Source organism: Grampus griseus (assembly GCF_964374135.1).
Source record: "Grampus griseus genome assembly, chromosome: 14".
Lineage (NCBI taxonomy): Eukaryota > Metazoa > Chordata > Mammalia > Artiodactyla > Delphinidae > Grampus > Grampus griseus.
In genome coordinates this window covers 3,714,733-3,854,010 of record NC_139008.1, presented here as the reverse complement: position 1 = coordinate 3,854,010, position 139,278 = coordinate 3,714,733, and the positions used below count along the sequence as shown (strand labels likewise).

Here is a 139,278-nt window from a genome sequence, read left to right as displayed (position 1 = left end):
CTGGGTTGTTTGCAGCCTCAGTTTTAGGCAGATACTTCCTCCACCAGACCTGGGTTCTGGGAAGGGGCTCTGCCCGCAGCCAGAGGGGGATGGAAGGTGGCAGTTGAGGCGGGGATGCCCAGGGCAGGCGTCTGGGGAGGAGTGGGTACCTGGACTTGGGAGGCGCCGTGGACAGAGGTGGGCCCCAGGGATGCTGCAGGACAGAGTGACAAGGGCAGGGACCGTCAGGTAGGCCGAGGAGGGCTCACTGATGCCTCCCGAGCCCCCGGTTGGTCCTCGAGGCCAGAGTCGCCTGAGCTGCAGCGGCAGCGTGGAGAGAGGAGCCTCCGTCCCTCCCGGTCCTGCCTGAGCTGGTCCCCCAAGCCTGGTGCACACCCACGGGACTCCCCATCATGGTTCACTTCCGCCCGGGAGCCGGGGAGAAAGCTGAGGGGACAGTCCTTCAAGGGGTCAGCAGTGACCTTCCCAAGAGGGGCAGGACCGACCCTCTGCCCTGCTGTGTCCAAAGGCAGCAGCAAGGGGAGATCAGATGGGCGTGCGGGTAGGAGAAATCCCGGGGGCTCTGTTTCACACACGCGTGAGACGCGATCATTAGGGTGACAGGTAAGTGGGGAGGGGGAGAAGCAAGGCTGAGGGGGCCCCATGACAGACCGCCCCGACTCCAGGCTGTAGGGAGCCTTTTGGAGATGCTCGCAGCGTCCGTGGGGCAGGGACAGGTCCCAGCGACGTGGTCCACCTCTGTCCCACCATGTCCGGAGCCTCTTGCAGGGGCTGGATCTTCTGGAAGCACCTTCACTCACGTGGGGCGGTTGGTGCTGGCTGTTGGCCGGGATGCCCACCTGAGCTGCGTTCCCGGCCGTGGTAAGCGCCACCCAGGAGGGTACGGCGGGGAAGGGGCCGCAGTCTGGGTTGGGGGTCAGGGAGGCCTCTGCGGAAGGGTGGGCTCTTCCGTGTCCTCAGAGCAGGCCTCTCTCTCAGCAAGGACCCGGTGTCCCTTGTTTGGCGTCTCTCCTTGGTCCTCCCCGTGCGATGGGCACCCTCTGGGTTTCAAGCCTGGCTGGGCCCCGCCCCAGGGTCTCCTCCGCGAGGTCCACATCACGCTTGTCACGCGGCCGCTGGCTCTTATGTTGAGCTGAAGCCCCGGCTCCCGGGCTGGGGGAGTCGATGGGGAAGGTCTAGGAGCAGCACGGCCACTCTGGGCCCTCACCGGGCGCTCCTCCCTGCTGGGGGCAGGTTGGTGGACAGATGCGAGGGGCACAGCCTGTGCAGAGGGGCCGCCGGGGCTGGGCTGTCCACCGGCGGCTGGCGAGGCCCAGGGTGTTGGGGGCTCCTGCAGCCCCCTGTGCAGCATGTGCAGAGCCAGGCAGGTGCTGGGGGGTGCGGGGCACCCGTTTCCAGGGCTGGTGGGGCCTCTCCCGGGTGGGCAGTTTTGCGGGGAGTCCTCTCCCCGCCGCAGGGCGGGCAGGGGGGCTGCCCCTCCAGAGACGCGCCATCAGTCACGGGCCTTCACGTGTGTGCACACACCCAGCGTTCACACACACTCATGATTACGCTCACATGCATTCACAACTGCACACAGATTCACAGACGCACTCCAACACACACACTCCCGGCCATACCCTCCTGCGCACACCTGACATTCACACACTCACGCTTACAGTCACACCCACTCTCGCAGGTCCACAAACAGCCCCATATTCGTATTCATATCACACACTTAAACCCCACCCATCGCACACATTCACACGAGCACTTGCATGATTTACACGGGCATGTGATCACACACTCGGTCCCACACCCACACTGATGCCCCCCCACATTCACACCCATGTGTACACACGCGTCCACTCAATACATACATTTGCACACACACGTTGATACCTGTAGCATTTGTCCTCACACCCACCCACGCATTCACGTTCATGCCCAGTCACGCTCAACGTTCAGACGCACACTCCAGTTCCCTGTCGCTTGCACTCTCACACATGCACTCACACTCATGTGTAACACGCACACGTTCACACACCCACACAAAGGACTGGATTAATTTTATACACCAGTCAGTTAACACAACCACTTCACTCGAAGGTAGACTCTTCTGTTATGTTCATCCAGGGAACTTGAAAAATTCCGAGAGGTAGAACAAAGGGGAAGAGAAGTCGCCGCCGTCCTCCGCAGCCGGAGAGAACGTCTGCTGACGTTCTTGTTAATGTCCTTCAAGCCTTTGTTCCCTGCTTTAAAAACCATCTGTAGCTGTGATCATCCGATTCCCGGTGCAGCGTTACGCTCGCCACGATGAAAGCATCTTGCCTGTGTTCTCCCGGACTCATCCTTTTAATGATGAGGCTTTGCTGTCACAGGCCCGCTGGTCCCCCACTGTCGGACAATTAGGTTGTTTCTAATTAGTCAGTCTTCCAAGGAAAGCGGCCCTGGACAGCCTTGTGCTGGAGCGTTTTTCTATATTTAGAATTATTTCCTTAGGAGAGACTCTCGTTAGTGAAATTTCTGGGTCTAAGTGGGAATTTTTTAGGGCTGGGAGGAGCTTAGAGTTGTATTTAGGGAGTGGGTTTAGCATCTTTGCACAGGGTGACAGCCCCCGTCTCAGTCCCTGGCTTCCGAACGTGGAGGTCAGCTCCCAGCTGCTCCCAACCACGGGTGTTTTTATTTGCTACATTCCCTGATTTCGAAAGTACTAATCCCCCAGGACATAAATGACTTCTAAGGCATACAAATGAGCAATGCAGATAAACTAAAATTAATACATTGAAGATGACGTAAATCCTACCAAACGGTGATTCCCCGCCATTTGCATTTGTGTCCAGGGAGGGCAGTGACCTCCAGCCGGGTATTCCAGGATTGAGGAGTGTGGTCCCAGCCAGAGCCCTGGTTCCTCCCTCCCACTCACTTCGTACATGGGCTCTGGGCCTGGGTCCTGGCAGCATCAGGCCCGGGCATCTGCAGAGGTAGAATCTGGTCCCCAAAGACGTCCACACCCTAATCCCCAGATCCTGTGACTATGCTAGGTCACTGGCAAAGTGGAAGTACGTTTGCTAGTCAGCAGGCTTTGAGATGGGGAGGTTATCCTGATGGGCCCAATGGGGTCACAGGGGTCCTTGGAAGTCCAGGAGGGAAGCTTAAGAAGGATTCAGCCCTACACTGCTGAACACCATTCAAGGAATGCAGGTGGCCTTGAGAAGCTGGAAAAAGCCAGGACGTGGATTCTCCCATGGAGCCGCCAGAGGGAACACGGCCCTGGTGACACCTTGATTTTAGCCCAGTGAGACCTGTGTCAGACTCCTGACTTCCAGAGCTGTGGTAATTGACACCATATCAGCAACTAGAAAGGGATACAGCGTCGGGGGCTTCTCTCACTCCCTCTCCCATCTGTCCTGCGCTCAGCCCACCAGCAAATGAGGGAGGAAAACAGGTGACTGAAAGAATGACTGGAAGGAAATGCAGGCACGTTTCCTGTGGGGGGAGGATTTCTCCTTGTGTGTGTTATTAATTCTCTTCTTTTTCCAGACTTTCTACGATGGGCACAGATGAAACTAATTCTGAGATGTAAACAGAAAAACACACACATAAAAACATAATTTCATTCAAAAACATATTCTAGGATGAAGCTCTCAACGAGAACAGATCGTCTCCGGATCTATTAAAACAAAAAATGTTCACGGTATATTAGTCCCAAAGGCAAGTAGCGAGATCTTGTATATATGTATGTATCTATTTTGGTTGGAAAAAAAGTCCTTACCAGGATAAGTTTGTGCAGAGCAAAATGTGGACCAGCGCAAGGATGCACCAGCCATTAGTGGAGGGGTCTTTGGGGGAGTGGGCTACCCCAAATGAGGCTGGGGGATTCCCTGGCAGTGCAGTGGTTAGGGCTCTGCACGTCCACTGCTGGGGGCAGGGGTTTGATCCCTGGTCGGGGAACTGAGATCCTGCATGCTGTGTGGCATGGCCCAAAAAAACAAAACCAAAAACAAACCCAAAAAACACATATATTTCTTTAAAAAAAAAGAGTCTGAGTCCCGTGAGAAGGAAAGTTTGGGCAGTTCAGACCATCGCTGGGGGTGGTGAGGGGCCCTCCTTAAATCAAGGTGGGGTGAGGAGAGCCCAGAGCCAGCCCTGGGAGGGAGGGCCAGGTGCTCCTGCCTAGGTCTGGGGGTGAGAGCGTTTCGCAAAGCCTCGGTGGTCTGAGGGAATTCTTCAAAGACACAGCCTGGTTTTCAGCAGAGAAGCCATAAGCTTTGTGCATGGTTACCTTGCTCTCCAGAAGAAACCAGGGGGCTCAGCTCCCTCCCCACCAGCCGTGGCCTGCCCGCCAGCCACCTGCTCCAGGCCCTATGCTAGAGGACACTCAGTTTCAAGCCACAAAGCAGTGCTACCCTGCTCGGCGGGGACGGCGTGGAAGGCCTGCGTTCCTTTTAACATTTTCTTAAAAAAAGAAAAAAAAAAAGTACAGAAAATCAGAGAAAACAAACAGCTTGATGAGTTGGCATAAATGTACCGAGAAGCAGAGTTCCAACACTCCAGCCATGACCACCTCCCTTGCACACCAGTCCGAGCGTCGCCTCTGACACCGCAGCTCCGTCTCGCAGTTTCGTTGCTGGGTCTAAACGTCCTGTCCAGAGGGTCCCATCCATCCCTTTCTTTCCTGAACAATTGATATTTCGGAGAGCCTAGGCCGGCTGACCTGGTGAACTTCCCACGTTCTGGCTTTTGCTGACTGCATCCCAAGGTGCCATTGTACCCGGTCTGTGTTTCCTCCAGGTGGGCAGCTGGATCCAGAGGTTTGATCAGACTCGCGTTCATTTCTTCATCGTTCACAGTTATTCTTCTTCACTGGTTTTGATTTTAAGTGTAATTTTTGAAATAAGAATGTATTCATGTGGTTCAACAATGAATAAAGGGACTTCCCTGGCGGTCCAGTGGTCAGGACTCCGCGCTTTCATTGCCGTGGCCCGGGTTCAATCCCTGGTCGGGGAACTGAGATCCTGGGAGCCGCATGGTAGGGCAAAAGCAAACCAACCAATGAATAAATATGAGAAGATTCCCAGTGAGAAGTCCTTTCTTACTCCTGTCCCTCAGCCACCTAGTTCACACCACGCATTCCTCTCTCGCCCTCAGGGAACCACTGCCTTAGTTTTCTATGTCTCTTTCTAAAGTTTCCTTATATACAAGCAAATATGGATATATACTCCGTCCCTCCCCCACTTTATTAAACTACCGTAACCCTTTTTAATTGTACAGTTTCGTGGCATTAAGTGCATTCACGTTGTTGTGCAGCCGTCACCGCAGCCCATCCACAGAAGTCTCTTCATCTTCCCAAACTGCAGCTCTGTCCCCATTAAACACTGACTGCCCATCCCCCTCCCACAGCCCCTGGCACCCACCTTCTACTTTTCTTCTCTATAGTTGACTGCTCTAGGTCGTTCCTGTAAGTGCAATCATATAGTGCTATGGTCTGAATATTTGTGTCCCCCCAAATTTATATATTGAAATCCTGACCCCCACGGGGATGGTATTAGGAGGTGGGGCGTTTGGGAGGTGATTAGGTCATGAGGGCAGAGCCCTCACAAATGAGATTAGTGCCCCAGAGAGATCCCTTGCCCACCAAAGATGTTAAGATCCAAGTATGTCAGAGCTTTTCAAAGCCCTCCGTAGACATCTCATTCCTCAGCTATTTGGTCAGTCTGTTACCTATTTATTACTTATTTATTTATCTTTTATTCTGGTTAGTCTGTTACTTGCTCCAACTGTTATTCATTGCCTCAGGCAGCTGCAGAATTAAAACATTTGCTTGGGACTTCCCTGGTGGCGCAGTGGTTAAGAATCCGTCTTCCAAAGCAGGGGACACGGGTTCGAGCCCTGGTCCAGGAAGATCCCACATGCCGTGGAGCAACTAAGCCCCTGCGCCACAACTACTGAGCCCGTGTGCTACAGCTACTGAAGCGCACGTGCTGCAACCATTGAAGCCCACGCGCCTAGAGCCCGTGCTCCACAACAAGAGAAGCCACCGCAATGAGAAGCCTGTGCACCACCACGAAGAGTAGCCCCTGCTCTCCACAACTGGACAAAGACCCAGCGCAGCAACGAAGACCCAACACAGCCAAGAATGAATGAATGAATGAATGAATGAATGAATGGGAGTATTTCTTAAAAAAAAAAAACGCTTGTAATTGTTTTAGATAAATGCCCCTCTGTGAAAGGCTTTTTAGCACTGAGTGAGCTCAGAGTTAGGTTAAATAAAGGTAATTTTTTCCAATGGGGTCTTCCATGGAACCACCAGACATGTCCAATAATGCCAGTTTTGGGGGAATAAGGGTTTGGAAGAGCCTCAGATCAGTTCTGCTACTTCTGGGGCTGGGAATGTGGGCTGTTAGTTTTCAAAGCTGAGAAAGGGAGGTGGGATAAGACAAATTAAAAATCCACCAAGCTTGCTCTTCCTACTGAGATTCAGTCAGTTTTCTTAAATAAACACACTCCAGGTTGCTGCAAGCCTCTGGTTAATTTCCAGAGCTCTGAAGAAGTTGATTCTGATTTCTGCCCGTTTTTTTCCATTGATTTTATGAGGAGTGAATTTTTTTTTTTTTTTTTTTGCGGTATGCGGGCCTCTTACTGTTGTGGCCTCTCCCGTTGCAGAGCACAGGCTCCGGACCCAGCCGCTCCGCGGCATGTGGGATCTTCCCGGACCGGGGCACAAACCCGTGTCTCCTGCATCAGCAGGCGGACTCTCAACCACTGCACCACCAGGGAAGCCCGAGGAGTGAATTTTTGAAGGTTCTTACTCAGTCATTTTTGTTCCCATCACCTCCTCATTCAGTTTTGACAGCTGCGTAGTATTCCACTGGATGGTGTAATATCATGTATTTAACCCATCTCCTGTGGTTGGACATTTAGATGGTTTTCAGTCTTTTGTGATTACATGAAATGCTACAAATTAATCACTTGAGTATCTGTTATTTTACACATGTGCATGTATCTATAAAGTAAATTCCTTGAAGCAGAATAGCTGCATCAAAGAGTATATACATTTGTAATTTTGGTAGATACTGCTCAAATTGTCTTCCACAGGGATTGGTTGAACCAATTTACATTCCCACTAACAATATACGAGAGTATCTGTTTCCCATAGTCTTGCCAGTAGAGGGTGTTCTCTAACTTTTGGATTTTGCAAACTTGGTGGGTGAAAAACAGTAACTCAGTGTAATTTTACTGAGCATTTCTTTTATGATCAAAGTTGAACATCTTTTCAGGTATTTTATTTTATTTATTTACTTTAGTTGGCCACACCGTGCGGCTTGTGGGATCTCAGTTCCCCGACCAGCGAATGAACCCGTTCCTTTGGCAGTGAAAGGGCAGGGTCCTAACTACTGGACTGCCAGGGAATTCCCATCTTTTCAGGTATTTTAAAGGCCACTGGGACTTTCATTTTTCTGTTATTTTTTCTTACTGATTTATAGATACTCTCTGTATTAGAGAGATGAGGACCTTTTCTTTTTTTTTTTTTTTCTTTTTTTTTGGTCTGTGCCGTGCGGCTTTCAGGATCTTAGTTCCCCGACCAGGGATTGAACCCGGGCCACGGCAGGGAAAGCACTGAATCCTAACCACTGGACCGCCAGGGAATTCCCGAGTACCTTTATTTTTATATAAATAAACGTGTGCTTCCCAACACTTTTCACTGCTCGCACGTCTTGCTCTCAGCAGACCCAGAGACAGTTCAACCCAGATGCTTTAAGCTCCCACACTGGCTGCTTCTGCCCTCTAGGGGCAAGGCCGGGAACCTGCGTCTTCCTTGGGGACTTGGCTGTCTGAAGAGCCAGGCCCAGGGACACACATGGGTACCAGTTGTCTCCTGTTGGTTGCACTTTTTCCTCTGCTGGGGTTTGACTTTAGCGAACATTGACATGTCCCTCAAAATCCAGAGGGCTTTGACATTGGTCTAGGAGGGTTTCTCCCTGGTCCTGGCCCTGCCAAACAGAATGAACCACTTCTTTTCCTACACTACTTCTGTACCTGTTCAGACTTTCCCTGTTAATTGCCATCATCCTACTTAATTCGTTTTTTGTTTGTTTGTTTGTTTGTTTTTGCGGTATGTGGGCCTCTCACTGCTGTGGCCTCTCCCGTTGCGGAGCACAGGCTCCAGACGCGCAGGCTCAGCGGCCATGGCTCATGGGCCCAGCCGCTCCGCGGCATGTGGGATCTTCCCGAACCGGGGCACGAACCCGCGTCCCCTGCATCGGCAGGCGGGCTCTCAACCACTGCGCCACCAGGGAAGCCCGGTTTGTTCGTTTTTTTTGAATTTGGTTTTTAAATGTCTTTTTTTTTTTTCCTAATAAAATAATGTTCATTTAGGACTTCCCTGGAAGTCCAGTGGTTAGAACGCGGCACTTTCGCTGCTGTTGCCTGAGTTCAGTTCCTGGTCGGGGAACTGAGATCCTGCAAGCTGTGCGGTGTGGCCAAAAAAAATAAAATAAAATAAAATAAATAAATAAATAAATAATGTTCATTTGGAAAATCTAGTGTGGGTAAACAAAAGGAAAAATAATTCAAGTCCCAATATTAATAGTTTGGAGTACAACTTTCTAGCCTTTCTCTTTGGAGTAATAGTGTATGTATATATTGAAAAAATTAAAATGGGATTATACCCTACAAACAACTTTGCCCAATGTTCTTTTTTTTTTTGTGGCTGCGTTGGGTCTTCGTTGCTGTGTGTGGGCTTTGTCTAGTGGAAGCGAGCGGGGGCGACTCTTCGTTGCGGTGCGCGGGCTTCTCATTGCAGTGGCTTCTCTTGTTGCGGAGCACGGGCTCTAGGCGCGTGGGCTTCAGTAGTTGTGACTCGCGGGCTCCAGAGCGCAGGCTCAGTAGTTGTGGCGCACGGGCTTAGTTGCTCCATGGCATGTGGGATTTTCCTGAACCAGGGATCGAACCCGTGTCCCCTGCTTTGGAAGGTGGATTCTTAGCCACTGCGTCACGAGGGAAGTCCCCAATGTTCTTTTTGATTGTTTGTTTACGTGGTGCACATGTTTCTGCCTCACATAATCTTCTGTGCCGTGATTTGTGACAACTTTAATTATTTACTCGAGTTATTAACTGATCCCCAATGTTTGGACATCTAGATTGTTTCTAGCTTTTTGCTTTTGTAAACAGTGCTGCAGTGAGCGTTCTTATAAACTTAATATTTGTGCATAATTTTTTCTTCAGGACAGAAAGCAATTTTAGAAATAAAATGTCAGGGTCTAAATATGTTTAGAATTTGAGATGTCAGTACACACTGCTTTTGTTCACCCCCAGAAAAAACAGACACCATCTCCCCGGTAGTATGGCTTCGTATCTCGTGGCCCCCTTGGCTTCTCTGTTCCTCCGGGAATGGTAAGACCCCCCCTCCACCCAATGGGAAGATGCTGCTTAGTCCTCCCTGTCTGAGCGCCCAGGCTGGGCACGGGGTGGGACTGTTTGTCGCAAGTCAGGCTTTGGGAACCCTCGTGTCTGTAAAAACAAAATCTGACGCTAGGGATTTTTGTTCCTAAAATGTGTTTAAAGTTCTAAATGTTAAAACAAACCAACAAGCAACCACAGCAAACCCTGGATGCAGCAATGCCGTCATCCTCACGTACATCAGCCTGTCTTTGCGTGGGTGTGGGTTGTACAAGGACCGAGAGGCCGCTCCCGAGGGTCAGTGACACACACCATGGGGTGCAAGAGAAAAGAAGTGGTCCAGCCCCAACACTGCTGCCGTCCCGTTCTCCCCCCACCCCTACCTAGCAAGGGCAAGGCTGGCGCAGGGCCGCTCTATACCGCTTGCAGTCTGAGCCCCTTGTGTTCTGCATCTCCCCAGGCCCAGCGCACAGTAGGTCCCGAGTAATTGTGTGGGGTTTGGGGGCCTGGCTGCGGGCCCCCAGAATACGCTGAGACGCGAGCTGCCAGCCCCGCTGGAGGTGAGGGAACTGGGCCCAGACCAGGCCCCGGGGCGTGGGGTGAGGGGAGGGCAGCCGGAGCCCCCCGGCCCGCCGCCCCCTGCAAAGGCCCCCATGGCCCTGGAGCATTTGTTCTGCGGCTGCAAAGCTGTTTTTCTTCTCCCTCTACCCCTTGCCCGTTATTTTTTTCTTTCTTTTTGGAAGCAGTGCTCTTTGGAGATAATAGTGCTTCTGGGAAACAAGGCTGAGAGTCTTGTTTGTTCAAAGAAAATATTTTTCTTCCACACACAAGTGCTATGTTTATGCCATAAATCGCCCTCCTCCGCTTCTGTCCTCCCGCCCACCTTTCTTCTGGCATCTGTCCCCTCTTTGCGTTGGGCCCAGGCAGGGGGAGAGCACAGTCACTACTGCCCCCGCTGTAGGGGGGCTGGGGGCCCGGCGATGCTCTGCTTGAAAGGGGCTGTACACCCTAGAGGCCCTCCCTGATGGATCGCAGCCGGGTCCCCCGCCTGCGTGGGGGGGGTTCTCCCCAACCCCAGGGCTGCCCGTCAGAGGCTTTGCGTATGTTTGAGATACTTGAGACGTGATAGGGAGGGGTGTGAGGGGGCCTTGAGGCGGGGGACCCTCTGGCCTCCACCCTCTGCCTGGGCTTGGGGGCGCCGTGGTAGCGGATCCCAGCAGTGCCACAGCCCCTTCCTGGCTCCACTCAAGGGGGGAGGGGCGAGGGCACCATCCTTGAGGAGCAGCTGCCGCTTCTTCCCCCTGAACGCGAGCTTGGGGGCGGGGGTGTGGGCAGGGCTCTTGCCTGCTCCAGGCCCTGTGCCTGCCGGGCGCGTGGTGTGCAGCCTGCGTCTCTCCTGACCTCTCGGAGCCCACAGGCGGTCACCGTGCGTCCCTGCCTGCTCGCTGCCCAAGGGGCTTGCCTGCCCCAGGCACTTGGACAGGCCTGGGGCCTCGCTGGCCGTGGCCCCTGTGCCCTCCCGTGCGCCCCTGGGCCACACGCCCCGTCACCCACGCACACTTGTTTCTCTGTTCACCTGCTTGTTTCCAGGACTTGGCTGTTACAAATAAAACCACTCGGAGCGTTCACGTGCCAGATTCTGTGCGGACGTTTGCTTTCATTTCTCTTGGGTAAATAAATAACCCTGGAGGAGAATGACCATATCATGGTAGGTGCCTGTCTAACTTTGTAAGAAACCGCTGAACTGTTTTCCAAAGTGACTGCAGCATTTACGCGCCGCCCAGCTGAGTGTGAGCGTTCCCACTGTTCCACATCCTCCACAAAACTTGGTGTAGTGACTCTTTCATTTTAGCCATTCTGGTGGGTGTGCGTATCCCCTTGTGGGTTTTGGTTTTTTAATTTTTACTGGAGTGTAGTTGATTTAAAATGTTGTGTTAGGGACTTCCCTGGTGGTTCAGTGGTTAAGGATCCGCCTTCCAGTGCAAGGGGACGCAGGTTGCATCCCTGGTCGGGGAACCAAGATCCCACATGCCGCAGAGCAACTAAGCCCGCGCCGCAATGAGAGAGAAGCCCACGAGCCCCAGTGAAGATCCTGTGAGCCGCAACTAAGACCCGACGATAAATAAATAATAAAAAAAGACAAATGTTGTGCTAGTTTCAGGTGTAGAGCAGAGTGGTTCAGTTATACATACACATATATCTACTCTCTTTTAGATTCTTTTCCCGTATAGGTCATTACAGAGTATCGAGTAGAGTTCCCTGTGCAGTAGGTCCTTATTAGTTACCTGTTTTATATAGAGTAGCATGTACATGTCAATCCCAGTCTCCCAGTTTCTCTCTCCCCCCTCTGCTTGTGGTTTTCGTTTGCATTTCCCTAGTGACTAAGGTTGCAGAGCATCTTTTCATGTGCTTATTTGCCGTCAGTGTATCTTCTCTGGTGAAGTGTCTGTTCAAATCTTCTGCCCATTTTTTACAATTGGGTCATTTGCCTTGCTATTGAATTGTAAAGTTTTTTTGTTTTTTAATAGCTGAACAAATCATTTGTCACATATTACTTTTCTCCTGCGCAGTGACTTGCCATTTTGGCTTTTTAACATAATGTCGTTTTAAGAGCAAACTTTAAAAATTTCTTTTAAATTGAGGTCCAATTTACTGATTTTTTTTTTCTTTTATAACTTGGCTTTTTGTGTTGTTGTTTTTCAGAAATCTTTGCCAAACCTGAGGCCACAAAGATTTTTCTCTTATGCTTTCTTAAGAAGTTGTGTGGTTTCAGTGCTTCCATGTAGTCCTATGATCCAGTCTTTTTATTAAGTACATTCACATTGCTGTGCAGCGATCACCACCCTCATCTCCAGAACTTTCTCATCTTCCCAAACTGAAACTCTGTCCCCATTAATAACTCCCCCTCCCCCTCCCCCAGCTCCTGGCAACCACCGTTCTACTTTCTGTCTCTATGAATGTGATACTCTGGGGACCTGACATAAGTGGAATCACACCGTATTTATCCTTTTGTGACTGACCTAGTTCACTCAGCATAATGTCCTCAAGGTTCATCCATGTTGTAGCATGTGTCAGAAGATCCTTCCTTTTTTAAGGCTGAAAAAAACATTCTATTGTATGAATGGACCACGTTTTGTTTATCCGTTAATCCATTGCTTCTACCTTTTGGCTACTGTGAATAGTGCTGCTGTGAACAACTATCTCTTCAAGTCCCAGCTTTCAGTTCTCTTAAGTGTATACCCAGAAGTAGAATTGCTGGATCACGTGATAGCTCTGTATTTAATTTTTGAGGAAACTCCATTGTTTTCCACAGTGGCCACACCGTTCTACATTCCCACCAACAGCGCACAAGGGTTCCAATTTCTTCACATCCTTGCCAACACTTGTTATTTTCTGTTTTTGTTCTTGTTTTTGCTAGTCGCCGTCCTCGTGGGTGTGAAGCGGTATCTCTTTGTGGCCTTGATTTGTGTTTCTGTGATGTTTAGTGATGTCGAGCATCTTTTCATTTCCTTACTGGCCATTTTTCTGTCTTCTTTGGGAAAATGTCTATCCAAATCCTTGCCCGTTTAACAATTTTTTTTTAGTTTTTATTTTTTTTCCTTTGCCCATTTTTGAATGTTTTTGTTGTTGTTGAGTTGACAATCTCTTCCTAATCCTATGCTTGACCACCCTTGGCAGTCCACCCCCCGAAAATCGTCACCTCACCGCTGGGCTTCCCTCCCTCCTTCCTTCCGAGGTTGCTGGCTCCGCAGACCTCTATTCCTGCCACCTTGTTCACACGCAGGAGTCACCTCCTCCTCTTTCCCTGGTCCACGCAGGCCTGGGGGACTTCACTCTATGCACCCGTGGAGGCCAGGTGGGGTTTAGCTGAACAAAACACAATCAGCCAGTGAGTGGGAATCTCCACCTTCGTGTTTTTCCATCTAACACGTTTATTTAACGTCAGCTAGGTGTGAGACGTTGAGCTCGGATATTCAGTTGTGGGCTAAGGCCTATGTTCCAGAAGGAGCAAGAAGATGCTGTGCTGGCCGGCTTCCAAAATGGCGTCCAATGTTCACTCCCGTGGGGTCCCCTCCTGTGCTGAGTAGGCCTGACCTGAGTTCCAGGATATTGCAGAAACGATGGAGGCTAAGTCAACACAGGCATTACGGGGGACTTCCCTGTTGGTCCAGTGGTGGAGGCTCAGGGCTTTCACTGCCAAGGGCCCGGGTTCAATCCCTGGTCGGGGAGCTAGGATCCCGCAAGCCGCGCTGTGGGGCCAAAAACAAACAAACAAAAAAGACATTACAGCTCAGCCTCCCTCCCTTGGGTCACTTGCCCTGGGGGAAGCCAGCTGCCATGTTGTCAGGGTGCTCAAGAAGCCGTGTAGAGAGGTCCACATGGTGAAGAACTGAGATCTCCCGCCAGCAGCCATGAGGGTGACCCATCTTGGACGTGGAGTCTCCAGCCCAGTCAAGCCTTTTGATGACTGAAGTCCCAGCCGACAGCTTGACTGCAGCCTCGAGAGAGAGCCTGGGCCAAGGCACCCAGCTAAATGCTCCTGGAGGTCTTCCGCACGGAAACTGTGTGAGGTGATAAACGCTTATTGTTTTAAGCTGCTATGTTTTGGGGTCATTTATTGTCCAGCAGCAAATAACGCCGGCAGATGTCTATATAAATAACTATTCCAGGGAATTCACTGGTGGTCCAGTGGTTAGGACTCTGCGCTTTCACTACCGGGGCCCCAGCAAACTAAGATCCCACAGGCTGCACGGTGCGGCCAAAAAAAAAAAAGAAAAACACTATTCCAAGGTAGGGGGTGATAAAGGTGTCACCTGAGAGGGACAAATAAACCCTTATAGGATTTGAGTGGTGGGAGAGGTGTTTTCCACATATAGGAATCAGGACAGGCTTCATGGAAGAGGTGAAAATGACTACTGCTACAGCTTGGAAGCTGTGAATTCAGGACTTCCCTGGTGGTGCAATGGTTAGGAATCCGACTGCCAGCGTAGGGGACACAGGTTCGAGCCCTAGTCTGGGAAGATCCCACATGCCGCGGAGCAACTAAGATCGTGCGCCACAACTGCTGAGCCCGTGTGCCACAACTACGGAAGCCCGTGTGCCTAGAGCCTGTGCTCCACAACCACAACAAAAGCCACCGCAATGAGAAGTCTGCACACAGCAGCGAAGAGGAGCCCCCGCTGGCCGCAACTAGAGAAAAAAGCCAGCACACAGCAACGAAGACCCAACGCAGACAAAAAAAAAAAAAAAAAAAGCTATGATTGTCAGGGTGCTCAAGAAGGAGGAGGGTTGAGGATGAAAGGAGAGAGAAGTGGGCAGGAGGCAAGTGACAGGTATCACCCCATGTGTCTTCAGCTATTGGCCTTTTCGTTTTAGGAGTGTTCTTATGATCATATTACATTTAAATAGCTTACAAGTATAATAATAGTGGCTTATATGTATGGGCTACTCACTACGGATCAGGTGTCCTTTTAAACCTCCTCTCGCTATTAACTCATTTAACTCTCACAGCCTGTGAAGTGGATGCCATCATCTCCCCCATTTTTAACCAGCTGACCACCAGCTCTCACAGTAACATAGGCCCCCCGGGACACTGAGTGCCCTGAAGGTTTTGCTTTTGTTTTTTGTCTTTCGGCTCTTTGGATCAGCTGTACATTTGATCCGGCAACTTCTGTGCCCTGGTGCCAATTATGTAGTGGACCGGAGCTGGGCCAAGGTAGAGCCCTGTGGCCCATCTCTGCAGACCTGTCTGCAGAAGCAGCCCCTAGTAAAATCCTAGCCCCAGCCTGAGTCTCCAAATCAGACGTGCATTTGCTTGTGAATGCTTTCAGAGCGCCCTCCCCCATCCCCGGGGACAGTCAGCGTCGGCATTTCTGCTCTGTTAAGACAGTTCATTATTTCTGCACAGGTGGGTTCCTCTCTTCTGCTCCCCGCCCCTCTTGACCCCCAGATACTTAGGGGTGCAAGCTCTCTGGAATGAGAATGGCCTTGGGGAGCCCTGGGCCTGCTTGTGCCCAGCTGTGTTCTGGGGGGCAGTGGGGGCGCCCCGGAAACACTGGGCGCTTCTCCCCGTTGGCTCACCATCGGCTGCTGTGTCGCCCGGCAACTGGCTGCCCCTTATCAGCTCCCAGACGCGCTCCAGCCAAATCCCGAAACGGCCCCACCTGTTTTTCAGTTTGTGGTTTAGGTTTTTTATTTTATTTTAGGAAGTGAAATGAACAACACTCATTCTGGAAGGGGAAGATAAGGCTCGGATCCGCCAGAGCGATGTCTGCTGGAAAGAAATCTCTTTTAACTTGTGGGCAGTTTTCCAGTGCGGCTCGGGTGGTGCGGAAGTTGGCGGCGCGCTCGCTGAGAGAATTGGACGGCGGGCCGTGGGCGCGGGCCAGCCAGGCGCAGCGGCCGGGGTGGCATTCCACTGGGCCGTGGCCTGGAGATCTGGTGAGGGAGGGGCCAGCCCCCATCCCCAGGCCAGCCCCCCGCCCCACCGCCCCCTGCTCCCAGCCACGTGGGACATTTGTGGGGCATCGCAGGGCTTTGCTCTCCGAGGGCTACTTTTCCTAGACCTTCTGTTGCTTTTTAGAATATAGCTTGATCCCCCCTGACACTGGAAAGTCATTTTTTGCTTTATTGCCATCTGGAAACTGTTCTGCTGTCTGGCTTCTGAGGTGTTCTCATCGCTATGTTGAGTCTCTGGGGGAACTCATTCCCACTCCCTGCATCAGGATGTGTGTGGGAGCAAATAATAGAAAACCAAGCTCAAAACAGCTTAACAATAAAGGGAATTTATTGTAATAAAGAAATGGTATGTAGACTTCAGGTCAGGATTGATCCAGCAGCTCAGATAAGGACTCAGTTAACAGCTTAAGGACTCAGTTTGGGATAGCTACTGGCCAACTGGGCCGTGGGATTCCCTATCTATTCCTCCTCCTGCACCAGTCGCTATGACCAGGGGGATGAGAACACCCTGGTTTGCTTAGACCAGTCAGGGCCCACCCGAACCACGGGGCTACTACAGAATGGGGGTAGGACAGATTGCATTTGAGGAGCACACAGAGTTCCCTAAATCCTTTTCTGATACACAAGTGTAATGACTCAGTAGTGGATCTGACTGGAATGGAGCTGATCTGAGCTGTTCTCTGACTGTCAACCTACAAGTCTGTGTGTTCTCAGAAGGGACAACCCTGCTCTGAACCTCAGCACCCAGTGCCACCTTCCCCACCTCAGGCATCCACCCCTGCAACCCACCCCCCGCCGCCCGGATGCTCTCCTCTGCCATGGCTGTTTCCTTTCAGATCTTCCAATACTTGACCCACCACAGGGCCTTTGCACAGACTGCTCCCTCTGCCTGGAGTGTCAGAGACACACAGAGAGGGAGGGAAACAGAGAGAGACAAGGAGGCAGAGATAAGTCAGATTAACAGGTTAACAGAGGTGGAGAGAGGAGGAAAGAGGCCAATAGCGAAACAGAAGGTGAGAAGTGGAGCCCGGGAGCCCAGGTTGGGCTTCTGACCAGTCCGTGGAGCATCTCCGAGCCTGATGTGTGGCCACTGTTTATATGGCTGTGGCTGTGGCTAGACGTGGCCAAGTTCCCCTGACATTCGGCTGCCTCCCTGAGCGGAGAGGGTGGGGAGGGCCTGGAGATGCTCAGGGCCGCCATTTGAGTGATGATTGGGGTGGGTCTGTGCTGTGCGGGGGGACGAGAGAAGAGGGTTGGTTCCAGCCCCTCCTCCCCCACCACTGTGGGACCAGCCTCCTTTTGGGGCCCACTGAAGTCTCAGGGACTTTCTGGGCACCATTGCAGGGACCACCGCCAGGCTGCTGGGGGCAGGCGTTGGACCAGACCCCCAGGGCAGCTGGGCTTCCCCGGCACTGAGTGGTACCCAGGGCTCGGTGGGTGTCAGAGGAAGGGCTGGTCCTCCCTCTGCCACCAGGGTGTGGCATCACCAAGTTGTCATTCAGATGGGCCCGACCTGACAAGTGCAGATGGGGGACCAGCCCAAGACCCTCGGGAACCTTGGGGCAGGACCAGGGCACCAGCTCCTGAGTGCTGCCCCTTCCTTTCAGCCCCTCTGGCCCACGGCCCCATCCCGAGGGAGAAGGTGGCCCAACGTCTGTAACCAGACCCTGCCACTCTGAGGAACCACCTCAGGGGTCTCCAGACCGCCCCTTAGTCTCCTCCTTTCTGTGTATTGAGGTCCAATGCAAGGCCCTGGGGACAGTGGACCGTGGTCAGTATTGCGCATGGCGTGTGGGGTCAGGCTTATGCCAGGATTCGCCTGGGTCTCCCTGTCATCCCACAGGGCGGGGCAGCAGGCCCAGGGAGACCCCCGGAGCGGGGGGAGGGGGCCAGCGAAGGTGAAAGTGGGCCTGGGGGAGGCAGCCTCATGAGAGAAGGGCTGAAAGGGCACCAGGTCAGCATGCACCTCCCAGTGCCGGCCTGGGTTCAGCTCAGACATGGCGGGGACCCCTAACCCTCACCCTAATATTTTTTCGGGCCATGGCAGTGCCAGGGGGCACCTGGCAGGGGGCAGGACAGTCCTTTAGGTGATGCAGGGCCCAGGGAGGTCACAGCTGGTGGAATGTTCTGGAAGGCTTGGCTGATGGGACAGAGGAAGCTGGGAAAGCGTTCTGGAGAGGGGGCTCAGAGCCCCAGGTGGGACCAGCAGGTCTGTGTGGCCCAGCCTGAGGGAGAGTCTGGGCCATGACAGGACACGTGTGGCTGCAGGGCCGCGGAAGAGCTGGGGTCCAGGGCTGGGCTGCGACAGAGGCCCGGGTGAGGGGTGATGGGGCCCAGGTGAGGGGTGACAGCTGCCTAGGTAAGGGGTGCTGGGGTCCAGGTGAGGGGTGACAGCTGCCCAGGTGAGGGGTGCTGGGGTCCAGGTGAGGGGTGCTGGCGTCCAGGTGAGGGGTGACAGCTGCCCAGGTGAGGGGTGCTGGCGTCCAGGTGAGGGGTGACAGCTGCCCAGGTGAGGGGTGCTGGGGCCCAGGTGAGGGGTGATGGGGTCCAGGGCTGGGCTGCGACAGCGGCCCGGGTGAGGGGTGGCGGGGCCCGGGTGAGGGGTGATGGGGCCCGGGTGAGGGGTGACAGCTGCCCAGGTGAGGGGTGCTGGGGCCCAGGTGAGGGGTGATGGGGTCCAGGGCTGGGCTGTGACAGCGGCCCGGGTGAGGGGTGATGGGGCCTGGGTGAGGGGTGACAGCTGCCCAGGTGAGGGGTGCTGGGGCCCAGGTGAGGGTGTTGGGGCCCGGGTGAGGGGTGACAGCTGCTCAGGAGAAGGTGACAGGGGTGACAGGGTGAGGACGTAGAAGAGGCTATGGAGTGAGGTGGGCAAAGACCAGAGCTACCGAGGAGGGGAGACCCAGAGGAGCTGGGGGAGGTGGGAGCCACCCCCCGGCTTCTGGGGGTCCAAGTGGGGTGGGAGGGGCCACTGTGCCTGAGAGGAAACCCAGACGTCTGGGGGGAGATGATGATTCAGTTGGGGGTCCCAGTTGGGGCCTGGGTGCAGACACCTTGAGCTCTGGGGAGCATCAGGTGAGAGAGGTAGGAGTGGGGGGGGCAGGGGGCACAGCGTTTAGTGCGAGGAATGGAAGCTGTCCCTGGGAGAGGAAGCCCGCTGCTGGGGGGCCGCTCGGGCCTCCACAGCCCCCACCATGCCGCTGGGCAGCCGCCACCCATCCGCCCCTTGCTGGAGGGCTGGGAAACACAGCTGGGGTTGCTATGGTGACGGGATAAGTGGCCAGCAGGTGTCAGCACAGCCTGTAGAATCAGGAGAAGCAGGTGTGTGTGGGGGGCACCCATGGCCTCTCCCAGGGGCCTCCTCTGACTGCCATGAGGGACCCCTCCAGCCCTGCCAGTCCCAGAGGGGCCCTCAGAGCCGCCTCTGCGTGAGCTTGGGAGAGCCGCCCTGCCACCACCATGGGGGTGCATAGCTGGGGACAGCAGGAAGCTGGGGTGGGGCGCTGAGGGGGCCCTGGGAGAAGGTTCTCCCCTCCACAGGCTGGTGAGCACCGAGGCTCCGTCACCGTGGGATCCTGGGCGGGCATCGCGCTCCGGTTTCCCCATCTGTAAAACTGCGCCGAGGAGGGCGGTCGAGGGTTTGCCTGGGTCAAGTGCCCAGTAAGAGGGGCCGCCCTCGCTGCCCCTCGGGGCGTGGAGGCGCGTCTGGGTCAGAAGCCGCTTTGCCCCAGGAAGCGAGGTGCCTGTGGTGCGCACACAGGGCACACGCCCTGTGCACACACGTGTGGACGGCCACGTGGGCATGGTCTGCAGTTCACTTTCAAGGTTCCCTGTTGTGCAGCAGCGTCACTGAGGGGGGCCGGGGAGGCCGGGGGCGGCGGCGGCCTGGCTTTGCTTCCCCCTGCTGCGCCCCTCTCTGAGCCACGGATGGGTCTCTGGCCCCAGGGCTCTGTGGGAGGCCCCCCAGAAACCCCTTCGCTCCTTCCCCCAGCCGCGCCACAGGACCAAGGCCATGTGACGGCTTGATGGGGAAACTGAGGCCGGGCCTCTGGCGAGTGGAGGCCAGAGCAGCCATTGCACGCTTCCCGCTGTAACTGGACGGACCCGCGGGGTCAGCTCACTGCCGCTCTTCTCTCTCCCCTCCCCCAGCCCTCCCAGGAACGCTGCCAACGCGGCAGGGCTGAGGCCGGCTCTTTCCTAGACAAAGTCTCAGCTGCCTGCCTCCATTCGCTTACTTTATGCAGAAGCGAGTTAAAGAGGCTGTGGAGGGAGTCGGGTGGGTGAGGGCTGCTTCCCCCAGACTCTGCCTCTCGGGGGCGGGGGTGCTTCTGGCCTGCGGGCCTCTGTGTTCCCTGGGGCCCATCTGGGACCCGGCTCAGGTGGGAGGCCCGGCTTTCGGCCGTGTGGACCAACCTCTAGATCCCCAGCCAGAGTCCCGGAGGACAGAGGACCATGTCTTCCCCTCCCCGGCCACGGAGGGGGGCTGACCTCCTGGGGGTCCCAGGCCTCCCACTGTCACCTTCCTGGAGCACCGTCCCCTACCCACCCGCCCTGCCCGTGCCCCTCCAGGCCCTGCTTTCTTCCCAAGGCCTCCCGGCCCGGGCCAAGCCCTACACTGCTCTGCGCCCAGACACAACACCCGAAGAGCTGTGAGCCTGTCGCTCGGCTGTGGGCCTCTCCAGGGCGCTGACCTTGTCTCCAAGACTATATTTTTCTGATTATAACAGCGACTGCTTTCACTATAGAAATGTTGGAAAACACAGAAACATGTAAATAGGAAAGTGGACAAGGCTGGGTCCAGCCCTGTCCCGGCTTGCGCTGTGAAACCTGGTGAGGGGGGCAGGGCAGCCAGAGGCTTCTGGTGGGGTCTGCTCCCCGCTTTCCCAACTCCTTCAGCTGCCTGAGGCCCCTGCAGAGCACGTTGGAAGCAGCAGGGAGAAGGTTTCCCTTCCCCCTACCCTCAGCAGATTGAAACACACGGCGTTTGGAGGGAGGCCTCCCTGTAAAACTCCAGATCATGGCAGACGTGTCCCAGACAGGCTGCGAGGGAGACAGAAGACTCAGGGGGGCTCTCAGCCATCTCCGGCCAGCGAGGGGGCCCTGAGGTGCGTTTCTTAGGGCCCTACGGCTCCACCCACCTCTCTCCCCATCCCCCATCCGCTCACCCACCCTCTACCCATCCACCCACCCATCCACCCACCCATTCACCATTCATCTTCCTCCTTCCCTCCCTCCCTTCCTTCCTTCCCTCTTTCCTTCCCCCCATTCGCCTATCCAAGGCTGACTTCTACTGTTTTAGATCAGAGCCCAAGATAAGGAATTTTGTGCAAGGGCTCCAGCGAGGGAGGGCTCTCAGGGAAAGCCTTGAAGGCAGTGCGGGAGACAGGAAAGGGCAGGGGGAGATGCCCAGCAAGAATGTCCATCTTTGCCGGGGAGCTATGGACCTTGAACGGCCTCATGCTCAGAGTTGGCACCACCTTGAGGCTGGAAGTCAGCCGTTTGAAACCACATATGAGTCCATCATTGGCTGTAGGAGTTTCCTGGGGCTGCCGTAACAAGGGACCGCAAGCCGGGTGACTTAAGACAACAGAAACTGGTCTCGCAGTTCTGGAGCTACAAGTCTGAAATCAAGGTGTTGGCAGCCCACGCTCCCTTTGTAACTGTAGGGGAGAATCGCTCCTGCCTCTGCCAGCTTCGGGGGGTGGCCGGCCATCCTCAGCATTACTTGGCTTGTGGACCCATCACCCCGGCTTCTGTCTCCGTCACCACCAGTCATACTGCCTTAGGCCACCCCTAAGACCTCACCTTAATGTTCTGCAAAGATCCCCTAGTTCCAAATAAGGTCACATTCGCAGGTACTGGGGCTGGTTCAACATATCTTTTTTTTGTGGGGAGACACAAGTAATCCCACAACACTGACTACAGGCTGCCTCAGCTCGGGCCGGGGGCTGAGCAGGGCTGTGTAACTTCTCAGGAAAGTCAGGGCTCCTTGCTGGGCAGGCAGTGCAGGGCTGGTTCTCTTGAAAGGTGTTTTGTTTTTGGAAACTGCCAGGGAAATGGGGCTCATTCCCAGAGCACCTTCTGGGGGGGGTGAGGGGTGCCTAGGGCAGCCCTGCATGCCCCCGCCCGGCCAGGCCCCGGGGAACCTGCCGCCTTCCTTCTGTGCTCCCTGATCCCCCCATCTCAGAGCCCCCTGGGGGGCAGGAACCCACTTTCAGAGGCCATCACCCGCATATTTATTAGAGGAAAATCAGAAAGGACAGATAGTGCCAGAAAAAGGGGAAAAACCTTCAACAGACCACAAAGCTTTCCTCCTCCCCTGACACGCTGCAGCCTGAGCGTCTGTCTGGGCATTCTCTTCCCGGCTCCTTCCTTGGGTGAGAAAAATGAAATTGAGTTCAAAAAACTGTTTATGGGAAACAGATCCTGTGCCCAGAGCTGGCTGAGCAGTGGGACCTCAGTCCCCAGGAAACCTCGGGCTGGGGTGGGAGGTGGCATTGAGACCTCTGCCCCCCACCCCCTGTGGGGTCATCCTGGGCAGGTGGGGCGCACGGGGCCCCTGGAGTTTCCTGGAGCTGTTGTAACACGGGACCACAAAGCGGGTGGCTTAAAACCACAAAAATGTGTTCTCTTGCACCGTGGAGGCCCAGAGTCCAAGATCCAGGTGTCGGCAGGGTCTGTTCCTTCTAGAGGCTCGAGGGAGAATCTGGTCCAGGCCTCTTCCCAGCCTTGGTGGTGGCCGGCAGCCCTTGGCGTTCCTTGGCCTGTGGATGTATCAGTCTAGTCTCTGCCTCTGTCTTTACACACCCCGTGTGTGTGTGTGTGTGTGTGTGTGTGTATGTGTGTCTTTTCTGTCTTTTGTAAAGACACTTGTCGTTGAATTTATTATTTAAAATTATTATTTTGTTTTTGTTTTTTTTTGTTGTTGCGGTACGCGGGCCTCTCACTGCTGTGGCCTCTCCCGTTGCAGAGCACAGGCTCCGGACGCGCAGGCTCAGCAGCCATGGCTCATGGGCCCAGCCGCTCCGCGGCACGTGGGATCTTCCCAGACCAGGGCACGAACCCGCGTCCCACTGCGCCACCAGGGAAGCCCTAAAATTATTATTTTAAATTAATTTTTATTGGAGTGTAGTTGATTTACAATGTTGTGTTAGTTTCTGCTGTATTATCATGGAATTTAAAGCCAGCCCTAAGCAGGACAATCTCATCTTGGTATCCTCATCTTAATTATATCTGCAAAGACCCTCTTTCCAAATAAGGTCACATTCTGAGGCTCCAGGTGGGCATCTCTTCTGGGGGGACACCGCTCAACCTGCTCTACTGCTTGGCCGTGGGCGGCAGGGTGACCGAGTGGCCCAAGATGAGAGGTTGCCTGGATGCAAGATATCCAGAGATAAAAGTGGGGTGGTCTCGGCAGACTGGACAGGTAGATCCCACTGGCCTTGAGTGGCGACTGGGTTTTGGATTTGATATAATCAGTGGTGGCCGACGCTTCAGGCTGGGCTCTGGGTGGGAGGAGGGGCCCCCGTGTGCCCAGCAGCCCCTCCAGGAGGGACGCATGGTGGGTGCTCACCTGCTGGGGTCCAGGGCACCCCACGCCCTGCCTGTAGAACAGGCAGCCAGTGGGGACGTTGGGGATCAAAGATGGGGGACGGGAGCCCCAGGCACAGGGCAGGCACAGTCCGTTGTTCCTGTGGGCACCGCGGGAGATACCGGGACGCTTGGGAGCCTCCCCCTTGGGGCTTAAAATGGTCCCAATTAAAGTGGGAAGCTGGCATCGCCTCGGGCCAGGAGCTGGCCTCTTCCTTGGCAACTTGGATGTTTTTAAAGCCCCAGAAGAGATTAGGTCTCCAGGGACAACCTGGTTCCAGGGGGAAAAGAACCAAATCATACTCCCCATGCTGCCCTTGCCAGGCAGCCGGCTTCCCGCAGGAGCTAAACCTGCCCCTACATCTTAGCCCTGTGAGGCCAGACCAGGGGAGAGGGTCAGTCTGTGCTCCGGGGGCTGCTGGGGACAGAGACAGGGTTGGGGGAGCACAGCCGGCTTTATCTCCAGCCCCTGGAGGCTGCCACAGTGCAGACATCGATGGGGTCGAGTGTGTTCGGGCCGCTGGCCGTGGGTCCTGGTGATTTTGCATGGGGTAGGTATTATGGGATGCTGGTGGGGTGTGGGGAGGCGGCATCACTGAGGCCATCAGGCAAAGTGCCCGTCGTGGACGTTGTCAGTGCTCACCCAGACTCTCCCAGCCTTTTCAAAATTAATTAATTAATTAATTATTGGCTGTGTTGGGTCTCCGTTGCGGTGCGTGGGCTTCTCATTGCGGTGGCTTCTCTTGTTGCGGAGCACGGGCTCTAGGCGCTCAGGCTTCAGTAGTTGTGGCACGTGGGCTCAGTAGTTGTGGTTCACGGGCTCTAGAGAGCAGCCTCAGTAGCTGTGGTGCACAGGCTTAGTTGCTCCACGGCATGTGGGATCTTCCCCGACCAGGGCTCGAGCCCGTGTCCCCTGTATTGGCAGGCGGGTTCTTAACCACTGCGCCACCAGGGAAGTCCCTCTCCCCACCTTTTTTTACATTTTTAAAAATTGTGGGACTTCGCTGCTGGTCCAGTGGTTAAGACCCTGCGCTTCCACTGCAGGGGGCCCTGGTTTGATCCCTGGTCAGGGAAGTTCCACAAGCTGCGTGGTGCGGCCAAAAAATAAATAAAAGTGATAAAATCTATGTAACATAGAACTTACCGTTTTAACTCTCATAAAGTGTCCAGTTCAGGGCATGAAGCACATCCCCACCGTGGTGCAGCCGTCACCACCGTCACCTCCAGAACGTTCATCTTCCCAAACTGAAACTCTGTCCCCATTAAACCATGACTCCCCGTCCTCTCCCCGAAGCCCCAGGTGACCTCCATCCTACTTCCCGTCTCTGAGTTTAACCTGAGATCCCTGACACCTGCGTTTTTCTCGAAGGCCTGCCGGTGGATTACTGCAGCTGCTTTGACCAGGGGCAGAGCCGGGTCCCTGAAAAGGTCCCCCCACCTCCCGGGCAGCCTGAGCCAGTGACTGGCTGGGCTGGGGCAGGGGGCGGCCCTCCCTCGGGGCGCAGACAAGGCAGGCTTTTGCCTGCAGCCTCGCCATGGCTTGTCTTCTCCCTCTGTCCGGGGACTGGCCGGTGAGCCGAGGGCACCTGAGTGTACACAGGTCAGGGACCAGGGCTGCACGCCCGCTGGGTGGCCTCGCGTGCACGGGCCTCATTCGGGGAAAGGTCGGTTGGTCTGGACATTCTACGTCTCAGGGCCTTGCCCGGCCCCTCCCTCTCACCAGGTTGGGCCTGCTCACTTCCTGGGCAGTGAGTGGCCTCCTCGAGGCCTGGGGGTGGTGGTGGGGTGGTCAGGCCTCTGCAGACACACCTGCCCCGTGACCCTTAGTGTCCCGTGGCCCTTCCCTGCCAACCACGGTCCCTTGGCCGAGGGACGTTGGGGTCCTGCTCACCGCTTTGCACCCCCTCCCCGTCAGAACAGGAGCTGGACACACATTTGCTGAGGGCCGGACTGACTGTGGAATTTCCTGTACTCCTGGGTGCTCCCACTTTACAGACGGGTACGCCGAGGCCCAGAGATGTGGGGTGGCTGCAGGAGAATCAGTGAACTCAGAGTTGTGCAGCCCCGGCCTGGGCACCAGAGCTTTAGGCCCCAGGGTGGAGCTGAGGTGGAATTTCGGGCACAGGGCCGAAGCTGGAAGGCATTTTTAGGGGGGGAGGTACTGTGGTGCCCCCCAGGTAACTGGACCCCTACCTGCCCCAGCCCCGCCATCAGGCCTCTGGGACCGCTGTAACTTCAGCACAGCTCCCGCTCCCCTCCCTTGCTGTCTGCTCAGCGGGAGGCCTGTCTCCCAAAGCTGAGGAAGGCCTTTGAATTCCCTGGTTTCAGATCTGGGAGGCTGTGTTTTAAGTCACAGGATTCCGGCCCTTTAATAAGCATGTTGGGGTCCTTGTCTCTGCTCCTGGGTGGAGGGGGAGCGGGGCTGAGGCCACACAGACCTGGGTCTGGCCCAGCCAAGCAAGGGCTCCCCTCTGCCCGCCAGCCTCTGTCCCTCGTCTTAGGACTGACTGGCCTCTGGGCCTGTGGGGGCCTGGGGGGCCTTGGTAGGGGGAATCTGATGAGCTCCCAGGGCACACGCCCTGCCTGCCGTAGGCTGCGTGCAGGAGGTGCTCAATGGGCTGACGGCTCCTGCCTCCTCCCTGGCTCCTGCCACCCTCTTAAATCCTTGCTGCTCCCCAGTTCCCAGTAAGCTCTCAGTCAGGAGAGTGGGCAGGCAGGAGGGAAGAAAGACAGAAGCAACAAAGTTGTTACAAGCGTGCATTCCATTCATTAATTCCTGCTGCTGCAGTCTCAGTGACAGCAGAGCGGAGGAGGGGACTGCAAGGGGCTGAGAGGGAAGGGAGGGCCAGCAGTGCCCCGCTCCCCTGAATCCCCGTGTTTCAGCATCATGTCCTGCACTCCAGGGAGAGGACATCACCTCTGAAAGGTGGTATATTCAGCCCATTTTACAGTTGAGGAAGCCTGGCCCCCGGGAAGCGGAGGCCCGGGGCTCCCTCCCTCCGCAGCCTGGCTGGCCTTCGCAGGGACAGCTCGCAGACTGTGGCAGATTGAATTGTCCAAAGGCAGCCGCCGCAGTTCTTCAGGCCAGGGGCTGAGCCCTGACTGGATGGAGACGTTCATGAAATTCACCTGCTCTGACCAGCGAGCCGTGTAAGTGTAGTCACGTGACCCCCTTCTGGCAAATGGGACGTGCGGCAAAGTCGAGCAGGGGTGAGGGGGAGGTTTTCCTGCCCTGGTGAGAAGAGGGAGAAGCAGTGCGAGTAGTTTTGCTCCTTCCTTCCTGTCTTAGGACATTGTCTTAGCTTGGGTTCCCCAGAGGCGGACCCTGAGACAAGGGTTTGAGGGCAAGTGAGGGAACCCCTGTAGGGAAGTGGGAGGTGAAGCAGGAATAAAAAAGGGCCAATGAAAGGAGTGTTAGGTGACCGCCGTGGGCAACCAGAGCTCAAGCCCCCTGGGAGACAGCGAAGAGCGCACACCTCTGAGCTCTGCCACCCAAGGGCGAGGGAGCAGGACGCTGACCTGATCTACTGACTCCCATCCGTCAAGGTGTTAATCCCCACCCAGTCAAGCTGTGGGCGCTGAGAAGGCCCTCAGATGTGCTGATGCTGGCAGCTGGAAGTTCAACCGGTCCGACATACACCGAAATGGTAAGGATAACGAGACGTGGGATAGAATGTCTGGAACTTCAGCAGCCGTCTTTTGATTCTGAGGCAGTGGCCAAGAGAATAGCGTTAAAGTCGGAGGTGAATAAGCTGCTGATCTAACCTACCTCCGTTCCCCTGACCCAGGCTGCTGCCGCTTTTTTTTTTTTTTTTTTTGTGGTACGCAGGCCTCTCACTGTTGCGGCCTCTCCCGTTGCGGAGCACAGGCTCCGGACGCGCAGGCTCAGCGGCCATGGCCCACGGGCCCATCCGCTCCGCGGCATGTGGGATCCTCCCGGACCGGGGCACGAACCCGCGTCCCCTGCATCGGCAGGCGGACTCTCAACCACTGCGCCACCAGGGAAGCCCCAGGCTTCTTGTTATGTGAGAGCGTCAGTGCCTTTTTTGCTTAAGTTGTTGTTTTTTTCAGTAACGTAGACTTTATTTATTTATTATTTTTAACATCTTTATTGGAGTATAATTGCTTTACAATGGTGTGTTAGGCTTAAGTTGTTGTTAGTCGAGTTTTCCGTTACTTGTAGCTGAAAGCATCCCGAAGAATAAAGAGGGGCTCCGAAAGGGTAGAGGCCTCCCAGGAGGGTTCTCTTGCCCCAGATCTCCGTAAGCTTCTCACCCCCTGGGAGCCCTCGGAGGACTTCCTTTCGTTGTCCAACTCTGATTCCCCACCATGGTCACCCCACGGGGGCTGGGGGCATGGAAGATGCCTTCCAGATGAGGACAAGCTTCTTCGCTCTCTGTGGCTTCCTTCTTTTCCTGAGCCGGCTGCCTACAGCTGCTCAGCATGGACATGACCTCCATGGGGTCACACCTGCGAGGCACCTGCCACGGGCCCCACATGCCTGTTCCCACGCACACCCTGTTTCGGTACAGGTTTGGGCCGCATCCCGAGGACCCCTCCTGCTTGGCCGAGCCCAGCCCCCAGCTTGGGACAGGCTTGTCTGGGTCAGGGTGACATTCACAGGATTTACACACGGCAGAAGTCAGTCAGAGGAGACAGAGCCTAGGCTGGTGCCCCCGGGGCCCGTGCGGGGCCAGGTGTCCATCCTTCAGCTACTGGGAAGTCCGGAGGTCCCGGGGAGGGCCAAGGTACTGGCAGGTCAAAGGGACTCGGGCAGTAGCTCTCCAAAACCTGGCTCAGGAGTATTTTATCTTATTTATTTATTTTTGGCTGCGTTGGGTCTTCGTTGCTGCACGCAGGCTTTCTCTAGTTGTGTCGACGGGCTTCTCGTTGCGGTGGCTTCTCTTGTTGCAGAGCACGGACTCTAGGCGCGCAGGCTTCAGTAGTTGTGGTGCATGGGCTCGGTAGCTGTGGCTTGTGGGCCCTAGAGCGCAGGCTCAGTAGTTGTAGCGCCCGGGCTTAGTTGCTCCGTGGCATGTGGGATCTTCCTGGACCAGGGCTCGAACCCGTGTCCCCTGCATTGGCAGGCGGATTCTTAACGGCTGCGCCACCAGGGAAGCCCCAACTTAGGGGTATTTTAAAAATTTAACCATTGGTTTGCTTGGACCCCATGAGCTGCCTGTGGTCAAGGGCAGAGGCTGGGGTCATCTCGTGTAGGAGCAAGCTTGGTCCTTCCTGTGTATGGCAGGTGCGCCCACCTGTGTGCCTGAGAGCCTCCCCCTCCCCCCACAGGAGGACTTCTGGGTACCATGTGGCACCTGGAGGCCAAGTGGAATATGGCCATTCCTGCCCCAAGACACCCACAGTTGTCGGGCAGGGGACACAGGCGTCCCGGCTGGGATGGGGCAGTGAGGGGCCCTGGGAGGCCAGAGGAGGCGCCCACAGAGGAGGGGGAGCCTGAACTCAGAACCATCCGAAGAATGCTTTTGTGGGTTGAATTATGTCTCCCCCAAAAAGGTATGTTGAAGTCCTAACCCCCCACCCCTGTTATCGGTGAGTATGACCTTATTTGGGAGTAGGGTCTTTGCAGAGGCCATGGAGTTAAGATGAGGTCATTAGGGTGGGCCCTGATTTGGTGTGACTGGTGTCCTTGTAGGAAGAGGAAGAGGCAGAAACACGGAAAGACCGTGTGATGGGCGAGGCCGAGGTTGAAGCGATGCAGGCCTAAGCCCAGGAGCACCAGGGGGCGTCGGGCATGCCCAGAAGTGGGGGGAGAGGCAGGAAAGGGCCCCTTGCAGGTTTCAGAGGGAGCAGGACCTGCTGACCCCTTGATCTCGGACCCCTGGCCTCCAGACTGTGAGCGAGCGCACCCCTGGGGCTGGAAGCCCCCCCAGCGCGTGGGACTAAGTTACGGCAGCCCCTGGACGCTGACCCAGATGTGCAGGGCGGGCTGGGCAGAGGTGGGGCCCGCTCTGGAGTGACCTCCACTGGCTTCTCTGGGGAGCAGGTGTGTGAGCACGCACGTGTGTGCATGTGGGTCTCGGCTGTGCTCTGGGAAGGCTCAGGTTCTCCGCGTGATGTTTAAATACCAACATCAAAGCAGCTGAGAGGAGCCAGGCGGTCAGGGCTGCAGACAAAATAAAGGCCTCGTGGCTGCTACTGAAGCCAGGCCCCTGAGCAGCCTGTCCTGGCCCCAGCACCCTGCGTGTGAGACGCTGTGGGCTGGGCAGGTCGTGGTGGGCGTGGCCGTGGAGAGAGCGGCGGATGGGGGCGTGTCTCTGCCAGGAGCGCAGCCACTGAGGCCGGTGAGAGACCCCCGACCCCTTATGGCTGGCTTTCTCTCCAGGATGCTGGCACGTCAGACTGGCGTGCATTTGCCCAGCCAGGGAGTGGGTGGAAGGCACTCGGCCTGGCCTGCCCACCGGCCACCCATGTTCAGCATTAGCTCACACTGGGCCCAGAGGCTGTTCTGGTTACGATGGCTATGCTACCAATTGGTACAAGACGTAGCAGCTCAGTACTTTTATTTTTTTTAATTTATTTTAAAAAATTTTTGGCTGTGTTGGGTCTTCGTTGCCGTGCGCAGGCTTCTCACTGCGGTGGCTTCTCTTGTTGCGGAGCACAGGCTCAGTAGTTGTGGCTCGCGGGCTCCAGAGTGCAGGCTCAGTAGTCGTGGCGCACGGGCTTAGCTGCTCCACAGCATGTGAGATCTTCCCAGACCAGGGCTCGAACCCGTGTCCCCTACATTGGCAGGTGGATTCTTAACCACTGCACCACCAGGGAAGTCCCTCAGCACTGTTTTTATTTAGCTGAGGATTTTGCGAGTCAGGAAATCAGGAAGATGCTCACCTGGGCAGCTCCTGGCCTGGGGTCTCTCGTGCGGTCGCAAGGTGTGGGTCATCTCAGAGCTTGGCAGGCCCGGATCCAGGAAGGCCTGTGGGGCCGGCAGGTGATGCTGGCAGAGGCCTGTGACTGCTTCCGGTCCAAGCACTCACAGGCCTATCTTGGTTCGGAGTGGGGACTCACATTCCACCTTCTGATGGGGTCGTGTTTTAAAACTGACACTGGCCACAAAGAACTTCCCTGCGTGGGGACGGCCGTTTGCATTGGCCCTCATTCTTGGGTTGGCTGGGTCCCTGCCTACCTTCCCGGCCACACTCCAAGCTCCTCTGGGTGGAGAGTCCGGTGAACGTGAGCTGGGAAGAGCAGGTCTCAGGAGGCTGGTCCAGCTGGAATTGTGCTGGACCAGTTTCCTGTGGCGCCCAAACAAGTTATCACAGAGTGAGTGGCTTAAAACAGGAGACATTGGGCTTCCCTGGTGGCGCAGTGGTTGAGAGTCCGCCTGCCGATGCAGCGGACACGGGTTCGTGCCCCGGTCCGGGAAGATCCCACGTGCCGCGGAGCGGCTGGGCCCGTGAGCCATGGCTGCTGAACCTGTGCGTCCGGAGCCTGTGCTCCGCAACGGGAGAGGCCACAACAGTGAGAGGCCCACATACCGCAAAAAAAAAAAAACAAAAAAAAAATGGGAGATATTTATCCTCTCATAATCCTAGAGGCCAGAAGTCCTAAATCAAGAAGTTGGCAGGGAGACTTCCCTGGTGGTGCAGTGGATGAGAATCCGTGCTCCCGATGCAGAGGACCGGGGTTCGATCCCGGTCGGGGAACTAGATCCCACATGCATGTTGTAACCAAGAGTTCACATGTCACAACTAAGGAGCCCGTGTGCCGCAACAAAGGAGCCTGCCTGCTGCAACTAAGACCCAGTGCAACTAACTAAATAAATATTAAAAAAAAAAAGAAGGGCTTCCCTGGTGGCGCAGTGGTTGAGAGTCTGCCTGCCGATGCAGGGGACGCGGGTTCGTGCCCTTGTCTGGGAAGATCCCACATGCCACGGAGCGGCTGGGCCCGTGAGCCATGGCCGCTGGGCCTGCGTGTCCGGAGCCTGTGCTCCGCAACGGGAGAGGCCACAACAGTGAGAGGCCCGCGTACCGCAAAAAAAAAAAAAAAAAAAAAAAAAGAAGTTGGCAGGGCTGTGCTCCCCCTGAAGGCTCTCCCAGCTTCTGGCGGTGGCTGCAGCCCCTTGGCTGGTGGGTGCATCACAGTGGGGGGACGCTCTTCAACCTAAGAAGTTGCTGAGGTGCCTCCTGCCTTCTACCCACTGGCCCCCGGGGAGGTAACTGACTTGCTTCTCGACTATAGGTGTTTCAGGGACCCCACCTCAGTGCCTGCCAAGTAATTTCCCTGGAGAATCGTCTGGTTCCTAGCTCTTCGGCTGGGGCCAAGTGAGATAAGCTGGGAGCGGGTGAGATAATGATAAAGGCCTCTGGGCCTTTGCCCAGGCTGCGTCCTCCGCCTGGAGAGCCCTTTCCCTGTTCGTTTTCTGCAACCACCTTCTAGGGCCACTCAGACCTTGGTTCAGGGGGTGTTACAGGCTGAGTTGTGTCCCCCCAGAATGCAAAGGTTGGAGTCCTAACCTCCGGTACCTCAATAATATGACCATACTTGGAAAGGGGACCTTAAATGGGGTAATGAAGGTACAGTGAGGTCCTTAGGGTGGACCCGAATCCAGTATGACTGGTATCCTTTTAAGAAGAGATTAGGACCCAGATGCACACAGAAGGCCGACCACGTAAAGACACAGAGAGAAGACAGCCATCTACGAGCCAAGGAGAGAGGCCTCAGAAGACACTAGCCCCGCCGACACCTTCGTCTTGGACTGTCAGCCTCCAGGCTGTGAGAAGGAAGTTTCTGTTGTTTAAGCTGCCCAGTGTGTGGTATTTGTTACAGCAGCCTGAGCAAACCCATGCAAGAGTGTTGGGAAAAAGTGAGATGGATCCGGACACACAGACAAGTAAAGACATTCTTCGTCTCCTTTGGAGGTCTGGCAGGTGCAGAACAAACCCCCAGAACCCGTCTGTAGGTCTAGGCCAAGGGAAAGATCAGGAAGGGCCCACACTGTGACCAGCAGAGACCCCGGGGTCCCTCCCTTATTCTACATACTCCTGTTGGAAGTTTTTTTTTTTTTTTTTTGGCTGCGTTGGGTCTTTGTAGCTGCATGCGGGCTTTCTCTAGTTGCGGCGAGCGGGGGCGACTCTTCGCTGCGGTGCGCGGGCTTCTCATTGCGGTGGCTTCTCTTGTTGCAGCGCACGGGCTTCAGTAGTTGTGGCTCATGGGCTTAGTTGCTCCGTGGCACGTGGGATCTTCCCGGACCGGGGCTTGAACCCATGTCCCCTGCATTGGCAGGCGGATTCTTAACCACTGTGCCGCCAGGGAAGCCCTCCTGTTGGAAGTTTTTACGGAAGCGTGTATGACATTGTAATTGAAAATGAGCACAATTTAAAATGCTGCATTCTGGCGGTCTAGTGCTCAGGATTCTGGGCTTTCACTGCCGTGGCCTGGGTTCAATCCCTGGTCAAGGAGCCGCCCCACTAGCCATGCGGCACAGCCAAAAAAAAAAGCTCGATTCTGCATTCCCTGCCTCTGGGACGATGCCCTTGTTGTTGGCACCCCAGGCTATGTCTGGGGCTTTCCCTGCAGACCCCACAGACTGAGTGGCTGTTTCATTTTGGAAACACCTACTTAGTTAGTACTGCTACGTGACAAATGACCCCCACACCTAGTGCTGCAAACAATCATTTTATTCCGCTCGTGGATTCTCTGGGCCAAGGATTTGGGAAAGGCGCAGTGGAGATGGCTTGTTTCTGGTCCATGATGATTGGGGTCTCAGCTGGGAAGACTCAAAGGCTATGGTGATGGGAATCATCGGAAGACATCTGTCCGGTGGCTAGTGATGGCAGGTGGCTGGGACCACGCCTGGAGCTGTTGGCTAGAACACCTCCTCACGGTCTCTCTGTATGGCCTGGGCTTCCTCACAATGTGGCGGCCACAGGGTATGGGACATCTTACATGGCAGCTCAGGGCTCAACAGGTAGTGTCCCAGTGAACAAGGCAGCAGCTGCCACTCAGTGTTACCTCTGCCACAGTCTGGTTACAAGCAAGTCACAAATCCAGATTCAAGGGGGGGCATAGGTCCCACCTTTTGATTGGAGACATGGCCAAGTTCTAGAAGAGCATGGAGGGAGATATTTTTTGATGTTTATAGAAGCATCATTCTGATCTTTGCCGTCCTCTCCACATTCTCCTTTTGTGTGTGTTTGTCTGTGTGTCCAAATTTCTCCTTTTTGTAAGAATGCCAGTCTTCCCGGGCTAGGGGCCCACCCTACTCCAGTGGGACGCTGGAACTAATGACGTCTGCAGTGACCCTATTTCCACATAAGGTTGTATTCTGAGGTATGGGGGTTGGGTCTTCAACCTATGATTTTATTTGTTTTGTTTGGCCACACTGGGTGGCCTGCAGGATCTTAGTTCCCTGACCAGATTTTGAACCCGGGCCCCGGCACGGAAAGCAACCAAGTCCTAAGCACTGGACTGCCAGGGAGTTCCCGACATATGAACTTTTGTGGACAGAACTCAGCCCATAACACGAGGCCAGGTTGTCGGAAAAGGTGACACACCTTTGTTCTCTGAGACGCTTGCTTTTGGAACCTTGAGCCACCACGGGAGAACTCCTGAGACGTCCACGTTGCGGGGAAGCTCCCACCACCTGGAGAGGCTGCGTAGGTGGGTTCCCGCCCACGGCTCTGGCTGGGGTCCCAGCTGACGGTCGGCATCTACCTTCAGGTGGTTCCAGCCCCCTGGCCTCCAGTTATTCCAGCTCTCAGCTCTTAGCAGCTAAGCTTCAGACCTGATGGAACCTTCTGGTTCCTCTTCTCCTGTTCCACTGGGTCTCCACTGACCTCACTGTGCAGGGGGCTGTGGAGGCCTGGTCCTTGGGGCTGCCCTTGGGGAAGGGGCTTTCCTAGAACAGAGTGGGGGCCTGGGGCAGGGAGGATGGAACCAAGGGCAAGTTTCATCTCCCACTCCCCGCCCTCTGTCTAGGGCAAGTTGAGTTTAGTGAAACTCACGATGCCTCAGTAATCTGTGACCTCGGAAGACGGGGGCTGTGTCTGTCCTGCGTGTGACTGAGCACCCTTCCCGCACCCCTCCCACCTCCGGGCCCCTGCTGAGGCTCCCACCAGCTAGGGAGGGCTCACTGAAGTTGGTAGGAATCTTGTAAACTAGTTGCTAAACACAGCTACGACTAAAAGTTAGGTGATAAAAACTTACAACTAAATAAACCGTATGGAAAACAAAGATGGTGAGGACTCAAAACTCATCATTTCCTAATTATTTTCCCACAGTTTACTCTTTTCTATGCTTTTGAGACGGTTTCCATTTGCTGCATCTGTAAATACACCACATAAACGTGGGTCACTGCTCATCTCTGCCCAACTTCTGCGTTCAGTGGCAGCTCAAAGTTGGGAGTATTTACACCACGGAGATTGGCAGATGCTACAAATCAGGGCTCCCCTCCTGTCCACCCCTGAGAACCATCCAACACTGAACGTTTACCAGTACTTACCAGCCACTGCGGTGGTACCCACAGGGCGAGCCTGGGCGGTGGGTGGCCTGGGGTAGAGGCCTCCTGTGGGCTTATGAAGCGTAGCCTCAGAAACGCTTTTCAGCTTGAACCCCACGTTTCAGTCATCTGTTGCCACGTGAGAAGCCATCCCAATCCTAGTGGCTTTACCGCGACGACAGTCATTTATTTCGCTTGTGAATCTGTGGCTTGGCGTCTCTTGGCAGGATCAGCTCGCCCCTGCCCTGCGTGGTGTCTGCTGGGACAGGTACTGGGGCTGGACACTCACCTCCAAGGTGGCTCACGTGGATCCAGGCTGGTGACCGGAGGTCGCCTTCCACGTGGGCGCTCCTCGGGACTGCTCGGGTTTCCTCACAGGGTGGTGGCTGAGTTCCAAGAGTGTCACCCCAAGAGGCAAAGAACGGAGGCTGCCAGCTTTGGAAGGCCTGGCCCAGACCCGGAACGCTGCCCATTCTGTCGAGCAGTCAAGGAGGCCACAGCCTCAAGGGGAGGAGATGGGAACCCCACCTTCCGACAGGGGTGTCAAAGGACCTTAGGGCCACGTTCTCACATCGCCACCCCCCTGGCCCTTCTGTTCTCGCTTCTCATTTCCTTTGGCACTGCTGCCTCCTTCCTTGGAGGTCTACAGATGGCCCCCAGCATGCCAGGCCCGGCCAGGCAGTGGGCGACAACACCTTGGGTAGCGATATGCATGGTTCCCAGGGCCAAGCACTCACGTCAGAGTCCACTTTACAGATGAGAAGACTGATCCGGCCCAAGATCACAGAGGTGGGATGTGTTCCCCCATCGCCCCCCTTTGTACCCCGTCCACGTCCCCTGTCCCCAGTGCCTTTGGGGACTGTGACCCTTCAGGCTTCCACTGCCTCCAGCCAGACTTAGCTTCCAGAACATTCCGAGCCTCCTTTGCCTGATGCTTGGGGGCAGCTCCCGACTGACAATGAACTGAGCTGACACGTAATTTGTACCTTGTGTATGAAGATGCAGTTGTTGCCAGAAGAGCACTGAAACTCTCCGAGAAGGATTTCTATGCCTTCAACACAGCACCAATAAAATGAGTTTGAATAAATACCACTCAACCCACCCAGGCATGAAGGGGAAAACATATACCTAAAATCATGGGAGGGACCTCCCTGGTGGCACAGTGCTTAAGGATCCTCCTGCCAATGCAGGGGACACAGGTTCGAGCCCTGGTCCGGGAAGATCCCACATGCCATGGAGCAACTAAGCCCGTGTGCCACAACTACTGAGCCCACATGCCACAACTACTGAAGCCTGCGTGCCTAGAACCCGTGCTCTGCAACAAGAGCAGCCACTGCAATGAGAAGCCCGCGCACCACAACGAAGAGTAACCCCTGCTCGCCGCAACTAGAGAAAGCCTGCACGCAGCAACAAAGACCCAACGCAGCCAAAAATAAATAAACAAAAAAATAAAAAATACATCTACACATGGAACAGTTCTCACAGAACACCTACTAAACGCTAGCAGAAGACCTCAGATACCTGAAAGAACAAGAAAGCTCTCCATGGGACTTCCCTGGTGGTGCAGTGGTTAAGAATTTGCCTGCCAATGGACAGGGGACATGGGTTCGAGCCCCAGTCCAGGAAGATCCCCCCCATGCCATGGAGCAGCTAAGCCCGTGTGCCACAACTACTGAGCCCCTGCACCCTAGAGCCCATGCTCTGCAACTACTGAAGCCTGTGTGCTCTGGGACCTGCGTACTGCCACTGCTGCAGCTTGCGTGCTCAGAGCCCGTGCTCAGCAACAAGAGCAGCCACCGCAACGAGAAGCTCGTGCACCGCAATGAAGAGTAGCCCCCGCTCGCCGCAACTAGAGAAAGCCCGCGCGCAGCAACGAAGACCCAATGGAGCCAAAAATAAATTTTAAAAAAATAATAAAAATAAAAATTTTAAAAAATTAAAAAAAACACCAAAATAAAAAAAAAAAGTCTTAAAAAATAAATAAAATAAAATCACTGGAGCTGGGCTCCTGTGGGCTGAGGTGATAGGGCCCCGCTCCTTGTGGACAAGCCCAGCTCATGGGCAGGAGGTCAGCAGGGCCGCAATGTGCATCCCAGGGCCACTGTCATCTGTGCTGACCCAGGATAGCCAGTTGCCTGGGATGGGAGGCCTTGCCTGACTCTCTCCCCTCCCACAGGCCCAGCATGCTCTCTGTGAGCCAGGCAGACCCTGCTGGGGGCCCTCTAAACCTTAGCAAGGCTGTTCTTCCAGTGCCTGTCTCTGCTTTCCCTGCCTAGTAAACTTCTATTCATCCTTGAAAACCCTACCAAAATGACGTCATTCCACTCATTCATTGAGTGGACATTCACTGAGGTCTACTGGGCTGGGCATGGGGGAGAGAGTGATAAGAAAGCAAAGGGCCCCTGGCATGGGCTGTATTATGGACTGAATGTCTCTGCCCCCAAAATCTGTATGTTGAGCTCCTAACGCCCCAAAGTGATAGTATTAGGAGGTGGGGGCTTTAGGGAGGTGATTAAGTTTTGATGGTAGAGCCCTCGTGAATGGGGTTAGTGGTCTTGTAAGAGAGACCCCAGAGACCCTCTGTCCTTTCTCTCATGTGTGGACACAGTGAAAAACAGCTGTCTGTGAACCAGGAAGCGGGTCCTCACCAGACACCAAACCTGCCAGTTCCTTGATCTTGGACTTCCCAGCCTCCAGAACTGGGAGAAATAAATTCCTGTTGTTTAAGTCAATCTATGGTATTTTTGTTACAGCAGCCCAAGTGCACTAAGACAGGCTGAATTTCCCCCCCATAATTCATATGTTGAAGTCCTAGCCCTGGTACCTCAGAATGTATTTGGAGAAGGGACCTTTAAAGAGGTAATTAAGTTAAAATGAGGACATTAGGGTGGGCCCTAATCCTACAGGACTGGTGTCCTTATAAGAACAGGAGATCAGGGCACAAGCAGGCACAGAGGGATGACCATGTGGGGACACAGGGAGAAGACGGCCGTCTGTAAGCCAAGGAGAGAGGCCTCAGAGGAAACCAACCCTGCTGACACCTTGCTCTTGGATGGCCAGCCTCCAGAACTGTGAGAAATATATTTCTGCGGTTTAAGCTGCCCTGTCTTTGTTCTGGCAGCGCAAGTGGGCTGATACAGCCTCTTAGGCTTGTAGGGATGACAAACACGTAGGAGATGATTGTAAGAGGGGTGATAGGGGCCTTTGGGAGGGAACAAGATGGTCAGAGGTCTGTTTTTCATCTCCCTCCCAGGAGCACCGGTCCCATCCTGTTTCCTTTTTTTTTTTTTTTTTTTGCGGTACGCGGTCCTCTCACTGTTGTGGCCTCTCCCGTTGCGGAGCACAGGCCCCGGACGCGCAGGCTCAGTGTCCATGGCTCACGGGCCCAGCTGCTCTGCGGCATGTGGGATCTACCCGGACCGGGGCACAAACCCGTGTCCCCTGCATCGGCAGGCAGACTCTCAACCACTGTGCCACCAGGGAAGCCCGTTTCCTCTTTTTTTTTTCCCTTTCATCCTACCCAGTTATGTGGAGATCTTTCTTAATTTATTTATTTTTGGCTGCACTGGGTTTTCATTGCTGTGTGCGGGCTTCCTCTAGCTGCAGCGAGCAGGGGCCACTCTTTGTTGCGGTGCGTGGGCTTCTCATTGCGGTGGCTTCTCTTGTTGCGGAGCACAGGCTCTAGGCACGCGGGCTTCAGTAGTTGTGGCACGTGGGCTCAGTAGTTGTGGCTCGCGGGCTCCAGACGCGCAGGCTCAGTAGCTGTGGCTCACGGGCCTAGTTGCTCCGCGGCATGTGGGATCCTCCCAGACCAGGGTTCGAACCCGTGCCCCCTGCATTGGCAGGCAGATTCTCAACCACTGCGCCACCAGGGAAGCCCTGTAGATGTATTTTTGATGTATTTGTTTGATGTATTTGTGGGAGGAGGTGAGTTCTACGTCCTCCTACTCCACCATCTTGACAGGAGCTCCCAAGAGATCCGGGTTCAAATCCCTTCTCCATCACCATTCAGCCCCATGACCTTGGCCGCGTCCCTTCCCCCACCTGGGCCTCTGTTGCCACATCATAACAAGATCCCAAGACATAGCAGTGCTGTTGCCCACACCGCACCTGAGCAGACCAGCAAAGGCTGTGCAGTAGGACCTCTGGGCCTGCCAGCTGCAGCCTGGGTGACCCAGGCACAGGCGACCTTTTCTGAGCCGCTGTTGGCCTCTCGGGGGTGGAGATGACGTGGCTGGAGCAGGGTCAGCAGGAGGTGGCTGTAGGAGGGGCCCCTCAGAGGCAGATCCCTGCCATCAGGATGTAAGTGCAGGTAGTCTACTTGGCGGGGGGGCAGCCCAAGGAAGGCAGGGGAGTGACATAGGCAAGGAAACACAGCCAGAACAGGGTGTGTTATTAGTTTTTTTTTAAAAATTAATTAATTAATTAATTTTTGGCTGCGTTGGGTCTTCATTGCTGCGCGCGGGCTTTCTCTAGTTGCGGCGAGCAGGACACTCTTCATTGTGGTGCGAGGGCTTCTCATTGCGGTGGCTTCCCCTGTTGTGGAGCACAGGCTTTAGGCACGTGGGCTTCAGTAGTTGTGGCACGCGGGCTTCAGTAGTTGTGGCACATGGGCTCAGTAGTTGTGGCGCACGGGCTTAGTTGCTCCGTGGCATGTGGGATCTTCCTGGACCAGGGCTCGAACCCATGTCCCCTGCATTGGCAGGCGGATTCTTAACCACTGCGCCACGAGGGAAGCCCCGTTTTTTTTTTTTTATATAATTTTTTACAAATTGAAGTATAGTTGATTTACAATGTTGTGCCCGTCTCTGCTGTACAGATATAGACATCCTGTTTTTAATATTCTCTTTCATTATGGTTTATCCCAGGAAATTGGATATAGTTCCCTGTGCTATACAGTAGGACCTTGTTGTTTACTCATTCTAAATGTAACAGTTTGCATCTATGAACCCCAAACTCCCAGTCCATCCCCCTCTCTCCCCCCATCTCAGGGTGTGTTACTGGGCTCAGCCTGCCAGGGACCCCAGAGATGGTGCAGAAGCCGGCAGGGGAAGCGGTTGACCTCACTCTAGCGTCTGTCAAGCGTTGCTGTGTGGGCAACTTCACTTCCCGCTCCTCCCAGCCTGCCCTGCGTCTGACCAGGGGAAGCCCCCCAGGTCACAGCAGGTTCTGATTGCAGGCCCTCCGATTGGGGGATGTGAGCACTGCCCCTGCACCCCGAGACATCTCCCCTTCTGCATCATGGCTGGCTGGAGGACCCCAGTCCTTCTGCAGGAGAGGCTTTGAGTTGTGTCCTGGAGCTGAGATAAGGCAGAGGGGCAAGGGCCCAAGGTCAGTGCTGTAGGGGTTATTGTGTGTTGCTCAAAGATAGGGTGAAGTCCTACCCTCTGGAACCTCAGTATGTGGCCTTATTTAGAAATAGGGTCATTGCTGATGTAATTAGTTAAGATGGGGTCACGCTGGAGTAGGGTGGACACTTAATCCAATATGACTGGTGTCCTTATAAGAAGAGGAGAAGAAGCACAAGAGACAGACACACACAGAGAGGAGACGCCACATGAAGACACACAGCCTTGTGACAATGGAGGCAGAGATCGTAGTGACGTAGCTTCAAGCCAAGAAATGCTGAGGACGCTGGCCGCCACCAGAAGCCGGGAGCGAGGCCTGGAGCAGACGCTCCATCACAGCCCCCGAGAAGGAACCAAGTCTGCTGACACCTTGATTTTGAACTTCGGGTCTAAACTGTGAGAGAATAAATTTCTGTTGTCTGCAGCCACCTAGTTTATGGCCATTGTCATGGTAGCTCCGGACAAGCAACAGAGTTGGCTTCGGTCCTGTCCTGGTCAAGAAGCGCTAGGGCAGTGGCCTGGGGACAGGGCTGACCACAGTCCATGCAGTGCCAGTTGGGAAACCGTCCTTTCTTGAGCACCTGCCTGGTACCCAGCCCTCACTAGCAGAGGGTGAGGCGCTGGTCACCTGGGGCACGGGGCTTCCAGGCCCCCTTGGCTACCTGAGCGCCTGCTAGCGTTCAGAATGAGCATCTCGGGGCCATCTGCATGGTCAGTGTAGGCACACACACTCTCACCTGATCCCAGGAAAGGAGGTTCATTCAGCTCTGCTTTACAGACAGGTAAACTGAGGCTCAGAGGGGAAATGGCATGTGAATGTCACACACCAAGTGAATGGCAGAATCAGAACTTGAACCCGGGTAGGCTGACTCCACAGTTCCCTCCTGTTTCCTCCCGTGGTCATTCAGTCACCACCCCCCAGCAAGGACAGCCCGGCCAGGGACGGACAGAACTGAGTTCAAACCCCAGCTTGGAAGGGGCAACATTGTGTCTCCTTTTCTGACCTTGCTTTGGAAGTCACAGTGTCACTTCACGTGTCTGGTTAGAGACACAAGGTTCTACCTCCACTGGGAGGAATGTCAAGGTCACAGATTAGAAGGGACACATTGTGTGGCCATCCTCATAGATACGATGTGTCATGACAGCCACTCCCACTCGGGGAGCCAGGCCCCATGCCCCACAGTGTGGCATTTAATCATCTGGAACTTGAATTGTGACCAGTGTGGGCAGGGTGCTGAGAGAGACAGAGAGACAACAAGAGAGAAGGAGGAGAAAGAGGAGGCGGGGGAATGGAAGGTGGAGGAGCAATTGGAGAAGCTGCAGAGTTTGTGGCCAGTACAATCACCCTGGTGAAATTCTGCCTTTCGGGCAAGGCTGTGTGATAAATTTCATTCATCAGTCATTCCTCAGTTCTGATTAGATCTTGCCCTTAGAGAAGAGTGTGACGGGTAGACAGCTCATCTGCAGTCTGTTTTCTGTCCAGCATTACCATCTCTCCCCATAGACTCCTGGGGCATTGCCTCTTTCTTGCTGCAGATGTGAGGTTGGCCATATCCTACCACATAGAGAAAATGGATGTTTGTAGGAGAGAATGGGTCCAATGGAGAGGGAATTATAATTGAGAGGGAGGGGGCAGTGTGTGTCCTTGATCCATCCATACCTGAAGGTGTTATACTTCTGGGCTTCCTAGTTGTGGGACCCACTGAAAACATATCTTTCTTGCTTTAGGTTGAGGCCCTGCATGGTCTGGCTCTTCCCCCTGCTCCTGGGCCTTCTCCTTGGCAGTGCTCACCACCCTTAAGAGTTCTTTGTTAACCAACTGTCCCTCTCACTGGACTGTAAGCTCCACGAAGACAAGACTCTGGTTCACTGTGTTTACCAGTTTATCGTCAGGGCCTAGCACAGAGCCTGACCAGTGAGTATTTGTTAAACATAAGTGGATAAATATAAGGAACGATAAATGCTCTGGCAGTGAATGTCCTCTGTGCAGTGATCCTCTCTTCCCTGTGATGGCCTCACACTGAGGTGGTCAACTCAGGAAATTTAAGCGGCCTGGGCTGCTGAGTCACCGCATGGAGTTCAGCTGCCCTGGAGAGTTGCCCAGGCTCAGAGCAGACGATGTGTCAGGGAGAATACATTTTATGTGTTGCGATAAGCCACTGAGATGGGGATTTTTGTCACTGCAGCATAACCTAGCGCATTCTGACTGATGCACCAGCTGCCCACGAACAACAGCAGACCTAGCCCCCTGGGGACTGCCGTCTGGGGTATGACCAGTCATCCCCTCTGGATGCTGTCCCACTTCTGCTCATCTGCGTTTCCTGCCTGACTCTTGTGGGCACTTAAATCTGGGATGGTATGGGAATTCCCTGGCGGTCCAGTGGCTAGGACTCTGTGCTTTCACTGCCGAGGGCGTGGGTTCGATCCCTGGTTGGGGAACCAAGGTCCTGCGAGCCATGTGGCTCGACCAAAAAAAAAAAAAAAAAAATTAGGATGGTGTGTTAGTTTGCTAAGGCGGGTGCAACAAAAGGTCACAGACTGGGCGGCTTAAACAACAGAAATGTATTCACTCTCAGCTCTGAAGGTTGGAGACCCAAGATCAAGGTGTGGGCAGTGCTGGTTTCTTCTGAGGGCTGTGAGGGAGGATGTGCTCCAGGCCTCTGCCTCTGTCTGCCTCCTGTTTTTATAAGGACACACGTCATATTGGATTGGGGCCCACCGTATTCCAATATGACCTCATCACAACTACAGTTGCAGCGACCTCCTATTTCCAAATAGCATTACACTTTGAGGTATTGGGGGTCAGGACTTGAACATCTGAATTTTGGGGGGTATTCAACACACAACAGATGGCCTCCCAGAGGAAGGTCCAGGGGAGCTGGGCCAGGTGAGCCGGGCTGGACAGGGGAGGGTGGGGAAGAACCCACGTATTTCCAGCAGAAGGAACCATGTAAGCAGGACTTTCTGGCAGGGTGGTTCTAGAAGGTTCTTAAGAGACTCCCTGTGGGCACAGAAAGTATGCGAGTGCGTGTGTGCGTGTATAGTGGGGGGCCCACCTCCCGCTCCTTTCCAGGGTGGAGACAGCCGGAGACATGCAGAGAAAGTGGAGGGGCGCGGGAAGGGGGGCCTGTCGGGTTTGATCTTTTTGGGTTTGTTTTTGACTTTCTGCTGACTCTGGAAATGGACTGACATGGGGGTGGGGGTGAGGGAGAGAGGCAGGAAGGCAAGGGAAGCTTTCAAAGCTGCAGCCATGGGAAATATTTTTATTTTCTGTTTGAAAGAAAATGCCAAAGAAGGATTAAAAAAAAAAAAAAAGGAGGGAGGTGGGTGAAGAGATTAGCGCTCTCGTGCGAGCATGCGTGCGTGCGTGCGTGCGTGTGTGTGTATGTGTGTGTGTCTGTCTGTATGTGTGAGAGAGAGAGATCCTGGGAGACTGTGGGGATGGGAGACTCCTGGGAGACCTCGGAAGAAGGGTTAGGCCCTGCTGCCCCTTCGCTGGAGATGCCAGCACGGGCCACAGAGCACCGGCGGGGAGCACGGGAGGTGCAGAGCTGGGCCAAAACCTGGCTGGCTTGCTTGTTGCCACCCAGGCTCGGTGACTTTGGGAAGTCCCCCCACTTCTGTTGCTCACACGGACCCTTCTGACGAGTGTGTCTCTAACAGGGGCACAGATGTGTGGGACACAACACATATGCAAGGAGCAGACACCCAGAGGAATGCCCAGAGACTGGGGTGTGTGTGTCAGAAACCGGGAGACCCAGAGCGGGAGGGGAGATGGGATTCTCCGGGTGCGTGCTGAGCCCAGAACTGGGAGCCCCGGCCCCCTGAACTCCCGACCGCAGCCCCCTCCCAGCTGGGAGTGTGGGCCAGGCTCCCTGGGTCAGCCTGACCTCGCCCTGCCCTTACTGGGCCCAGGCCAAATGGGCTCCCATTAACCTCTGACCTCTGTTGCCTCCCCCCCAGGCGAGGGCAGGAGAGAGGCCCCAGGAGAAGGTGGAGAGGATGGACGGGGTAGGACAGGAAAGGGAACGGCAGGCTGGGGGCTCCCAGGGATGCAGGGGCTCCACATTCGTGTCCCCAGCGCCCTGCCTGGCTTAGCTGAGGAAGCCCGCCACGTCTTAGCTGTGTGGGCCTGTTGCTTCTCTTCCTGAACCTCTGGTTTCTGGCCTGTTAAATGGGCGTGACAATACCCATGTCAGAGGGCTGTCCAAGCCTGCGCGAAGCAGGGGTTTGCATCGGAAGGAATTTTCCGACCGAAAGAGAGGAAGCCGGAGGGTTCTGCTGTGGAAGGATTTGCCGGGGCCACGTGGGTCAGGCCGGTGGGAAGGGATGGAGGCGCCTGTGGGGGCCAGGCTGGCGGAGGAATTTGCTGCAGAACTCTCAGCGCGCACAGGCCTGCCACGCAGGGGTTCAGAGGCCCAAACAAAGCTGCGAACCAGCGGCAGGAGACGGGGACCTCGAGGAGGGGACCGGGGAGCCCCCTCCGCCCCCCCAGGTACAGTGACGCCCCCCCGCCCCCCGGCAGGCACACCCCTCCCCAAACACACGTGCTGCCGGGCCCTCCATTAGTCACCCTGGTGCTGACATACATAAATCCCATTAGTCACACCGCACAGACTGGCTGGGAACACACCCAGGCACACCCGGACAAAGAAGGCCCCCAAAGAGGCCTTTTCTGTCCCTCATGTCTCTTTCCCAGCGCCTAGAACAGGGCGGGGACCCTGGGCGCTCAGTGAACACGCAGTCGGCGTTCCCCAGAGCGACCATCTCCCACGGTAACATCCCCACAAGCCGGCACTGCCGCCCCGTCCCCTCCGGGCACACTAGTACCACCTAAACCCCCACGAATGTCCTTGGCCAGTGCCTCTTCCGCTTCTCTCTGGAGGGGGCACGGCTGGCATGGTGTCCCTCTCCCCACGCCTGTCCTCTTGACGGGTCTAGCAGGAAATCCATTCCCCAAGGTCAGCAGAGCTCCTCAGCAGGCGGCCCAGTGCTGATTTATTGGTGGTTTATTTGGAGAAACACAATCGCTCTTGGATTCTGGGGGAAGAAAATGCTCACGGTGGACTTTAACCTTGGGCTGAAACCGCAGAGCTTTGTTTTCGGAGGCGCTTCCTGGGGCGCCGCGGGGCTGGGGCCCAGGGGGGAGGCGCGGCTGGAATGTGGCTCAGCCGCCTCTCCACTCCCAGGCGGCGTTTCCGCCGCGAGGCGAGTGCTCAAATTCTCCTGGGCTCGGCCAGAGGGCCTCGGTCCCTCCTCATGTGCTTTTAGAAATTCTAGGAAGGAGCTCCCCGGGTGAGTGTTTCCCAGCAAGGTTTCCAAACCCTCCGCCTCCGGCATCTGCCACGTGCCAGTTTGCCGTCGTGTCACTGGCACAGTGAGGCTCTCGGGAGGCACCCAGAAGGGGTGAATGCCTCCCCCTTGCGCGGTTGTCCCCACCCGAAGTCCCGAGCAAGAGGTGGTGGTTCGGAGGTGGCCGTCCCCATCAATAGAGCAAACCGCCTGATGCAGGTCGCCAGCACGAAGGCCTGTTCCCCGCCCCTCTGGTAAAGAGACAAAGTTGGTGACATTAAGCGTTATTGTTGCAAATACACCCTGTGTGGATCTGCACCCCTGTATCCCCCCACGCCCCTCCCCCCACCCGGAGTAGAAAGACTGCCGCGCCTACCAGGCTGCTACCAGCGCCGGACCAATCCCTGCTCTCCCGGTGGTTTGCCTATTTGCGCCAAAGCGGGTGGCCGACCAGGGTGCCGAACTGGGGCCAGACGGGGAAAAGCCGGAGGTGTCCCCGGCAAGGAGGAGAAGGTGGGCTGGTACCGGGTGGGGAGCCAGATGAGCCCCTACCTACAGGCACGGCGCCTGCAGACACCCTGCCTGGTCCTCCGTGCACACACAAAAAAGTCCCCCTCCCCGCATGGTGCGCCCTCAGAGGGCTCCAAGGGCAGAACAATGGCCCAGGATTAAAGCACGGTCTGCAGAGAGGGGTGGCAGGCTGAGTTCTGAGAAGCCACTGTGACCCTGATGTCGCCCCTCGATGGCACAGGTAGAGCCAGAGTTGGGCTCAGGTGGGTAGTCGCGCGCCCATCCCAGCCTCACGTAGCCTTCCTAGGAGTAAGCACCCCGTCCGGGCGCCCCTACCCTAGGCAGCGATGCGGTGAGGCCCAGGCCACCTCAGGGTCCGGTGACCGCGGGGATGGAAGATGGTGGCACGGAGTGGACAGGACCGCTCCCTCTCTCTGGTGAAAGGGGAAGCTTCTGGCTGGATTCCCTGCGCAGTCTCGGGGCCCCCAGGCCCTGACCTGGAGAGCGGGGCATCTGGTGCGGTAGGGACGCGGGGTCGACGACCGGGAGTACCCGTGCGTGCAGCGGGAAGGAGGGCCCTGCGCCGAGATTTATGGCCGCAGCCAGCCCCCTGCGCACGGAGAGTGTCTCGCTTAGAGCCAAACAGTAGAGTGGAAGACCCGACCCGGCCGGGGAAGAGGCCAGGGCCGGAGGCGGAGCCGAGAGCCGCCGGGATCTGCCGGGGCCGGGCCTCGCACTTCGGTCCAGGCTCTGCCCGCCGTGCCCCCTGGTCCCTGCGGCTTTCGTGGCTCTGGCGCCGCGTCCTGGGTCTTTCTGGCGGGTCGGGACGCATCTCGGCTGCGCTGGCCGAACCTCGGCTCGGCGCTGAGTCGTGACTGGGCCCGTCCCAGCAAGGGGATGGCGAGCCTGGCTTTCCCGGGCGGGGCCTCTCCGGGTTTTAGCGGCACCCGGGCCAGGAGCTCCCTGGTTGTCGGACCTGGAACCTGGAAACTGGCGCTTAAAAGACAGCGTCACGGCTTCCCGAGCGGGCAGCCGAGGCCGGCGAATACCCTGGGCTCCCTTCACCGAGAGGCTGGTGGAGGCGCGGGGATTTCGGTCCCCACCGCGAAGGGCCGTTCGGGGCGACGGGTGGAGGTGGCTCGGGTGTCCTCGCCTAGGAAAGGATGCGGGTTTCTTTTCTGGGGAAGGGGGTGGGGGAGAACGCGTCCAAGCGGTCGGCCACACCAGGATTCCGGGGAGCGCCGTGTTCGGCCCTGAATAGGACAGGATTGACCGAGGCGCTGGGGACCGAGCCCGCGAGTGACAAAGGCGTAGTCAGGGAGAGCTGAATCCAAGGTTGGCCTGTCCTTGGGTTTTAAAACAAAGCGAAATAATTTTGTCAGTCAGGCCGCGTCCACGGAGCTGGAGGCCTAGGAATATACAAAAGGCCTCGTTTCTGGCGGCCCAGGATGGCCGCGGACAAAAGCGCTGGCTTGGGCGGGTTCTCTGGGAACTGAGGTTTGGGGTTGCAAGGAGGTTCCCCCCTTCAGCCGATTTTCCACCCAGCTAGTACAAAACACACACACACACACACACACACACACACACACACACACTGCGTCAACACACTCTTTTTGGCTCCGGATCTTGCCGAGTAAACACAAATACGTGGGGGGAGGGAGTGGAAGATGGCGGCGGGACCCGGGAGGACTGCGGGCTGCGCGTCGTTATCCGCTCCGCGCAGGGCGCCCCGGCCTGGTTTTTACGTTTCTGTGGCCGCCAAAGCGGGGAGGGTGTTTCTTTCCCCAGACACTGAAGCCCAGCCAGGGGTGTCCCCGATGCCCTCTACGAATGGCGAGGGTCTTGGAAGAAGCCTGGGCTGCGCCCACCACTCGGCTTGGGATCCGTCCCCCGCCCTAAAGATGGCTCCCGGCCGCTGCTTGCCCAGTGACTGCGGGCACCCGGGCAGCGGGGCGCGGGCCGGGAGGGGGCAAAGATCGGGACGCGCGTAGGTCGTCCGAGGCGGGTGGCTCCTCGGAGTAGCCGGCTCGCGCCCCCACCCGAGCTGCCGCTCGAAGAACCGGCACTGCCGGGCAGGGTCTGTCCGGGGAGCCCCGCTGCGCGGCTGGGAACCGGGAGCCGCCGCCGCCACCTACGCGTTCCCAGGCCCTGCACCCGGGCGAGCTCTGGCGGGAGGGCCGCGCAGCGGCTCGCGCGGGTGCGGGTATGTGCAGGGAGGGGAGCGCAAGGGGGCTGCAGCCCACAAAGACCCGGGGTATGGGTGGGGGAGGGGGCCTCGCCTGCCCCGAACCTCGGCCCTAATGAAATGCAGGCTTGCTTCGCCACTCCATCCAGGCGCACACTTGGAAAATGCAAACGCCATTGGCAAATCCAGGGCAAACAGGCAGAATTTTTATTAGCAACTAAATGATTTATGGCACACATACCCCGCCGTCAAAATTACGGCGTCTTGAGCATCCAGGAGTGAAAACATTAAACATTTATAAAAATAGGCTTTTGGTTTTTTCCACCCTTCAAGTCCTTTGTATTCCCCACCCCAACTCTCTCAACATACATATTTTTTTCTTGAGCTCTATTAAAACAAAGAAAAACATTCCAGATCCCGGGACAGGGGATAATGGAATGGAGGTTCAGTGTCTGGGGTCTGAATACTGAGCGATGGGGGCTCGGGAGTGGGAGGGCTTACTAGGAACCCACAGAGGCCTCTGGATAAGACTGGAGGACACTCTGCGCCCACCCGGGGTGCGACCCCACGCACGGCCCCTTCCCCAGTCTTGGCTTTCAGCAGCCTCGTGCAGCTCAACTGCATTTACTTTATTTTCTGCCGTCACCCCCCTCCCCCAAGGCACATAGACACAATACCTCCTTTCTCTAACCCCCCTCTCCTCTCCGTCTTTGCTCTGGCCGTCCCGGGGCTGCAACGGGAGCCTCCCGCCGCCCCGGCCGCTACTGAGACCTGCGTGCCCTGCTCCGCCGCTTGTTCCCCTCGGCTCCGGCTATTTTCGTGGCTTTCTTTCCTTCTCACTCCTCCCTCCCCCCCACCCCCGCCCCGCAGAGCTCCAGCTTCCAAAAGAGGGCAGCCTAGAAACCAGCGCAGGAGGCTCCAGGAAGGGCAACTTGAAACTGCCCTCAAGAGGCTGAACTTTTTTCCTCAAATTTATACTGGAATTAAATTAGACACCCCCAGTTCGCTCTCCAAGCCTACCCCCCTTCTTTTTCTAAAAGTGGCGAAAAGAAAATAGAACGAATGGGCGCTAACTAGCTCATTTTTCCCCCCTCCAGAAAAGTTGCCTTAAAAATGGATTGAAAAAAAAAAAAAAAGAATAAACGATGCGAAAACGCTGAGTCCGCAGCGCAGGGCGAAAGAGCGGGCTTCTCTAGTTTTAATTAAAATCTAATCACCGCGGTTGCTCTCTGAGGCAGGATCGCCAAGGATTTCTGCCCCTCCAAGCTTCCTTTTGAGGGTACGTAATGCCTAGCCGGGCACGGGTCCCTGCGGGGCTGCGGAGGGAGCGGGCCCCTAGGGCTGCCCCTCCGACCGCATCCGCACTCCTCGTGCCCGCAGCCAAGTAGGTTGCCGCGGGCAGCTCCCGGCTACTCAACCCAGAAAGGATTTTGCTGAAAGCGCAAAATAAAAGTACAAAGTCTGGGGGATTGGGGCTCCCCTCCCCCTCCGGCTGCCGCGGCCAGCCAAGCACTTTTTGGGCTTGGCTGCTGCTTCCTCTGAGCTCAACAGATTTTTTTTTCCCCCGGTCTCGCCCTCCCTGGAGGGGGCACGGCGGATGGAAGGCGAGAGAGGCCCCCAGCCAAGAGGTTTTTAATATTACACTTTAATAGGTTTCAGAAGGCCCCGTGGAGAAATGCTAATAGGCTGAAATGTCAGAATCGAGAGGGAGTCAGTTCGCGCTCAGCCGATCTAATCCTTTTTTCTGCTCTGATTTTTTTTTTGTGGGGGGAGAAAGGGAGGGGAGCGCCCACGCAAAGAGAGCCTTTGGGGAGGGGCGCGGTGCAAAGCGCCGCAGCCCGGGCCGGGGCCGAGCGGGGGGCGCGCCCTGGCCCGCGTTTCTATAGGAACCCCTTTTAGGAGATTAGAGACTCACCCGCTGCCCGCCGCCGCGGCCTCTCCAAAATATTAATCAGTAACCATCTGACACCGCGTTTCAGGGAGGAACCCGCAGACCGGGGCAAGGAAAACCGTCTTCTCGCCTGCCCATCCCACCCAACCGCGCAGTTCGGGGAGGGAATGAATCGCTGCTTTGTTTTAAAGTGGGGTGGGGGGAGGAGGGAAAAAGCAGCCCTTGTCCGTTTTGGCGTCTCCACCGCACGTTGTAGAAGGCGCGCCCCAGGGGAGGTGGGGAGCCGGGGGCCCGGGCCCGGGGTGCAGCCCGCCGGGCCTCTGGCTCTTCCCGGCTCGCTCGGCTTGTCACCTCCTCCTGCGAGCAGGAAGCTGACAGGCGGCCCATTAAACTGCGCCTTGCAAAGCCCTGGATTGCGGCGACAACCATCTTCCTCTATTTTGATCACTCAGCCCAGACGCTGGGGGAGGGGGGAGGAAAAAGGAGGAGGAGGAAGGGGGGGGTCCGAGCTGGTGGAGGGGGAGGGCTGCCTAGAAACGGCCCGGAAAAATTCTCACCACCAGTTTTGATCATTCAGCCCCACCGAGGGGAGCCTAGAAACTGCTGGAGCCCCTAGGTCCGTAATTGGTTTTATAGGGATGGCTGAGGGCCAAGGTGTTTACATGCGCGTGATTGGCGGCGCGCGCGGCCAATGGGTGGCGGCCGGGGGCAGGCCTGGGGGGGAGGCGGGCACCCGGGAACAATGCGTGTTTCTTCGCCGTAGAGTGTTCCCCTCCCCCACCCTCCCCTTTCCCGCCCCCCCGCGGCTTTTTTTTTTTTTTTTTTAGATCCAGCGAGAGGAACTTGAAAGGGGGGTTGTGTAATGTACCTTTTCCAATCCCGGGCTGTATATGGAGATTTGGGATTCTTTAAACCGGCGCTACCTGGATTTTATTAAAAAGCGGGGAGCTCGGCGGGAGGAAAGCTGGCTTTTCCGGGGGCTGCGGGAGCCCGGCCGCGGGAGGGCGGAGGAGTTGGCGCGCCGAGCGCTCGGCCCGGGGAGCGGTTTTCTACCAAAAAAAGGAAAGGCGGGCAAAAAGTGTGAGGCGGCTGCGGGTGGCGAAGGGGAGCAGCGGCCGCGGGATGGCGGGCAGCACGGGCGCCTAGCCGCGCCGGGAGCCGGGGCCGCCACCGGAGTCGCCGTCGCCTGGAGCCGGGAGCCCTGCCGCGCCAGGTACGCCGCTGGGCCACCCGCCTGCCCCTGGCCGGGCGCGATGGTCTCCAAACTTCTCCAGATGGCCCCCCACCCCGCCTCCCCCCTCGGGGTGCGCCGGGGATACCCTCAGCTCTCCAGCTCCCGAGGACAGAATCGGGGGACCAGGGCCGGCATGGTGGGGTGCCCCGGGAGGGGTGGGGGCAAGTCCCTGCGCCCCGGGCGCCCACCTGAGCCCCCAGCCCTGCTCTAGCCCGCCCAACCGGGCCGAGGGGCGTCGGTTCCCTTCTCGGTTCCCGGCAGGCGGTGGGGGAGCCAGGGACGCCTAGACGTTTTCGATTATAGGCTGTTTTTAATTAAAAGCCGGAATTCAGCCATTTTAACTGCATTTAAGAGGGGAAGAAAAGTAGGGAGAACGCAGCAGAGCCCGCAGATGACCGAGCCAGCTTCTCTACCAGAGCAAGGGTGTTCCGGGGGGCTTCACCCCGACTTCCCCAAAGTGGGGCGCTGGGGCATGACCCGAAGCGCTGGCTTTTAAAAGAAAGCTACACAAAGAATTTTTTTTTTTTAAATCACGGAAAGCTCATCGCCTGACATGTATCTTCGGATGTGGCGATCTTAGATTTTTCTAAAGTAAACGCGGATCTGGTAACCAGAGCCTGATGGGAGGCAGCGAGGGAGGGAGGGGGTGTTTGTAACCAAAACCGGGTTAAAATAAGCATCCTTAGCAAAGTTGGGGAGGGAGGCTGGAGGACGCCGGGGGGTTGCGGCTGAGAGGGTCTGCAGCTCCGGGGCCTGGCCGCCGGTCGCGGGGAGCAGGGCGGGCACCCGGGAGCCGGTGGCTTTGGCTTGACCGGTGGCTCTAGGAGCGCCCGGGCCTCTTGGAATCAGGAATCCGAGCTGCTGAGGGCAGACGGAGAGCGAGGGCAGGGTTGGCTCCCAGACCGCCTCCCGCCCCCACGGGAATCGGCAAATCTTTAAAATAAACAGCTTTATACTGGAACTACAGGGGGATTTGCCCAACGCTGGGGGAGGCGCCCCTCGGTCGGCCCGCGACGCGAAGGTTTTCTTTGTAGGTTATTTTTGGGGTTGGGGGCAAGCTAGGGTAGGAGCGAGACCCTTGAGTCTCTCCCTTCCCCTCTGACGCCCCCCAAATTCCCCGCGCCAGGCCACGTCCTCGGGCCGCAGGATTCCCAGGCCAGGGCGCTGGAAAATGAAACCAAAGCTTGTTTTGAAGGATTCTTTCCAGTCCTCGGGCGAGAATGCCACGTCTCGGCTCTTCGGACTTAGGCTCTGCGACTCACAGTGGCCCGAGGGGGGTGGCACGAGGGGGCGATGAGTCTCTTTAAAAATAATAAACCCGCTTAGCACCCTCTTTCATGAAAAAACTACTAATTCCGAGGCTCGGGGCGAGCTCAGGGGAACCAAACTCAGAAAAGGGAGACAAGGGCTCCCAAAGGTTAAGTATTAAACTTTCCAGATAAGATAGTTACATAGTGTTTAGGGAGACATTTCGAACTGCTCATGGAAAGGTTTCACTGTTTGAAACCCCGGAGCATGTGACGCCCAGGAATCCAACACACTTCGGAGGTTTGTATTGACGCGCTCGGGGCGCGGCCGAGGGGCCTTCCCCAGTTTCGGGAGCACCCGTGAGCTGCCGAGGCAGAGTCTGGGGCTGGGGCGTAGCGCGCCACCGGCCACCTTTTGAGCCGTTGCCCGTGAGCCCGATGCCGCCGAAGGAAGGAGCATGGAATTTAACTTTTTATGGAAAAGGGGCTACTCCCGATTTCATTTCTGGCCACCACATCGGCAGCCCCCGACCCCGAACGGCATAGACGACTTTCTGAACTTGTTTCTTTTTTCCCCTCCTTTTTCTTTTTCCCCCTTCTGTTTCTTCCGCGGCCCGTCTCCTCTCCCCGCCAAGACGCCTTGTGCGCCGCCTCGCGCAGCTCCGCCTGGCCGCCCGGAGGGCCTCCACCACCGGCCGTCTGTGCGCCTCGGGCCGCAGGCCCGCCGCCGAGCGCAAGACCCGCTGGCCGCCGCCGCCATGCACGCCGCGGAGCCCCCGCCGCCCGAGGACTCTGGGACTACGTCGAGGCCGAACTTTTAGGTCCCACTGAACTAGGCCCGCGGGCCGGGTGGGGGGCTGGCCGCGGCACTCCCGCGGAGGATGGATGGCCGAGACTTCGGGCCCCCGCGGTCTGTGCACGGCCCCCCGCCGCCGCTGCTGTCCGGCCTGGCCATGGACAGTCACCGCGTGGGCGCCGCCACGGCCGGACGCTTGCCCGCTTCAGGCTTGCCCGGCGCGCTGCCGCCCGGGAAGTACATGGCCGGCCTCAACCTCCACCCGCACCCGGGTAAGTGCCTTGCGCGATGCCCGCCCCCAGTAGTCTCCTCGGGATCCTGGGAGGGAGGCCCGGGGAAAGTGCTAGGTCCGTTCCCCCCCCACCCCCGGCGTTCGCAACGGGGGTTCGGCCCCTCCTTCTCCCTCGGCCGGTCCACTGGGTGCCCATGGGTTGCCGGCAGGCTCAGTTCCCGGGCCGGGGAGACCCCTGGGCCCGGGGCAGAGGCCAGTCTGGAGGCTCCGGTGGAGAGGGGCGCGCGACTCAGCTGCCTTCCCCGGCGCTTCGGGCCCTCCCAAGGCGCTCGAGTCTGCCGAAACCGGAGCCACCAGGGGCTATTCCAAACCCCGGGCTCCTGCAACTCGAGCCTGGGCTGGAGTTTTCAAAATCTGGGCGAGGAAAGAACAGACCAACTCCATACCCTTTGAGACATCTGCTCCCAGAGCCGGAATAGTTTTTGTGGCAAATGTTTTTTCAGGCGCCCTGGGCCTGGGTTCGTTCCTTAGCTTCTTAACTCTCGTGCGGGGTCTCCAGCCAGCCCCGGCGCCTGAGGGTGCGGACGGACGAAGACCCCAGCCCTGGGAACGCGGCCTCCGGGGGGCGGGCGGCCGGCGGCCCTTGGGAGACCCCTCATCCCACCCCCCACACACACCCCCGGGAAGGAGGGCAGCAACCCCGGCCCCGGGGACCCCTTGTTTTCCTGCGGGAAGGCAGGGATGCAGATCCTGGGCAGTCGCCAGCCCGAAGCTAGGGGAAGGAAGTGGCGCAGGAGCGGATCCGCGGGGCACGATCGGCGGAGGGAACACCATGGGTCTGACATGGAAGCGCGGGAGGAGGTGTCCGAGAAGGCCCGGCGGCTTCTGCCGTTTCCCGAGAGGGGCTGCCCAGGCTCGGTGGGGGCCACACTGGAGAGGGAGAAGATTGCCCCACGCGGGCCTCGGCCGCTCCAGTCCGGCGGGGTGGGAAGGGAGACGCGGGGACCTCCAGACTTGCCTTCGGCCGCCGCAGAAAACCCGGTTCCTCCTCCCCCGGCTGCCTCCAGCTTTGTGCCTGGCGTCCCACGCTTCAACTTAAAAAAAAATCCACCTCGGGCTTGCCTGGTGGCGCAGTGGTTGGGAGTCCGCCTGCCGATGCAGGGGACACGGGTTCGTGCCACGGTCTGGGAAGATCCCACATGCCGCGGAGAGGCTGGGCCCGTGAGCCATGGCCGCTGAACCTGCGCGTCCGGAGGCTGTGCTCCGCAACGGGAGAGGCCACAACAGTGAGAGGCCCGCGTACCGCAAAAAAAAAAAAAAAAAAATCCACCTCTCCCACAACAAAGCGTAGTCTGGGATTCCTGTGATTTCTCGGGGAGCTCCCGACGCTCCCTTGGCCTTGGGGTCTTGGAGGGGACAGCTCTGGGCCGCAGCAGCCGCCTTGGCCCTGCCGCACCGACCCAGCGCGCTCGGCAGCACTCGCTGTTTTTGCCCCTCTCTTTGATTTTTCTCTTGGAACTTTTCAGGAACCAGAGTCCCAGGGCTCGGCGGGACAAAGGGCCTTTGTGAGGCGCCAGGCGGGGGAGGGGCACGCACGGGGTCGGGGGGGGGCCGGGAGCGCGAAGATCCCCGCCTGCCCGGGGGGGGGGGTCGAGGACCGGGTCGTGGCCTTGGGGTGCGCGTGTCCCCCAGGAGCTCTGCCCGGCCGGCCACGCCGAGGGCTAGGGTTTTCTCCCAAGTGGTGCGCTTCCGGTGAGGGAGGGGTGCCGGAGACCCTAGAGGAAGGGCTGGGGGGCGGCCCTGGGGTACAAAGGGCCTGTCGGGCTGTTCCCTTTTGCGCGCGCCCAGAGGCCGCGGTCATTTTTGTGTTTGCGCCCTTAAGGTCGCTTGGCCCGGCCCGGAGAGGTGGCAGGGTTCTGTGGCCTAGAAGTGAGACCCCAGTCACTCTGGCTGGCAGGGCCTTCACTCGCCTTCCGAGAGTCTGCGAGAGGGCGCCGCGGACTCCCGGTGTCCAATCTGGCTGGGGCCTGGCGGCGGCGAAGTGTTCTAATGAGAAGCAGCCGGGGAAACAGCCACCGCTCAAGGGGGCCAGGGCCGCGCCGAGCCCAAGCGCAGCAGCCAGGCCCCCTAATGCCCATTAGGTGGATGGGGAGGCTGAGGCACGGGGGGGGGGGGAAGGGACTCGGGGGAGGGGCAGGCAGGACGAGGAAGCAGCGGGAGGTGGCCGCAGAGGCCTGTGCCTGCACTTTGTGAGTTAGGACCTGCCTGAGTTCTGCGTGCTTGGCGGCTGAGGTCATGGAGGAAAGAGCAGCCGGGCGCGGGAAGCGCCGCCACTCAGGCCGGTGCTCGCTCACCCAGCAGGGAAGGGTGGGGGGTTGACGCTGCCTCTTGCTCCCCGCCGGTCGAGTGGCCGCACTGAGACCTAGGGACCCCCAGACCCTGGGCCAACGCCCAGACCAAGCCTGGTGCTCATCGCATTAGCCAGGCGGTGGGGAACTGCTCCCCGTTCACTGCTTGGGGCGGGGCAGGCTTACAAATTTCTCAACCCAGCACCCGTCCCCGCCTTTCTTGCGGGGTGCAGGTGCTAAATTTTCCGCTTCCAAGGCGCATCACCTTCTTGGCTGTCAGCTCCCTAAGTCACGCCAACGTTATCAGCCGCATCTTTGTTTATGCTTGTACTGGGAAGCCTGGAGAAGCTGAGCTATTTGCCTCAGGTCACACAGCTGGAGAGGCCGAGTTACCTCTGGACTCCAGCGTGGGCGGGAACTCCGGGTGAATCCAGCTTTCCAAGGCAGAGGGAGCTGCCCCCAGGAGGGCTCACAGCTGGAAGGGACCCTGGCTGTGGGGGGGTGGCTGGGACCCTATTCAAGCAGGTATTGACAGGGGGGTTGGGAGACAGCTTTCTGCATCGTGGATCCGGGTGCAGAGGGATGGTTCCTTCCTCTGCAGAAGAGGAGGTGAAATCAGGAATAAATGGGGTTTGGGATAGAGGGTCCCGGTTACCTTTCCAGTGATCTTGAGTATCGATAGGTGTGTGAGCCCTAAAATATTCACAGCAGTCGGTGAAATGGGCAAGTAAGTGACAAACGCCTGGTCGACCTGCTCCTCTGTTCTGGGGTTGGGAGGCCTGGACTCAGTTGCCCTCACCATTGCAATTAAAGAGCTGTTAGCAGGATTTTGTGCTTGGATGTTTATTCTCCCTGACCCCACACCCTGGGCTGGCCCCTGGAGGATATGTGAATGGGGGGTGGGAACCCAGGGTCAGAATGGGGAGGCCCTGCACTTTGGACCGGTCAGTGGACAATAGCGGGCCGTGGGCCTTCTCCAGGGTCTGATCAGCTCTATCTCTGGAATCCAGTCAGCCTCCTGAGATTGATTTAAGAAGATTAATCAGCGGGACTGGCTGGTGGAGGGATGCGATCCTCAAGGGAGATTTGCTGGGCGCATCCTTGTCAGGGCAGAGGCATAGGGGAGGCCTGGGGAACGTTCTAGAATCTGGAAGGGCCTCCACAGCCCCCTGGCTCTCTGAGCCTCCTGGTTCTTTAGCTCTCAGCCTCAGCACTGTCTTCTTTCCTCACTTGTTCATTTACTCAGCAAAGGATTTCCAAGTGCTTCCTGTGTGCCAGGCACTGCTCTGGCCCTGGGAATCGGCGGCGACCAAACACAGAAAAATCTTTGCCGTCATTGGAGCTCCCATCTTAGTGTGTGGGGGCCAGGCAGTAAACATAAGTCAGCGAAGGAAGTCATTTTAAAGAGAGAGATAGGCTGTGAAGGAAAGAAAATACCGAGGGACTTTTTTGGACAGAGTGGTGAGGGGCTGTGAGCCCTGAGAATGGCCGGAGCTGGGGGGAGGGGGGGGAGGGGGAGAGGGGAGGGGGGGGAGGGGGAGAGGGGAGGGGGGGAGGGGGAGAGGGGAGGGGGAGGGGGAGGGGGGAGTGTGGGACCCTGTAAGTCCCTGAAGGCCAGTAATGAGGTCTTGGAATTTCAAACTCTGAGGAATGAGAAGGCAGGGTTTTAAATGGAGGGAGTGACTCAAATTGAGGGACATTTTACAGAACTAGTCTGGACTCTTAAAAAATGTCAGTGGCATGCAAGACGAAGGCTGAGAACTGTTCCTGGTTGAAGGAGATGAAAAAACTGACAGCAAAAAGGCCATATATAGCCCTCGATTGGATCTCGGATCAGGGGAGAAATTGCTCTAAAGAACATCACTGGGGCAATTGACAGAATTGGAATATGGACTGTAGGTTCGCCGATAGCATCAAGTGAATATCAGGTTTCACGAAGTTGATCACGGTAATGTGATTATGTAAGAGAACGTCCTTGCTCTTGCGAAGTAAGAACACTGAAACGTTTAGGGGCAGGGGACTTGATGAATGCAAGTACTCTCAAGAATGGCTCAGGAAAAGAAAAAAAACAATATCTAAAATTTTTAGACGTGGGAGACAACGATAAATCAACTGATTTCCAATAAATCGGCTTCTCACCCTGTCACACGTAGGGTGAGAAAGCAGTTCACAACTGCCGAACCTGGGGAAGGTCATATGGCAGTTGGACTATTTGCTAGTTGGACTGTTTCAGACTTTGAGTTTGAAATGATTTCCAAATGGGCATTTAACAAAATTAATCTGGCTTGCTGGAGATCGGTAGACGGGAGGGAAGAGGGAACTTGTCCGTGGTGAGGAGGTTGTCGGGGAGGTGATAGTGACCAGGGAGGGAGGCTGGAGGTGGCCAGGGTTTCGTGTCTTGTGGAGGTGGGGCTGCCGAGATCGATGTGGAGGGGCAGATGAGGAGGACAGCAAATGGATTTTTGGTCAGTGCTACTTCTGGAGGAATGGGGAGGAACAGGTTTGAGGAGAAGCTGGTGATCGAGCGTTCTTGATCTGGATGTGGCCAGGTCGGGGTGATCTTGGCTCCTGGCGTGGACCAGTCTGCAGTCTGATCTCACGTAACTGCCACCTGGTCCCTTAGAGCCCTGTCTTTGGTCACGTGGGGTCCTGTCTTTCACCCAGAATCTACCCCCATCATGAACCTCACCTGTCCTTTACTTCCCAGCCCAGCTTTTGAAGGCACCTGTGGGAGCTGCTGCTCAGGACAGGTCTTGGGCCTCCCCAGGGGCAGTGGGGACCCCTGGCCAGTGGCCAGTCTTGGCCCTCAGGGCTAGGGTCCTTGCCACGCCAGCTGCCCGTAGAGGCCTGGCATCTGACTTTGGAGGAAATCAAGGCCATTTGATCGGAATCACGAAAACAAACCATCTTTGCATGCCGTGAAGGCATTCACCATCTGCATCCCAGGTTCTTTTATGAGCTAATGAAAGTGATGGACCCTCAGCCCAGAATAAAAAACCTGCTTCACACACTCTCAGTAATAATTTTGCATGTTCTGGGCCTTATGCACCAGCTTAGGTTCATCTTGCAATCTCCAGATAACTGCCGGGGGCAGGAGGGCCTCGGGGCTGAGGTCGGATTTTGCGCTTCCACTTACTGGGTGATGACTCTAAGCCTAGATTTTCTTATCTGTGAAATGGGTCCATTAATGGTACTGAAGTGCCTAGCGTACGAATAGCCCTGTGCAAAAGTTACAGTAAAAGTGATGGCTGTAATTAAAATTGTCCTTAACCAGTGACTCACGAATCCCTGGCTCTAGTCTGGTCCTCTCTGAGGACCTCTGAAATTGTGTATGTAGCCCCTTTGTATGGTCCACGGGCTCCTTAGACTCCAGGGTGCCAACTGGAACCCATTATTTTTATTATTCTCCTTTTCCGGTGGAATGGATACTCTGTGAAACGCTTCAATCCTGAGTGGTCAGTATTTGCAGTTTTACAAAATGAACACACTGATGTCACCACCAGCCAGCTCAAGGTCAGAACGTTTCCTGCATCCAGAAGGTTCCCTCTGCTCTCTCCTGGTCACCATCCACCCCACACCCAACTTCATTCTTATTTCTGTTACCTTAGATTAGTTTTTCCTGTATTTGAACTTTCTGTGAATGGAGTCATGCAGCCTGTCCTTTTTGATTTTTAGCTGTTTTCACTCACACCAGCGTGTAAGATTCATCCGTATCTGAGGTGAAACTGATTTCTGGTTGCTGTATCGTATTCCACCGCGTGAATACGGCGCAGTTCACATCACTCCTGTCTGTTGATGGACATTTCGGTTGTTTCCAGTGTTTGCTATGAATAGTGCTGGTATGATCGTGCCCTTTTGGTGCATGTAGGTACACGTCTCTTTGGCCGTGTAGATAGTATCTAGGACTGCAATTGGTGGGTCACAGAGTATGTGTAGGTTCAGCTTATGGAGCTGTGAGCTTTCCAGTGGTCGCACCAGGTCGTTCCCTGTCTTCCCAGCACGTGATATTGTCAGTTGCTTTAAATTCTATTCATGCTGGTGAGTAAGTAGTAGTACCTAATTGAGCGTGCATCCCCTCCATCCCCTCCACCCCCACCCGCTCTGCATCTTAGTTCCCCAACCAGGGATTGAACCCGTGCCCCCTGCACTGGAAGCTCAGATTCTTAACCACTGGACTGCCAGGGAAGTCCCTGTGCCTGCATCTTAAGCACTTTTTTTCCCTCATTTTTTTAAGCTTTATTGAGGAATACTTTGCATCCTGTAAAATTCACCTAGTGAAAGTATACACTTCTGTTTTATGCAGAGTATAAACTTTAAAGTTAGGTGTCGTTTAAAAAGTCAGATGGTGTTAGCAGGATTATGAGGAGAACCAGCAATCCCTTGCCTCCTGTCTCCCCATTCCTGATGCCCCCTTTAAATTCTCTTGGCGTTTTTCTTTTTTGGCCTTTTCATCCCTATTTTTCTGGAATCCCCTGCGTCTACTGCTAGTTATTTTTTAGATTTTGAGATTCTTTATTGACTTTTATAGAAGATGTGGATTTTGCATAGACCGTCCAAGTCTCTATCCTGACTCTCCCATTTATTAGTGTGAGACGGTAGGCAAGTTTCTTTACCTCTCCTACCTTGATTTTCTCATCTGTAAAATGGGGATAACAATAGTATCTACTTCATGAGATTGTTATGAGGATTAAATCATTAATACATGTAAAGCATTTAGAACAGTATCTAGAAAATAAGAAGCACTTAGTAAACGTTGCTTGTCGTTGTTGCCTCACGCCATCCCCCACCCCCATTCCTCCTTCCTCTCTCCTCCCAATATTTGTGGAATACAGTTTTGTTTTGTTGTTGTGTTGCTTTTTGTTTTGGCCGTGCCACACAGCCTGTGGGATCCTAGTTCCCCCACCAGGGATTGAACCTGGGCCCTCCTGGACCCTCGGCAGTGAAAGCACAGAGTCCCAGCCACTGGACCGCCAGGGAATTCCCGAAATACAATTTTGTTTAGATCAGTTTTATTATTATGGCTTTGGATCTGTAAATGTTTGTATTTGAGCCAAGTGATACAATAAAATTCATTTCTTTATTTCCTTGAGTTATTAATTGCCTCTTTCCCCCCCCCCCATTTGCAGGGATTTCTTAGAATCTCTGTCCTCTCATCTCTTGGTATAGTTCTCATTTGGTTAGATCTGTTGGATGAGCTGCGTCTTTCTCCTCTTGGAGATTTCCTTCCTGCAGTTTTTCTTCTTCCTTCTCTAGTCTGGTTTGCCTGGTGGCTGGGCCTGTTCAGACTCACTGTCCCTCTGTGCTGTGTTGCATCTCCTGTTTCCCGATTCTCATTCCTTCCTCTTTCCTGCTTTCCTTGTTTTGGTGGAGCCTATCTTGCAGTAGCATTCTGTGAAAGGATACACAGAAGGCAATTTTTTTGAGGCCTAGTGTACCTGAAGATGCCTTTATTTTACCTTCAGGCTTGACGGGCACCTTGGAAATCATTGGAGGAACTGCAACATCACCTTCCAAATTCCAGTGCAGCTTCTGAGGCTGCGATGTTATCTTGATTCTTGATCTTTGCACGTGAACTTTTTGTCTTCCCTTTCACAAACGCCTAAAATCTTCTAGAACCACGGAATAGTTATAGAGCACTGGCTCTGAAAGTCTTACACATGCTCTTCCACTTGCCACATGGCCTTGGACATGTTACCTAACTCTGTAAGCTTCAGTTTTTTCTTTTGTGAAATGAGTAATAGTGCTTACCTTTTACATTTTAAATGCAGACTTTTTGAATTACTATTAATTTTATTGGTATTTTATGGTTTGCGTCTCACCATTTTTGCTATTCTTTCTCGCGCCTCTGTTAGATAGTGGATCTCCTAGAACGATCATCTACTTTTCTACTTTCTTTGCTATTTTCCATCTCTTTGTTTCTTCTGCTTTCTAGATGGTCTCAATTGTGTCTTCTAACTGTGCAGTTTGATTTTTTAATTAAGTTGTCATATTTTTAATATCTAGGAGCTCTGTCTTATAATCTGGATGCTCCTCTCTTTTTTTAAAATATTCGTTTGTTTTTATTTTTGGCTGCGTTGGGTCTTTGTTGCTGCCCGTGGGCTTTCTCTAGTTGTGGCGAGCGGGGCTACTCTTCGTTGCGGTGCGCGGGCTTCTCATTGCAGCGGCTTCTCTTGTTTCAGAGCACGGGCTCTAGGCGCGCGGGCTTCAGTAGTTGTGGCGCACGGGCTTTGTTGCACCGTGGCATGTGGGATCTTCCCGGACGAGGACCAGGGATTGAACCCGTGTTCCCTGCATTGGCAGGCGGATTATTAACCACTGTGCCACTAGGCAAGTCCTTTTATTTTTTCAGTCGCACCCTGTTCTTGTTTCATGGATACATTAGTTCTCATCACTTGCAGGATATTATACTTTTTTCTGGAGTTTTCTTCTCTCAGGCATGGTCTCTGTTCCTCTGGGTCTTTTTTGTTCATTTGTCTTTCACGTTGGAGACTCTGCAGGGGTCTGGCTGGTTCTCTGGTGTCCCTTCATATTTAAGAAAGAGGCGCTAACAAGCTGATGAGACTGGGATCCAAGGGGGGGACTTGCTGACCATTGTGGAAGTTTCTGACAGTGTCTGTAGGTCTTCCTTTCTGTCTTCCTCAGTCTCCCAGGCTGGAGTCCTGTTAACAGCCTCCAGGGAGTTTAAACTTGGCCGCCCCTCTTCCAAGAGCTGAGTGTACCTTTTAAGGATGAGGATTTGTACTCAGATCCCATTTTCACTTTGGTCCCCACACCAGCCCTGAGAATCCAGCCTAAGACCCTCAAGGGTTCCATTCATGCGCAGAAATGTTTCCTTTTAAAACCGTGTTACTGCCATTTTTGTGAGTGTTCTGACACCTGGGGAAGGATTTTTTTCTTTTCTTTCCTTTTTTGGCATGCGGGATCTTAGTTCCCCAACCAGGGATCGAACCGGTGCCCCCTGCAGTGGATGCGTGGAGTCTAAACCACTGGACCGCCAGGGAAGTCCTCTGGGAAAGGATTTGTCCTACTAGATCTCAGTGCCCTGGGAGCCGTCTGCCTCTCCTCCCCTGGCCCTGTGCCGGAGAGACCTGGTTCCTCTCGGTCTCCGCCTTCCCACTAGGACACTGCCCTGTTTTGGGCCCCTAGTTCCTAGAAGGCCCTCCCTCCATCCCTATCTCTACTTCCTCTAGGCCAGGACCTCCTTTAGGGGGAAGAGAAATCAATGGGGAAATCCTCTGTAATTGCTTTAGAATTGAGAAAGTCTGGAGCCCTGGGGCGAGGCCGGGGTGGATGCATTTGCATATCATTGGCAAGGCTGAGGCCTTGACCGCTCTGGGCTGCCTTGGGATCCCCTTTATTTAGATTTGAGCACCTACTTTGTGGTCTGGGTGTCTGGTGGGAGCAAGGCAAAGTCCTGGCCTACAGGGGGCCCAGATTCTGGGCTGGGGGAGGGGCTGGAGTTAAACCCAGATCGCCCTTCTCTTGCTGTGACCTCTGCTGGGGAGGAGCTGGGAGGTCTGGGAGGCTGAAAGGTGCCTGCTGGGATCCAACCGTCTTGGGGTGAGGGCTGGCTCCAGCGGGAGGGGAGGGAGGCTGGAGGTAGCACTTAGCCTGGAGGAGGGAGCTGGAGGAATAAAGCCCCTCGGGCCAGCCCTCGGGCCCAGCTGGACCCCTCCCCTCGTAGGTGGGCGGGGCAGGTCAATCTGGCCTGGTGGCTTCTGAGCCTCTGCTTAGCTCAGAGGAAGAACCTCTGCAGCTCAAGATTCTCAGCCACGTGTACCGCACAGATGGGAGCTTGGGGACGTTGGCAGTGGCCACAGGTCCTGTGGCCCAGTCACAGCACCAAGAATGTGCGAAGTAAGCCCCCCACCCTCTAGCTCTGTCCCTCAGCCTTGCTGGTCTGTCTTCTTGTGTCACCTTCCTCGGGGAGAGGGGAGTGCCATGAAGCGGAGGACACAGGCACGGCCCCAGGCACAGTTTCTTTCCTCTCTTGTCTGCCCTTCATCTTACTTTACTTTTGAAGGTGAGAGCTTTATTTTATTATTATTATTTTATTATTATTTTTGTTGGCCACACCTTGCAGCTGGCGGGATCTCAGTTTCCCCACCAGGGACTGAACCTGGGTCACGGCAGTGAAAGCCCGGAATCCTAACCACTAGACCACCAGCGAACTCCCGATTTTACTTGAGAGGAAAGTAAGGCTCAGAGAGGTTGTGTCACCTCCCCAAGGTCACACAGCCAGGAAGTGTGGGATCTAGGGGCCAGACCTGAGCTCTCTGGCGAGAAAGCCAGGGGCTGGGGAGAGATGGGGTATGAATGAGAATTTTTCTTTCTCTTTTCCTTTCTGGGCTCATTTTTATTTATTTACTTGTTTTTGTTTTTGCAAATTTTGTCAATGTGAGAGTTCCATGAAAATTACTCATGCTTGTGTTCAGATTGGCCTCCCTCTGCGCTCAGTTTTTTAAAGGATATTTTTTTATTGGGGCTTAAAGGACACACAGAAGTAAGCAGAGATCATAAACGTACAGTTTGGTTATTTTTTCCACAAACGGAATCAACCAGGTTAAGAAGGAAACCCAGGTGCCCTGTTCTGTCACCCTGTCCCAAGGTGACCCCAACCTGGTTTAAATCACCTGCTTTGAATTGTCTGTTGGTGCCCCTTCACGTTTGTGGAAGCATATAGTGTGTTCTCTTGGGTGTGAGTTTGTGAGATTTATCCTGCCCTGGTCGCTGTAGTGCCTTCTCCTTGCTGAAGGGGTTGCCTCCTGTGAGAACGTAACAATTTGTTTATCCAGCTCTTGTTGGACATTTGGGTTATTTTCCAGTTTTGGCGATTACTGGTGAGAAGATCTTTGAATTCCAATTTGCGATCTTTCTACGCAGACCTGCGAGGGCATTGCTGGGTCAGAAAGGTTTCTAGATTCTGCCAAACTCCTTGAGAATGGTTGTACTAATTTATGCTCCCTCTGACCATGTATTAATATTGTCCTTTTTTCCTTTTTGACACATTAACCCTTCTGGTGGATGTGCAGAAGTTTTCATTTGCATTTCCTCCATGGTTTATGAGGCTGAGTACCTTGTCATGGATTTACTGGACACTTGGACGTCCTTATTTGCCACTCTCCTGTTGCATCTTGCCTGTTTTTACATCGTGGTGTCTGCCTTTTGCTTGTTGATTCTCAGGCGTTCTTTATATATTTTGGATACAAGCTCTTCAGTGGGGCACAGATCTTTCTCCACGAGGTGGCTCACATTTCCATTCTCCTAATGGCGTCATGTGATGAATAGACATTCCTAATGTTCATGTACTTCAGTATATCAGTCTTATCTTTATGGTCAGTGCTTTTTTTTTTTTTTTTTTTATGGTCAGTGCTTTCTAATGTGGTCTTTAAGAAAGCTTTGGCTGCCCTTGGGTCGTGAAGGAATTTTCCAGTGTTTTCTTCTAGAAGCTTTTGCCTTTCCAGTGTTTTCTTCTAGAATCTTTTGCCTTTTGCCTTTCTGCAGTGCACCTGGAAGGGATTTTTAGGTATGGTGTGAAGTAGGGGGGTCAAGATTCATGGCTTTTCCCGTATGGGTGTCCAAGTGGACCAGCAGTGTTTATTGAAAAGACCATCCTTTTTCTACCCCGTGCAGTGGTGGGCCTGTTTCCGAACCGTCCTGTCGCCATAGGCCTTTTCGTGTACCCATGTGCCGGTATCACACCAGCTGCATTACTGGTATTTGATAGCCTAAGTCTTCCCACGTTATTCTTGATCTTGAAGGTTGCCCTGGCTATTCTTGCTTTTCTGTGTTTCTATATAACTGTTTCTTTTAACTAGTACAATACATGTAAGTTTGCCACTGTCACCATTTTTACGTGTACAGTTCAATGGCATAAAGTACATTGACATTATCAGTCAAGTCACCACCATTAACAGTCACCACCGTCATCTCCAGAACATTTCCATCCTCCGAACTGAAACTCTGTCCCCATGAAGCACTAACCTCCATCCCCCTCCCCCAGCCCCCACCCTCTACTTCCTGTCTCTATGACTCTGGCTCCTCCAGGGGCCTCCTAGAAGTACCATCATAACAATATGTGACCTGTGTCTGGCTTACTTTGCTTAGCATCCTGTCTTCAGGGTTCATCCATGTTGGGTCAGGGGTCAGAATGTCCTTTCTTTTTAAGGCTGAATGATATTTCATAGCATAAAGATAGACCGCATTTTGTTTATCCAGTGGACCCTTGGGTTGCTGCCATCCCTTCGCTGTTGTGAATGGGAATAACGCTGCTATGAACATGGGTGTGCAAAAATCTCGTCTGTTTTTCACCCGACTTTCAATTCCTATGTAACTTTTAGAGACAGTTTGTCAATTTTCACAGCCCCTCCCCCTCCCCCAACCTTTGCCCCTACTGGGGTTTGGATTGGGATTGCATTAAATCTCTCCATCATTTGGCTGCAGCGAGCATCCTAAGAAGTACATGTTTGCCCACAAAGGTGATTTCCTTGAGGGGGACCCCCAGAAGTGGGTCTGGGCTTTGCCAGCTTGCTGACTTGCTTTCCAAAAGCCGGGGATGGGTTGGCTGTGTCCTCACCCTCCCTCTGCTGCTCCACAGACCCCCCCCCCCCACAATCAAACTAAAAATATGCTGATTTGATAGATGAAAATGACATCATCCTGTCTCGGTACTTGTTTGCGATACTAACTTTTTCCTGAATTTGGTCATTATTTACTGTTCTTCATTTGTGAATTGCCTGGGATTCTGATTGAACGATAAGGCCCTTTCTTTAGGAGACAGGGCATTAACCCCTGCTCTGGCTTAGATGTTACAGAAATCTTGGGATGGATGGGAGTCTGAAGGTCATTTTATCCGGAGGGTCCTCGGACTATTTTCAATGGCTGTCATAGAAACGGCCAAGTCACATGTCTGTGCTCTGGGCTAGAATGGGCTCTTTTCTTGGGTGATAAGCCTGATCTGCTCATGCTGATGAGATGCTCTGATAGCCTTTGGTGGCTTCTTAAGGAATGCAGTTCCTTTGCGAGGCCAAAACGTTTTCAAATAGGAAGGGAAAACACATTTGTCTCTTGTTTGGTTGTGGAGGGGTCTTCGGGAGTGAAGAGATGAAAACAGGATCTCGAGTCCAGGTGCTGTGGCTGAGTGAAAAAGTGTAGTTCTGGAGTCAGAGCCTCAGTTTCCTCATCCGTAAAATGGACAAGAATCTCTCCCTCCCAGAGTTGATGGTGGGGGTGGGTAGTTTGTGGGGAGGGTGGCATGGGGGTGGTTGGATTAGAGACAGCATGAAGTGAAGCCTTGAAGCCCTACGCTGGCTGTGAAGTAGGGCCCAGGAAAGGCTCCTCTTCGTCCTTCATCCAGTTCTAACTGATCGTGACCTTGCCCATCCCTCCCATCCATAAATATTAATCGAGCACCTACTGTGTACAGTGTAGGTACACAGGGGGGCACTGGGGATGGTGTAAACCTACACTGTAAGGCAGGGGTCTGCAAACTGCCTCCGAATCTGGCCCATCTCCTGTTTTTTGTAAATAGTTTCACTGGGACAAAGCGCAGTAGTTTTAAGTATTGTCAGGCAGGCAGAATAGGCCTGCGACGCCTAAAGTATTTATTACCTGGCCCTTTCAAGAAGAATCTTGCCTACTCCTGTTCCAGTGGGTGGAGAGGGACAATAAGCAAGGAACTACAATAAAGGAGGAGCTAATGTGTATATGGTCTGATAAGTGGTGATAAGCACGGTGGAAAAAAGTCAGGAAAGGGGGTGGGGGTGGGGCAGGTTGCAGTTTATGGGGCCCTGGTGACGGAAGGCCACATTCGTTCCCTGTCACCTGGGCTGCAAGAGAAGGGAGTGAGGTATATACAGACGGGAGTATACAGATAACTTGCAGTATCTGGAGGGAGGAATGGATTCCAGGCTGAGGTGCAAAGGCCCTGGGGTGCAGCCCGTGGGGCTGTGCTGTCCCATATTCCCGCCTGCCCAAGCCTGTGATAAAGTCCTGTGAGTCCTTCATTGTTTACCAGACCTTTGTACCCACCATGATCTCATCCAAGTCCCCCTCCCCTCTCCCACCAGCGAGAACTTCAGGTATCTATTATATAGGCAGTTTCTAGAAGGAGCCCAGTGACTCCATCCATTACAGAGGCAAGGTTCCACTGACCGGCTAAGGCGGCCTCACCGTTGCCCTCTCTAGGGACCAGCAGGTGAGCCTAGTGCAGCCCCCTGTGGGGTTCATCCGGAAGGGCCTCATTCCCCAGCCCCCAGCACCTGGGAGCCCTGCCTGAGCAGTGAGGGGAGGAAGGAAGGAAGCAACCACCTTTTCAGGATTCGAGAGTTCTGCCTCCTGGTGACCTTGGCCAGCCTGGGAGTCGGCAGAGCCCTGAAGCCCTTCCTGTGTTCTCAGTGTGGATGAAGGAGGTGGCGATGGCTGAGAACAGGCTGGCCTGCACCCCCAAACTCACGGCTCTCTGCTGTGTTCCTGAGATGCAGTGCATGGGGTGGGAGGGCCTGGGATGTTGGCGGGTCCCAGCTTGGGAGGGCCTGTTAGCTCAGTCCTGGAGGGGCACAGGCGGGGTGGGGGGGGTGCCAAGGCTGGGTGGAGTGGGGGGCCCATGCCCAGCTCCCTGCTGCTTACATTCCCAGAGGGACCTGGACCTCTCCCCCGGGCAGTGACGGGGGCATGGCACGTTGCCCCATAGCCAGGCCTCGGAACCTCCTTTCTTGCCCCGGGGGCATCCTTCCTCTCTCACTGGGACCGGAGAAGGGGAAAACCATTTTCCAAGCGCCTTCGAGGGCCAGGCCCTGCGTGAGGGGGTTCCCTCACTCAGGGTCCGAGGGACAGTGGCCGGTGTGGAGCCAAGGGCCTGGCGTGCTGGGATTCCTGAGCTGAGGCCTTGCTGTGCAGTGTGCTTGTAGCACCAGCTGAGCGACTTGGTTGCCCCGGCCCGGTGATGCCAGACAGTCTCTCTGAGCCTCAGTTTCTTAGTCTGTAAAATGGGGGTAACAAGATTCCTTCACTCCCAGGGCTGTGGGAGGGTGAGCCAGGACGGGAAGGTGCCAGCCCGGAAACCTGGGCCCTGGGGCACCCTGGGCAGCGAGGTCAGGGAGAGATGCAGTGTTGGATTCAGAGGCAGAGAGAGGAGCTTACGTGTTTTTTTTGTTTTTTTTTTGTTTTTTTAAATTGAGGTGAGATTCACACAACGCGCAATGAATTATCTGAAAGCATGCCTTTCCGTGGTAGGTAGTGCATTCATCATGGGCAACCACCAGCTCTCTCTAGTGTCAGAATTAAAAGTTTTATTTTAAGGAAGGACAGATGGAATTTGGGTAGAGGTGATAGTCCCACTTGGACCCTGACCTGGAGCAGTTGCTGGGCTTCTTCAACCCCCAGGTCACGTAGCCATAAAGAAGGAGGCCCTTCATGAAGGCGTTTCAGGGACGTGAGTTCATTTAATCTGTGTCCACCTGGAGGGGAGAGATTGCTGTTCTCCTACTCTTCAGCCTGGGGCAGTGCAGTAACTCAGACTCAGGGAGCCGTGGGCGTTGGGGCCAGGGTTTGATTTCCACTGTCCCCTGGGGACCCCCGCCTCTGTCGCACCTCTGTCCATGGTGGGGGCCTGGCCTGTCAGAGGTCCCGTCCCTGCCCTGCTCCGGTTTCCAGCAGGGAGGAGCCTTCCATCCAGACTGTGGCTAAATTAAGTCTAAATTAATTAAAATTTAATAAGATTGAAGATGCGGCTCCTCAGTCTCACCAGCCCCACGTTTCAAGTGCCCAGTGGCTCCTGGAGTGTCCAGCGAATATCTGGAACAGGTGTCTTTGATTCCACCAGGTTTTGGTCTGTCCAGGATGGCGGGCAGGCCCGTGGGAACGTTTTCGCACGGGGGATCCTGGTGGCCCTCGAGTGGCTACCCTGTAGGAGGGGTGTGGGCTGCACGGCTGGGCTCCGGGTCAGCCCTGGCTCTGCCCCTGGGCCAGGGCTGTGTGGCTTTGGGATTGTCCTCTGTGCCCCATGAAAGGCCTGTGGGAAGATTCCGTGAGCGTCTTCGTGTGAAGCCCGGTGTCTGTTGAAGTTGGGTTAGGTCCCCCTTTCTAATTATGAACAGTGGTACCTTATTACGGATTCATTGTGTGCTCTAGGCTTGGACAGTCGTGGAGTGAGATACTCGCGTGGGTGGGCAGGTGGCATGGAGGCCTCTGGTCACCAGGGGGCGGCCTGGGACCAGGGAAGGAGGGCCAGGCCTTGACCTCAGTCTGTGTTGAGAGGGATGGAGACCTCTCCCACCCCAGGCTGTGCTGGAGGACTTCCAGCCAAGTCTAGGGAAAGGCGGTGGGCTCTGGCTGGACTGTCACTGCCCCCCAGAGCCCGGAGGCCTCCACCCTTCTCTGTGAACCCAGGAGGCCACCGCTGTGTCCCCAGGGGTGGGTGTGAGTGGAGGATGTGTCCCTAGACCCTGAGGAGAGCTCCAGGTACTCCAGGGTGGGGGGGATGCGGGGGTGTGGAGCTCAGAAGCAGTCCGGAGATGCCGGTGGGGCGGGGTCGGGGGGTCAGCTGCTTGTCTTCCACCCTAGGGGGACCAGGCAGGACGGCGGGAGTGGCACATGCGTCCTCAGGTGTCGGGAGCTGTGCTTGCCTTCTCTCCTCATCCTGACATGTGTCCATCTGCTTTTGCCCTGAGAGGATCAGACACAGTGCAGTCACTTAGGCCAAGAGCTGATGCCTGCTGTGTTCCAGGCCCTGGGCACTGCGGGGGAGGCCGACTCCGCTCCTGGGGGACACAGGTCTACATTTCCACGTCGTCCTGGGAGGAGGGATTCTCTGAGGCCCAGGGAAGGCCCCGAGGTGGGAATGAGCGGAGGGGCCGGGGGAAGGGAGTCCCAGCAACCAGGGGTTTATCTCGTGTGTCTGAGCCCTGCCCCTCCGCCAGGGGGAAGGGAGTCCCAGCAACCGGGGGTTTATCTCATGCGTCTGAGCCCTGCCCCTCCGCTGCCTCAGGAGCCTCATCAGGGGAGCGGGTGGGGACAGTGAAGTTGTGCAAATAAACGCCACTGTCCTGGGCCTGGCGGTGAGGGGGCTGGCATGCCCGTTTAACGGAGCTGCACACCGCTGCTCTTGGAGGGCCCAGGCCTCCCCGCCGGGCCCGGGGGAGGGAGTTCGGGCACCGTTGAGCCCCGTGGCAGGCGGGAGCTGTTGGCAGCATCCGGACCTGGGGTGCCGCTGGGCGGGTTTCACAAGCCCGGGCAGGGGCAGGCCCAGGGCAGGAAGAGCCCGCGGCTGATGTAAGCCCTTGCGCAAACCCCTGGCTGCCGCTTCCGGAGCCGGCCACCCGCCGCCCGCAGAGGAGGAAGCCTGGGGCCTGGCGGCCCGGAGGCCCCGCTGCCCGGGCTGGGGCTGCATGGGCCGACTGACCGGCCACCATGGCCCTGGGTCCCGAGGGCTTGGCACTGGAGTCCGGTGAGGGGGCTGGTGGGGAGGGGATGGGGGGCCCGGACGTGGGGTGGTGGTGATGCCACGTGGTGCCAGGTGTCCTCCCGTCGCTCCACCTGATGCCGGCCCCACTCTGGGTGACAGGGAGGAGGCTCTGCCCTTGTGTGCGCCCTGAAGGGCCTGGGGGGACGTTTGGGCCTCCTGTGCCCCCGGGGAGGTGGTGAGGGCGGGTCTGTAGGCCCTGCGTGGAGGGGGGACTCAGAGGGTGTGGGTGGGCGTCTGCGAGCCCCCTGAGGGCCGGGCTGGGGCCCTCTGGGCACCCGAGTTACACGTTGTCTGTGACCCCCAGCGGCCTGTCACTCTGGGCCGCTGCAAACGGCACCTGTATCACAGGGGCTTAGAGAGGTTACCTGAGGGGCACCCGGGGAGCTCTTACCTCGGTGGCCCGAGCTGGTGCCTTCCAGTGAACGGGCGCTGCTGCCTTTATTGTGATTATTATTGTTAAATGCGAGCTGCTTCCTTCACTGCGATTCTCAAGGGAGGCGTTATTATTATCCCCATTTTGCTGACAAGCAAACAAGAGGCCAGGGAAGGGGAGCCCCCCCCCCCGCCCAGGTCTCCTAGGCCTCCCCCGGCCTGTGAGCTGGGGGCCTGCCAGCGTCTTGCCCTGAAGGACGGGCACGTGGAGCTTAGGGGCAGCACCCCTGGATGGCAGGAGGGAGGACACACCCCTGCGGTGGGGGCCTGGCCACATGGGGCGTGGCAGGGGCGGGTGCGCTTCCACCCAGGCCTTAGCTGGTTGTCCTTCCTGGCATCAGTGGCCCCCACGCCCCCATGTGAGGGACCCCAGTAGGAGGAGCTCTGCTCTCTGAAGGGACAGGCCTCCCTTGTCCACTGCTCTCATTCATTCCCTGATTCACTTGCTAATTCCCTGGAGTTCTGGGACAGGCTGCTGGGCTGCATCCAGAGCCCCCGGTCACCGGCTGTGGGATCAGGCACTTCCCGTCTCTGAGCCTCAGCTTCCTCATCCGTTAAATGGGCACATGGTTCCTCCCGCAAAGGGTTGGCTGAGGGGTTGGTCCGGGCCTGTCCAGGGCTGCCTTGGGGTCCTTGGAGGCCATTCTCCAGCTCTCAGAACCTGAGCCCCCTTCCACCTCGTCACTCTGTGGCCTCCGGAGGCCCCTGCCCCGCACCAAGCCTCAGCTTTCGGGTGCAGGTGGGGAGAACCATACCCCCTCTGGTCTGGGGATGGTAACGCCCTTCTGCCAGTGTCGGGTGCCCTGGAGGCATCTGGGCTCTTACTGGGTGGTTTTCTCAAGCCCTGAGTCTGGCTGAGTTGACCCAGGGTGGTCCTGAGTCCAAGGGGCTGGGGTGGGGCTGGGCGGAGGAGGTTTGATTGGTCTCCCTGCCAGTGTCAGCCTCGAGAAGCAGGGAGAGGCGGGGATCTCGGGGCGGTGGGCTGGGCGGCGGCGGCCTGGTGGCTGCCTGACAGCCCCCCTTCTTTCTGCAGGCGAGGCCTTCTTGGGCAGCTTTGTGGCCAGCGGGATGGGGCCCTCGGCCTCATCCCATGGGAGCCCGGTGCCCCTGCCCTCTGACCTCTCCTTCCGCTCCCCCACCCCCAGCAACCTGCCCATGGTGCAGCTGTGGGCCGCCCATGCCCACGAAGGTAAGGAGCGAGCCAGGCGGGCGGGCCGAGGGCGCTGGGCCGCTGTCCCCAGCACTTCTCAAGTCTGCCGCCTCCCCTCTGTCTCCACGGTCACTCCTCCATGCGGTGGCCTGCGGGGCCCAGCTCTGGTCATCCAGCCTCCCTGCTGTTCTTCAGATGCTCAGCGCTCCCTCTTGGCGCTGTCCCAGGGCCTTTACACGTGCTGTTCCCTCCACTTGCAGCCCCGCACCGCAGCTCACTGGCTATCTCCTGTTCCTCCTCCAGGGCTTGGCTCAAACACGCCCCCCACCCCACCCCGGTTCCACCTCCCACTTGTGATGACACATTCTTCTGTGTGCTTTTTCATGAGGTACCTGTTTCCCCACCAGTGAGCTCTGAGGGCAGGGTCTGGTTTGTTCTGCTGTCCGCTGTCTCCTCAATGCAGTCAGCTCGTCAGTGATTGTCATTGTGGGAGCAGTGGGACCAGGTGCCATTGGGCTCTCTTGTTGCTGTTCTGCGGTGACGCCCCTAACTGTGGGGAGGTCTGCCGGCTTGGCTTCCTGCCAGCCCAGAGCAAATCCTGGGCCTCCGTGGAGCCTCAGTTTCCCCTCTGTCAGTGAAGGAATGGGCCTGGGGGACTCTGAGTTTATCCTCCACCTTGGGCTCCGGTGGAGTTTAGATGCTGGGTGCTCGCTCGCTCCTGCTGCCTCCTGGGTGCCCTGGGGTGCTCCCGGGTCGGGCGCCTGTTGCGGGTTCAGGCTCTCCTGGGCCTTTCGCCGCCCACTGTCTCCCTACTTCCTCTCTGTGCCAGTTGTCACCGAGTGCTTCCGTCCTTGTCCTGACTTGTGTGTGCCCTGCACGGAGGGGCGATCCTGCCTCTAGGTCTGGGATGGCGGGCAGTCCTTCCGGGCTGGGGTCCCATCTGAGCCTCCCGTTTCCACCAGCCCAGAGCGGGGGTGCTCGAGGGGCCTGAAGGGCAGAGGCTGCCTCTGGCGCCCGTTTGGCATCAGCCTGACTCCCTTTTCTCCTTTGCCGGCAGATACCGGTAATAATAGTAACGATAGGAAACAATGCAGTGTCCTTCCTATGCGCAAAGAACTGCATACTTGAGCTCACTTTACCCTCAGAACAGGCCGTGAGGAGGGACTATTATGCCCATCTTACAGATGAGAAGGCAGCGGGAACCAGTGCCTACCTAGGAGTGTTGTTTCAGTGATGAAGCGAGATAACATGTATCAGATGTTCCTTATCGTCTTGTGATTGTTGTTAATGTAATTGTCCTGTGGGGCTGTGGGTGAAGATGTGCGCCCAGTGTGGCCAGGGACGGGTCCTGCATCTCTGGCCTCAGAGGGAGTGACTGGGGGGCATGGGGGACCCAAGTCCCTCAGGGATGGATCACCAGTGGGTCTGAGGTCCTGTAGGACCCACCGCCCAGGAGGAGAGGCAGGATCCTCCTCCATTGCCCCGGCACCTGCTCACCTGTCTGGCCTTCCGGGCCCTGGTGAATGGCTCTTGGGCCTCCATTCCTTGTGTACTCTTTCAGGCCTCTTGTTTCTTTCTCTGTGGCCTCCGTTTCCTGTCTTCTGCACCCTGTAAGGCCCTGGTTCTGGGGCATCACTGGTGGGGTGGAGGGGGTTGTGGGAAGTTAGGAGGACCCCTGGCAGGAGGAATTCTTTCCTAGAAGCACCTGCCTGGGAGACCCAGCAGCTGGAGATGCTGGGTAGGCTGAAGTTCAGAGAAGGCAAGAGACCTGCTTGGCGTCACACAGCAGAGAAGTTAAGCCAGTAAACCACTCAACTGGGTCCATGTTGGGCTGAGGTTAAGAGTTCTGGTGACCTCAGTTCAGAGCTAGGCTCCTCTGCTGGGGGACCCCGGGCAAGTGGGCCTCTCTGAGCCTCAGTTTTCTCATCTGTAAAATGGGGATATTAAGAGTATTTGCCTCACAGGTTATTTTCCTTTGAAATTTAAATAACAAAGGCAAAGCAGTTGAAAGGGTTTGGTCTGTGATTAGAACTGCCATCTATCTTCATCATCCTCATTGCCCTGCACTGGGTCCAATTTGATTCTCTTCCCGGGGAATTGGAGAGCCCTAGCCCCTGGGGGCTGCCAGGGACTGGAGTGCCAGGATTGGGAGGGGGTAATCCTTGCTGTGGGAGCTAGCGGTAGACCTCAGGGCTCCCAGCACCAGGGGGCTGACAGCCAAGACACGTTATTTCCAAGAAGCAGAGAGGGTGGAAGGAAGCTCCCGGTGGGAGGCATGAGGTGTCCCAGCTGGCTTCTTTTCTCTCTTGCAGGCTTCTCCCACCTGCCCAGCGGGCTGTACCCATCCTACCTCCACCTGAACCACCTGGAGCCCCCCAGCAGCGGGAGCCCCCTCCTCAGCCAGCTGGGCCAGCCCAGCATTTTCGATACCCAGAAAGGTCAGAGGGCAGGAGTGGGGAGACTGGGGGGAGCTGCGGAATGAGGTTGGGAGGGACCACTACCCAGTACTCCAGGCAGCATCTCAGCTGTGTTTCCCAAGCCCCCAGCCCCCAAGGGCCCCCACAGGCTTTCTGGGCCCACCCATAGCCTCCTGGAACCTTCTAGTTGTCCGGCCCTCATCTAATCCTGTTGGGCCCTCTGGGTAGCTCTTAATTCTGGCCTCTCTCCCTTAAACAGATGAGAAAACTGAGGCTCAGAAAGGTTAGTAGGTGGCCAGGGCGGGCTTTCAGCTTGGTTTTATCCATTTCCAGAGCCTGCCCTCTCCTGGGGCTGCGCTGTGCATGTCCCTCCTCCTTGCCCTGGGGTCTAGGGCACCCTTTGGGGCCTCCCTTCCCTCTCCCCCGGCAGAGGGGGCACTCGCTCACGGGCTGCGCTCTTTCTTTTCTGCAGACGGCTTCTACCTGCCCGCCCCTGGAGCTCCGGGTGCCCTGCACTCTCATGCGCCCTCCTCCAGGACCCCAGGCGGCCACTCGTCGGGCGCCTCGACCAAAGGCTCTTCTCGGGAAGGTCCAGCCAAGGACCGGATGGGCCGCGGCGGGGAGCCGCCCCCACTGTTCGGCAAGAAGGACCCGCGGGCCCGCGAAGAGGCAGCGGGGCCCCGCGGCGTGGTGGACCTGACCCAAGAGGCGCGGGCGGAGGGCCGCCAGGACCGCGGGCCCCCGCGCCTCCCGGAGCGCCTGTCGCCCTTCCTGGCCGAGCCCGGGCCCCCGCGGGCACCGGGCACGGCCACCACCGAGTCCAAGGGCAAGAACCCGCCGCCGCTGCCACCACCACCGCTGAGCCTCTGCAATGGCGCGGGGGACGCGGGGCTCCCCGCACTGGTGGCCGAGGCGGCCCGCGGCTCTAAGGAGACCGCGCGCCAGGACGAGAGCGCACGGCTGCGGCGCGCAGAGGCCCTGCTGCCGGGGCCTTGCCCCTGCCCCTCGCCGCTCCCGCCGCCGCCCGTAAGCAAGGGCCCGCCTGCGCCCCCCGCCGCCTCCGGGGCCTTCGCCGCACCGCAGCCCGCCCCCGCCGGCGTCTACACCATCTTCCCCGTGGCGGCCGCGCGTGAGGCGGGCCGTGAGCACCGTGTGGTGGCGCCCACCTTCGTGCCTTCCGTGGAGGCCTTTGACGAGCGCCCAGGGCCCATCCAGATCGCGTCGCAGGCGCGTGACGCCCGGACCCGGGAGCGCGAGGCAGGCAGGCCCGGCGTCCTGCAGGCCCCGCCCGGCTCTCCAAGGCCGCCCCCGGACCGACCCGAGAGCCTCCGCGAGAAGAGCTCCGTGATCCGCTCGCTCAAGCGGCCGCCGCCCGCCGAGGCCCCACCGGCGCGGGCCGCGCGCTCCTCCCCGGACCCCCGGGCCTACCTCCCCGCCAAGGAGCTGCTCAAGCCCGAGGCCGAGCCCCGGCCGTGCGAGCGCGCCCCGCGCGGCCCCGCTGTCGCCTCCGCCTCCCAGCAGGCAGCCAAGCTTTTCGGCCTAGAGCCAGGGCGGCCGCCCCCGCCCGCCGGCCCTGAGCACAAATGGAAACCCTTCGAGCTGGGCAACTTCGCCACGACGCAGATGGCCGTGCTGGCCGCGCAGCACCACCACGCCAGCCGTGCCGAGGAGGAGGCTGCCGCTGCCGCCGCCTCCAAGAAGGCCTACCTGGACCCCGGGGGCGCGTTGCCCCGCGCCGGGGCCACCTGCGCCAGGCCGGGCGCCGACCTGCACGCCGCGGCCCACGGGCCGGGAGAAGCCTCGGCCATGCAGAGCCTCATCAAATACAGCGGCAGCTTTGCCCGCGAGGCCGTGGCCGTGCGTCCCGGCGGCTGTGGGAAGAAGAGCCCCTTCGGAGGCCTGGGCACCATGAAGCCCGAGCCCGCTCCCACGGCTGCCCCACGCGCCCAGGCCCGCCTCCCGCACCCCGCGGGCCCTGCAGCGGCTGGGGGCCGGCAGCTGAAGCGGGACCCGGAGAGGCCCGAGAGCGCCAAAGCCTTCGGACGCGAGGTCTCCGGTGCCCAGGGTGAGGCAGAGGTGCGACACCCACCCGTGGGCATTGCGGTGGCCGTGGCCCGGCAGAAGGACAGTGGCAGTGGCCGGCTGGTGCCTGGGCTGGCGGACCAGGAGCGTTCCCTGTCTCTGAGCAACGTCAAAGGTGGGTCCCGGGTCCCACCCCCACCCCTCACCTTTTCTTCCCCCTTCACCTCCCCACCTTTGCTCACTGCTTCTATCTGCCTTCTGCACCCCTCTCCCCCACCTTCCTGGTACTGTTTGTCCTTTATCCCCCTTGTGGGCTGTGGCTGCTGTTTAAAATTTATTGCTTTTTCTGTCACACATAGAAAAATGTGTAAAATGCAGGAGAGGAGAAAGAAGAAAAGGGACCATTAGATTTTTTCCACCACCCTGAACGCTTGGAGCTCTTTCCGCAGATGCATTTTCCCGTTTGATCTGCAGAGCCTCCAGTGCACTGTGATCTCGGGCCTTGTGTTTTTCCCTTGTGGGTGGGCTCTTGCTTTTGCCAACTTTTTATAAGTATCATTTTTAATGGTCTTTGGTGTTTTGTCCAGAGCGTGCACCGTAGCTCAGTTAGCCGTTCCCTCGTGGCATTTTAGTTTTCCCTTCTCTGATGTTTTTGTGTTTAGGAAGTTACTTTGAATACTTTCATGCGTTGCGGCCTCACTGATACTTTGAGTCATTTTCTAAGAATAGATTCCTTCGAATAAATTAGCTTTAAGCTTTCAATTCCAGGTCCTTGAGGGAGGTAACCGTGCCTTATTTCACCTAGTTCAGTGTTCCCAGTACCTAGCGCATAGTAGGTGTTTGGTAAGTGAGTGACTGAGTGACTGAGTGTGACAGATGGCAACTAGGGCCCCGGCATTCCTGTGGTCTCGACATTGAATGCCTTTGTGACTTCTTAGGTAGGTAAAGAGTTTATATGCTTGTTTGCAGTCTGTTTTGTTCTAGACTCCTCAGAATCGTATTTTAATGTTACTAAAGGAAACCCAAACAATCGTCGTTAAGTTCAGTAGGGAGGAATGGTGTGTTTTAACTATTAGTAAAGTTGAATATCTTTCCAGAACTCGGCTGATTGGTTACATTTCCGTTTGTCCCTGGCATATTTTGCCATTGGACTCCTTCCTGAGATTTTGGAGAGTTGCTATTTGCGGCATTTTGGTTGGAACTCTGGACTTGGGCTGCCCAGACAGAGCCCAGGATTGAGCCAAGGGCCTCACCTGTGGGTCAGGCCCTGAGGCTGCCCCGCTGCACCAGGCCGTGGTCAGTGTGTTGAGGTGTGGGCTGTTGGCAGGCTGGGGTAAGGGCCCCGGGAGGAAGGCTGTGTCCCGCTGCCCCTAGCTCATGTGACTTTTTAACAGTCGGCCTGGGTTTCCTCCCTGAGTCTCTGTCTCCGCCCCCAGTTCGCTCCCAGACGCGCCAGCTGCAAGCTCAGGCTTGGCTCACATCGCGGCCCCGTGCGACCGGCTTCCCTGCGCCTCCTAGATTCTCCAAGATACACAGGCATCTTGGGTGCACGTCCCCTGTGTCCCCGTCCCTCCCTGAGCCTGGCCCTCCTGCGCCCGCCTGCACTGACTCCTGCCTGGGCTTCAGTCTCCGTCCACAGTGAGCGGCCAGTGCTGCGTCCTGTCACAGCTGCTTCCTAGACCCGTAGCCCCAGCCCTGCTCTCCCAGAGGAGCCTGGTGAGGCTCCAGGCTGCCCTGGGTCTCGCCCGGTCACTGCCCATCTGAATGTGCCACAGCTGCAGAGGCTCAGAGCAAGTGATGTCTCAGGGAATGTTCGTTGAACTGAGCCCACTGTTGCGTGTGGAGCCCCCCTGGAGCCAAGGGAGGCCCGTCCTCTGACCCCAGGGGCTCACAGGAGGCCCTGCCTTAGTCTGGGATTCAAAGCCTGGGCATTGGCCCGTGGCTTGGAGGTGGCTGGGTGGTGGAGAAGCCCGCTCACTAGGTGGGCAAAAGATCTTTCGGGGTCCTTTTTTAGAAGAATGCTCGTGTGACACGATATGACACCCCAGTTAGGACTCACGGTCCCCAGAACTCATCCTGGTGGCCAGAGTACCTGGCCGTGCCCAAGGGACCTGTGTCCATGGGGTTGTGAGTGTGTGTGGGAGAATGTGTATGAGGGAGTGTGTGTGAGAGAGTGCAGGTGAGAATGTGTGTGTGAGCGTGTATGTGTGTGCAAGTGTCTGGGCGGGGGGAGGGGAGAGAGAGGATGGGACAGTTTGGGATGAGACCTTCAGGAATTATTGGGCTGAGACTGCCTTTCTGTCTGCCGGTGACCATTGGAAAGTGAGTGGAGTCTTACTCTCCTTAAAAAAAAAATGCCTGTAAGAAGTGGTGATTTTTCCCCAATCTGGACGACCCTGGGGGAGGGGAGAAGTTGGCATTACCCCAGCTGAGTGGTTGTTGCCAGCCCCGGGGCTCCTGGGTTTCCCGACTTCCCGGCTCCTACTTTGTGGAGTGAGCCCTCTGCCTGTCAGTGAGTTCACATCCAGGCTCCACCTTTCGCAGCTGCGTGACCTTGAACCTGAGGCCTTAGTCCTCTGGCCCCTGGTGTCCCCATTTACTACGTGGCGCTAGGGAGGGCCTCCTCGTTCCCTGATGCCAGGTGGGCCGAGGCGCTCGTAGTAGGTGCTTCGTAAACAGGCCTTCCTTTTCTCTGTTCCCATTCAGGGCCTCAAGGGCTCAGAGCTTCTGCCATGAGCCCGAGATCCTTTTATGGGAAATGCCCCGAGGGCTCACCCAGGGTCTGGTCTGGCTACAGGGGTCTTGCACCCTGAGATGGATGAAGGGCGGGCTTCACGTACACCTGTGAACCCCAGACAGCAGTGCCCACGCCGAGAGGCCAGCAGACCAGCACCTTCCCTGCCGTGTAGCAGCGGGCCGTGTGCCGGCAGCCCCACGTAGCCCCGGCCACCAGCTCCTCCTGGTGGATCTCTTATTCTCCCAGCTTCACAGATGGGAGAGCAGGGCCTGTGGAGGTGAGGTGACTGGCCCTGGGTCACCCAGCTAGAAGAGGCGGGCTGAACTTGAACCCTTAAGCCCAGACCTGTGCCTCCCATCTCTCTGTCTTGCCCGTTATCACCTCTATGGTGGAGTCGAATTGGGGACCAAATCTGGGGGGCTCTGATGGTGCCCCCACCCCGCCCTGCTACCCATCATACTGGGCAGAGCTGGGGTTGCATCGGGTGTAAGTGGTGGTATTGACCCCAGACTCTGGAAAGCACAGAATTGGCCGGAGTTGGTGGTCGCCATATCTGCAGAAACGCTCAGATGGAGTCTGGGAGGGAGTTGCCATGGGAACCAGGCCTTAGCCTGAGCCTCTGCCGTTACGGCCGGATTAGAGCATGTGACCCACGGAGGGGCTGTCAGCGCTGGGGACGTGGGCCCTGGGGCAGGGCTGCAGATGGGTGATGGCAGTAGTGCTGCTGTTTCACCAGTGCCCACCCTGTGCGGGCTCTGTGTGTGGAGGGGTGTGCACCCTGGTGGTCAGGAAGACCCGGTCAGACCGCGATGCTAGCCTGACGCCTCCTTGTCAGTCAGTGGTGTGACCTGGGTAGCTAACCTTCCTGTGCCTCAGTTTCCTCATCTGGGATGGGCTGAGGGCTGGAACCCCCCTCCTGGGTTCACGACTACTGAATGAGTGTGTGTGGAGACGGCCCTGGGCCTTGCTGGGCACACAGGCGGCTTTGAAATGTTGGACGTCTCCAGAGCTCAGGCCTCGAGGGTTGGGGTGAAGGGGTCCTGGGTGTGTGGGACCTCGGAGCAGCTGACCCTCTGCCCCACACACCTCCCTGCTGGAGGAGCTGGTCCCTTGCCATCCTGGAGCTCAGCACAGAGAGGCGACGGGCCCTTTGGTTCGCTTGTCCACAGGGGGCTGGAGGGAGGTTGGTTTTCAAATCCTCAGTCAGATCATGTCTCATCCCTGCTCAGAGCTTCCTCTGGCTTTCTCCTTTTACCTTGAACAGAATCTCAGCCATATTCCCTTCCACGGCCTGTACCCCGCCCTTCACCTGCACCCTCTCTTCCTTATTACTCTCTTCAACCACCGTGGCCCCCTTGGCACGCTCCTGCCTCAGGGACTTTGCACCTGCCGTTTGTTCTGTCTGCATAGCTCCCTGTTCCTCTAGCTATCCTCATGAATTCATTCATTCACTTCCCACGTATTTGCTGAGCAGCTTCCTCTGTGTCAGGCATTGTGCAGGAGAGAGGTAGACAGCCAGGAGTGTGACTGCTCAAACCAGAGCAATGCACAGTCTGAGGAGGAGACAGACGGTGAACAACCAACAAGCAAAACAGCTGTGTGTTGTGCTCAGCGCTGTGAGGGAGACAAGGGAGCATGAGAGAGGAGAGGTGGTCTGGGAGGGCTTCCTGGAGGAAGTAGCATATGAGCTGAGCTCTTTCTGGGGAGGCTGAGTAGTACAGAGGAAGGGCACTCTGGGTGGAGGGAATAGCGTGTGTGGCCCTGAGTGTGACTGGAGGGCAGAGAGGCTGTGGGGGTACACTGGAGGGGACAGCTGGGCAGCATGAGTCAGGCCCAGGGGCTTGGTTCCATGGGGCTGGTCCTCCGTAGGAGGGACAGGTGTGAGCAGGGATTAGAGGGAGCAGGTTGGAGCAGGAGGACGAGGGTGGTGCCCCGGGGCGAGGTGGTGGAGGGCATGTCCCATTTCTTTGGAGATCAACTGTATTTGGAGGGAGCGGTCTGGGGCTCTGGCGTGAGTGACCCTGGGGGTGGTGGGTGCTCCCAGGTGGGCGGGCCTGCATACAGGTTTCTGGTGCAGGTGGCACCTAGGGTGGGAAGCCCCTGAGGGCCTGTGTGGTGACAGCCAGGGCAGTGGAGAGGCACCAGGCCTGAGGACAGAGGTCTTGGGGGCAGGCCACACTGCAGATGCCTGTCCCTTCTAGGGGCACCAGGAGCTCTGTGCCAAAGCCTGTCTGCCACCCCGGCGTGGCCAGTGGGCGGGAGGGTCTTCGGGGTTTCTGCGGGCCTGGGAGGCCATCCCTGCAGGAGAAGGAAGCTCAGACACATGCTCTGGTTTCGCAGTCCAGCTGAAGGACTCTGGATGGCCCTGCCTGAAAGCCCGGGATGGGAGGGGGGCCCACAAGCAGGGCCCCTTCCAGTCCTTCATAGAGGGGGTGGGTGGGCTCAGGGTCCCCTTGGATTTGGGAACCACATTGACACTGGAGGCCGGGACACCCTCACTGGGTCTCACCCCGAGTTGGCGCGGGCTTGTTCTCCCACCTCCCGCCTTTCCCCTCTGCTTCCTGCACTTCCTGCCATGTGCTGGAACAGTCGTGGGGACCGGGCGTTGGCTCAAGAGTCGGCTCAGGGCTTGCATGGGATGACTTAATGGATCGCCTGGGACTTACCTGTGTGACCCACGAGGACCAGGTCGGCAAGAAGACTCCTTCGCCCACTCCCACCCTGACGGTGCCCCAACTCGCTGGCTTTTCTCTGCTTAACCACACACGCTGCTTCCTTGTCGCTCCAGTGGCTTCTGGAACTTGCAGACTCGCCCCCGGTGGCCCTTGGCCCATCTCCAGCTGCCTCTTGGGATGCGACCCTCCCTGATTCAGGCTGCCTGCCCCCCCCCCACCCTGTGTGCGTGGTCCATCGGGCACGTGGGCTTGTGTGGCTGCCCCTCCCCGTGGGCTTCTCTTCTTTGTTCTGGGGCTGTGGGTTTCCACCTTCCCGAAGGGGAAGGAGAAGCCCCTGCATCCCTGAGCCTCTCCTGGGGGCTCTGTTCTTCCGGAGCTCCTGGTGATGGGGGTGCAGGAGGGGAGAAACGATGGGGAGATGCTCGACGGCCGCATTCCAAGCTGGGTCCCCGCCCACGAGGACCATGAATGTGGGGACTGCTGGGGGCCCTGGCAAGGTGGCCCTGGACGCTTGTCTCCAGCAGGGTGATAACCGATAAGGTCCGGGGCCCTGGGGACGGCTTCCTCCCCGGGCGTACCTCCCGAGACCTGGGTGGGAGGACACCAGTCCAGCATGACTGACCCTAGAGAAGGAGTTAGTCTAGCCTCGGCGGTTTAGAAGAGTCTCAGCTGCCAGCTGAGTGGCTTCTGCCGCTGGTGATAGCGCCCGGCTCCTGGGCCCTAGCCGGCCCGGGGCGGCCACACGCGTGCTGGCTTCCGTCGTATGGAGTAGAAAACGTCCAGGAAGAGTGGGGCAGGTGGGGCGAGGAGGGCTGGACCCTGGGTGCCCTCCACGAGCTCCTGCCCCTGCAGAACTGGCCGGGACTTGAGGACCTGCCTTCTCTGCTCTGGGGAAGGCGGGGAGCTCACGGAAGGTGCAGCTGGACCAGCCATGGGTCGAGGGACGTCCCCTGGGCACCAGGACAAGGGTGGGTGAGCCGGATGGCAGCCCGCATATCCTCCACTCGCCCACACACACATAGCGTTCTCTGGTTTCACTTTTCCGTCTTGATTTTGAAAAGATCAGCCACAGGTCTGCAGCAGACAGAACCATGACGGGGCCTCGGGGGGAGGCTGATTTCCCGCGGCCTGGGCCTCGCTCTGCTTCTGAATTGCGACCGCTCTTTTGGGTTGTGGTTTCCCCTCCATCCTAACCTCTCCCAGAACCTGCCTTTCCGGTGATAAAGTAGTGAAACCGTGTCAGCGAATGCCACTCGGTTCACACCCCGTTGTTACTCGATCTGTGTTATGATGTTTTACCGCAATATCCCGGTTACCTGTGCGAGTTCCAGGTAGGCTCTTTGAGGGGCGATGGAGGGATGTTTCTGGGCACGGAGGGCGTCCGGCCAGGGTGAGGGAACCGCTCAGATGCTGAGGGCTTGTTGGGGCCCTGAGGGGGCCTCACTTCCTGCCTGTTCCCCCGACCCAGGGCACAGCCGAGCCGACGAGGACTGTGGAGATGAGCGGGCCAGGCACCGGGAGGAGCGGCTGCTTGGGGCGCGGCTGGACCGGGACCAGGAGAAGCTGCTCAGGTGAGGGCCTGGGGCAGCCCGGGAGGGCCTGGGAGCCCCAAGGCAAGGGTGGATGACCCTACCTGGCTGCGGGGTGGTCCTGAGAGTGTGGGACACCCTCCCGAGGAAGGCCCCGGGGGCCCTTTGCCGAGCCCCAGCTGGCTCTTCTGTCCACCGGCTGCAGAGTCGGCCCAGCAGTAGCCTGGTGTCCCCCGGTGACTTGAGGCGGTACCCCTTCTCTCCCACCCGCCCCTGGGACTGTCCGGCCTGTCCCTGACGCCCCTGTTCGCTTCCAGAGAAAGTAAGGAGCTGGCTGACCTGGCCCGCCTGCACCCCACCAGCTGTGCTGCTAACGGCCTGAATCCCAACCTCATGGTGACCGGGGGCCCGGCGCTGGCAGGTTCCGGTCGCTGGTCCGCTGACCCTGCGGCCCACCTGGCCACGCACCCCTGGCTGCCCCGCTCGGGCAGCACGTCCATGTGGCTCGCTGGACACCCCTACGGTGAGCGGGAGGGTGACGGTGGGCCGGGATGGGGAGGCCTGACGTGCTGGTGCAGGGACAGTACCCCTCCTCTCTTCCCCGTAGTTCAGCTCCCTCACTGCCCAAGCAGGGCCATTATTAATGGCGCCAGCATTGTGGGCCCTTGGCCAAGCCTGTTTGTGGACAGTGCCCAGAGCGGGAGGCTGGGCGCGCGTTCACAGCCCTTACCCTCGGCTTCCTGCTCGGAGGCCCAGGAAGTGGAGGATGGGGGAGTAGGCTGGGCCTGGGTCCTCAGCACTGACTCGGGCATGGGTCTCTCCTAGGCTTGGGCCCCCCTTCTCTTCACCAGGGCATGGCGCCTGCCTTTCCACCCGGCCTGGGGGGCTCCCTGCCGTCGGCCTACCAGTTCGTCAGGGACCCCCAGTCGGGCCAGCTGGTGGTCATTCCCAGTGAGCACTTGCCTCACTTTGGTAAGTGGCCTTCCACAGTGAGACTGTCCCAAATGCCGTGGGAGGAGGACTGTCCTCCTGTGGCAGGGGGTGTCCGCCCAGCAGAATAGGGTGGCTGTGTCCTAAAGCCACAGGGGTCGTTGTTTTGATGAGTTCCTACCCAGAAAGCCCACGTGGAGAACCAAAGCAGGGCTGCCCTGGTGGGAGGCCTGGACCCTCTGCCTTGGTGCCCCCATCCTCAGGAATCCACTTTGCAGACCACTGGGTATAGTAGGAGAAGGTGTGGAGTCCCCATGTTGGCCCCGGGCCTGGGATGTGGCTGCCCCTGGCAAAGGGAGGAGGACAGGCTTCTCCGTCCCCAGGAAGCAACTGGAGGCCCAGCTGAGCCCAGCTCTGCCTCAGCTTCCCCATCTGTAAAATGGGGTGATGGGCACCAGGCGGTAGGTGCAGCCTCACTGTCTTCTTGCCCCCAGCGGAGCTGATGGAGCGGGCCGCGGTGCCACCCCTTTGGCCGGCCCTGTACCCACCAGGCCGCAGCTCCCTGCACCACGCCCAGCAGCTGCAGCTCTTCTCCCAGCAGCACTTCCTGCGGCAGCAGGAATTCCTGTACCTGCAGCAGCAGGCGGCCCAGGCCCTGGAACTGCAGAGGAGCGCCCAGCTGGTGGTGAGTTGGGGTGGGCGTGGTTCAGGAGGGCCATGGGGGCACTGGAGACCCTTGCCGGAGCTCCTCTGTTGTTGGCGAGGCAGAGGGGTCAACCAGCAGAAAGTCCGGTTCTGGACTGTGAGTCAGAAAAAATGAGAGAGGCTGGTGGTCAGGGGGGCCTCCTGGAGGAGGTGGCGTCTGCCCAGAGACCTGAAGAAGTTAGTTGTGGAGGAGCCCTCTGGGCAGAGGGGATGGTGTGAGCAAGGCTGAGAGGTGGACAGAGCCTGGCAAGGGGTGGGTGCAGGTAGCAATGGGGAAGCCAGGGCGGGAGAGGTGGCCCTGTGGACTGGAGATGTTTGCATGGGAACTGAAGGGATCCCTGTGTTCTCCCGCTGTTTCCTAAGCCCTGCCTGGCCCGGCTGGGTGCCTGATGGCCCTGGGCTCCCCTCTCGGGCCGGGGCTGGCCTCCACCCATGTTGCCTGATCACGTAAGATGGGCGACACTTGGTCTCGCCACCGTGTGGGTGGACTCCCTAAAGCTCACAGCCCTCCTGCCTCCTTGAAGGTGTTCCTGGACATTTGTCCTCTGCTTGGCCGTGCCCCTCCCTTCTTGTGCAGCAGCAGCTCTGGAGGAGTCAACCGAGGTGACACAGGCAGCAAATGGGGCCCTGGGTTTGAACCTTAGTTCTGCCATGCCTGGCTGTGTGCCCTCCAGCAAGTGAATTCACCTCTCTGGGTTTCAAGTTTCCTCCTGTGGAAGTGGAGTTGCTAGTAATTTCTGTGTCATCGGGCTGTTCAATGAGATTTAACAGCCGTGACAGTGGCTGGGGCATGGAGCCTTTCCTCCCTGTGTGATCGTGCGCTGACCGCCTGGCCCCTGGTGAGCACGGGCGAAGTTCGTGGGCCTTCCTCAAGCCATCAAAGACCGGGAAAGGCTCCCCCCGCCCACCTTTTGAGGTGTTTTGAGACCCGGGTGTGATAAGGCAGGCAGTGCCCACAGGTAGTGAGTTCTCCGTGCAGGTAGCTGTCCTAGTGTCATGAAAGAGCCTCCCACCTCCACCGGCCCCCCGCGCCCTGACCGTGAGGGTCCCAGAGGGGCCTGGGTCTAGACCGGAGGGCCCCCTAGCCCCGTCTGCTGGAATTCTACAAGGAACGCTGTGCTTGTTATTTGTACTGTGACGGAATGTCAGTCTCGGGCTGGGGGCGTTGGCGGCCTGCAGCCCCAGACCCTGCCTGAGGTTCTCTGTGTGTCGCGGGGACCCCGGGGACAGGGCAGGTGGTGGGTGATGGGTCCTACCGCGCTGACCCTGCCTGCCGGCCCCCCCCCCCCAGCAGGAGCGGCTAAAGGCCCAGGAGCAGCGGGCAGAGATGGAGGAGAAGGTGAGCAAGCGGAGCCTGGACGCCGCGGGCAAGGGTGGCCTGGGCGCCTCGGGCCCCGGGCTGCTGCCTCGGAAGCCCCCTGGCCTGGCCGCTGGCCCTGCGGGCACTTACGGCAAGGCCATGAGTCCACCGCCATCTCCCCGCGCTTCCCCTGTGGCTGCCCTGAAGGCCAAGGTCATCCAGAAGCTGGAGGACGTGTCCAAGCCGTCCACCTACGCCTACCCCGCCACGCCCAGCTCCCACCCCACTAGCCCGCCGCCTGCCTCCCCGCCGCCCACCCCTGGCATCACCCGCAAGGAGGAGGCCCCCGAGAACGTCGTCGAGAAGAAGGACTTAGAATTGGAGAAGGGAGCCCCCAGCCCTTTCCAGGCCTTGTTCTCAGGTAGGAGCTGGTGAAACATCCCCATATGGTCATTCACTCATTCATTCCTTCAACCTGTCAATCCTTCTTTCTGTGTTGAGCACCTACCGTGTACCTGGCTCACCGCTGGGCTCTGGAATGAATGCCCTAGGACGCAGCTGGCTGTCATCTCTCTCTAGCCTTCCCTCAGTGGTAGGGTCAGGGGAAATGGGTGTAATGTTAGAAGTAGGTTCTAAGTTCAGGAGGGCCTGTCTGAGCATGAAACAGTAAGACCTGTAGGATATTTAGCACCATAGCTGGCCCGTAACAGGTGCTGTGTTGTTGCACTGACGATAAGTGTGTTCTGAGGAGTACTCCCACCCCACACGCTGCACGCACACACGCGCCCTCTTCCCGTGTCCCGTGTTGGTCGGGACATGCAGCAGGTGGCCTTGAAGGGGCCTGAGGCCTGTGTTCCTCTTCCCGTGGGAGGACTTGAGTTCGAATTCCGAAGTTCAGATTTCTGCCACCGGAATGCTGTGTGTGATCTTGGGCAGGTGGCTGGGGAGATTCAATGTCTTGCTAATGAGGTCAAGTGTGGAGCACAGGCCTGGTCCTGGTGCAGGGTGAGGGTGCTCCGTGCGTCTGTCTCCCCCGGTTTGGTTCATACTGAGCCCCTGCTGCTTGCCCCGCTCTGGGCTGGGCCTGGGCCACTACAGACAGTCAGCTGAACACCATCCTGCTGTAAGGCAGATTACACTCAAGGGTGGGAGTTCAGAGTAAAAAAAGTGAGGGAGGGGAGCCAGCACTGTATTACTATTATTTTTTGAACAACTTGGATGCCCCACCTCTGCTTTAATGGCGTGGGGCGGGTGGCTTCTTGTGGGACGGAGGGCAGAGTCGGCACCGGCTGGGTGGGGACCATTTGGGGTCTTACTGAGCGTGTGCTTCTGGCCCAGCTTTGTGCTGGGTGCTGAGACTGGAGGAACAGAGAAAGAGCCTTTGAGACCTGAAGACCCTCTGGGAGAGATGGTGGCCAGTTTTTCTCTCTGCGGCGCAGACATGCAGAAAGGCCCTGGGGTTCCTCAGATGCCATCTGGAAGGGATCCCAGCCCCGCAGGCTGGCCCAGCAGAGAGGGTGGCTGGTGGGTGGGTGTTGATGGGGACACACGGGGGTGTCGGACATGGCAGGAGAAGGGGCCCCCGCTGACCCTTGGTGTCCTCGGCAGATATCCCACCCAGGTACCCGTTTCAAGCCCTGCCGCCACACTACGGGAGGCCCTACCCATTCCTGCTGCAGCCCACGGCGGCTGCCGATGCCGACGGCCTGGCCCCCGACGTGCCGCTCCCGGCCGATGGGCCCGAGCACCTGGCGCTCTCGCCTGAGGACAAGCCCATCCGCCTGTCCCCGTCCAAGGTCCCAGAGCCGCTGAGGGAGGTCCCGGACGAAGAACCACTGGCGGAGCGGGAGGTGAAGGCGGAGGTGGAGGACATGGACGAAGGCCCCGCAGAGCTGCCCTCCCTCGAGTCGCCACTGACGCTGCTCCCCGAGGAAGCCCTGGCGGCCCCGAGCCCGGCGGGCGGCTGCGCGGGTGGCCTGCTGGAGGCCCAGGCCCAGGCGCTGAGTGCTGGCGGCCAGGGGCCCGCGGAGCCCTCCGGGTGCCCGGACTTTGCCGAGGGGGCTGAGGCGCGGGTTGATTCACCGCGCCGGACAGAGTCCTGCACGGCTGCCCCGGACCTGGGGGCGCGGCTGACGCCTGAGCCGTTGGTCAAGGCTAAGGAGGAGCCAGTGGAGGTGCCCGTGGACGTGCCCGTGGCAGAGGCAGCTCCCGAGGAAGATCTGGCCCAGGAGGCCCCGAGTGAGCCCCGGCCCAGCCTGGAACTGCCGGACTGTGACGTGCCCCCTGGGGAGGGACAGTGCCTGAGTCTGGAGGCCCCGGAGGCCACCCCTGTGCCGGGCAGCGCCTGCTTCCTGGAGGAAGCGGGCTCCGATCAGTTCCCGCCCAGCCTGGAGGACCCGTTGGCTGGCATGAATGCCCTAGCAGCCGCGGCAGAGCTGCCCCAGGCCAGGCCTCTGCCCTCCCCGGGCACTGGAGCCCCAGCCCTGGAGAGGCTGGAGGCAGTGCAGAGCCTCGTCTTGGAGCCAAGCTTCCTGCATGGCATCACCCTGCTGAGCGAGATCGCCGAGCTGGAGCTCGAGAAGAGGAGCCAGGAGGTGGCAGGTGAGTCGTGCCGGGCGGTGGGCCTCTGCAGTTTGTTTTTTCCCTTTTTATTTATTTATTTTTAGGCCGCGTGGCTTGCGGGATCTCAGTTCCCCAACCAGGGATTGAACCTGGGCCACGGCAGTGCAAGCCTGGAATCCTAACCACTAGGCCGCCAGGGAACTCCCGCCTTTCCCCCTTTTAAGGAAAATTTTTCAAAATAGGATTTAAAAAATTTCAAAATCTCCAGGATGTGGTTTATTCGTGTGCACTTTAAAAAAACTGTGGTGAAATATACATGTTGTAAACTCTTATCATTTTAACCGTTTTGAAGTGTACAGGGCAGAGATGTTACATACAGTCACATCGTTGTGCAGCCAGTCTCTGGGTTTCTTAGTGGTGAAATTTCTGCTTGTTCTGTCAGTGGTGAGATGCTTTGGGTTGTGAGGGACCAAGACTTTTCTTTTAACTGGTTAGAAAAAGTCAGGGGAAATTTATTGGCTGTGGAACCGAAGTATGTCAGTAATTAGGGAATATTTCAGGTATGGCTGGATCCAGGTGCTCAAACCAAGGAGTTTCTTTTCCCTCTTCCCTGTCTCCCCCCACCCACCTTGTTTCACTTCTTTCTGTTGGCTTCATTCAAGGTGGGCCCACTGCCCTTATAGTGGTCACTGATACTTTCTCCCAAGCCCATGGGCCTGCTCAGCTCAGCTCGGCAGACACACAAAAGAGGCCACCTGTTTCCACATAGCTCTGGCAAAGATGCTGTGATGCACTGTCAATGATTGGCTGACTGGGGTTCATGCTTTTTGCAGAAGCAAACCCTGTGGCCCAGGAGATGGGATGGACCAGGCTGATCATGCCCAGCCCTCGATGCGGGGGCAGCCACTTCCAGGGTGTAGGGAGGGGCGGTCCTCAGAGGGAATGGAGTGCCTTCAGCAGAAGGGGCCGTGAATTCTGGGCTGCCACAAAACCACTGACGTTCGACATAGAAATTGAGGTGCTCCAAGACGTGTGTGAAGAGGCTGAGCGGGTCAGGCACAGCCTCGCGAGCCCACGCTTGGGCCAGAAGCGGCACGGAGGAGGGGCCCAGGCCTGGCTGCGGAGGAGATAATAGCGCCGGACGTTTCGGTGTATTTTCTCTAGAATTTTTTCTACACAGACACACAGTTCCAAAATCAAGGTCATTTTGTAAACAGTGCTCTGTAACTGGCCTTTTTCACTTAGTATATGCTTTATTAAACATTTCTCAGAGCTGTGTGTTCTTAGAAATTTTGTTTTAGGGATTACACAGTTCTCTGCCTGGTGGAGGTCCCAGCCTTCAATGACGCAATCCTAGATTGTAAGCCATTTTCATTTGCCTTCTTTTTTTTTTTTTTGCTGTACGCGGGCCTCTCACTGTTGTGGCCTCTCCTGTTGCGGAGCACAGGCTCCGGACGCGCAGGCCCAGCGGCCATGGCTCACGGGCCCAGCCGCTCCAAGGCATGTGGGATCTTCCCGGACCGGGGCACGAACCTGCATCCCCTGCATCGGCAGGTGGACTCCCAACCACTGCGCCACCAGGGAAGCCCTGAATTTTTTTTTATTCCCTCCCTCCCTCCCCCTCCCTTCCCTCCCCCCCTCCCTCCCTCTCTTCCTTCCTTCCTTCTTCCCTCCCTCCCTCCTTTCCTTCCTTTCTTAGCTGCTGTAAATGATGTGATGATTACTCTTGAAGAAAAATCCTTGTCCACACCTCTGTTTTCCCCGGGATTTGTTCCCAGGGGTGGAATTGCTGGGCCAGAACCAGGCCATATTTTCAAGACTTTCAAGGCTCTTTCATGTCATGGTCAAATGCCCCTTTCCAGAAAGCTTGGACGAGTGACACCCACTCCCCCTCAGGCGTCTGTTGTTTTGTTGTTGTTCTTCTAAAGTTCATTGTTTCTTTTCTCTCATTTAAATAGTTTGGTACCAAAAACAATTTTTTTCCCAGAAGAAAATGAAAACCCTCTTGATCCTACCAACTGGGGGGTTTCCAATGGGGACCACAGAGGCCCAGGGGCATCTGGAAAGGAGGGGGCTCAGGACGGGTCACCCGGTTTGGGAGTCTCTGCACACTCTTGCCCGTTTTCACACTCCTACCTCATCCACCTACTCATTCAGGTCCTACTGTGTACCCGGCACCGTTTTGGTGCTGGGGGCCAGCGGTGAACCAGGCCATCTGCGTGCAGCCCTCAGCACTGTCAGGTGGTAAAAGGCCGGGAAGGGGACAGGGCAGGGGTGGGAAGCGTGGTCTCCTACAGCGCATGGCCACGGAAGCCCCTGTTGATGGGTGGGGGAGGAAGATTCTTCTAGGGAAAACCATTCTTCTAGGGAAAACCATGCCAGGCCTAAGGAACAGCAAGTGCAAAGGCCCTGAGGTGACTGTGTGTGTCGTGTTAGAACAAAGGCGAGGAGGCCAGGGGCAGGAGCAGAGCCGGAAGGGGAGAGTGGTGGTGAGGAGGTCTGTGGGATAACTTGGGTGAGGGGTGACCCCGGGGAGGTCTTCCACTTGGAGAGAAATGAGAGGCCGTAGGAAGGTGGTTTTGAGTTGACCTGATAGGATCAGACTTACGTGCGGTTCCTTTGTGGGCTGTGTGGAGAGCTGACGCAGGGGTGAGGGTGGAGGCGGGGAGACCCAGGCGGAGGCTCCCGTCTCCATCCAGGCCCAGGGTGGCGAGGGGCACACAGGCAAGGAGCAGGTGGGTTCTGGGTGGAAGCTAAGGTGCGGCCAGCAGGCTTTGCTGGTGGACTGAGCGTGGGTGTAAAAGGACGATGTCAAGGGTTGTGGCCTGAGCCGCTGGAAGACGAGAATTCCAGTTTCTGAGCTGGGCAGGTGGGGCGGGGGGAGCACGTGTGGGGGAAGCCCAGCAGCTGGTGTGGACACCGATGTTTGAGGTGGATGTCTGGGGTGCCCTCAGGGCTCTGCAGTGGAGGCTGCGGCCCCAGGGCTGGGGGCAGCGTCTGGGCGGGTGTGCAGGGGTGTGTGCACCACAGGGGCGAGGGGGGCCCCGGTGGCCCTCCCCCTTCGACGGTCGCTGACAGACACTGAGCAGCAGTCTCCTGCACGTTCTGTACAGAGCTGGGCCACGAGTGGTCCCGGTTCGTATGGCAGGCCCAAGGCTCCTGGGCCCGTTAGCGTTTTTCCCACAGCCCGCGTCGCTTCCTGGAGCCACCGGCCCTCCCGCTCTGCCCCTCCTGCTGCGCACAGCTGCCCACAGTCAGCGAACCTGGGCGTCCCTGGGCGTGCTGGCCGTCCTTCCCGCCCTGCAGCGCCGTAGCCTCTGTGACTGACGCCTGGTCCCATGGGGGTTCCAGTGCGTGTCGGGCCCCTGTTCCAGGGCACCTCCACATTGGTAAAGCCACAAGGTTGGTGTATTAGTCAGCTCAGGCTGCTGTACCAAATACTACAGATGGGGTGGGGTGGGGTAGGGCGGGGGCCGTGGGGGGGTCTTGAATGACAGAAGTGTGTGGTTTCATGGTTCTGGAGGCTGGAAGTTCTAGATCAAGGTGTCAGCGGGTTGGGTTGGTTCCTTCTGAGGCCTCTCTCCCTGTTGGCTTGTGGATGGCTGTCCTCTCCCTGTGTCCTCCCATGGTCTTCCTCTGCGTGTCTCTGTATCCAAATGTCCCCTTTTTATAAGGACACAGTCACGTTGGGTTAGGGCCCACCCTGAAGACCTCACTTTAACTTGATTCCGTCTTTAAAGATGTTACGTTCTGGGGTGTCGGGGTTAGGGTTTAAACACGTGGATTTGGGGGCACACAGTTCAACCCACAGCTGCTGCCCTCGGGTCATCAGGCTGCCCTGGGCTGTCAGTCCTGGGGGGCCCCTGCAAAGCTGGTGTGTCGGAGGGTGAAGGAGGTGACGGAGTTGCTCTTTGGTCCCCCCTGTGACGGAGCAGGGCCCCCCCAGCAACTAAGAGATCTTACAGCTCGGAGGACCTTGAAAGGGGGGGCGGTTCTCTGCTTTGTGGCCTCAATGTCCGTAAAGACAGAAAAGCAAAACCAGTGACTCTGAACTGGCCACCGGTGACACTTGGTTGTGGCAGCTTGAGGGGAGTACTACTGACATCTAGTGGGTAAAGGTGAGGGACGCTGCTAACACCCTACACCGAAAGCCCAGGACAGCCGCCCACAGCAGAGAACAGTCATGGAAATGTGAATGGCCCCAGGGTTCAGAAGCCCTGATCTGGGCAGTGCAATTGTTAATTGCATTGTCGATTTTAGGGAACTGTGCAGTTGGTAGTAAGGAATACAGTACATGTAGGACATTCACAAAAATGGATCATATGTTAGATCACAAAGAAAACATCAATTGAAAAATGAAAACTCATGTTACTTTAGTAGAAAGATTGTGGAGAAATAGGCTCTCAGGTACCATTGTTGAGATCCTGATCTGGTTCAGTCTCTTTGAAGGGCATTTGGAACATTTATCAGAGATAAACACATATACCTTGATCACGTTAATTGCACAGGCAGCGTATTTCCTACGCGGTGCCTACCCGTTCACTACAAAAAAACAGGAACCGGCTAAATGCCATCAGTGGGGGATCATTTAGATAAATTAAAACTCATCAATACAAGAGAATTCTAGCTTGCTGTTCCTCCCTTTGGCCATATAAAATTTCTGATATTCTGGTGTTTTCGACTTACAGAAACGGCACTTTTTGTAAGGCTCAAGCCGTAACGTGAACACGTTTGTATTTTTGTCCTAATGTGAAAAGACTTTAAGTAGAAAAGAGAGTGTGATGTGGTATTTATTGATTGATGCCTGTTTATATTTGTAAAGGATGCCTGTGTGTTACCTATGTTTGAATATGTATAAAAGTTTCTGGAACCACCTGCCAGACACTGTCAGCAGAGGCACCTCCAGGGAGGGACCTGTGTTTGGGGAGGAGAAAGGCTTTTGTTTCGTCACACCCTCTGCTTGGTTTGTGGTTTTTATCATGTGCACATGTTACTTTTACAGTTTACAAAACTTATTGTGGGGCTCTTTTTTTCTTGTTTCTTTTTTTTTTCTCGCTGCGTTGGGTCTTTGTGTTGCGCGAGGGCTTTCTCTAGTTGCGGCGAGCGGGAGCTACTCTTCGATGTGGTGCGCCGGCTTCTCATTGCGGTGGCTTCTCTCGTTGCAGAGCACGGACTCTAGGCGCGCGGGCTTCAGTAGTTGCAGCATGCGGGCTTCAGTAGTTGTAGCATGTGGGCTCAGTTGTGGCACACGGGCGTAGTCTCTCCAAGGCATGTGGGATCTTCCTGGACCAGGGCTCGAACCCTTGTCCCCTGCATTGGCAGGCAGATTCTTAACCACTGCGCCGCCAGGGAAGTCCCGGGGCTCTTTTTTTCTGATCATGAAAACCATGCATACTCCTCATGGAAGATTTTAAGGACAGATAAGCAAAAAGAGAAGCGCAGTTCTAGAGAGCAGCTCTGCCGGCCTTTGTTGACTCTCCGTGAGTCTGTGTACAAGTGTGTTGTGAGGAACAGGACGGCACTGTGTGTCCCACGCTCTTACCTGTTCTCACTCAGCGCCCATTTCCGGTGTCTGGGAAAGGCCGCGGGCCGTCAGCATCCCGGGGGGGGGCCTGTGTGGCCTCAGGCCATCCACGAGCCTGCTCTGGGCCTTGTCCTCTTCCCGCTGGGGGCCTGAGGGTGTGGGCTGTGGTGCCTGTGATTCCGGCCCCTGGGGGCTCGGGCTCACGTCTCTCCTCCCGCAGGTGTGGAGCGGGGACCCGCGGTGCGGCCCTCTCTGGAGAGCCTGCTGGCGGCCAGCAGTCACATGCTGAAGGAGGTGTTGGACGGCCCCTTCGTGGACCCGCTGAAGAACCTGCGGCTTCCACGGGAGCTGAACCCCAACAAGAAGTACAGCTGGATGCAGAAGAAGGATGAGCGGGTGAGGTGTCCCAGGCCAGGCCTGGGGGGCTGGGGGGGCGGGTGTGGGGTGCCCCAGAGAGGCCACCTCACCTGGGCCTTGGCCGGCTTTGCGTTCGGAAGGGCCTGTTCCGCACCCAGCTTCCGCCACCGGTTTGCTGGGTGGTCCCGGGCAAGTTGTCTCCTCTTCCCGGGTCTCTGTTTATCACGTAATCACGTGTCAAGAGTGCATCCCGTGGGTGACAGCTTGAGGGCTCAGGGAGAGCAGACCTGGCTGCGCCCCTGCTGCCCGTGGGCCTTGGGCAGGCGGCTTCGTCTCCCCGTGCCCGCGACAGATGATCCAACAGGCAGCTCTGCCTGAGCGGTCCTTACGGGCCAATTCGGCCTGGACACAGCCCTGCGAAGTTGGCTTTTCGGTCCTTGGCGTGCAGCCGGGCAGTCCGTTTTGCTCAAGGCCACAGCTCGTGAGGGGTAGAAATTGGGTGTGACCCGGGCCCCTGGTCTCCGCTGTGAGGTCCCGCACCCCGGCCGAGGGCGGCGTCCTCACCCGCCCCTCCCCGCAGATGTACGCCATGAAGTCCTCCCTGGAGAGCATGGACGCCATGGAGCTGGACTTCCGGATGCGGCTGGCGGAGGTGCAGCGCCAGTACAAGGAGAAGCAGCGCGAGCTGGTGAAGCTGCAGAGGCGCCGCGATTCCGAGTGAGTGTGCCCCGCCGGCCCGCGGCCTGGGCTCTGTAGGCGCCGCGCTCAGGAGGGCGGCCGAGGCAGGCCGCCAGGTGTGCGTGGCCCCGAGTGACGTGTGCGTACCGTGCGTCCCTTCTCCGCGCCCCGCCACCCCCCGGGTGCACAGCCAAGCGTGTGATTCTCTTTAAGGGACAGGCGCGAGGAACCCCATAGAAGCTTGGCACGCAGAGGCCCTGGCAGGCCGCGGAAACGGACCCACGCCCTGAGCGCCCTGTCGCCCCCCCGCAAGAGAGGGAAGAGCCGCATCCGTAGCGGAAAGTAAGGCTGGCCCCTCGGTGGGTCGGGGACTGGCACAGAGCTCGGAGGGGAGGATCCCGGGCCTGCGCGGGGCCTGTGTGGGCGCCGGGGACCTCGCGTCCCTCAGGCTCTGACCCACCTGGATCGGCGGCTCGTGGGCAGCATGGCACGCTGCCCCGGGCGGGCCAGGAGGGCGAGCGTGGAATGGACAGGCAGACCCACCCCAGCCAGCGTGTCGAGTGTCACCCAAGCGTTGGGCCCGTCTTCCTGCCGCACCTGCTTCCTCCATGGCTAGGGGCTGATTCCCGAGCCGCTCTTTGCGGCGGGCCGCGCTCTGCTCTTGCTTGGTTCCCTCTGTGCCGGACAGCGTCACTCCCGTTCTCCTGGCTCGCTGTGCCGAGCCTACTCCCTGGGACCGGGGCCGCCATCTCCGCGCACTCGGGGACAGGCCCCTTTGGGAGCAGCTGGAGCGAGAGCGCCCCCTCCAGGCCGCGTGTGGGCGGGAATGGTGCTGCGTCCTCCCAGGGCGTCTGGGGGTAGCACGAGCTGAGCGGGAAGGGGCCGGAGGGCACCTCTGCCTGGGACAGCAGGGCAGGTGGATGCCAGGGCTTGGTTGAGGAAGCAGAGGGGGCCACCGGGTACCTTCAAAGGCGTAGGAGAGGCAGTGGGGCGGCCACAGCTCTTCTCAGGAGAAGACAGCCCCAGGGGCCCCCTCGTCTTGCATTTAACCTTCTTGGCTGTTCCTGACTGATGGGAGGATGGAGAGAGGGAGAAATACCCTGTCAGCAGCCACACAGGGAGAGCAGCTCCTGGGGAAGAGAGCAGAGGCTGGGGCTGCTAGCACGCAGAGCTGCTGGTTACCAGTGTGGACCCCGGAAGCGGAGGCACCTCCTGCCCAAGTCCCAGGTCTGCCCCTTATTGTGACCTTGGGCCAGGTGTTATCCTTTATAGATGAGTTCCTTCATCTATAAAAAGCAGTATCTAGAACATGGCATTGTTTTGTGGTTAAAGTATAAAGCACAGACATGGAGCAAGACACGTAGTACCAAGTAAAAATTATTATCATTATTATTATTACCTGTGAGGGTTTAGCTTAAGCAGGCAAAAGAGGCCTTCGAACCAGGACCATGGCCCGACTGCTTATGCTCCTAGGGGTACAGGAGACCAGCCAGCGGCTCTTCCTTCCTGGAAGCTCTTGATCTGAATCCCCCTCCCATCCTGGTGGATTTCCGTGGCATTCCTGATCCTTGTTCTTTGGTACAGGGGAATCTGACGGTGTAAAGATATGTGTGTGAGTGTGTATGTGAAGGAGCACGAGAGAGAAAGAGGCCAGCAGAGGATACACTGCTTTCAAGAAGTTCTTTTTTCCCCACTAAACTCTCATTCTGCCTCCTTCACAAGTATCCCAGAATCCCGGCGCCATAGTGCTAGATGCTCCGTCTCCCCAGACTCGTCACTCTGTCACCACGGTCTGTGCGTCGACATCCAGAGCCCACCCTTCAGGGCCACGAGGGCGGGCCCCCAGCCCGTGAGTGCCGCCTGGCCAGGGCGCTGACCGCTGGTGCATCTGGGTTTCAGGCTGAGCGGCAAGCCCCTGCTGACCTCGGACGACTGTGAGCTGGGAGCAGGGTTGAGGAAGAGACACAAGGGGCCTGAGGAGGACCACGATGCCCTTGGCGGGACCGGGAAAGCCAGGGGGAGGAGCCAGCCTTGGGACGAGCATGAAGCCTCTTCAGACTTCATGAGTCAGGTCAGTGGCCCCGCCCCGTCTTCCAGGTGTGCTGCTGGCTTGGGGCGGGAGGTCTGGAGGGGGCGCCGGAGTTCACGCTCCCTTGGCAGGCCTGCTGGCCCTGCTGCTGCACGGAAACTGTGGAGGTGGTTGCCTTAGTGCCAGAGCGACTCTCCTCCAATGTTCCTCACTGTGCAGAGGGGGAAAGTGAGGCTCAGGGGAGGTCAGAGACCACCAGAGTAACCCAGCCTCAGGTGGAGCTCTGTGTGTGCCACTTCCTGTGTGTGTGCTCCGTGACCCGGTGCTGAAGCCGAGAAGAGAGACTGCAAGTTCTTAACCAAGTAATGCAATTACTCTGTTGTTTCACAGTATGAGTTTAACGAGCAGCTTCACCACTCTAGTTCGAGGAAACAAGGGCTTGATGCCATTGTAATTTCCTCTGTGAACTGTCCTGAGGTAAGGGGGTGAGAGCCAACACCTTGATTTTTCTTCTTTCTGCAGAGTATTGAAATCATCCACTTCAGGCCCTCATTGCTAAATGCTTACGTACCTTGTCATCCCTCCCAGTAAAGGCCCTGTGGGAGAGGGCTGTTTTGGTTGACTTGGCCGTCAGAGGGAAGGACTCACATAGGGGAGACTGGGTCCAGGCGGAGGGGAGAGAGCCAGTTTGTATGTCAGGATCCTCTGTACTCTCGAATTGTGAAGGACACTTTCGTGGCTTAATTGACACTATCCCAACTTTTCTCTCCTTATGAATTGTTACCTGATTAAAGAAAATAGCGATAAAGTGTTCAAATGAGGGCCATTGAAACGGCAGGTTTCAACAACAAAGGACTACAGCCGACCGCGCAGGCAGGAATTTATCTGTGAAATCTCTAATCGTTCTTTCTGCTTCAGGCGTCCAGGGCACACTCGAGGCATTTTCTCCGCAGCTTTGGCCCATTTAGCTGGATGGGCTGATTCGGGCTGTGCTGTGCAGCCGTCTTCATCACCTGCTTTAGGCGATTGAGATAAGCAGATCAGCTGTGCTGTGATCTGGGTTTTCCATCTTGGGTTCATCCCTCCTCCCTTAATCCAGCCGCCTTCTCCCACGCTGCCGCGGCAGCGGTGCTCGCTTCGAGCGCTTCCCCTAGGAGGCACCAGGTAGCGCCGTGGAGGGCCAGTGGCAATGCCAGTGTCACTGATAGCTGTAACCACAGTGACAGCTATTTAGTAAGTGCCTCACGTGCCTTTTCTCAGTTCGTCTTCAGAACGGCCCGCTGAAGCCTGTGCGTAATTACCCCCATTTTACAGAGTAGAGGAACTGAGGCTAAGAGGAGTTAAGCGACTTGCCAGAAGCCACAGAGGCAGGGAGAAGGAGCTGGGGTTCGTCAGAGCTCGTGCGTGGAGACCCAGTGTTTGGTCAGCCGTCTTAACCTGTGACTTCCCGACTTCCCTTTCCAGCTGAAGATTAAGAAAAAGAAGATGGCCAGCGACCAAGAGCAGTTGGCAAGCAAGCTGGACAAAGCCCTCTCCCTCACAAAGCAGGACAAGTTGAAGTCGCCCTTCAAGTTCTCGGACACTTCTGGGGGGAAATCAAAGACGAGTGGGGTCTGCGGCAGGTACTTGACGCCCTACGACAGCCTGCTGGGCAAGGACAGGAAGGCGCTGGCCAAAGGCCTCAGCCTCTCTCTGAAAGCCTCCCGAGAAGGTAAACACAAAAGGGCCGCCAAAGCCAGGAAGATGGAGGTGGGGTTCAAGGCCAGAGGCCAGCCCAAGTCGGCCCACTCCCCGTTCGCCTCGGAAGTGAGCAGCTACTCCTACAGTAAGTAGAGGGCCGCGCCGCCTCAGGGCCGCTCTTTCTCTCCTTCCTCCTCTTTCCTCCTCCTCCTCCTCTTTCAGCCTCGAAAGCTCGAAAGGTCTCTCTTCCGCCTCTCTCGGCTCGAAAGCGCGAAGGTCTCTTTTCCGCCTCTGTGCGGGCCCCGCCCAGGCCGGAAGCAGAAGTGCCTGTGATTGGCGGGCGCCGCGCTGGGTGCCCACCTATGATTGGTGGGTGCTCGTGATTGGCGGGCGGGTGGGAGCGGAAAGCCCCGCCAGCCCTTTCGGTGCCCGAAAGCTGTCGTGCGCCACAGAGTTGGCTGCTTCTCGGCCTGGAGCGGCTGGTTGTGAGGACCGTAGAGATGACCTGGGTTCCGCGGCCCGCAGGCGGCCGTCTGTCCACGGGCCCGGTGTTAGTGAGAACAGCGTTTGTGGAGCGCACGCCAGGGCTGTCTGGGCCGTATTTCCCTTTGTCTTTGCGACAGTCCTCCAAGTGGTTAACCCGTGTTGTTCCCGAGGATAGATCCTGAGGTCGGGCCGGGGTCAGGCCCAGCCTGTCCGCCTCAACTGCGCAAGGCGTGCTGCCATCATGGGCGCGGCCCGTGCGCTGCCCGCACAGCAGCCGCCGGCTGCAGGCGGCTTTCGGGCCCCTGAAACGTAACAGCTGGTGGGACTGAGGGACTGAGCTCTAACCGGAGCCCGTGGCATTGGAGCTGCTTCTCTGGGAACTCCGGGAGCATGGTTTTCCGGAGCCGGGCAGCCTTGCCCCCCACGCGAAGCCCGACGCCCCGCCGGCTCTCTGTGGCCTCTGGTGGCCCAAAGCCCGCCGTCTAGCATGTAATAGGTGCTCAGTAAGTACTTGTGGGCGGAACGCGCAGTGCCCAGGATGGGTGGGCGTCGGTACGGTGCCCGCTGCAGCAAGGCCAGGAAGGGGCTGCGTGCCCGCTGGCCCGTCCGCAGGGTTGGTTCTGAGGCGAGCCCAGGCCGTGAGGGGGGCGGCAGGCTTTTTCATCGTTGACCGCGTGGACCTGTGTGACTGGGCCTTCGGCTGGCTCTGCCGAGCTCACGGGGTTGGGGGTGTAAAAAATGCACCCCTTTAAGGTTACAGTGAAGAACGTCTTTATGGATTTGGAGTTCAGATGCAGAGGGCTGTCGGCAGCCCTAGGTGAGCTCACGTGGGAGAAGAGCTGGACCTGGCACCTGGCATGAGGTTAAGCTGCTGCTGGGGGGTTTTTGGTTTGTTTTTAAGGTTCGTGGGTTTGATGGCCCCGGGTCTCCAGGGTTGATGCTCAGGTAGGCGTTGGGGCAAGCAGCTCCTCTCGTGCCTTAGCCACTGGGGACGTGTGCGAACGCCGAAGCCTCCCGGCCCTCGCGTTTGGGTGGGTGTGAGCCGAGCAGCATGGCCCAGGCCCCTGGCCACTGTGGACCAGTTTCAGGGACTTGCAGCCCTGAAGGAGGAGAGAAGGGCTTTCCTCTGCTCGTTTTGGAATATTGGATAGCGAGTGGGGGAGGACTGCCGCTCCTTTGATCTTCCAGGGGACAGTGGTCGGTGGATGTGGCCTGGCGAGTTGCTGGAAGAACCCGCCACTCCTCCCCGCTCGCAGGTGGATGTGTCAGGGTACAGGCTAGAGGCCAGAGAGAAGCTGAGGTCTCTGAGCCGCTGAGCGTACTGCGGCAGACGTGCGCGCGCGTGCAAGGCCGCGTTCCGAGTGCCGGTCTACCTGTTAGGCCTTTGTCTAAAACTGCACTGTCCCCGTGAGAGCAATGGGTTATCATTGCCACAGGGAGGTCGGAAGGCCTGTCTCCAGTTAGCTGGCGGCTATGATATGCAGCTGGCTGTGGAGAGGGCGTGTCTCTGTTTTTTACGTTGGCTTTTTCGCTGTTCGCGGTCGCTGAGAGCGCACACGTGCGGTCGTGAAGAGGTCGGGGTGTTTCCAGCAGAGAAGTGCTGCGCCTGCAGGAGGTGGGAAGAGAGCACGTTGCTCTCTTGCTTTTCCACGTCGGGTTGGAGGGGTTGGGTGGCATGCTTGGTGGGTTCTGGGGAGAAGCCAAGCTGGTCGTCCTCACGCTCGGACGTTTCCAGGCCTGGGTTGTGGCCTCAGGAAGGACGGGATGGAGTACACGGGGGATGGAGTACACGGGCGGGAGAGCTGTGGCCAGGGCACGGGCGGAGGCTCGTCTGTGTCCTCCCTCCTTTTAGAGTGGAAAGCATAGACGGAGGAGGAGGCAGCCAGAGGACCCCTGTCCCCGAACACGCCCACACCCACCCACACACACCACACCCACATGCACACACCACACACACACACCACAGACTCACACACACACCACACTCACGCACACACCACACATACTACACATACGCACACACACACTACAGACACACCCACCACACCCACGCACACCACACAGCACACACACCCACACCCTCCACACACACCCTCCACACACAAAAATACACAGCACACACACACCCTCCACACACACCACACACAAAAATACACAGCACACACACACCACACACCACACCCACACACCGCACACATACAGACCACTCACGCACACACCACACACACCACACACACGCACACACCACAGACACACACCACAGACACACACCACACCCACAAACAGCACACACACACCCATGCGTATCACACACATGCACCCACAAACACACCACACACACCACACCCATGCACACACTACACACACCACACCCACTACACACACACACACCACAGACACCACACCCACAAACACACCGCACACACCACACACAAAAACACACAGCACACACACACACCCACGCACACCACACCCACACACACACACACACACACACACACACACACACACACAGTTTTTCTTGGGCTTGGAGAGAGCTGGCGTGCCAGAGCTGCGGCTGCGTCCAGCAACGTTGCGTGTTTGGGGTGGGTTTTACCGGATCGAGGGACCCCAGTCTCTGACTGCAGAACCTTTCCATCAGACGAAATCTTGCTTAACAGCTTCACATGTAAAACGGATCAAAGTGGTATATGTCTGGGGTGGGATTGGTAGGGGCCAGAGCTGTGCCCGTTTGACAGCCCACCTCCCCAGAGCTGGGTGATGTCTCTCAGGGAAGCGTCACCCGTATAGTAAGGTTGGAGACTTGTGGGAAGCCGGCAGCAGTGTACTGGTAACCCGGCTCTCTGATAGGGAAAGGGCGGGGGGACAGCAGCCCGGATATCACTGCAACATCATGTGCCTGTTTCTTTGGCGTAACTGTTCAAGCCGCCGTCCTGATATTGCTGAGCAGGGGGCCGGGAACGGGGGTGCGCGATCGCCATCGTGAGCCTGCGTCCGCTGGCCCTGCACACCGCCGGGAGCTGGTGTTTTGGGAAAGAATGGCTCTAACTGAGCCCTTCCCCTCCTAGGCCTTGTCCCTCCCCACAAGGGGCCTCTGGGCCGGCTGCAGTCCCGTGGGGCAGACAGGACTTGGCGGTGCTCTCTGTGCCCTGGGCAGAGACCTTCCTGAGAGTGGCCGGGTGGTGGGGGATGCTGGCCGCAGCCGGCCTAGAAGGAGCCTGGGTCCGAACCCACGGAAGACGCCTGCAGCTCATAGGCCTCGCGGGTGAGAGGCGAGGCCCAGGTCGGGAGGAGAGCTCCAGGTGGCGGAACTCAGCTGGTTCCACGGCCAGCCCGTAGGCATCTGGACCTCTCTGTCTGGCGAGTAGGAGATTGTTCTCAAAAGCGCTGAGAATAATGGAAGAAAGACACCAGCCCCCTCCCTCCCCCCGGCGCCCTGTGACTTATCTCTATTAAAAACTACTTTGACTGCAGATACGGACTCAGAGGAAGAGGAGGAATTCCTGAAGGACGAGTGGGCTGCCCAAGGCCCCTCCAGCTCCAGACTGACATCTTCTTCCATCCTTTGCGGCATGGTGGCGAAGAGCAGCAAGCCGGCCGGCGGCCCCAAGCTGACCGAGAGGGGCCTGGCGGCCGCCCGGACTCTGAAGCCCAAGCCGGCCGCCGGCAGGAAGCAGCCGTTTTGTTTGCTGCTTCAAGAGGTCGAGGCCCGTTCCTCCTTCAGCGATTCCTCGGAGGACTCGTTTGACCAAGGTTACTAGCTCCAAACACACAATACCTCCCGTGTTTCCTAGCGAGAGAGTGAGTGCGAGAGCGAGCGCGAGCGAGGCGGGGAGGGCGGCCGCGGCGCCGCCGGGATGGCCGGCCAGGGCGGCCGTCTGGTTCTTGGCAGCGTAGCCTGCTGTATCAGCCCGAGTCTTTGTTTTTGTTTTTATTTGTACCTGTATCGTGATAAGACCATTGGCTGGCTCTTTCTGAGCTTTCATATGGACTGTTTTTAGTCTTCCTCTCTTGTCCCCTCCCCTCGCTTCCCCTGCCCCCTGGACCGAAGGCCTGGGTGGGTCCTCCCGGAGGGGCCCGTGGAGGCCTCCCTCCCCGGGGACATTTTGTAAATGGAATTCTGTCGTGTGGGCGTGTGACTTGATGTTTGTACCGCGATTTTGGTAATATCGAGCTTTATTAAACATATCGAGTTCATTTTTAACTAAACCCGTGTGCCTTGTCTCTCTTGCTGTGTCCTGACTAGACCATTAGGTTGCCGCTTCCCTCATTTTGTTCCTCCTGCCCCCTCACCCCCTTCCCCACCCCTGCCCCAGAAGGGGTAGACAAATAATGCAGTCTGCGCTCTCTCTATTATTCAAATATCCCTGGTAGCTGTTGGCATGCCTTTCATTTTTCAGGTTTAAAGTCAACTGCTTTCACCTCCAGCTTCATCCTTTTTTTTTTAAGCTGCTTGTTTGTCTTTTGTTTTCTTAAAGCTCTATTCTTACGCAACAGTGGTTAAAAAATATTTGCAAACACTCATTTTCTAACGCATGTTTCTGTTTCGAAGGGCAATGTAGGCAGTGCAGGGTCAAGACCGCTTGCCGTCCCTGAGTTTTGTTGTGAAATTCAAAAGGCTTCATTGCCGTGTTGGGGGGCAAAGCTCACTGCGAGTCCCAGGCTCAGTCCCGGGCTCGTCTGCTCTCAAACTCACTTACAAAGAGGGGGTTGGCCTCAGGGGCCTCTGTGAGCGCCCTGGCTCTGATTTCCCTAACGTCAGAATTCAACTTCTGGGGTTAGAAATGTCTCAGCCTTCCAGGACCTCCAGTCACAAATGTCCTGGGGCGGGCGGGGGGGCGAGGCAGCCAGCCGATCCTTAAGTGCTTCTCGCCCTGCTTTTGGATATGCTTCAGGGTGGACCCCCCTTTAGGGATCCCAGAGCCTGGGTAGCAGCACCTGGGGGTCAGAGCCTAGACCCTGACGCTCTGGCTGGGATTCATTTTGGGTGACCTGGAGACGACGTGGGCGGGGGCCGGGTGCTCCCGGGGCTCGCGTTCTCCGGTGCTGCTGCCGTGCCTGAGCACGTACAACCCGGGCCACTAGCTCTCCAGCCAGCCTCGTCTTCCGAGGCCTCCCCCAACCTGGGCCTCTGTGGACCAGTCTGGCTAGTTCGCCATTCCCCTCTCCCCGTCTTCTGGGCTGGCCCCCTATGCCTCCTCCCCCCTATCAAAGCCAGAGTTCCAGCTTCCAAGTTTTGGAGCTCTCGTGCTCCAGCCCAGACCCCATAGAGAAGCAGGCAGCCCCGCAGATCTTGTAGTGAGGGGCCCTTTGCCCAGAATGGGCAGAGGGATCCAGGGTCCAGCAAACCAGGGCCAGACACAGCAGTGGACGGAGCCCAGATAAGGGGGAGTGCAGGGGGCGAGGGGAGGGGGTCCCCGCTGCACCCAGACCGCTGGTCAGGTCTTGAAAGGGATATTTGGGTAATAGGGCCTTACTGACATCTGGTACTAAAACACCTAATTGGCTTGGCTTTTCTAGTGTGTCTGCTTTCTCCCCCAGCAGCTTGACCATACCTTCACCCTTGACCCCTACCCATGATGCTTTGAATGTCTGTTTTGGTCTCTTGCATTTGCTCTCACGCTGCACTCTGGACGCAAAGCGAAGGCTGGGAGTAGGGCAGACGGCGCAGCGGGTCACTGAGCTTGGGTCCGAGCCTGGCTCGTTGCTCCGTAGGTAGGCGAAACCCTTTTCTTTGTGTCCCCTCTGCTCCCCCCCCCTCGGGGTTTGCCCCCACCGGCTATGGCAGCAGCGGATCGCTTTGGCATTTACGGATCGGGTTTTGGAAAACCAAACCGAGTGACAACAGCCAACCCCACGTACCGAGCCAAGAGTTTTTTCTATGAAAAAAAGTTTTTCTGCATTTCCGCGGGTTTCTTTGTTGGGACTTTTTCTCCCCCTGCCCTTGGCAAACTCTGTCGCCTCAGGTGTGGACACCTCCAGAAAGGCTTTCCTGGTCCTGAGACCCCCTCCGCTGCCCCTACCCCTCGGACCCTGGCCTGAGCAGACCAGCCGCCGTCGGAGGCGGCCCTGGTGGGCTGTCAGGCTCTCGGGAGCAGGGGGCGGGGAGGGCCTCAGGAGACCCCGATTACCCTCATCAGCATTTCGTGGACAGCACACCTTTTTTCGGCCGTCTGCTTTCCAACCGTTCTTCCATCTCAGGGTGCTGGGTTGGGTTGGGGGCCGCTGCTGGCTTTCTGGGGTCCGATGTGGACATTCCAGACCTCCAGAAACCCAGAGCCAGCCCAACCCCGCCGGCAGAGAATGCTGGGCAGGAGAGAGTTCTGGAGGCTCCACACCTGAGCAGCCCCGGGAAGGCCACCTCTAGAAGGGAAAGCTGGCCCCGTGTCCAACCCCGTGCCCCGCCCCAGCCAGCCCCCCGCCCACCCCCTGCTCAGCTCGGCCAGCCCCCGGGGGGCCTGCCTGAGGTGGGGGACCCGGGCGCTGCCTGCAGTCTGCCTACACTTAGCCTGCTTTGCCGCTGTGGCCCACTGGGCGGAGACAGAGCCATGTGACGTCCGCAATGTGAATGGATCGCAAGTGTGCACTGCCTGCCTGCCACCTGCCCGCCCCGCTGGCCTCCATCCCGCTGCATCCATCGCTCTGGGAGCCGGGTCTCCGTCTTCTCACTCCTCTTAACAGACCTTCTCTCTCTCTGCCTCCTTCCTCTCTCGACTCCCTTCGGGCATTCCTTGGGCTCTTGTCTGCTTCCCTCACTGAGGGCTCCCTCGGATGAATGGGCAGACCGAACCCTGTCCTCACGGGCACTGCTGGGGCCGCCGCTCTCGGCCGCTAGCTGCACTCCGGCAGCCAGGCGTCTTGGGGCGTAGGCAGGAGAATGTGGAGTTGGCCACCGTCCAGGGCCTGTCCACCTCTGGGCCCAGACTCCCTGCCCCCAGACGACACGGAGAGACGACGGCTCATTTTCCTCCAGCCTCTTGTTGGAGAGTTGTTTCCAGCCCGGCCTGGCCCAGCCCTGGGCCAGCGGCCCCAGAGCCACCTTCACACTCCCAGCGCCCTGGGCAGACAGGCCCCCCCCTGGCAGGTGTCCCTCGGCGGCTCCTTGACAGAAGTACTGGGCGCCCCCCCCACCCGCCGCCCTTGTGGGGTTAGCTGGGCTGTGTCCCTGGAAAGGCAGGAAGCAAGCCTGTACCTCCAGAAGGTCTCTCTTTTTGGTGAGGGCTTAGTTCACATGCAGGGAGTGTCATCCTCCCTGCTGTGGCCGCCGGGCCCACAGCTTGCCCCTCCTTTGTCCCGATGGCCCAAGCTGGGCTCAGGGCTGCAGGTCCTCGGGCCGTAGGGCCAGTTTCTGGGGAGAAGCTTGTCTCTCTTCAACCGGGGAGACAGGCTGGGGCTTCCTTAGTGTCTTTCCACTAGACTGTGGGTGATGAGCCAGCCCGCCCCGGGTTCAAATCCTGCTCTGCTGCCTGAGCCCCTGACCGTGCCGAGCCTCGGCCTGCTGGAGCCGGGTGGACCCGCCCCCTGCCCCCTTCCTGCTCCCGGGGGTCGTGTAGCCCGCTTGTGGCTCCCTGGGTTGCGATGAGATGAGATTTTCACAGATAAGAAACTAGCGGCTCAGAGAGGGCCGGGGATTTGCCCCAGGCTTCCCAGTGCGGGCGTGTTGCTGGGAGTCAACTTTGGACCCCAGAGCCTGCTCAGGGTTTCCACCATGGGAGCCCCCCACCCCCCAAGAAGAGACCAAACTCCACCTTCTCCTGCTGCCAGCCGCCAGGCCTCCCACTGGTGAAGCTGCCCCCAGGCGCCTGTGTCCGAGCCTCAACCTGAGCCCCCAGGGCCCGCCCTCCCCTCTCTGCCCCGCCCTCCCCTCTCTGCCCCGCCTTCCCCTCTTTCCTCCTCTCCCCTCCTGCCCCCTTTCCCAGCCTTCACGTTGTGCGTCGGGGCGTGTGTGTGCGCGTGCGTGCGCGTGAGACCGTGGAGAGCGCTGTCTCCAGTCCTTGTCCGTGTGTCCGTCCCCCTCCCTGCAGCACAGGTGCATGTTGGTGCTCCCCTTGCAGAAACACTCTCGACTCCCAAAGCCGCTGCCCACCTCTGGGCTGTCCAGGATGCCCAGGTCTTGGGCTCGCTTTGATGGGGGGCACTGGGCCACTGGGGGGACTTGTGGGCTGGCGAGGAGTGAGGAGCTGGGCTGGAGCCAGGGCCCCTCGCTGGCGCTCCAGCTGAGATGGGGCAGTGGGGGGAGGCGCAGGCTCGGGCCAGGGCTCTGACTCGCTCCCTGTTTTCTGCACGCCAGATGAGAGCTCCGAGGACGAGGACGAAGACGAGGAGGACGGGCTGGACGAGGAGGAGGTCGAGGCCGCCGGAGGCTGTAGGCTGGGGGCCCGGGAGCGGGCGCTGTCGCCAGGCCTGGAGGAGAGCGGGCTGGGCCTGCTGGCCCGCTTTGCAGCCAGCGCCCTCCCCAGCCCCACCGTGGGCCCGTCCCTGTCAGTGGTGCAGCTGGAGGCCAAGCAGAAGGCCCGCAAGAAGGAGGAGCGGCAGAGCCTGATGGGTAAGTACCAGCAGGTGGGCTGCAGGGAGTCGGGTGTCGCTGCCCCATGCTACAGATGAGGCATCCGAGGCTCAGATAAGCTGGGAGCCCTGCCTCCTGGGCCAGCCGTGTCCTTAGCAGAGGGCACTGGGTGTGGCGGCTGTGGCCTGCCACTCCCTGTGAGGAGTCTCCAAAACCGTGCAGTGACCTTCACTGTTGATGCTGCCAACGAACAGCACCTGATCCCTCCACCTCAGGTGCCCGACATCAGGCAGCTCAAGGAAGCAGAGGCCTCGGATCTGCGGCCCGCGGGGCTGTGGGAGCCCACGGGAGGCCCCGATCCAGCCTGGGGGTTCAGGGAGGCCGCTCCAGGTTGGCGACGCTCTGGTTGAGGCACGACAGAGAAGTGGGAGGTGGCTAAGCGTACGTAGAAGAAATCAAGGTGCAGGTGGAAGGAACAGGCCATGCAGCCTTTTGGAAGAAGGGGAAGCTCTTTACACTTGGGGCAGTAGAGGGGTTTCATTCAGTGAGATGCACTGGCCCAGACAGGGCAGAACTCATGGGGCCTGGGGTCACAGCCTGGAGGAGGTCATCAGTGTGCGTGTGTGTGTGTGGGGGGGGCAGGTGTTGGGTCGCTGTGAGCCAGGCCTACCTTCCCACTGCCTGGATGGGCAGACAGAGGCAGCCGGCACTACCACTCGGGCAGGAGGCTCAGCCTGGTCCCGGCCCCACTTGCTCTTTCTGCATCTCCAACCATATCCTTGTCTTCCTGGGATAGACAGACGTCTTGGGACCCTCTCCTGGGCCCCTTCCCTTTCTCACGGGGCCAACTCTCCCAACATGGACCCAGCCCACCTTCACCTGGGGATGGTGTTTGCGACTGAGGTGGTCCTACACGTGTTCAGGCTGTGAGCTCGCCTGGCCTCAGTAGGGGCAGCTCCTTGGCCGGGCTGCTCCGGCCTCCTTGCCCTTTTCTGAGCCTTAGCAGTATACGTGAGGCCCTCCTGGCAGGGGCCGGGGCCAGGAAAATGGGCCCTGGGTGCTACCCTACTGCCCCCCAGGCCTCCCCCAGCTGCCCTGGCTTCACACACTCCACAGGCTTCAGGACCAAAGCCCATTCCCAGTGGCCTGCACCACCTCCCGAGACCCCATCTCTGGGGTGATGTCACTGTCTCCCCGGAGTCCACACCAGGCTCCAGGCCCTGCCCTGCCTCCCTCCTCTCCCTTCTCTCTCTCTTAGCCCCATGTTCTGCAGTTGTCCCCTGGGGGCTTCGGGCCTGGCTCCATCCAGGCCTACCCCTCTTGGGTGTTCTTTGCACAGAAGCAGCTGCAGGGCTCTTCCTCAGAGCTCACACTTGACCAGGCCACTTCTCTGTGTAGGGCCTCTGACTGGCTGCATTGCCCTCTGGACAGATAGCACCTATGTGACCCTCCACCCTCAGACTGGCTGCTCAGACAGCATCATCCTGTCCACAGCCTCCACCCCACCCCTGTTTGCACCAGGCATCCCAGAGCCCTCAGGCCTCTGCACTTGCCCCAAACATCCGTTTCATCTAAATTGTCAAACGTATTGGCAGAGAGTTCACAATTTCCCCTTTTAATGCTTTCAGTGTCCTAAGGGTCTGTGGTGATGTTGCCTTTTTCATTGCTGTTACAGATAATCTGTTTCTCTTCTTTATTTCTTGATCAGTGTGGCTAGAAGTTATTGATTTCAGCTCTTTGTTATTTCCTTCCTTCCTTCCTTCCTTTTTCTTTGGGTATAATTTACAACCACTTCCCATTTCTTCTATTTATTTATTTATTTTTAAAATTTAAAATTTATTTTTGGCTGTGTTGGGTCTTCATTGCTGCACTCGGGCTTTCTCTATTCGCGGTGAGCGGGGGTAACTCTTTGTTGCGGTGCATGGGCTTCTCATTGCGGTGGCTTCTTGTTGCGGAGCTCGGGCTCTAGGCGTGCGTGCTTCAGTAGTTGCATCATGCAGGCTCAGTACTTGCGGCACACAGGCCCTACAGCGTGCGGGCTTCAGTAATTGCAGCATGTGTGCTCAGTAGTTGCCGCGCACAGCGTCTCGGGCGCGTGGGCTTCAGTAGTTGTGGTGCACGGGCTTAGTTGCTCCGTGGCATGTGGGATCTTCCTGGCCCAGGGATCAAACCCGTGTCCCCTGCATTGGCAGGTGGATTCTTAACCACTGTGCCACCAGGGAAGTCCCTGTTTCACTTTCTTGATAGTGTTGTTTAAAACAAAAAATTTTAATTTTGATGAAATCCAATTTATCTATTTCTTCTGATGTCACTTGTACTTCTGGTGTTATGTCAGAAAGTATTGCCTGATTCAGGGTCACAAAAATTTAGTCCTGTTTTCTCCTAAGAGTTTTATAGGTTGAGAGTTACATTTAGGTCTGTGGTCCATCCTGAGTTATTTTTGTGTGCGAGTGATGTAGGGGTTTTTTGCACGTGGAGATCCATTTGCCTCAGTATCGTGTGTTGAAGAGTCTGTTCTTTCCTCATCAAATGCTCCTGGCGCCCCTGTCAAAAAGCAGTTGAACAGTTGAAGATAAACATGAAGGATTATTTCTGGATATTCAGTTCTATTCCGTTGATCTATATGTCCTTATGTCAGTACCACATTCTCTTGATTACTGTGGGAGTCTTTGTAGGAAGCTTTGAAACTGGGAGGTATGAGTCCTCCATCTTTGTTGTTCTTTTTCAAGATTGGTGCTTCAGAGTCCCTTGCATTTCCATATGGATTTTAGGATCAGTTTATCCATTTCTGCAAAAAAGCCATCTGGGATTCTGATAAGAATTGTATTGAATCAGTAGATAATACTAGGGAGTACTGACTCCTCAATGATGTAAGTTTTTCAGTCCGTGAACATGGAATGTCTTTCCATTTATTTGGGTCTTTAATTTCTTGCAGCAATTGTAGTTTTCATTGTATGAGTCTTGCATTTCTCTTGTTAAATTTATTTCTAAGTAATTATTATTTTTGATGCTATTTAAATGGAATTCTTTTCATTTTTGGAGTATTCGTTGCTAATGTATAGAAATATAATTGATTTTTGTAAATTAATCTTGTGTCTTGCAACTTTGCTAACCTCATTTATTCTAAAAGCTTTTTAGTAGATTCCTTAGGATTTTCTGTATACAACAGGGGTCCCCAACCCTCAGGCCGTGGACCGGTACTGGTCTGCAACCTGTTAGGAACTGGGCCGCACAGCGGGAGGTGAGCGGCGGGCGAGTGAGTGAGTAAGCTTCATCTGCCGCTCCCCATCTCTCCCCATGGCTCGCATTACCGGCTGAATCATCCCTCCTCCAATCCGTGGAAGAATTGTCTTCCATGAAACCAGTCCCTGGTGCCAAAAAGGTTGGGGACCGCTGATATACAAGATCATGTCACCTACAGATAGAGATAGTTTTGTCTTCCTTTCCAGTGTGTATTCCTTTTATTTTTCTTGCCTAATTGCTCTGGCTAGAATCTCCCATGCAATATTGAATAGAAGTGGTGAGAATAGGTATCTTTGTCTTGTTTGGTTTTTTTTCCTGCCCTCTAGATCTTAGGGAGAAAGCACTCATTCTTTCACCATTAAGTATGATGTTAGTGGTGGGTTTTTTCATAGATGTCCTTCGTCAGGTTGAGGAAGTTTCCTTCTATTTCTCATTTGTTGAGTGATTTTATCATGAAAGGGTGTTAGATTTTGTCAGTTACTTTTTCTGTGTCTGTTGTTGTGTTCATGTGGTTTTTATCCTTTATCCTATTAATATGGTGTATTACATTTTTTTTTTAAAGAATGATTTAAAGATTTTTTTTTTTAAAGAATGTCAAACCGGGCTTCCCTGGTGGCGCAGTGGTTGGGAGTCTGCCTGCAGATGCAGGGGACACGGGTTCGTGCCCCGGTCTGGGAGGATCCCACGTGCTGCGGAGCCACTGGGCCTGTGAGCCATGGCTGCTGGGCCTGCGCATCCGGGGCCTGTGCTCTGCCCACATACCACAAAAAAAAAAAAAAAAAAAAAGAATGTCAAACCAACCTTGCATTCCTGGAGTATATCCCACTTGGTCATGGTGTATAATCTTTTTTATATGTTTCTGGATTATGTTCACATTTGTTTATGTCCTTCTGATGGATTGACTATTTCATCATTTAAAAATGTCCTTCTTGGGCTTCCCTGGTGGCGCAGTGGTTGGGGGTCCGCCTGCCGACGCAGGGTCATGCCCCGGTCTGGGAAGGTCCTGCATGCCGCGGAGCGGCTGGGCCCGTGAGCCGTGGCCGCTGAGCCTGCGCCGTCCGGAGCCTGTGCTCCGTGACGGGAGGGGCCACAACAGTGAGAGGCCCGTGTACGCAAAAAAAAAAAAAAAAAAAAAAAGTCCTTCTTTGTCTCTAGATTTTTATCTTAAAATCTGTATTGTCAGATAAAAGTACAGACATACCTCAGAGATAATTGTGGGTTTAGACCAACACAATAAAGCCACAATAAAGCGAGTCACACAAATGTTTTAGTTTCCCAGTACGTATCAAAGTTACGTTTACGCTATACTATAGTCTTAAGGGTGCAGTAGCATTATGTTTTAAAAAAAAGGTACATGCCTTAATTAAAAAATACTTTATTGCTAAAAATTGGTAACCATCATCTGAGCCTTCGTTGAGTCTTAGTAGTGACACCAAAGGTAACTGATGACAGATATAACAAATATAATAATATAATATAATAGTAATAATGAAAAAGTTAGAAATATTGTGAGAATTACCAAAATGTGACACGGAGATATGGAGTAAACACTGTTGGAAAAATGGCGCTGATAGACTTGCCCAATGCAGAGTTGCCACAAATCTTGAATTTGTAAAAAGATGCATATCCGCAGAGTGCAATAAAGTGAGGTATGTCTGTATAGCCACCACAGCTCTTCCTTGGTCTCTGTTCACATCGTATGTCTTTTTTTATCCCTTGACTTTGCATCTGTGTCTTTACTCTTGTCTTCATTATTTTTTGTCTATTTTTTTTGGTCTGTTTTTTTGTTCCTTTCTTCCTCTTTTACTGTCTGTTGTTTTGAGGAGGAGGCATTTGCACAGGACGCTGGTTGGGAGTCAAGAACGCAGATTCTACTCCCTGCTCCGTCCTGTCCCGCAGCGAGGCCACGGCAGATCCTTCCCTCTCTCCGGGCCTCATGCTTGTCGCCACCACAGGACCCTGACAGAGCCCGCTTCCTCTGTGCCAGGCACCATTCGTGCTGCCCAATGGGTCTCATAAATATTTATCTTCTGACGCGATCTTACCCTTGAGGCTCCACCCTCCCCTCTTTCAAGCGAGTGTCCACTCCTGGTCACTGCTCTGCGCACTGTCCTGTACTGGCTCCCTCTGCAGGTACCTGCAGTATTCTGTGTGCATCTAGGTTTTCTGCAGGGGGCTGTCATCAGGTGGGGTCTCATTCTGTCATACCCAAAAGCTGGACTGGCAAAGCCAGTGGTGTTTTGTGGCCTGCACCCTAATTAGCCACGAAAGCCCCCAGCTGCCTCCCCCGGCAGCTCTGTTAACAAAAGGTTAATTAACAGGATCATTAAGCTTTGCAAGTGCGCCCTCCTCCCAGCCCCACCCTTGATACTGCGGCTGCACCTGTTGGGGTGATGGGGCTGGGCGTCCCTCAGGAGCCTTTGTGGCCAGGCTGCTGGCTGCTCAAGGCTCCGCAGGCCTGGGGTGCAGGCCTGGGGTCCAGCCCTGGCTTACCAGCTCATTGGTCTGGGACCCAGGGCAAGTCCTTTGCTGGAGTGTCAGCCCAGGGCTGTCACGGACATCTCATCTCCGGGGTCTGTCTGGAGGAGGCAGGCCCTCCTCATTCTCCGCATGGGGAGAAGCACCATTAACTCCCCGTTTAGATTCTTTCCCTGGCCACCAGCTCTGGGCCAGGCTCTGAGCTGTCCAGTGTTGTGGGCTCCAGGAGAACTCGGGGATCTATTGCTGGGGGCAGAGCAGGACGAGATAGACAAACACAGACGGGACCTCTGCAGTGTGCTGTGTGCCTGTGGTGATGGAGGGATGGCCAGAGGACTCCCCAGGACGCAGAGTGGGTCTTCTCAGAAAGGAGGCTGCAGCTGTCCAGGTAGAGGTCAGGGGAGAGATGGTGCTCTGGGCAGAGGGCCAGCAGGAGCGAAGACCTGGGGGTTTAAAAGGACAGAGGGCAGCGGATCCTGGTGAGAGGTTGTGCATTCAAGGAGCCCAGGAGCTGGGCCCTAGGCTCAGGGCTGCTCTGCAGCAGAGGGATGTGGGCCCTCCGGCTGTGGGAAGGGGCGGCTTCGGGGGTGAGGGGAGGGGCTGGGCCCCAGGGCTGTGTGGGTTCTGGGGAAGCCTGTCCTCTAGAAAGGGGAGTGTGTGCCAAGGACCTCCCAGCTCTGAGAAGTGGCACCAGGAAGCAGAGCGGAGGGCCCTCTGGGCTCGGGGATTTTGTGCAGGCTTTCCCACCTTCCTGCCTTAGAGCTGCTGCCCCTACACGTGTGGGTCCTCCCCGGCTCACCTGCCCTGGCTTCCGGGACTCCTGTGGAGGCACAGGAGGGGCGGGGAAGCTCACACGTGCCCAGGCAGGAATCTTCACATGCCCAGACGATGCTCTTGGGGTGAGGGGTCCGGAGCAGAGTCTGGGCAGCCGGCGGGGTTTGGGACGGGAGGGGCCAGCAGGGTCTGCCGCTCACAAGCATGCGGCTGGAAGCCCTCCTCCTCTGGGCCTCAGGTTCCTTCCCCGAGACGGGTTGAAGCCTCCCACGGTGACGCCATCCCCTGTAGGAGGGCTGGGCTGTGGCCTTTCTCCTGGTGGCCAGAGCGGCTGGGTGGGTGGGTGGGAAGTGGGGGCCCGGGAGCCCCTGTCCACAGCCCCTCCCTCACCCACGTGCAGGCACGGAGTTCGAGTACACCGACTCGGAGAGCGAGGTCAAGGTGCGGAAGCGGTCGCCTGCTGGGCTGCTGCGGCCCAAGAAGGGGCTGGGGGAGCCAGGTCCTGCCCTGGCTGCGCCCGGCACCCGGGGCCCCGGCAGCCCCGACAAGGCCAAGCTGGCGGCCGAGAAGGGGCGCAAGGCCCGCAAGCCGCGGGGCCCCAAGGAGCCTGGCCTGGAGGCGGGGCCCGAGGCCAGCGACGACGACCTGTGGACGCGGCGGCGCAGCGAGCGCATCTTCTTGCATGACGCGGCGGCCGTGCCCGCGCCCAGCAGTGTTGCGCCTGCTGCCACCAAGCCCGGCCGCTGCGGCAAGGCTGGCCCGCCTAGCCCACGCAAGGACGCCGGCCGCGCGAAGGACAGGAAGGACCCCAGGAAGGTAGGGTGCGGCGTGGGGCGGGGGCCCTTGGACCTCCTGTCTCGGAGTAGAGTTCTCAGACCTGGGCGAGGCACAGAGACCCCAAAGGGCGGTGGTGACCCTGAAACGCAGTCACCCACCTACCGACGACCTCTGTGATGGGCATTCCTCTGGGTGCCCCTTGATGAACGTCTTTGATAAGGACACCTGCAGCCGGGCTAGCAAGTGTTGTCGTGTGAACTGATGAGCTCAGATGATATTTCAAGGTCTCTGCCGTAACTGTCATGCGCTACATGACAGTGATTGCTGTTGGTGACAAAGTCTTAGCTCTCACACCCAAAGGAAAACCTCATTTCTTGAGAGGTTAGGGAAAATAGAGATGGGATTTCTTTTTCCCCATCCAAGGTTCAGAGGTCCCTGAATTCTCTCCACAGACACCGCAGGTTGAGAACATCTGCTTTTCAAGAACTCAGTGATGATTAGACCTGTTACCCTTCTTTTTTTTTTAGACCTGTTACCCTTCTTGCACTGGCTGCTAGGAAGCTCACGGCCAGTAGTTCGCTCTTTAGGTGGTCGCATTCAGACCTAATGGCCAGCTCGCGACAGTGGTCTCTGACTCAGGCCTCTCTACTCCATGTCCCTGATGGAAGGCAAACCCTCAAATAGCAGTGTCATTCTAGACAAAGCCACAAAAAGGGACCAGACTCCGCATCAATTTCCTGATAATGGGTGGTAGTGAGGAAGGGGCTGCATTTCAGTGTCATCCACAGGGATCTCTTGTTCTTGTTTTCTCACGGCTGAAGCCATCTCAGGTTTTTCTGATCCTTGGAGAGAAGGCGCTCCAATAATACACAATGATGATGATTGTACAGGGTTGACCCATGGTAGGGGCCAGGCGTGTTCTAACCAGTTTGTGTACTTAATGTGTTGGTAAAGGGAAACGCGTTGCCTCTGCTCACAGCACATCTGACACTAACTCCCTGGGGTTGGTGCAGACCCCACAGTGAAGGGCTCAGTCCCACAGGACTGCCCCCACCCCATCCCCACTCCAGATGCCAGTCGCAAGTCCTAGGTTGTCACCTGTGCTTTTTGACCAACCAGCTATAGATCAAGAATTTTCATGACCCCTCTCCTCCGGTCGATAATTCACCAGAATGACAGAACTCCGGAAAACACTTTACTTACTGTTACGGTTTACTGTAAAGGATGCAACTCAGGAACAGCCAGATGGAGGAGAGGCACAGAGCAAGGTGGGTGGGAAGGGGTGCAGAGCTCCCATGCCCTCTCCGGCACACCGCCCTCCTCTGCGTGTTCACCAACCTTGAGCTCTCTGAACACCGTCGTTGAGGGGTTTTTATGGAGGCTTCATCACAGAGGCATGATCGATTAGTAACTCAACCTCCAGCCCCTCTCCCCTCCCTGGAGGATGTGGGTGGGGCTGAAAGTTTCAAGCTTTTGGTTGTAGCTGGTCTTTCTGGTGACCAGGCCCCATCCTGAAGCCATGTAGTGACTCACCAAGAGTCACCTTATTAGAACAAAAGGCGCTCGCTCCCATGACCCAGGAAATCCAAGGGGTTTTAGGAGCTCTGTGTCAGGAACAGGGGCAGGGACCAAATATGTATTTCTTCTGACGTCACAGATGACTACTTACAAAGCCGCACGAGGTAGGTTGCTTACTCATATTAACTGCACGTTACAGGTAGTCCTGGAACCTGCCCAGTTAGCCCAGCAGCTAACGATTATCAGAGCTGAGCTTTCAACACTGGGGTCTAGCGCCAGAGCCGGGGCCTTAACCACAGGGCAAACCGGCCTCTCTGGGCCTTTCCCAGGAGGGCACCTTCTGTTGGGGAGAGAGGGACCAGGGGCTCGCGCACCTGATCTCAGCCTTCTGATGACACAGTCAGACACTGGGACAGAACCGATTCATGGTCAGCCAAAGGAGAAGTCACACACCAAGGAAATCACTCCAGGAACAACCAGTGTTCATAGTTTTGTGAGAGACACTTTTGTATCCTGCTTTTGCTGTTGTTGTTTTGTTTTTGCCGTACGTTGCGGAGCACAGGCTCCGGACGCGCAGGCTCAGCGGCCATGGCTCACGGGCCCAGCCGCTCCGCGGCGTGTGGGATCTTCTCGAACCGGGGCACGAACCCGTGTGCCCTGCATCGGCAGGCGGACTCTCAACCACTGCACCACCAGGGAAGCCTCTGTATCCTGTTTTTCACACTTGGCGTTAGATCTTGTGCATTCCCATGTGGCATGACCGTTTATTTTACTTTTTTTTAAATCACTGTCTCCAAATGGCTGAATAACATTCCACCATCTTGCTGTCCTGTGGTTTTCAACATCTCCCGCCATCAACCATGCTAGCCATTGGTGATTTGGTTAATGATGGTCTTTTGCCATTGTAATTACCACAGCAATGAACATCTCTGTTCTGTGTACAGAACTGGTCAGTTTTGGAGTTTTTTTATTAAAAAAAAAAAAAAAATCTTCCCAGAAATGGGCTTTCTGGTCAGTGGGAAAGAAAAGGTTATCAGTTTTATCTGATTGTAACAGTAATTTGCATGATAAGGAAAAGGAAGAAAATTAAATTCCATACGGAGATAACTTTTTTTTTTTTTTGGCTGTCAGTGTCTCTTGCCCTACTGTGTACAGCTGCAAAGATGTGCCCCATAAGACAAGCTGTCTATTTAATAACAGAAGTCAGGGCAAGAGGAGACATAACCACATGACAAACAGTCCTTCAACCCCCAAGATGCAGTCTGATTTCAGAAATGTGTACAGGATCAAAACATGCACCAGAAACAAGAAAACATAATGTGTGTGTGTATATATAAAAAATACATATTTTCCCCCCAAATAGAGATTAAAATGAATACCTCTTATTGCTCTAACATTTCCCACTTTTTTTCCTTTTAATGCTCTTGGGTTTGGATTTCACCCGTCTGATGTGGAAGCTGTGACTTCTGCTGTTGTCTTGGTAACATTCGCCCAGTCTTCCTTTTTTCGGTGTCTTAATTTTCCATCTCCCCTGGCCCCATGACTTGGTCGTTGGTCGTTAGGCATGTCGCTTTTAAAAAGGCATGAAGTGACCCCTGCCCCCACCGCCCGTCACCTTTGTAGCCTGAACCTGCTTCTTATACAGAGTATCATCACTTCCATTTCCTGTGCTGTCACCTCTTCCTCAGAACAGGACCCTCAGCCGCTGTGATAAAAGCTTGTAACTGTATCTACGGACGCACCAGGTTGCTGGATATCTAGGTTGTTTCCACTCTTTTGCTCTGATAAGTGGAGCCGTGCACAGTCCCCGTACGCTGGCCCAGTTTCCGCTCCCCCAGCGCGGGGGGCGTCCCTGAGCCACCCTGGGGGCTTTGAGTTGGTGGGGATGTGGCACCCCACACTTCTGGGGCAAGAGGAAAGTAACGCAGGCCTCCGGAAGCAGTCGGGCAGTGGGTGTACGGTTCTAAGTGCTCCTTCCAGGAATATACGTGTAGAACTAACTGGTAGTGTCGTTTTTCTTGGCACCATCCAGCAGAGGAATAAACAGAGGTGGGTGGTCGGATGAATCTCGGGTCCCCCCATCAAGGCACCTTGGGCAGCTGTTAGAATAAAACGTGACGCCACCACCTCTGTGTCTGCCAGACGTACTAGGGGGAAAACGTTGCAAAGCAGAATTTTTGGTAAATTCCCATCTGTGTTTAAAAAAGAAAGTACTGTGTATACACAGATGTGTCTGCATAGCCCACATGTTTACACGGTTATGTGTGCTTGCGGAAAGCTCTGGAAGGACACGCCATGCTGTTACTAGTCCCTCTAGTTACCTCTGTGGTTGGTGGGGTCGTTGGAGAGGAACTCACGCATATACACTTCGGTGGTGTCTTTTTTTTTTTTTTTTTTACAACAAGTAATATACAGTAGTAATAAAACGAGATTGAAACCAGAAATACTTGCCAGGAGAGGGAGGGTGTTTTGTCCTCTCTGGACAGTGAGCGGCGGGGCCTGGGCCCTCTCTGCCCGCTGACGGCCACCCTGTCGCTTCATCCCCAGAAGAAGAAGGGGAAGGAGGCCGCATCGGGAGCCTCGCTGCCCCCTCCCCGTGTTCCTGCCCTGCCCCCCGAGGCCCGGGCCCCTCACACCAGCTCTCCGGCCGCTGCCAAGAGGAACAAGGCCAAAGCCAAAGGGAAGGAGGTGAAGAAGGAGGTGAGGTTTCCCATGGGGCCCCAGGCTTGGGTGAATTGCGTTGCTTGGTTGACAGACGGAGGCGTCCCTGGGTGTGCCCCACCCCCATGCCCCCAGATCCCTCGTGTGGCTGGAGGCGCTGCCTCAGCCCATTTCATCCTCCCTCTGGCCTGGGGGGTGAGCCCAGCTGGGACCCCAGTCCCCCATGTGGCAGACTCCACTGAGGCCTGGCTGTGACCCCGGGATTCCAGGGAGGGTCCTAGCCGGGCAGGACTGGGATGCCGTGTCCTAAGCCGCTGGTCTTTCTTGCTCTGTCCCCAGAACCGGGGGAAGGGGGGAGCCGTGAGCAAGCTGATGGAGAGCATGGCTGCCGAGGAGGACTTTGAGCCCAACCAGGACTCGAGCTTCTCTGAGGATGAGCACCTGCCCCGAGGCGGGGCTGTGGAGAGGCCACTAACTCCCGGTGAGTGCCCACGATGCTGCGTTGGCTTGGGCCTGGAGGTGCAGGAGGTTCTCCTGGGGCAGTTACTAGGGCCTGAGCTAGCATCGGGAGGGGGAGGGAATGGGCAGCTGGGAGGGAGATGGGGGGGTTTGAGTGCGTTAGGAGGGAGAGTACATGGGCTGTGTGAGCAGATGAGGGGAAGAGAAGGGGTGTGGATGGGTATTGGCAGGTGGTGGGGAGAAGCTGTCATCGAGACGGGTCTCAGAGGGGAGCAACTGGGCTTTGCTGGCTGGAGGCTGGGATGCTCGGAGGACATCCCAGGGAGGTGACATCCAGTAGGCACTTGGACCCGGGGGTCTGGAGCTTGAGGTTGAGGACATGAATTAGGTGGGGGTGGGGATGGATTGAGAGGGGGAGCAGGGCCAGCCCTGAGGAGCTTTGTCACCTGCTTGGGAGTGTATCTGTCAGCTATTGCTGTGTAACAACCAAGTGCTCAGACTCAATGGAGGGTGGCAATAAGTTGTCAGCAGGACAGCAGGGTGACCTTAGCTGGGCTTGCTCCCATGATAACGGGATGGCTAGGGGTCCACTGATTCAGGGACAGCTCTGCCCCACCTGGACCGCTGGGCTGGTCAGGGTGTGTTCTTCTCATGGCCGTGCTGCCAGAGGCTCGAGAGGGAGAGTGGGAACCAGTGAGGCCTCCCGAGACCTCGCTCGGTTCAGATTCAAGCACTTCTACCCGCGTCCATTGGCCAAAACAGGTTACGTGGTCACGCCCAAGGTCAAGAGGTGGGAAGTCCACTCCACCCGTGGTGAAGCCGTGGCAGGGGTGTGGGTGCAGGCGGGGACCAAGAAGTGGGCCTGTCATTCCGTCCACCCCAGCGAGCCATCTGGGTTTCTCTGTGTGGGGTAATGGCAGGGAGGGCCCAGGTTCAAGGTCCTATAGAGAAGAAGAGCAGGCCCCGGAGGCTGAACCAGCGTGGTCGGGCCTGGAGGGGGAGAACTGAGGAGAGTCTGGGGTGGGCGTCCCAGGAGGGGACGTGGCCCGGGGCGGTGATGGGGCGTGGCAGCCTCGGGCGGAGGCCGGGTCCGGGTGGGCAGCGCTGACAGCCCAGCTGTGAGGGATTGTGTCCACCAGAACAGATAGCATCCAAGGTGGAGGAGGGGCTGGTGGAGGGGTCCCAGGGCTGTGGCTGAGGGGCGTGACGGGCTCTGATGACGCATCGCCTCATGCTGGGGCTCAGAGAGGGGTGGTCTTCAGATGAGGGTGGGGCAGCACCTGCGGGGTATCACCCCGGTTCCTCCCTGCCTGGGATCTTTGCAGACGCGCTGGGAGGGGAGGGGCTGTGCACACCTGGCACGCATGCAGCGCCCCGCATGAGGCCCATCTGTTGGCACATAGCTGCGCGCACAGATGCACGTGTGCCTGCAGGCACCCTGGGCCTTCTGCTCTGAGAGGGGTGACGGGGCGACAGGTGGGCCTGGGGGGCAGGGCACAGGGGACGGGACGGAGGGTCTCAAGGCTGACCCCCCACCCCCAACCCCGCTCCAACCCCGCCTCACCCGAGCCCACTCCCGCAGCCCCTCGCTCCTGCATCATCGACAAGGATGAGCTGAAGGATGGCCTGCGTGTGCTGATCCCCATGGATGACAAGCTGCTGTACGCGGGGCACGTGCAGACGGTGCACTCGCCGGACATGTGAGTGCGGGCGGGCGCCAGGCGGGGCAGCTCCGCTCAGAGCCTAAGAGCCTCGCCCAGTCCTGCACCCAGAGCCTTGCTGGGTCTCTGTGGGCGCGTCGCTTCGCCTCTTTGAGCTGTGGCTTCCCTGCATAGGACTGGGGGGCATGGGCGGGCCCCCAGGTGGGGCTCAGCGGGAAGGAGCAGGAGAGGGCGCGCTGGGCTCTCCTGGATCTGTGAACCCTGGTTGTGCAGACGAGGAAACGGGGGCGCAGAGGGGCTAGACCGGCCCCGAGTTTATGCCGCAGGTCAGCAGACCCTCAGGCTCCAACGGCACGTCCCCGTGGTGCGGGAGGTAGAGCTGGCGCGGGGGGTGCTGGGAGTCTGGGGCGTGGCGGTTCCCCTGGGGACCTCACGCCTCGCCGCCCTGGCCTCGCAGATACCGTGTGGTGGTGGAGGGCGAGCGCGGGAACCGGCCCCACATCTACTGTCTGGAGCAGCTGCTGCAGGAGGCGGTGAGGGAGGGAGACGGGGCTGGGGAGGCGGGCGCGGGGCTGCTCCTGCCCACCGCCCGCGCTCAGCCCTTCGCCTTCCCAGATCATTGACGTGAGGCCGGCCTCCACTCGCTTCTTGCCGCAAGGGACCAGGATCGCAGCCTACTGGAGCCAGCAGTACCGCTGCCTCTACCCGGGCACCGTGGTCCGAGGTGAGCCCCTCCCCCGAGACCCTCCCTGGCACCCCTGTTTCCCGCCGTGTTGGCGTGGGTCCATTTGGTTCCTGAAACCCAAGTCAGGTGGCCTTAAGCACAGAGTTTTATCGGCTCGTCTGAGTGAAGACTTACAGGGCTTTAGGCGCGGTTGGACCCAGTCACTGTGCCACGGCGTCATCGGGGCTCAGGCTCCCAGTGTCCGTCAGCCATGCTCTCAGCTGTGCTATCATCACACCCCGCTCCTGGGGACTCTCTCTCACCTTCTGAACAAATCCTGTTATCAGAGAATCTCCCACTTTTCCCATCTGGGTCCTAGGATGGAGTCCCACTGAGCTGGCTTGGGTCACATAGATTTCACGTGGGTCACAGGTCTTGGGCTCGTCCTTGCTGACGACTGAGGCAGCTTCCTGATTTTTGCCTGTGGACTGAGAAGGGAAGGCCGCTTCCCCAGGAACGTTGACGTTGTTAGCAGAATAAGAGATTGGAAGCTGGGCAGACAAAATAACAGGTAGCCCAGAAGATGTGGGTGTGTGGATGCCAGACCGACAAAGCCGGCAGGTAGTCAGACAGTGCACACTTAGCTATTGCAGAACCAGCACGTCGGGGAGCCGGGGATCTGCGTGTGTTACAGCCCGAAGCCAAAACCAGAGGCCAAAGATAGTCCACCTCCTGGCCGCCTAACGTCATCCATACGTGCCCAGGAGATGGGAACGGGGATGCTGGGCAGGAAGTTCTCTCACAAGGGGAAAAGTTCATCTCTGTTCAGCTCTCCCGGGGCTCTCTGGCCTCTGAGCCTTGGGGGCTGATGGCTTGCTAGGCCTGCCTCACGGGTGTCACTCTTGGGATGTCCCCTTACCATCATTCTGAGAACTCCATTTCTCTCTCTCCTGTGCTGCATCCCGTGTCTTTCTCTTCCTTGTCCCTTTCCCTCCTTGTGGCAGAGGACCTTTCCGTAGCTTTCGGAGAAAAAGGGTCCATGGGAGGTAAATTCCTCAAGTACACGTGTGCCCAGGGTCTCCTTATCCTATCCTGTGCTTTTTTTTTTTTTTTTGCGGTACGCGGGCCTCTCACTGCTGTGGTCTCCTCCGCTGTGGAGCACAGGCTCCGGACGTGCAGGCTCAGCGGCCATGGCTCATGGGCCCAGCCGCTCTGCGGCATGTGGGATCTTCCCGGACCGGGGACGAACCCGCGTCCCCTGCATCGGCAGGTGGACTCTCAACCACTGCGCCCAGGGAAGCCCCCTATCCTGTTCTTTAGAGATAGTTGAGCTGGGTATATATTCTACATTGGAAATAATCTTCCTTCACCTTTTCGAAGTCACTGTTCCATCCAGATTCTGATGTCAGAGGCCCAAATCTTCATAGGAGACCCACTTTTCTCTCTCTGGAAACTCAGAATCTTCCCATTATTCCTAGATCGGGAATTTCATGTGGTCTCTCCCCCTCCCCCCTCCCCCTTCTCTCTCTCTCTCTCTCTCTCTGTGTCTCTCTCTCTCCACCTCTCTCTCTCTCTTTCTCTCTCCCTCTCTCTCTGTCTCTCTCTCCCCCCTCCCCCTCTGTCTTTCTCTCTCTCTCTCTCCCCACCTCTCTCTCTCTCCTCTCCCTCTCTCTCTCTCTCTCTGTCTCTCTGTCTCTCTCTCCTCCCCCTCTCCCCCTCTCTGTCTTTCTCTCTCTCCACCTCTCTCTCTCTCTCTGTCTCTCTCCCCCCTCCCCCTCTCTCTCTCTCTCTCTCCACCTCTCTCCCTCTCTCTCCCCCCTCCCCCTTCTCTCTCTCTCTCTCTCTCTGTGTCTCTCTCTCTCCACCTCTCTCTCTCTCTCTCTCCTCTCCCTCTCTCCCTCTCTCTCCCTCTCTCTCTGTCTCTCTCCCCCCCTTCCCCCTCTCTGTCTTTCTCTCTCCCCCCCTCCCCCCCCTCTCTCTCTCCCCCCCTCCCTCTCCCTCTCTCCTCTCCCTCTCTCCCTCCCCCTCTCTCTCTCTCTCTCTCCCCCCCTCTCCCTCTCCCTCTCTCCTCTTCCTCTCTCCCTCTCTCCCTCTCTCCCTCTCTCCCTCTCTCCCTCTCCCTCTCTCTGTCTCTCCCCCCCCCGTCTCTCCCTCTCTCTCTCTCTCTCTCTCTCTCTCTCCCCCCCTCTCTCCCTCTCCCTCTCTCCTCTCCCTCTCTCCCTCTCTCTCCCTCTCTCTCTCTCTGTCTCTCCCCCCCCGTCTTTCTCCCTCTCTCTCTCCACCTCTCTCCCTCTCTCTCCCCCCCTCCCCCTCTCTCTCTCCCTCTCTCCCTCTCCCTCTCTCCTCTCCCTCTCTCCCTCTCTCTCTCTCTGTCTCTCCCCCCCCCCCCCCCCCCCCCCCCCGTCTCTCTCTCTCTCTCTCTCTGGGTGTGGGTGTGGGTGTGTGTTGCTGGGTATTTGGGGGAAGGGGGCTTTGATTCGGAAGCAGATTTCCTTTGTTCCTAGACATTTTTCTCATATTACTTCTTGCAGAGTTTCCTTCCCTCATTTACCCTCTTCTTCCTGGAACTCACACTCATCTGGTGGCCCTCAAGACTAGGATCTTTCTTCTCATTCTTGTCCATTTTTTAAATCTTTTCTACTTTCCGGAAGATTTCCTCACCTCTGCTCTCTGGCCCTTCTAGTCTATTGAATTTTGGATATTTCTGCTGTCGTTTATAGTATTCCTAAGAGTTCTTTCTTACTGTCTAAATATTCTTTTTTTTTTTTTTTAAATTAGATCTCTTTTTGTTCTCATGGATTCCTTTTTTTCCGGGGACATATTGTTTCCATTTGAGGTTCCTTCAGCTCCCTTTCCTTCTGCCTTTCCCTTCCTCTCCCTGTGGGCTGTGTGTCTGTGCCTCTCTGTTCTGTGCTGTCCTTTGTTGGAGGCTGTTCCTTCGTCACTGGTGATCCTCAGCAAGCAGACTGGACGCTGTGTGTGGGCGGGGCCTCCTGAAGGCTGGGGGGGGATGTTTTGTTTAGGGACACCAGTACCAGCACCTGCGGCTCTTCACTCATCGATAGCCCACGGCTCCAGCCTCAGGGCTCAGTGTCCAGCACTTGGGAATGGGGCTGGGGTGACCCCAGCCCCATCCTTCGTTGATCTGCGGAGGGTCTCGGGACGAGTGGACACGGCCGCGCGCTCGGCTGGACTGGGAGCCGGTGCTCCCGGGACCGCCTGGCTCTGAAGCCCACGTCCTGCCCGCTGCGCACCCGCCCTCCTGCATCCTGCTCCTGGGGCTGCTTCCCGGCTCGTCTCTGCTCCCCTTCGGCCCCCTGACTCCACCCCTCCTCCCACAGGCTTGCTGGGCCTTGAGGACGACGGGGACCTGATCACCGTGGAGTTCGATGACGGAGACACCGGCAGGATCCCCCTCTCGCACATCCGCCTCCTGCCCCCCGACTACAAGATCCAGTGTGAGTGGTGGTCCTGCCGCCTGGCGGGGGCCCACCCGTTGCAGGCTGGCTCTGGGCTCTGTCTGCTGTTTGGACCATTTGCACCCACAGCGGGTGGAAATGGCAGGAAGTGTGGGTGGGGGCTCCCAGAATGGTCTCGGGAGGGGGGAATCCCAGGCCTCCCCAGATCTGCACCCCGAGACTCGTGAGACCAGCCCCAGGCCGGGCAGTCCAGGCCAGGGAGGGATCGGTAACTGTCACGGACAGTTCCACGCTGTGTCCGTGATAGCGTTCAATTCTTGTCCAGTCCTGTGTGTCTGGAAATACCATCCCCTTTGGCCAGTACGAACCTCGGGTTTAAGAGGTGAAATGACTTATCCAGGGTCCCTCGACTGGTCAGAGGCAGAGCCGGGACTCGGACCCAGGACTGCCTGACTTCCAGGGGTCCAGTGTTTTCGTGAACCCTCCAAATGGATCATTAAAGCCACAGGGTCAGCCCCACCCTGGTCATTTATTCGAGGAGCCCTCGTCGCACGCATGTGCAGACACCCAAGCTACGTCCCTACAGATGGGCCTCCCACCCGACTGCGCAGCCTAGGTGGGCAGGCCACGCAGTGTCGTCTGGTTCCTCCCCCCGCCTCCTCCCCATGACAGATGACACTCCTGTGGCCAGGAGAGTGGAGACCCGGGCCTGAGCCACTGTCTGTCCTGCCCCACAGGTGCTGAGCCATCCCCCGCCCTCCTGGTGCCTAGCGCCAAGCGCCGCAGCCGGAAGACCAGCAAAGACACCGGGGAGAGCAAAGACGGGGCCGCGCCAGGGTCCGAGGAGCCCGGCGCCAAGGCCCGGGGGCGCGGGCGGAAGCCCAGCACCAAAGCCAAGAGCGGTACGTTGGCCGTGCCCGGGCCGCCGGGACCTGGGGCCTGCTGCTCACACAGGGTCTCTGCACAGACACCGCTTCCCACCTGTGCGGGAACTTGGCGCTGCAGGGCTATTTGGACCCTGTGACAGATTAGGAAACTGAGGCTCAGGGAGGCGCGTTGACCTGTCAGAGGCAGAGCTGAGATCCAGCCAGCTGTGTTCCCTCCAGAGCAAAGTGCTTTGGGTTAAGAGCCCAGGCTCCCGAGGGCCACTCTGGGGCCACCACGTGTGGACAACTAAGGCGCGAGAGCCGCTTGTCCCGAGGCCCCGAGAGGCTGCCGCCCCAGCCCCGCTCAGGACCCGGCAGAGCCGGGATGGGGACGGGCTCGCTGGTCACGAAGTCCTGGCCTCACTGGGCTGTTTCCTTCTCTCTTCTAGACAGAGCTGCCGTCCTGGAGGAGGGGGGCTCGACGGATGAGGTCCCCAGTACCCCGTTGGCCCTGGAGCCCATCAGCACCCCAGGTTCCAAGAAGAGTCCCCCAGAATCTGTGGACAAGCGGGCCAAGGCCCCCAAGGCTCGCCCAGCTCCCCGACAGCCCAGCCCAGCGCCGTCCGCCTTCACCAGCTGCCCGGCACCCGAGCCCTTTGGGGAGCTGCCGGCCCCCGCCGCGGCCCTGGCCCCCACCGCCCTCGTCGCCATGCCCATCACCATGCCCGCCACGCGCCCCAAGCCCAAGAAGGCCCGGGTTGCTGAGGAGTCGGCCCCCAAGGGCGCCCGGAGGCCCGGGGAAGAGGCCGAGCTGCTCGTCAAGCTGGACCGTGAGGGCGTGACGTCGCCCAAAAGCAAGAAGGCCAAAGAGGCCCTGCTTCTGCGGGAGGACGCTGGCGCGGGGGGCTGGCAGGAGCCCAAGGGCCTGCTGGGCCTGGGCAGCTACCCTCCGGGGGCCGGCGGCAGCGAGCCCAAGGCGGCCCGGCCCAAGGCGGGGGACGGCGACCTGGCCCAGGAGCCTGGGGCCGCGCTCACGTTCGAGGACTCGGGGAGCCCCAAGAGCCCGGACAAGGGCCAGGCCGAGCAGGACGGGGCCGAGGAGTCAGAGAGCGGCGGCAGCAGCAGCGGCGGCAGCAGCAGCGACAGCGGCAGCAGCAGCAGCAGTTCTGAGACGGAGGGAGAGGAGGACGGCCAGGGCGGCGGCGGCCGGAACTGCAGCGCCTCCAGCTCGAGGGCCTCCTCGTCGTCCTCGTCCTCGTCCTCCTCGTCGTCCTCTTCGTCCTCCTCGTCCTCATCGTCGTCGTCCTCGTCCTCGTCGTCGTCCTCGTCCTCTTCGTCCTCCTCCTCGTCTTCGTCGTCCTCCTCGTCGTCGTCCTCTTCGTCCTCGTCCTCTTCCACCACGGACGACTCTTCCTGCAGCTCAGACGACGAGGCCGCCCCTGTCCCGGCAGCCGGGCCCTCCGCCCCGCCGGCCCTCGCCAGCAAGGCGCCCAAGCAGGCAGCCAAGGCCCGCTCCTCGGCCCACTCTGCAGGCAAGAAGGCGCCGGCGCCCGCGCCCCAGGCCCCCCCGCCGCAGCCCCCGCAGCCTGTGCAGCCCAAGGCCCAGGCCGGGGCCAAGAGCCGGCCCAAGAAGAGGGAGGGCGTCCACCTCCCCACCACCAAGGAGCTGGCCAAGCGGCAGCGCCTGCCGTCGGTGGAGAACCGGCCCAAGATCGCCGCCTTCCTGCCCGCCCGGCAGCTCTGGAAGTGGTTCGGCAAGCCCACGCAGGTAGCTGGGGGCGGGGTCGTCCCCACGTGTCTTTCTCTGGCCTCCCAGCAGCCCCACGGTGGAGAGTCGGGGTGACGGGTGTGGAGTCCGTCTGACTCCCCCAGAGTCCTGCCCCTCACACAGCAGCACTGCCTCTGGTCCCCGGGACCCAGACCCACCCTCTGCGGGACCCACTTACCGCGCAGGCCTTCAGCTGCCATGCCGCAGGGTCTCAGAACCGCGCGGCCACACAGCCTGAGTTTCTTTGCTTTTGCTTCATTTTCCGCTGAAAATGAATGGCTCAAGGCTTCTGGTTGGCTAATTAGCAGTCACAGCAGAAGGTACTTTCTTTCCCTCTGTTGGCCGGGCTGGGTCACTGCCTGCCCCTGAGCTAATCAGTGTGGCCCACAAGGCAGAACGTTCTGGTTGACTGGGTCTGAGTCATGTGGCCACCCCTGTAGTAGGTGGGTGTTTGTTCTCCAGAAGGAGTCCTCCATGCCCCCCCATGCCTTGGGCACACGCAGACATGCACGTGTACACACACAAATGCATGCATGTACACGTGCATGCACCTGCATATACACGCACACACGAGAAGCTTCTGTGTGCAGAAGGGGAACAGCCTGGAGGCCACCAGTCCATCCCATGCCCCTGGGCAGGAAGAGCCAGGCTCCTTGTCTACGGGTGCAGCCCGTCTGGTTTCCCCACAGCGTCTGCCGCCCTGGTCCACGGTCCTCCGAGGCCACGCCAGAGCCAGGCCCGGAGGAGGCACCTGGCTGGGTCTGGACCTTTTTAATGCCGGTGCCGCCAGGCAGGTTTTAGGGGCTGGGGGCTGGCAGCAATGAGCTTGCGGGGCCTCTGGCAGTGTACCGCTTAAGAAGCTTCTGGCATGTTTGCACTGTATCAGCTCCCTGGCTGTGTTAGCAAGGCCGGAGAAGTTGTAGGATGTTCTGAATCAAGACTAGCTTGGGGGTTTCTGTCTTAGCAGCAGCCTTTTAGGGCTCCCCACTGTGCCACCCGGGGTCAGTTGGATCCCCGGGGGGTTGGTGGGTGGACAACTCCACCTGCCACAGGCTGCACCCTCAAAGCCTCCTTAGAATAGGGTGGGGAACTCCCCCCTTGGTCAGGCAAGGGCTGCAGAGTGGGAAGTCGGGGAGGGTCCCCCCCGACCCCCGCAGCTCCTGCTCTCCTTCTGGTTTCCCTGCCTTTGCGGCACCGCCTTGAATCTGGGGCAGATGATCTGCTGCTCCGACCCTGCAAGGTGTGAGTTGTCGGACTTTACGTGCGTCCCCCACCCCCCGATTGCTGGCTCCAGGCTGAAAGGGCCTCTCTTAGCAGGGCCACCACTTGAGATAGCAAACTTGAATGTGTAGCTTCTTGTAGAATCTTCCCTGACGAGCCGCACTCAGACATTCCAGACCAGCCCCTCTGGAGCTCTGGTCCCAGCAGGCACTGTATCCAGGGCCGTATCAAGGAGTGATGGCTTCTGAGCCGAGGACAGGGGTGTCCTCACTGTCCTGCCCCCACGGCGATTGGCCAGTTCCTTATCTTAGCATCTCCCACGTGCCAGCGTCAGCGTTGCTCGGGGCGTTTGCTGCTGTAGGGTCAGAGCCCAGGGCCAAAGTCTAGGGTGTCCGGCTTCAGGTACAGCTGGATCCAGGGGCCTGAGGGCTGTCTTCAGACCCACTCTCGGGCTCGTGCTCCAGGCTTGAGTTTCTCCTCCCTTCCTCTGTACTGGTCTCCTTCTCCGGCAGCCCCTCTCCTGCTGGCAACAGGCAGCCCCAGCAGCTTTCAGCTGACCTGCCAGCTCAGAAGTGACAGTAGGAAGGAGGTGTCTTTTTTAGGGTTCAAGCTAAAGTTGCTGGCGCGTCTTTGGCTTAGGTCCCGGGTGCACCCTTGAGCCAGTCACAATGGCCAGGAGAAGGGTGGGATGTTTGGATTGGCCAGACCAAGTCCTGTGCTGGCCCCAGGGGCCCAAGGGGGATCTGTGAGGAGAGTGGCCGTGGATGCCTAGAAACATACCTGCTGTCAGATGCGTTGGTTTAGAGATCTTAGCCGTCGCTGTCACCTTGAATCAGTTAGTACCATGCTTTGAGCTGAAAATAATTTGAGCAGTTTACAGAACCCGTAAGAAACCTGGACATTAAAAAGTCTGTCACAGAATTCCCTGGCAGTCCAGTGGTTAGGACTCCATGCTTCCACTGCAGGGGGCACGGGTTTGATCCCTGGTTGGGGAACTAAGATCCCACTTGCTGCGATGCGGCCAAAAAAAAAGTCTCACCAGGGATCCGGTGAATTAAAAGTAGAAAAGGGACAGCTGGATAAGGTAGGAAATTAGCCTGTGGGTTTTTCTTGTTTAGACAAAAAAAGAAAGACAAAAAACGCTTTGGCGCCGCCTCGTGGCCAGTCCGAGAAGGGAAACGAGTTTTACAGGTTAGTCGAGGAGAAGGCGCGCTGGCTCCACTGGAGGGCAGAGCAGAGCTTTGCATAGGCCTGGCTTCTCCGTGTTTGCCTGGGGACAGCGACAGGTCCCAGAGCTGCCTGGCGCTGGGTTTTGGATTCTGGTGGCTGGTCTCTTCCCTCCTTGGAGCCTGCCCATCTGTGTGTCCCAGTGCCAGCCCAGGCGGGGGCACTGAGGCGGCTTCAGGAAATGTTTGTTGAGTGAATTAAAAAAAAAAATCCAGCCACACTGTGGGTCTGGCAGACGTGGGCCCAGTGCTGGATCCCGCCGGGCTGGGCTCTGATCTGTTAGTGGCTTTCCTGGGGAAATGGGCGGGGGGTGGGGGGTGGGGCGGGGCAATCGGCCGTGCCTGGGGGTTGACGCTGCCCACGCCCTACTGCCTCACCTCTGCTCGGACGCTTGCGGGGCTGACTGGTACTGAGCCCCCGCGCTGCTCAGGGTGGTGTAGACTGAGGCTGTGCCGTGAGCAAGAGGCTCTGTGACCCCGGCAGGTGTTGAGTGAACCTGCTTCGTTGGGGCAGCGTGGGGGGGAGCGATGTGCTCTGTCCGGAGACGCAGCCGTGTCCCCTCCTGGGACCTCCCGGTCCCTGTCTGGAAATTGGGGGCCAACAGGGGCCGCTGTGCCTCGAGGGCTGGTGTCAGGACCCAGTGGGAGGAGCAGGGATCCTGCTGGGCCCCAGCAGTGGCTGTGGCGTCTGCCGCACAAACGCTCGCGTGTGGGGCGTCCCTGGGGCCCCGCCGGCACCGTTGGCCGACACGGCTCAGCAACGGGGAGTTGGAAGTCGCTCCCAGCTGCAGGGTCCCTAGTTCACGTGGAGCCTCTCTTGGAAACCCGGTCGGCCAAGGGGATGAGCGAGGGCTCCCCGATCAGAGCAAGCAGGGGGCTTCTCCCCTGGCGCCGCTGCTGTGGAACCCCGGGGTCGGGGCGGGGGCGGGGGCGGGGCGCGTGCCCTGACCCGACTCGCCCGCCCACAGCGCCGCGGCATGAAGGGCAAGGCCCGCAAGCTCTTCTACAAGGCCATCGTGCGCGGCAAGGAGATGATCCGCATCGGGGACTGCGCCGTCTTCCTGTCGGCTGGCCGCCCCAACCTGCCCTACATCGGCCGCATCCAGAGCATGTGGGAGTCGTGGGGCAGCAACATGGTGGTCCGCGTCAAGTGGTTCTACCACCCCGAGGAGACCAGCCCGGGCAAGCGCCTCCACGAGGGCCAGGTGGGCCGGGGCCTCGGCGTCGGGCCGTGCTGGGGGGCGTGGCCGGGGCGGTCCCTCCCCTGGGGTCGGGGTCGGGGGTCAGGCAAGGCGGGGCCCGGGCTCACCGCAGCCCCGGTCTGCGCTCACAGCACTGGGACCAGAAGCCCGGCCGCAGCCTCCCCGCAGCCCTGCGAGCCTCCAGCCAGAGGAAGGACTTCATGGAGGTAGGAGAGCGCGCGGCGCCGGTGGGGCCTCCGATAACCCTCCCCACGCGGCCTCGGGAGGGGCCGGGCTCCCTCGGCCTCCCCGCCCAGTCTCTCTGACCCTGAGCTGCCGTTTCCTGGTCTCTCCCAGCCGCTGCCTCTGCGTCTGTCACCCTTGGTTTCTTACTCTGCAGGTCTCTGTGTCTGTTTCTTGATCTCCTAGTCTCTGGGTGTCTCCCTTGGTCTCTGTCCATCCTCGTCCTCAGCCCCACTGTGTTTCTCGAGTTCTCTCTGGGGATCTCTCCCTGGTCCTTCGGGTCTGGGAGGGGTCTTCCCCCTGACGCCCGCCCGTGTGCCCGCAGCGCGCCCTGTACCAGTCCTCCCACGTGGACGAGAACGACGTGCAGACGGTGTCGCACAAGTGCCTGGTGGTGGGCCTGGAGCAGTACGAGCAGATGCTCAAGACCAAGAAGTACCAGGACAGCGAGGGCCTGTACTACCTGGCGGGCACCTACGAGCCCACCACGGGCATGATCTTCTCTACCGACGGCGTGCCTGTGCTCTGCTGAGCGCCCGGCCCGGCGGGGCCCTCCCCATCACTGCCACGGCTCGGCGGCCTCGTGCGTTGGTTGCGTGCATGCAAGTGTGCCCACGGACAGCCTGGCGCGTAAGTGTACATGTGTGTGCCCGTATGCATGCACGTGTGTGCGCACATGTGCACACGTCCAGACCCCCTTCCTGACTCCTCGGTGCCCCCATGAGAGGGCTCCTCGCGATCAGGGTAGGGCTCTGCCGGCCCCTCACGGGTCCCAGCACCTTGTAAGCGCTCGGCCAGGTCCCGGTGCCAACTGGGGATTCGGTGGGAGGGGGTTTCCGAGCAACCCACCTGATGCTCGCTTGGGGGGGGGGTTCCCGCTGCTTGGGGGGGGGTCCTCCCAGTGCCTGGCCCCCTCGGCACGGAGCCCGCCCCGAGCCTCCCACCGTGGGATGGGGGCGCTCCCATGCCCCCCAGCCTCAGCGACCAGGCCGGGCCTGTTCTAGGGTGCCTGCCCGGGGCCCGGCCTCCACCCTCTCAGGACGGCCTGGACTTGGGGAACAGAGCCAGGTGTGTGTGTGTGGGGGGGGTGCCCAGGAGCACCGGCCAGGCACCAGGGGGAGGGGGCTGCGTGCCCCGAGGCCCCGGGAGGGCCCACCCCACTGGTCCAGACCCTCACACTACAGACAACCCCCATGGTGCTGAAATCCTCGTCCCGGCCATACCCGGAGGGAGGCGGCAGTTCTTAACCTGTACAGTTTTATTGTACCAAGAGACTCTCCCCTGTATCATACGCCTTCAAATGGAGTCAACTTTTTAATTATATATATAAAGATAAATATATATAAATATATATAAATATAAACTTTTTAAAACTGTGAAAAAAATAGCTATGAAATTATAAAAAAAAGCGAACACATTCTGACGTGCAGAATATTATTTTTTATTTCCTGTTAGATGAGCGTGTCTAGCACCCAGCTTCACGGGCCCCCTGTCCCAACCTCACCCCACACGCCCCCCCCCCCCGGCCCAGGTGTACTGTACTCGCCCCCAGGATGGAGAAGGACTTAGGGAGAGCAGAGGCTGAGGGAGGGGAGAGGGAGCCGGCAAGCTTGCAGCCCTGCTCAGCCCACGAAAGCACTTACAGCCCCCGCGCCTTCCGGGGGACCGGAGGCCTCGTCCAGACAATCTTAAGGAAGGAAAAGCCAGACTTCGGTTTTGTTTTTTGGGGGAATTATTGTTTTCCTTTTTTTTTTTAAGTTTCTTTTGGAATTTTGTTTGTTGGCAAATTCTGTGTGATCTTTTTCATAAAAAAAAGAAAAGAAAAAAAGCTGTAATTGGAAAAGTACCGTTGTCTGGAGTGGTTCATTTCGGGGGCTGGGGTGGGCTTGGTGTCAGGATGCAGATCCTGGAGGGAGAAGCCACATGTGGCTGTTTAAACACGAGCCAGTTTGAATGAAAAGAAAGAAATGAAAAGTTTCTTGGCTGCACTGACGCAGGCTTTGGTGGTCAACAGTCAGACAAGGTCAGTGGGCTGCTGTATGTGGCTGGCCCGCGTCCGTCAGTGCAGAAAGTTCCCTCGGCCAGACTGGAGCTGGAGATCACCCAAGGTGGCAGAGTAGAGAGGCCCTGAGCTCACCTCCTCTCACGAGCACACCAATAGCACAGTGAAAGAGACCGAACCTACCAAAAAGATCTACAACCAAAGACACGAAGAAGGAACCACAGTGAGACAGTTAAGAGGGGTGGACCTGCTGCACAGTCGGGCCTACAGCCCCAGGTGGGTGACCCACGAACGAGAAAAACTAACATGGCAGAGGTTCTCCCACGGGAGGGAGAGTTCTGAGCCGCACATCAGGCCCCCCCGCCCAGGGGTCCTACCCTGGGAAAACGCGCCCCCAGAGCATTTGGCTTTGAAGGCCAGTGGGGCTTAATTTCAGGAGTTCCACAGGACTGGGGGGAAGAAAGACTTCCCTCTTAAAGGGCACACACAAAGTCTCCCACGCTCCGGGGCCCGGGGCCAAAGCTGTAATTTCCTGGGATCTTGGGCCAGACCTACCTGCTGGTCTTCCAAAGTCTCCTGGAGAGGCGGGAAGCAGCTACGGCTCGCCCTGGGGCCACAGACGCTGGCGGCAGCCGTTCCTGGGCCTCCCTCCTGCGAGTGTATGCTGGGGCTGGCAGGTACCGCTGTGGGATCCTCCCTCTAGCTCCTCTGGCGCCAAGACCGGGCCCCACCCAGCAGCCTGCAGGCACTGGTGCTGGGACCCCTCCGCCGAACAGGGCTTGGGACACAGCCCCACCCAGCAGCAGACAGGCTGCCTGGAGACCGCCTGAGGACACAGCCCTGCCCACCAGACGGCCCAGGACTCAGCTCCAGCCCCCAGTGCGCGGGCACCAGCCCCAGGCCCTGCCACCCCCACCAGGGGGCACACGCCAGACGCAAGAGAACTCCAATCCCTCAGCCTGCCCATGGCACGCCAGACCTTGCCCTGGGACGAGCTGGGCCCGGGGCCCTGGCCACTAGCAGGCCAGCACACGCTTCAGGACACTCCGCACCCAACTGTGTTAGGAACAACCTGGCCGCCCCCAGCCCAGTGATCTTACACCAGCTCTGGGACCTCTGGGTCCTGCAACCAGGCTTAGGACCCAGCTCTGCCTGCCAGCAGTCTGGCACTGACCCCAGGACCCCCCAGTGGGCAAGCAACCGCCCTGGAGTCTCCTGGACCCTGACTTCACCCACCAGTGAGCCAGCACTAGCCCTGGGGCCCCCTGGGGCTCTGCAGTTGGCCACCTTGTGACCGGGCCCTGCCAAGCGGCAGCCAGCAGCCTCCACATGAGGCAGAGCCTGGCAACCAGCTGGGCGAGGGCCACGCGGGCCTGCCCATGCAGCCCGCCGCAACAGAAAGACCCACGCAGCCTTCACAGGGGAAACCCTAGAGCACACAGCTTGGGTGACGAGGGGCGTGCACTGCTGGGATGCATGGGACATCTCCTACGAAAGGCCACTTCCCCAAGGTCGGGAAACGTAAGCAACCTACCAGATACATAAAAATACAAACTGCAGCTTAGGCAAAATGAGGCGACAGAGGCTCATGTTCCAGATGAAGGAACAAGACAAAAGCCCAGAAGAAGAGCTAAGTGAGGTGGAGATCGGCAATCTACCCGAGGAGGAGTTCAGGGTAGTGACGGTAACGATGATCAAAAAACTCAGGAGAAGAATGGACGCACAGTGCAAGAAATTAGAAGCTTTTAACAGAAAATATAAAGAACGACCAGAGATGAAGAATAACAAATGAAAAATATACTAGAAGGAATCCACAGTAGACTAAATGATACGAGAAACAGGTCAACGAGCTGGAAGACAAGAGTAGTGGAAACCACTGATGCTGAGAGAGAAAACAATGAAAAGAAATGAGGACAGTTTAAGAGACCTCTGGGACAACATCAGGCATGTTAATATTCGCATTACAGGGGTCCCAGAAGGAGAAGAGACGGAAAGGGGTTGAGAACATATCTGAATACATAATAGCTGAAAACTTCCCTAACCTGGAAAAGGAAACAGTCATACAAGTCCAGAAAGCACAGAGAGTCCAACACAGGATTAACCCAAGGAGGAACACACCAAGACACATTGTAATTAAAACAGCAAAAATTAAAGAGGGATTATTAAAAGCAGCAAGGGAAAAACAACAACACACAAGGGAACTCCGGAACTCCCATAAGGCTATCAGCTGACTTTTCAGCCGAACGCCTACAGGCCAGAAGGGAGTGGCACGATAATATTTACAGTGAACAAGAAAAACCTACAGCCAAGACTCTACCTAGCGAGGCTCTTGTTCAGACTGGATGCAGAAACAAAGCTTTACAGACAAGCAAAAGCTAAAAGAGTTCAGCACCACCAAACAAGCTTTATAACAAATGTTAAAGAAACCTCTAAGTGAACAAGAAAAGGCCACAACTAAAAATATGAAAATTATGAAAGGAAAAAACACATCAGTAAAGGCAAACGTACAGTAAAGGTAGGAAATCATTCACGCACCAAGCTAGTAGGAAGGTTAAAAGACAGTAGTAGTAAGGCCACCTAAACCTACAATAAGCAGTTAAGGGATACACAAAATAATTAGATGTAAAATATGATATCAAAAACAGTAATCAGGGGCTTCCCTGGTGGCGCAGTGGTTAAGAATCTGCCTGCCAATGCATGGGACATGGGTTCGAGCCCTGGTCCAGGAAGACCCCACATGTCACGGAGCAACCAAGCCCATGTGCCACAACTACTGAGCCAGCGCACTACAGCCCGCGAGCCACAACTACTGAGCCTGCATGCCTAGAGCCCATGCTCTGCAACGAGAAGCCACTGCAATGAGAAGCCACGCACCGCAACGAAGAGTAGCCCCTGCTCACTGCAACTAGAGAAAGCCTGTGCGCAGCAATGAAGACCCAATGCAGCCAAAACAAAATAGATAATATAAATAAAAATAACTTTATATAAAAAAATCAGTAATCGTGAGGGGGGAGGGTACAAATGTACGGTATTTCAAATGCATTTGAAGTTAAGAGGTTGGCAACTTAAAACAATTACGTATATATATAGACTGCTACATGAAAACCTCATGGTAACCACAAACCAAAAACCTCAGAGGCATAACCCTCTCAGACTTCAGAAAATACTACAGACCTACAGTAATCAAAACAGCGTGGTATTGGCACAAAAACAGACATATGCATCAATGGAACAGAACAGAGAGCCCAGAAATAAACCCACACATTTATGGTCAATTAATCTTTGACAAAGGAGGCAAGAATATACAATGGAAAAAGACAGTCTCTTCAGCAAGTGGTGAAAAGACTGTCACCATACACAAAAATAAACTCACCATACACAAAAATAAACTCAAAATGGCTTAAAGACTTAAACATAAGACATGACACCATAAAACTCCTAGAGGAGATCATAGGCAAAACATTCTCTGACATAAATTGTACCCATGTTTCCTTAAGTCAGTCTCCTAAAGCAATAGAAATAAAACCAAAAATAAACAAATGGGACCTTATCAAACTTACAAGCTTTTGCACAGCAAAGAAAACCATAAAAAAAAAAAAGACAACCTACAGAACAGGAGTAAATATTTGCAAACTATGTAACCAACAAGGGCTTAATTTACAAAATACACACACAGCTCATACAACTCAACAACAACAAAAAAATCCAATCGAAAAATGGGCAGAAGACCTAAATAGACATTTCTCCAAAGAAGACATTCAGATAACCAATAGGCACATGAAAAGGTGCTCTATATTGCTAATTATTAGAGAAATGCAAATCAAAACTACAATGAGGTACCCCCTCAAACTGGTCAGAATGGCCATCATTAAAGTCTACAAGTAACAAACGCTGGAGAGGATGTGGAGAAAAGGGAATCCTCCTAACACTGTTGGTGGGAATGTAAGTTGGTGCAGCCATTGTGGAA

General features: G+C 57.2%; 1 protein-coding gene across 6 annotated transcripts; it reads left to right on the top strand.

Annotated features, from left to right (window-relative positions):
- The first annotated feature begins 53,299 nt into the window (after positions 1-53,299).
- On the top strand, positions 53,300-135,155 carry TNRC18 (trinucleotide repeat containing 18). Of its 6 annotated transcripts, none has more exons than XR_014297686.1 (30): positions 53,300-53,660; positions 72,897-73,052; positions 75,326-75,451; positions 75,903-77,627; positions 84,333-84,435; positions 84,711-84,916; positions 85,219-85,365; positions 85,818-86,008; positions 87,320-87,749; positions 88,937-89,929; positions 95,635-95,810; positions 96,352-96,488; positions 96,663-96,791; positions 98,349-98,520; positions 99,943-100,303; positions 104,119-104,397; positions 108,935-109,189; positions 116,046-116,461; positions 120,488-120,640; positions 120,941-121,082; positions 122,643-122,760; positions 123,179-123,254; positions 123,337-123,445; positions 126,727-126,843; positions 127,542-127,706; positions 128,120-129,438; positions 132,854-133,090; positions 133,219-133,293; positions 133,635-133,939; positions 134,841-135,155. XR_014297686.1 is itself a non-coding variant. In XM_082670102.1 (29 exons), exons 1-29 carry the CDS (start codon positions 53,474-53,476, stop codon positions 133,839-133,841), a joined length of 8,907 nt encoding a protein of 2,968 aa, XP_082526228.1. In that variant the 5' UTR covers positions 53,300-53,473; the 3' UTR covers positions 133,842-135,155. The 6 variants fall into 6 exon arrangements, 4 of the variants coding, with proteins under 4 accessions (XP_082526228.1, XP_082526230.1, XP_082526229.1 ...); XR_014297687.1 differs by having other exon boundaries at positions 134,765-135,155; XM_082670102.1 differs by having other exon boundaries at positions 133,635-135,155.
- The last annotated feature ends 4,123 nt before the right edge of the window (positions 135,156-139,278 follow it).

Coding starts and splice junctions, on each gene's coding strand:
- TNRC18 (XM_082670102.1), top strand. CDS start 53,474: ATGGATGGCCGAGACTTCGGGCCCCCGCGGTCTGTGCACGGCCCCCCG. Junction 77,628..84,332: donor GTCTCTGAGCAACGTCAAAG/GTGGGTCCCGGG, acceptor CCCCCGACCCAG/GGCACAGCCGAGCCGACGAG. Junction 89,930..95,634: donor GAGGAGCCAGGAGGTGGCAG/GTGAGTCGTGCC, acceptor CTCCTCCCGCAG/GTGTGGAGCGGGGACCCGCG.